At 46.2% G+C, this 121,896-nt stretch overlaps 1 protein-coding gene and 1 pseudogene across 1 annotated transcript; both read right to left on the bottom strand.

Moving 5' to 3' along the window:
* Positions 1-10,918: 10,918 nt before the first annotated feature.
* Positions 10,919-28,479, bottom strand: LOC144247264 (3 beta-hydroxysteroid dehydrogenase type 7-like; annotated as a pseudogene).
* Positions 28,480-35,071: 6,592 nt separating this feature from the next.
* Positions 35,072-59,621, bottom strand: LOC110482052 (collagen alpha-1(XXVI) chain). The gene is made up of 10 exons (XM_031506450.2): positions 59,616-59,621; positions 56,492-56,608; positions 55,179-55,331; positions 48,620-48,712; positions 47,164-47,225; positions 44,751-44,813; positions 41,147-41,191; positions 39,854-39,898; positions 39,154-39,238; positions 35,072-35,959 (listed from the first exon to the last, which is right to left on the bottom strand). Exons 3-10 carry the CDS (start codon positions 55,327-55,329, stop codon positions 35,787-35,789), a joined length of 717 nt encoding a protein of 238 aa, XP_031362310.1. The 5' UTR covers positions 55,330-55,331; positions 56,492-56,608; positions 59,616-59,621; the 3' UTR covers positions 35,072-35,786.
* Between the last annotated feature and the right edge of the window lie 62,275 nt (positions 59,622-121,896).

Here is a 121,896-nt window from a genome sequence, read left to right as displayed (position 1 = left end):
TATAAGCCCACTCAGTAACTGTGAAGAGTTCCCCTAATCTCTTTATATCTTAATTGCTCTCTGTGAATCGAGGGAAATAAATATTTCATTCCCTTATAGATGTGTTTCCCTTTTCTGTTTTTCTTTTCTAATCGGTTCAGATCGCCGTGGTGAAAACCCGGCCCCACTGAATGCAAAGGCAAAACCACCACTGATTTCAGTCCAACAAAGATTCACCTTAACTGACTCTGCCTAGAAATCCAAGATAATCATCAAGGCTCCTTTTACAGTCCCTGTTGAAAGACACTGGCACCTCCAGCATCAATCCACCCTCCCTGTCTCAGACAGGTACCTTGGGAAGGGATGAATGGCTCCCCAGAGGTGCCAGTTTCCCTCTCCATTCACCACAGCAGAAAGTCCCAAACTCAAACTAACTTTTAGGTGGCTGTTTTTCAGTTGGGAGTGGCAGGGATGAGTCCTTGCCTCCTTCCTCTCTCCCAGAGTTGGGATATTCCCTGCTGCAAGCATTTATAGCTGGACTGACATGTGTGTGAGATTTGTCCCTCAGCTATCCCCTGGGAACAACACCCAGGTGGCCATGGACAGTGCCTGGCTCTGGCTGCAGGCTGGCACCCCTGTCTTCATCCATGGCAGTTTTCAGAAGCAGCAGGAGGATGTGTATGGATACGCTGAGCAGCCTTTAGCTGGGTATTGCCAAAGGAAAAACTGCACCAGCCCGTAGCTTTCACATTTGGCTTTTCTCAGTGGAAAAACTGGACAATATCAAATGACAGGAACAGCTTTCCAAAAACATTTTCTTTCCAGCAGTGAGTGAGAGGAGCTTTTTCATGATTAATCTCCAAAGGTACACAGTAATTGGTCGTGTTTCAGGTGTGAGGGGCAGTAAATGGGGTCTCTGTGGGTCTGCTCATGGTGGTCTTCAGAAACATGGGAATAATGAATGACCATGTGTGACAGCCTCCAGGATGTGTTCCTTGTTGTTGTCCCCCAAATTCAGGATGCTGCTTAGGATGTGGCAATAACAAGGACAGTTTTGATGGGATTCATTCCTTTAATTGCACCATAGGAAGTGCAGTGTGGCCTGGTTGTGGCAGGGAGTGCTGCTGCCAGGTCAGGGTGGTCATAGGTGCTGAATCCCAGCCCTGAAAGCTGCTGGGGTGTCCTGCTGACAAGTGAGAGGGAGAGAAGTTTCTTGGCTTCAACAGTCACCACACAGGAGAAGTCAACACGGAGAAGAAAATAAGGCCCTTGTTCCTCTGAATTGTGAAAATTGTTTCCTCTGTGGGTGTAAATGGATGGGGGATATTCTGATTTATCAGGTAAGGATCTGCTCTAACGTGCAGTAAAAGCTTCAAGTTCTGGCTGTAAGTCAGGAGTTAGTCCTTTGGGTAGTCACAGAGGAGGTTTTGCAGGGGGATCAGAAGGTAGAGCCCTTGGGAACCCCAGGAAAAATAAACATAGCCCAAAAAGCTGTGAGAGATTGTGTGACAGCCTCTGGTGAATGAGAAGTGACTGAACACCAGGTTTTTCTCTTTCACAGCCATAAACCCAGGCTAAGGAGCCTGTCCATTACATCTCTGCTGTGGTATCACTCCCCGTGTTTGACACTGCTCACATGATCTACGAACTGGGGCCTGGTTTTGATTTAGCACTGTTTATTAACTGAGCAGTGCTGACATATTTTAGTGCAACATATAAAATCTAAGGCTTTTTCTTAAGCTGAGGAAATGAGGTTATGTGACATTGATCCAAAATGGAGGGGAGTATTTTAGGTTTCATGTTAACAGACAAGGGAGCAGAGACAGGGGAAATGCAGGTTTTCTTCTGTCCTCCTTGCCAAGTCCTCTGCAAATTGGGCAGAAACACCAGGTTTCAGTGAAGTCTGGTACAGATTTAAAACCAGCTGCAAATGGCTTTTGATCATTTTGTCATGTGTGTGAAAGATTGTAAGAATCACTTTAAAGCCTAAATTGAGACAATAAGAAATTAAAAATAACGTCTGTTTGAGTTATTCAGCTCTGAAAAGTTGGACACGAATGTCTCATGGCTACAGTGAAGGTACAAGATGTTGTCCCCATTAAATGGTAGAGGAAACTGAGGCCAGAAATGAATGGTGATTCAATGGGTAGAGAAGAGGTTGGTCCTCAAGATTTTAGGACTTTATGGAATCCCACCAGCGCTGGGAATGTCAGCTAAGGATAACTGATTAAGGAAATCTAGAGCGTACTGGCACAAAATAGTGATCTGCAAACAGGCAATGACAGGCCATTAATAGGCCTGGTGATATGGATTTGCACGAACTTTTTGAGGTGTTTTGTAAGGCCCTTGGCTGCCTGTCAAAGCACTGAAGCTGGTGAATTGTTCCAGCACTGGAGTTGCTGCTGTTGGTGTGAGTCCAGAGCTGCTGTGGTTGTGCAACGCTCCCAAGTCCTTGCTTTTCTCCTGATTACCTCCTGAATGGAAGTCCTTTCCTTGGTTTTGATAACAGCTATTAAATTTGGCTGCACCCACTTAACATTGCTGTGCTTCTTGGAAATAGGGCAGCAGTTGTGTAACTTCCATTCATCTGTCCATGCAGAGCAGTTAATTTCCATTATTGAGGTTTCCCAACATCATAAGAGAGTTGCATTAATGGGGCTTATCTGTGATAACCAGTGCAAACTAGTGCAGGAAAATCTGTGAACAGAGCCAGCCCTGTTTAATTCAGCCTGGTGAGTGAACATTACACCATTACCCTCCACCAGCAACTCTCAGCTTCCTGCTCCTCCCCACACCTCTCCTGAGCTCTGTCGTGGTGCTTGGAAACCCACTGGCTGAACCTTGGTCCCCATTTCAGCTGGAGCTGCCTGTAAGAGGTTCCCACCAGCAGTTACTCTGGGGTCTGAGCAAGCTGTGCTGTCATTCCACCAAATTCCCTCCATTCCCTCCAGGAGTGTGCCCATTTTCCTCCTGCAGCCAGCCCAGAGCTCACTGGTGCATCTCCCCTGTCCCATCACTTTAGTCACCCCAAGAAGCAGGGCTGAAGGAGCTCACACGTTGCCCCATGTAATCTCACTGCTAGCTGACATTTCTCCTCCTCCTCCACTCATTTATCCCAAATCCCTTCCTTTTCAGATCCCTTCATTTCCTCCTGCTCTCGGGTTTTAAGCCTTCTCTTATGTGACTTAGTGTCTAGAACAGTTTCTCTCTGTACTTCTCTCCCCTTTCAAATCCTTCCTTAAACCACAGCCACTTCAGCAAGTCCTCCTTTTCAGAGCAGTAATCCCCAGTTATGCCAGAGCCCACAAACATTATCTGGTGTCATGTCAAGCCTGTGCACAGCCTCTGAGGGAGGCTGGGCAGGTTTCTGAGAGGGAGCAGAGCTTCTAAATCCCTTTGAAATGGAACACAAATCAGGCACCTCTTTCTCCTTGGTGTCAAAGCCCCGTTCCTGTCCCAGGGCAGGGTGTGGGTGTGGATCTGGGGACAGGATGCAGCAGCACCATCCAGAGTGTGAGAGGTTTGTGTGGAACCACGAATCATTTGGATGTGGGAGTTAAGGGCATGTCCCCAGTGCTAAGATGGGCTGGTTTAGATGTGTCTCGTGGGGCTGGTTCTTGCTCAGTTGCTCATTTCCAGATGTGAATTTTGTGAGAGAGCTCACAAGTGCTGTCTCCTTTTAGAGATCCCCCCGTGTCAGTCCCCATCTCTGTGTAAGTAACTGGGATTGCTCCCAGTGGGATCAGCAGCAGCAGGAGTGTGGAAGCTTTGCTTTTTGGTCACCAGCTGTGTAACAGGTTTGCTCCAGGAGCATTCCCTCTGTTCCCAGCGAGGCTGTTGCTGTGAGAGTCCTGTACAAAAGGTGACATTGAGCATGGTGGAAATGTCAGGAATACTCAGCCTGCTGTGCTTCTCAAAGGGAAAGATGTTGGAGCTGGGATTTAAGATAAGGGTAGTGTAGTCAAAAAGGGGTTTAGGACTAGGACTAGGCATGGGTGTGACTATGAGGCAGTCTGTTGGTTGTTGCCTAGAGGGCAGAGCAGAGAAGTAATGCAGATGATGGAGAGTCTGCTCCTACATCCCCAAAAAGCAGGGTGTTCACAGGGGCCCAGCAGTCCTGCAGTGGACCCGTGAAAACCCTGTGGTAAAACCTCTGTGAGGGGTTCTCGGGTCTCAAGTCCTAAAGATGTTGTGAGCCATTCCATTTGCTCCTCACGCTGTGATTTAATTCCCAGCATTGTTAGGAGCAGCCTGTGAGTGGATGGGACTCCTGTGGCTGCTCCTGGTGCAGCTCCCAGGAGACTCAGCCTGATCAAAAGTGCTGCCCAAGATAATGTGAACTGTCAGTCATGGTCAGGCCTTAATGAATGCTGGATTCAGCTCAGTTAGAAACCCACTCTAGGGGAAAAAATCCCCTCCCATGGCCATGTCTGTCCAGTGGAGTAAAACACAACTGTCCTGGGAAGGGGCTGTGCTCCACAAGCTGACAGCAGATCCCACACTTGTGGGATGCATTCCCCTCCTTTAGAAAGATGAAAGGTAAAAGAAGGAGAAAAGGCTACTCCTGATCAATTGCCAAAATCATAAAACGCAGAGAGAGGGAGAGAGGAAGAAACCAGCTGCAAATGTAAAAACCAGTCCAAAAATCCAGCGAGTCAGTGGTGGAGCTGGGGATTAAACCCAAATCTGCACGCTGCAGTCAGTTCCTGTGCCATGAGGCCACTTTGTGCTGACTCCTGTAGCGGGGTGGCCGAGCTGGGGCTGCCAGCAGTGAGCAAGGCAGGTCCTGGCAGCAATGCCCTGTGAGCAGGGCAGGTCCTGGCAGCAGTGACCTGTGAGCAGGGCAGGTCCTGGCAGCAGTGTCCTGTGAGCAGGGCAGGTCCTGGCAGCAGTGCCCTGTGAGCAGGGCAGGTCCTGGCAGCAGTGTCCTGTGAGCAGGGCAGGTCCTGGCAGCAGTGTCCTGCACTGGGAGCACCCAGAGCTGCCATGGAGCCCCATGGGGCTGGGGGGGTCAGCAGGAGGAGGAGGAGGAGGATGATGAGTGAGTGGAGAGGTTGAACACCGAGTGGGGACAGCTTCCCATTCCAGCAGCTCTGCATTTATTTCTGTTCATTCACTGCAAGTCACAATCCATTCTCTTCATTTTCATTCTTCCATGCTGTGACACCCTTAACATCCGTGGTACATTTAACTTTTTATTTCCATTTAATACCTCTTAAAGTGTTCTAATGCAGACAGATTACAGACAGTGAGGGTTACTGTCCTGTGGTGGAAATACCCTGTTTAATAGAATATTGAGAGACAGACTGGCCCCTCCATGCATTAAAAAAGAAAGATCTACTACATTTAGATGCTGTGGTAGTAAAACTTTATAGACTTATCAATTTTGGACAGTCATATTCTCCTGAAATTTTCAAATCACCTTGCAAAGGCAGCCAGCTCTCCTGGTTTGGAAATCAGAACCAGTTGTTTTTGCAGTTTGCAGTATTTAATGTAGATCTATGTAAATTGCTAGGGGAGGGGGAGGAGAAGAGTTTGATCTTAAAATATAATTTGGATTGTTCTCATCTTTTCTTGTAAAGGCTGTTTTGATCATTTGTTGCCACCTCCCAGTTTTCAAACACCTCAGTCTCAAAAAGTTCTGATACTTTTAAAGATAAGGATCAAAATTTATGTATTTTTGTCTCTTAGTTCTCATGCCTTTGACATTCAGGTTTGCAAACTTCCCCTATCAAAGGGCTTTAACATCTTTCCTTTTCCGTTCCTTTAAAAAAAAAAAAAAAATGAAAATTGACATTCTCATTTAATAATGTGAATCTAGGTGCCAAGACTTTCAGAAAAAATGCCAAATACCACAATACCTACGGGAATTTGCAACCTTATTATTAGGAATGGGCGCCTCTCGCTTCTCTTCAAGCCTCCTGAGATTTTCTTGTTTCATCTAAATCCACCCAAATTCTGTGATCTTTAAAAGTGGGAAGAGTGGAAAAGTACCTCCTCAAGAGAAGAACTGATTACAAAGCGTGGATCTAATTTCCAGATTGAAGCTCTTTAAACATCAAATTATTTCAGGTGTAAGGTTTGGTTGCCTTAAATGTTGTTTTTTCCCCACTATTTTTTTTTTTTTTTTTTTTTTTGCTTTGCTGGCAGAATGAAGGATTTGATTTAACGTTATATGCCTGGAAAAAATAAAGCATTTAATTTACATTTTACAAGGCAGTTATTACAGGTTAATTAAATATCAATTGAGTGTTATAGGCCATATTAAGATTTATTAATAACCCAGCAGATAAATCTCCTTGGAATTCAATTAAATGAAAATCACATAAAAATATATGTGCAATTTTATTCATATAATACATAAAACTTGTGAATTATTGTGCAGCATTGTACAGTAAGTTGATTAATGGGAATTAATTGCTGAAATGAAGAAAAATCAATTTAAACTTCCTGTAGCAGCTATAAGAACCTTGGTATTCTTGTCCCACACCTTTGGCAAGCTGAGTCTGTGTCTACACTTAGAGTCCACATAGGATGAATCCTGGAATAAATGTGCTTCCTCTCCTCTCACCTGCTTTAGCTCAGCACTTTGGGCTTGGAGAAAGGAATTAGTCACTGTTGCCAGTGTGCTCTGTGGAGTTAATTGTGCCACTGCAGCTTTTAGGGGTGAGAAAAGGAGCAGGAAGGTGACACTGGTGGGTGTCCCTGGTGCTCAGAGCAGCCCTGGGCTGGTGGCCCGTGCCACAGGCAGGTCCCTGCTGGCCCCCAGGAGCATGGCGAGCTCGGGGGCTCTTTGGGCCAGCAGATTTGGGAGCTTTTTGCCCTTTGGATGCTGTTCCCACTCTGTCCCAGTTCTCCCAAGGCAGTTCTGCCAGCCAGGCTGGGGGCTCTGGGCAGAGCAGCCTGTGGGGCTTTAACCAGTCCCAAGCTGCATCAAGGGAAATGGTTGGATATTAGGAAAAAGCTTTTTACAGAAAGGGTGATGAAGTGATAAAGTTCTGGAATGATTTGCCTGGGGAGGTGTTGGAGTCCCCATCCCTGGGTGTGTTTAACAAAGCCTGGATGTGGCACTGGGTGCCAGGGTTGAGTTGAGGTGTTTGGGCTGGGTTGGACTCCATGATCTTGAAGGTCCCTTCCAACCCAGTGATTCTGTGAATTCTGTGAACCAGGATTAATGAGGGGCTCAAGGCCCTCCTGGGAAGAAAAGCTTCCAACATCTCAGATGAGGTCTAAAAACTTGTGAGAAATGATACTCACTTTCAAAAATTTAAAAAGGTTTATTAAAACCTTATCAAAAATACGACAGAAGGCTGAATAGGAAAATATTACGGCTCCGGGAGCAGAGGATTTTTTTCCACTATGTGCTCACCCACACAATGGAGGTTTCACCTTTTAACCCTTTGGTCCCTCCCAAAGTTCTGTCCATTGATTCCTCCTTCGCTGTCCAGTGGTGGAGATCATTAAATCTTGATTGGAGGTCAGATGTTGCCACAATAATGAGTGACCCTCCCAAATGTCCCCAACCCAGGTACCCCTGATAACACAAGGGGGGGTAAAACATAACTATAAAGCTATAAAACTATACAAATCTGTAAAAATATTCTCTTAACATATATACACACGATATTTGCCTTTTAATTGTGAGAGTCACCCTTCCATTACCCATCTATCACAAGCTGGACTTGGAAAATATCTTTCCAATCCTCACAGGCCGATGGGGCCTGGCCTGGTGCCATCTGCTCCCTGTGCATCCTGAGTTAAACACTGTCAATATGAGATTATGTTCCAATTACAGGACCAGACTGACTGGTTTAACTCCTACCATGAATCTATTTTGCTTTATTACCATGCCCTGACTCTGTGACTGATGTACCAGACACCAAAAGAGATGGGCTCTGCCCAGAGGGCTTTGTCTCACAGGAACACGCCGGGAGAAGACCGAACGTGGCAGAAAATGCAGATGAATGAGTAACTCAGTCGAGATTTTCTTTTTAATTTGGGGGTTCTTTGCTTGGTTTTGTGTTTGGCTTGAGTTTTAATATTGCTAAATTTGCTTCCTTCAGACGTTGCACAAGAACAGAGACTTCCAGAGAAACTCAAGCAGGGTTAGGCATGTGGCTCTTTGAAGTGTGCCTGTTGGGGGGGTGAACACTCCTGAGCGTGGAAAACCAAGGGACAACCCTGCTGCAGCTCACACAGCAGCTCCAGCTGAGCCATGGCCATGCTGGGGAAGTTTAGCCATGTTGAAAATACAAGCAGGTGTCAGTCCTTGCTCATCCTCCCTGCTCCTGCAGCAAAGATTGCCTGCATCTGTCTCCTCTGTGCTTCAGCTCTGCTTCTCCCTGCAATAGTTGTCAGGGATATTAGCATTAAATACTTACTGCCTGGCTTAACTAAGGGGTAAGATAGGATTTAATTTGTATGGCTGAAATCCAATTATATAATGGAGCCCCTGGGGGAAGCAGTTATACCTGCTGAATCTCTTGGATGAGTAATTGTGCACAAAGGCTCCTCTCCAGAAGTAGAAACAGATCTGAAATATTTTTTCTTTTCTCTTTTTTTGCTGCTGCTATTACATAATAAGGCTAAGACCCTGAAAAGAAAAGCCAATGACAACCCAATGCAGTAGAAAGAATTAAAGCATTGCCAGGGGAAAACAAGTTATAATCTGATAAAATCAAGGATCTAACAGGAAGTCTGCAGCAGCATTAGCTCGGAGGAGCCAAAAGGCAGGGCAGCCAAAGGAAGCTTACTCATCTTTTTGAAAAATAGCACAGGGGCTTTGCTGTCTAACTTTTCCCCCTATTTCTGCCATGACCAGGGAAAGGGAATCCTCTGGTTGCTTTTGTCAAAGCTTGGGAGGTGAGTAGGTATTAAAAAAGCTGAGCAGCCAACTAATTCAGATACTTTTGAAAAATCCAGCACTTAACCACCTTTGAAAATCCCTTCTGCTTATCCTGCATGTCATCTGCACCCTGATAAGCATCAGAATCATAGGTGATGATGAGCAGGACAGGAACAAAAGCATGATGAGGTTCCCAGCAAGGTTTATGAAAGCAGGCAAGCTTGTAAGGCATTAATCTCTGGGATATTACTGGGACTTGACAACTCTCCCATCTGATATCTGCAGCAGCTCCAAATCCCACAGAGGAATTACTGAGGGACTGGGACTGAAGGCATCAGCCTGTTGTGCTTGTGCAAGGCTCCTCGGAGGTCAGAGCACCAAAATCCATTCTATTTTTAAAAACAAAAAGCAAACTTTTATTCTTTTCTAATGAACTCTGAGTGTAAAAAAAAAAAAAATTCCTTAGTGTTTTTGATTCCAGGGCTACATGCAGATAAAATTGTGACTACTTCCAGCCAGGGGAGGGAAGGCCAGAATTCCCAGTGCCACAGACTGAGGTCAGAGCCTCCAGCCTTGCTGCCTGGGCAGGGATTTCAATCCTTGCAGAACGCAGCTAAATCCTGGTGAGGCTCCACGAGGAGGGACCTGTTCCCAGCCTCGCAGCTCCACCCAGTGGCTCTTTTTTGGCAGGATAAATCCATAATTTCAGGGGCACCAAAACCTGTTGAGGCCAACACTGATGCACTGTGGAGATGCTCTGGGATGTGCATGAGGAATTGAGGGTGGATTTGTCTGTCACATTCTTAGAGTTGTCAGCTGCCATTTGGATAATGGCAAAAAAAAAAAAAAAAAAAAAAAACAAACCAAAACTGCAAAAAGACTTGTAATTAATATAGAAAAATCAGAAGTCTTATTATCCCATTTCTTAACCCTTCCCAGCACAAGTGGAGGGGGGAAAATAGTAGGGAACTGGTAATTACACACTTTGACTTTTCAAATTCTCTGTGAGCAGATTGCAACAGTTTGGGCCAAACTTATTGTTATATGAGCTTATAATGAGCTACCAAAACAACTGATTTCTGATCTGTAAGCTCATTTTGAAAAAGAATTCTCTTGTGAGTGTGAATTTAACTTGGCAGCTCTCACTGTATTGCTCCACTTTCCTTCCTGGGTAATTACCAGGACTAACAGGAAGTAAATTTTCATCATTTCTATCAAGGATGCCATGCTGAAACTTGCTGTTTCTAGGAGCATCAGGGCACTTGTAATTAAAATAAGCTTCTATTTGTGCATGTGCACACTTTTAATCCAAGAACGCTCAAGAGATGGGTACATATTCACAGAACACAGAAGTGTGATATTAACAGAGTTAATTTTTGATTTGAGCCAGTATTGTAAAAATATCCCATTCCTCCAAGCTCAAGTGAAAACTGACATCTCAGTTGTGCATAATGTAGATTTACCAGCCTCTCTGCAAGTCTTAAAAATAGAGAAGCTGATAAGCTGATAGAAGCCACAGTTTTGCTGTGAATCTCCTGGAAGTGCCCACCCCATCTGTGTGAGGAAAATATCATCTGTGAAATGCTCCCAGATGGGCTGTGCAGCTCCAGTGCCATGGAAGGAGTTGAAATGACCTCTTCCTCCTGGAGTTCAAATGTTATTTAGCATAAATACAGCCCCTAAGGCCTTCACTTGAAGTTGCTTTCTGCCAGCACAGCAGCTGAGCATGGGCTTTAATCTGCTTTTTTTGCCACTGGAGAGCTCTGTGGTAAGAGACTTGGAGTTACAAACTATGTGAATCCCACCTTTAAGCTTGTAGGCATCAGTTCTCCATCTGTAGAATTAAAGGTAAATCAGCCTATACCTTGTTAGGACAAAAGAGGTTTTCTATTTAGAGGGATAATATTTCAAAATAGATATTCAGTATTCCACATGTAAAGAATAACAGGAAGCATCTTGCAAAAGGCAGTTTTGGAAAAGGGAATTTTTTCTTTTTCCTTTTTATTAAACACTAAATCAGAGCAAGAACCTGCTGGGTTTTATTTGTCCTCCCCAAAACCATCACTGAAGAGCCCTTCAGTGTCTGAGCCAGGGTCAGCCACACCACCAAAGGTCCAAGTCCGTGGCTCCCAGGCTGTGGAACAAAACTGGCTCACTGATTTTACCACAAAGGTGTTTTCTGGGCACCATCTCCCAGCTGAGCCTGTTGCCACAAGTCACCTGTGCAGTGGTGGCACCTTGGCAATGAGGGAGGCCAGCAAGCTCCGTGTGTGTGCAGGGAAAGATTCAAATGCCCCTGGGACACAAAATGTCAGAATCTGAGGTATTGATGATTCTGAATTGTAGAAAGTCTCTGTCTGTCAGCCCCACTGCCAAAGCAGAAGCCATAATTGGTCTGTGCTGGTTTCCAGGTTGTTTATTCTGTTTCTCTCTAACATGTTCTGCTGCCCTGCCCAGCTCTGTCCTGCAGGGCAGCGTGTGGGGCTCTGCCCTCAGTGGGATGTGACAAACATTAAATACCAGAAACTCCCTGGGCTGGATTTACAATAACGTGCCAATATCTGTCACCTACGTTGGACAGTGTGTCCCCAGCCTGAACCAACAGAAAAATGCCAACACCACAGTGAAACATGGAGGGCATGAAGAAGGAGAAAAAGGACAAGGCACACCCAATTTCCTCCAGCTTGTCCCCTTTGGACCCCTAATCTAGAATCCTAAAATTTTACTTTTGCACCCGTGCCACAATTATTACTGCTATCAAACACTCAGAGCTTGTAATTCATCCTGTAAGATTGAAAACTCTTTTCCATGGGCAGAGATCACAGACAATGTCTCTGGGGGCTCTGTCCAGGGGGTTCCTGACCCCTGCCAAGGTCCCACACCTGCCAGGGCAGCCAGAGGAAAGCCCTGGATTCCCACACAAAATACCTGAGATTTTGGCATGGCAAGCGTATCACAGCTTGCAGTCTGTGAGTTTTTCTGCTTCTGTACCAGGATTTCTGTGTTTGCAAAGCTCCTGCTGTTGTGATAAGCAACCTCCTTAGCCCAAAAGTGCTGTCAGTTCTTCTTTTCATGCAGCTGGGGCCAGGCTCCCTGCAGCTCTCCTGCCACCTGAAGAGAGGTTTGTACCCAAAGTGCCTGGAGGCTTTGTCTGTCTCAAAGGAGAAGCTGGTGATGGTGTTCAGCAGGGGCACGCTGAGGAAAGGCTGTGGCCTCCAGGAAGGAGACATGATGACCCTGATGATCCTGTGCAGTTGTATCATCCACCACGCCTTCCAGCAGGGGATGGGAGAGCCCAGCCTCACCGAGGGTGTGCTCTGGGCAGCAGCTGGTGCCTGGCCAGGAACCCCTTCCTGCCTGGGCTGTCACCACAGCCAGGACACCTGTCCTGCCACAGGTCTGCCTGCAGTGCAGCTGCCTTGCTGCAAGGATATGCCTCCATGCCACATTCCCTGGAGAAATGAGAGAGGGAGAGAACAGGCATGCAGGAGGAGCTCAGTTTCCCTGTTTGCCATAGAATGAGTGCACTGGATCTGCCAGCTTCAGTGCTGGGAAGTAGGGAGGCACTCGTGTGTGCTCAGCTGTGCTGCAGAGACACTGAGTAGTTAATCCAGGCCTCCAAGAGCCTTTAAACCTTTGGTCTCCCCTTTGAGCTGGACAATTAATGTGCCTTGTGATCCTGGTTCACGTGAAGCAAAGGGCAGTGTTTTGTAGTGAGAGCAGGATGAATAGGAGGCAGTGCTCCAGGGTTTCATCCCTGCCTCTGCTGTGAGCCTTTGAAGGAGTCACTGGATTTATCTGGGCCTGATTCTTCTCTAACAGCATTTTCAAAATCTGCACTTTTGGAAAAAGACATCTAAGTGTGCTGCACAGAAAACACTGAATGCCTGTGTGATCTAATGGTGAATTACACCCCCCTGAAAGGCACCAAAACAAACTCTTCCAATTGGTTTTGTGAGTAATTTCTTGTGCCTGCTAAAGCTGGTTATGTAGTGCAGCCTTTTCTGTAAAGAACTTGACAAGTAGTGGTAGTTTAATTATTTTTTCTAATGAAGAAGTGTCTTTTCCTAGCAAAAACATTTTAAAACCACAACCAGAATTTCTCTCTGCCCCCCATACATCCCTGAAGCACTTCTCAAAGGGAATAAAGAAAACCTTCCCAGGAAAACAGTAGTAATAAAAAACTGCTTTTAAAATCCTTTAGCCAGTCTAAGTTTTGTGGTTCCAAACCCATTTGTGCTCATTCACCAGACTCATCTCTCTGTCTGGGGAGATTATGGCTAAGCTGACGTGTAAAATCCCCTGTGACTAAAGCTGGTAGCACCCATGCAAGGAGCTCAGCCCTTCACTCACCCACGTAGGTGTGATTCTGCTCGGTGTCTTCAGGCTCCAGGTAGCTCAGAAGACCATTCCTGGCTCTGGCAAGCACACACAGCTCCTGCAGGAACGCTGCCTTCTCCCCATACACGGTGTGGGCACTGAGGATGCAGGTTCTGAGTGTGCCACCATTGCTCAGCTGTAAAATCAGGGAGGGACGTCAGTGGATGGACCCAGTTTAGATGGATCCAGAGATGGAATCCTCCACAGTGACACTGGGTTTCCCAGATAAACCCAAACCCTGGGAATTCTGGCCTAGAGGATTCAACATTTGCAGAGGTGCTCTGCATGCTTGGTACCTGTTTTGGATTCCTAAAAACACAAAAAGGTGCCCCCAGTTTGATTTTATTTCTTTTTTTTTTCACAGCACACCTGCACCCACGTGGTGCTCCTTGAGAGGTGCTGACTGGAGAGTGCTGGTGGCATGAACTCTTCTGCACTTTGGTGTATAAAGGAGGATTTGCAACAACCAAAACCAGGTACCACAGCAAGCCAGCCCAAACCAGGCTGGCCTCAAACTGGGACTGGGGGAGAGATGCTCCAGGCAGTGCTTTAGAGCACGAGTCTCATTTTCACATTCTCCTTCATTGTCTAGAACAACTCATATGTCAGCACTGCCAGCCTAAACCACTGAACAGCTACCTTGGGTAGGGAGCTGGCTCTGGGTACACCAATATTTTTAATTCTTAAATCACTCTGGAAAGCCTGGAAATTACACTTTTTTCAGTATGAACTAGGTGAACCTGGTTCCTTCAGCTCTAATTTAGCACAGCCCTTTCCAAAGTCACACTCCTGCTGGAGCTGAAACACCGGCTCAAAGGGAAGCACCCTGTGATCCTGGGAGAGTCTGGCAGCTTCCTGCTGATGTGGGAATATCAGGCTTTGGGAGGCTCAGGACAATGTGGTTTATGCATCAAATCCAGGCAGAGGTTGGATACACACTTAGACAGGAGCTGTGTCCAACCATCTCCCTCTTTGCCCTGCCCTGTGCTGTAATTCCAGGGGTGCTGCCACTGCATTTTGTACCTTTGTTCCATTGGCTTCAAGCACAATTTTTTCTGCCATGGCTTTTGTCTTGCTGTAGGGCAGCTCCACTTCCCCACTTTCTGAGTGTCCTCATTTCCTCTGGGAAACGTTGGGAGAGACAGGGAGTGACAGGGCTGGAGGACATCTGTGCCAGCCTGGTTTGCTCTGCATTCTCTGCTCCCAGGGCTTTTCTGTGCCAGCCTGGTTTGCTCTGCATTCCCAGCTCCTGGCTTTCTGTGCCAGCCTGGTTTGCTCTGCATTCCCAGCTCCTGGCTTTCTGCGCCAGCCTGGTTTGCTCTACATTCCCAGCTCCTGGCTTTCTGTGCCAGCCTGGTTTGCTCTGCATTCCCAGCTCCTGGCTTTCTGTGCCAGCCTGGTTTGCTCTGCATTCCCAGCTCCTGGCTTTCTGTGCCAGCCTGGTTTGCTCTGCATTCCCAGCTCCCAGGGCTTTTCTGCTTTCTGGGAATCTCAGCTCCTGGCTGCACTTTGGGAGGAATAAAGCCCCAAGGAACACCAGGTGCTTCAGGGTGTTCACAGGCAGGTTTGCATGGGGGCAGTGGTTTCTCAGAGCTGGATTTAGTTTTGTCTAATAGCATGATTGAAATAACATTCCATCAGGCAAATTAGAAGGCAGCAGAGTGACATTTTTAAGCAACTCACAGCAAGGTAACAAGAGCACAAGAAGATGGAGGGCAGGAAAATGAGAACAATTCTACTTCATTTTTTCATCAGAGGCAGAGAAAAGCCTCTCATGAGCCATAAACTAAAAGGAGAAACTGCTACTTAATTTTCTCACAGAGTTGATTAAAGTTGGGAGGCATTTGCTGGGGATGTGGTGGAGCTGCTGGAGATCTCCTGGAAGCCTTGCAATCATCAGGGTTGTGCTGGGATTGCTCCTTCCTCTCCTCTCACAAATTACCCTTGAGGGGAAGGAGAAGCAGAGGACCCACGGCCAAGGACAAGCAGGGGACACTGGGCTGTGGAAGACAAGCTGCTCCTCAGGCTGCCACCTTGCAGCTGCCTGGGGGATCTCACATGGAGCTGGCTCACAGGGGCTGGAATAACTCCAAGGAGAAGGCAGAAAGCAGCTCTGTTCCCCATAGGGTGTCAGTGTCTCTTCCCAGTGGTTTTATATCAGCCTGAGGCCATCATGAGATTTGATTAAACATCTCCAGTGGGCTCTGGAGTGAAGAAACCTGGCTTGCAGCACTGGGAAGGAGCATCCACTTGCTCCTGTGCTCCCCTGAGTAGACTAGATGAGCCCTCCCTCCCTCCATGTGCTGCTGGAGACTTTCTTCCCACTTGTCAATTAATTTACTCTATATTTTGCTGTTCGAGAGAAATCCACCCTGGCAAACCAGGACCTGCCAGGCATGGGGTGCCCCACAGAGGGTAAAGAGGAATGCTCACCCTGCTGGGCTCAGATACATCTCCTGGCAGGGTTCAGTGGCCTGTGAGGACTTCACCCAGCAAATCTGCAGCAGAGGTGTTTTTGTCAAACACTGGGCTTTGGGAGAGTCAGCTCTGACTCAGGCTCCCTCTATGACCTTGGCAAGTTGTTTTCTCTTCTCTGTGCTCAGATCTCCCTGTGTAAAACGTGGCTGATGCTGTTGCCTGGCCCTTGCCTGTTCAGCAGTCTGGCATGTTGTGTGTCAGATATCCCAGCTGAGATCAGGCTCTCCTTGCACTACAGCAACAGAAATAAATTAGGAGCATCAGAAATGCACACTCCTCACACAGCCTGGGCTTCTATCACAAAACCCTCCTCCCCTCCCCGTGTTTACAGGGCATGAAGAAGAGACAAACCAAAAAACAAGCAAGACAAAAGATTGATTGTGCAAGGTTTGTTGCAAGCCCAGGAGAGGCGCAAGACAATTAGTGGGGGTCTATCTAGAAGTTCTAGTTTTAATTGCTTTCTCTCTGTTTTTTTTTTTAATCAATTTTTTGGGGGGTTGGTTTTGTTTGTTTTTTTTTTTTTTTTGTGTGGTTTTTTTGGGTTTTTTTTTTTTTGTTTTTTTTTTGTCCTGCAAAGCTTTTGAAAAGCAGCAGCCTCACAAAGGGACAAACCTGCCTGCTGTTCCTGGGCTCTGCTGTGTGTGCCTTCCCCCACCCCTCTGAAGCTTGGTCGTAACAAAGAGCTCAGCATAATGCTCTTGCTTTTCAAAACGATCCCAGATAAGTGAACGCTAATCAGACTGGAGCAGCATTGTCAGAAGGTATCTCAGCAGTGCCTGTCTCCCAGGGATTGAGACTGACAGAGGCATTTTCTATTCTTGTCGGATGCTGAGGTGTGAGCATTATCCCAGCGCCCATCACCCCGGCCTGAGACTCCTCCTGCTTTGTCTCTGCCAATTCCCCAGCACGTAAAAGGGAGGTAAATAAATTCTGTGAGCACTATGGAGAAGGGGCAGAGAGGAAAAGGCAGAGTCAGGCAGGATCCTGGACTGTGAGGGAGAGGGCAGAACAGATGGGGTGTGGATGGGGAGAAGGGAAGAGGAGGAGGGAGAAAGGCATCACCTGTGCCTCCAGTCTGCAAAGCAGAGCCATGTTATGCTGCTCCCAGGCATCCCTGGGCTCCTGTAGAGACAGGTGGGGTAAGTTTTCACTGGGAGGCTGATAAATCTCATTATCTAATTCCCTTCATTTAAAATCAAAATAATTGGAGAATGAAGACCCCTCTCTAGGGCTTCCTCTCAGGATAATGGGAGAATTGAGTGTGTTCTGCAAAATAAGTGAAAGACTCCAGGTGTGGTTTTGTTAATATTTGTGGTGGGGAAGGCTGTTCTAGCTCCATGAGCATCAGCCTGGGTGGGTTTTCCTGCCCCGTTGGTGCCACCATTACAATCCAAAGGACTGTGATCAGGCAAGATCTGGGGCTGATTTTTTCAAGACATCTGTTCACAAGTCTCAAGTCACAGGACTAAAATACTGGCAAGGATGTGCCTGTATCTACATGAATTCTTAGGAATTATTTGTATTTGCTAGTGACCAAATTCCATAGCTTTGCAGTAACACAGTCCAGTGCTTGTGGTCCCAAGTGGATTGAGCTGCTCTCATGGAGTTTTTCATCAGCCAGACATTTATTCTACAGATCAAAACAAGGGGTTTATGCCTTGACTTACTTGTGAGCATGAAATTTAGGCTTGTAGGTAATTTAAAGTTATGTCTTTTCTATCTGGGCTCAAATTTCCAGAACCAAGTGACTGGAGGCAGCTGTGCCCAGCCTGGCTGCCTGTGGAGACACCACTGACTTGGAGCCAGCTCCCCTGGCACACAAATTTCCAGGGGCTGAGCAGTTTGTGTGGCTACAACCAGGCTTGAAATCAGCCAGGAGACTTCCAATAGTACACATCAGACTGACCTCAAATTGAACCTAAAACTTCAGCCCCTGAATTTTTGAAGATATTTCTTCAGAAATATCAGCCCTGCTCTCAGGTGCTGTTGCCCCAGGAATACAAAAGTATTCACAAGTCCTGATGCTGAGCCCTGAGCAGGGGTGTCAGCTGATTGTCAAAGTCACTTCTGGAGATCAAAGCAAAAAAACCTTCAAAATTGGTATTTTAACCACTGTCTTTGTATTGATCCAAATTCCACCTTTGCCACAGAGGGTTTTCTAAAGCTCTGCTGCTGCTTTTGGGGCTGTGGGTCAATCTTGTGGGAGCCAGAAAGAGAGGAGAAGGGTTGAGCATAATGCCCTGAAGCCCAGGAGATAGCCTCCATGAGCATGTAGCCTGGAAGAAGGATTTTGAGGTACAATTTACAGGTCAGAAGCAGGTAACAGGAGGATGTGACTAACCTGAATCCTGCAGGGCAGCTTCACAGCAGTGCATCTGTCCCCTAAGACTTCATGGGCAATTACTTTTTTTCTGGGGTAATGCTACATGAGATTTGCCCACATTTGATAGCAGAAGATGGGCACAGGCTTGCCAGCAGTTCCCTGTGGAGCTGGGAGGAGGAGGGGCACTGTGGTGGTAGCAGTGGGCATCACCTGCCCTTTGGCTTGACTCATTGTGAGGAAGAGCAGAAACTCTGACCCAACAGTAGGATATAGCTTGGCCTTATCCCCAACTCTGAGCATGTGAAACCTTATCTGAAAATGATCTTAGAGCTCAGAGGAGCAGGGCTGTAGATCCAGGGACAGCCTGGCAGTGCAGCTGGGCCACCCAGCTCTCACCTTGGGGTGTCACTGGCCAGCCTTAGGTTGGGAAGAGCCATGGTTCTCAAACGGGCAGAGCAGCCAGGAAAGGTTCTCAAGAAAGAGAAGAGGAACAGACAGGAAGGAGAACACAAATCTTCTCCTTGGTAGGCACAGCTCAAATCTCCATCTGGCTGCAGTTGCACTGCTGCTTGACTGGACAAGCAGAGCAATGCAGAAGGTTTGCTGAGCCTCACCTGAGCAGGGGCTCACAGGAGGTGTTGGGTCCCACAGCAGCGATGGAGATGGTGCAGAGCAGGTCTGGGATGTTCAGGACACAGCAGGTCCTTACCACATTTTCAGTACCTGTGGGGCAGGATGGGGAAAACAAACATCAACCACATGCCTTGATTCCTGTTGTGCAAACCAAAATAGATTTGGCTTTTTCCTACTTGGGACTAATCCTTCTTTTTTTATGGCTGAGAAGATGTAAAGCCCCAGGTCAGGGCTGCATTTCTTCAGCAGGGGATGGTTTCTAACATGAGGAGCAGTCACATCCATAGCTCTGATGTGGCTGAACCTCCATGGCATTGGCAACTGATTTAACTTGGACTTTAGAGCTGCTAACGAAGGGAAGTTGAGGCCTTGGCAGAACAAAACTCCATCTTTTTTCATTTGTGGGCAGACTGTTGGTGAGCTGCAGCCTTCTGGCAGAGGAGCAGTCTTTTAGTTGCATGTGTTGCTCTGTAGAAGCTCTGCAGGGTGCTACAGGGTGAAATCAATCCATCAGACTCCTGAGAGCTGCAGAACTTTAAATAAAATAATGAGGGCAGCTTACAAGTCCACGTGAAATCCAGACAAATCTAAAACGTGGTTTGCTTTAAGGAAGGTTGTTCTGGCTGAACTTGTTGGTCAGTGTGTGTGGTTTAGTGTGGTTATTTTGGAGTATTTTGGTGGGTTCAAAGAATTTATGACTCTTGCAGGGGTGGTTTCTGCATTCAGTGTGATTTTGATCCAAGATGATCCTGTGAGAACCTCAATGACTGTCGGAATTTGAGGTATTGATGATTTTGAGATTGTTAAAAGTTTTTTGGTTTTTGCCTTATTGCTAAAGAAGAAGTTATAATTTGTTTGTGCTGGTTTTTAAGGTTATTTTTGCTTATTTATAACATGTTTTGCTGCCCTGCTGTAGGTTTGTTTTGCAGGGCAGCATGTGGGGCTCTGCCCCTCAGTGGGATGTTACAAACATTATATACTAGAATTTACATGTGCTATATTTACAATAATGTGCTAATATTTATCATCTATGTTGAACAGTGTGTTCTTAGCTTAAACTAATAGAAAAATGCTAATAGTATAGTGAAACATGGAGGGTATGAAGAAGAAGGATGACACACCTAATTTTTTTTATTTTGTTTCTTTTGAACCCCTAATTTAGACTCTTAAAATTTTACTTTTTCACCTGTGCTACACTTAGTTATTACTTCTATCAAACACTCAGAGCTGGTAATTGATCCTGTAAGATTGAAAGCTCTTTTCCATGGGCAGAGATCACAGCCAGTGTCTCTGGGGGCTCTGTCCAGGGGGGTTCCTGACCCCTGCCAGGGTCCCAGACCTGCCAGGGCAGACAGAGGGAAGCCCACACATGACAAGGACCGAGGGTCTTCAGACCTGATAAGGCAGATCTGAAAGGAAGGGGCTGGTAGGGTTGGCTTCCAGAAACTTCCCCATGATTTGTGCCTGGCTAAGCAGGCTCTGCCCTGAGCCTGTCTGCAGATCTTGTGTGGGAGGGCTTGTGATTTCTCTTCTCTTTGCTATTAGGGCATAATCTGAAATTACCAAAGAAATCCTGAGTTTAGGATAACTTCCAAGCACACAAAGCCATCTGAAATCCCAGTGGGAAAGAAATCAATGTGCTTCTCCATGAGCTTATCACAATATGTAAAGTTAACTGAGAACCCCTGGTGAGAAACATCACTGGAAACAGCTGAGTTAAAATCCATTCAGCTTAACACAAAGCAGATTAAAAAGTCTTTAAGTTACTAGATGGAAAAAATAATTCTTGTAGAAGATAACTCTTCAATTCAGTCAACAAGGCTATAATAGGATTCAGCAGCCAGTGGTTGAAACAGAGGAGGGAATCAAAGCAGAAGATGTACATTTTGGCCAGAAATGATAATTAACCATAGGCACACCACCACTCCTCAGCCTTGTTATGGCTTGCTGAAAGCAATGATAGATAGCCCATTAACTTGCACCCTTAATTCAAGGCAACAAGTCTGTTGAAAAGGAATGGTCCAATTTAGCCACAAATTGTTTGGCTTAGAGCAGTAATTGGATGAATTTCTGTGGCCTGAGTTGCACAGAGGAGTTAGCTGGAGGATTATATACTTGACCTCTCCTGACCCTACCTTTTTCCACGAAGTCTACAGCAGGTATCAAATACCATTTTTATTTTTTTATCTGCTGTGATTTTAACAGAGAACTTCAGGCTAATCTCAGAATTCAGGATCTTGAGGAGCCCTAGTGAGGGCAGCAGCCCCGTTTTGGGGATTCCATGTGGAGTCGTCCAAGGAGAGGCAGAAATGCAGGACAGGCTCCTGTTAAGCCATCCCACCCCAGGCTCCTCAAAGAGTCACTCGGTGACACTGGAAAATCCTTGTGTGTGTGGTTTTCTGGGAATGTCACCAACATCTGCAAGACTGGTTTGCTGAGGAGGGGACTTGCCCGTGTTCAGTGCTCTCTGTAAATCCTCCCTGAGCTCACAGCAACAGTCAGGGGGAAGAGCTCACAAAGCCACTAAAAAGCAGCAGGACCCCTCAGGCTCTGAATATTCTGAGAACACAGAGAGCACAACACAGGCTCTTAAAAGCGTCGAGTTTTGAAAACAACTACAGCGATGAAAAGAAGGCTGGAATTTAAATATTACCCTTGAATGTAACAGCAAACAGTCAAAGCCCTAAGCAGTAATCGAGTTGGAGATGTATATATATGAAAAAAAAAAAAATCCTTCCTTTTGGTTAACGACTATTTTAGTAGCTAACAGCCTGAGGTACCACTGGAATTGCTGCTGTAATAGGGATTTCATTATTTTTATAGCCTGTGCTTATTTCCTAGATTTATGAACAAATTTTCTCTAAGCAGATCTTGCACCAAACATGAAATTGGCTCTTGGTGGTAGGAGGACAGGGTTGTGGAGCTCTCGGTTACACATGGCCTGTTGATACATGATAGCTGGGAACTCTGACTAATTAAACAGCATCACTCTGCTAATTAAAACAGCATCATTCCCTTCTGGTGGGTGCAGCTCAGCGCATACAGCCTTGTGCTGGTATAGACAGGGCAAAATCCCTGGGAAAGCTGTGAGCTATCCAAAACAGGGTTTAATTTTAATTGTTGGCCTTGTCACACACAAAAGAGTTTCAGACCACTGTAGGTGTGTCCTGAAGCACCTCAGTGCCACCAGGGGAGGTTCTGCCCTGCCCAGAACGGCTGTGCCAAAACTGAGCCCAGGTTTGATGAGCAGTGCAGAGGAGCAGCTCCGAGCAAGGAGAGAGGGGCAGAGGGAGAAACCTCCCCACTGGGAAGGTTCTGGGCACCTTTCCCATCCCTGGGTGTGTTGGAATCCTGGATGCTGAGAATTTGAAACTTTCTGTGCTTAAAGGCACAGACCCACAAGAGAACACTGCATTTGACCTGAGGTTGTGGAACAAGCTTTTAAAATTGGTTAATAGCAGTGGGATTATGGGTGTGTAGTTGGTTAGAAGTGTGTGATATCACAGTGTGGAAAACTTAGAGTTTGGGATTTTAGAATACAGAAATAAATATGAAGCAAGACAGAGTTTTTAGGGCAGGTTGTTCTTCTTTACCTTCGTTCTTCCTTCTTCTTCATGGGTTTGGGTAATGTTTTGTGACTGGACAGAAAAGTCTGCATTGTGGGCTTTGAGAGATCAGTTATTGGGTTAAAAAGGGAAAATAATCTACGTGTCCTTTCTTAATTGGATAGTTTAGTTTTAAAAGACCTTGTAACAAGAGTTAGTTAGCCATTTTGTGCTTTGCTAATGAAAAAGCTGCTGAACTCACAGTAGTGAGACTGTAACATAAATAAGAAATAATAAACACCTAAGCCTGAACATGAAACACCATCTCAAGTGCCTTCAATGCCGACCTGGAGGAAGCGACGTGGGCGTGTGGGATTCAGGCAGAGGTGACAGTAAAAGGGTTTTAAAATCATGGGGATTTAGGGTTAACAGGAAAATAAGCTTAGTAGGCCCTGGAAAAATAAATACCTTAAGCACATGAAGAACTAGTACTTGCTAGAACTGCACTGTGTAGCTGGTACATGATAAATGATATAATTGGTACATCTGATGATTGTTTAGTAATTAAATATAATTATTGTTTAATCATAAGAATAATCATGAGAAATTGTGGTCAGGGACCTAAGAAAGATCACGAGAAACTCATGTCAATGTATACAATAGAACAATATAAGTTTAATGATTAATGTGTAAGTTATATAAGGATAGAATATGAAATAGGTTCAGCTCGAAATGGGTGTCGGAGTCAGATTTGGGTTTGTACCCCAACTCCCAGAGCTCTCAATAAAATCCTGTATGTAATGAATTAAATTACTCTGTATTCTTTCCTAGCACAAGTGTCAGCAGCATTCAGGAGAACCTTCAAAAGGAATTCAGGCTTTTCATTTTAAAAGCTTGACTACCACATCAGTAGCTGGCACTCAGCAGCCTAAAGCCACTTCTTTGGAGGATGTTTCACCATCCAGCCTGAGCAGAGCCCCTGCTTCACAAGAGAAGAAAACCTTAGCAGTGCTCACCATGAATTCCTATCATGTGCTCAAGGATTAACACTCTCTCAGCTAAAATCTTCAGAGCCTCTCGAAGCTGTTGGACACCTTCCCCCTGCAAGAAATCAAACAAAACTGATGTTGGGATGTGTGGCACAATAGGCTTCTTGTCCACAATGTCACTTTGAGAGCACCAAACCCTGCAGTGGGGATGTTTAAACATGAAAATATTCAAAAGAGGAGAGAACCTAAGTAGGAGTGCAAGAGAAATCCCTGTTCAAAGAGCTCCTTATGTACACTCAGTCTATATCAATTAATTATTTCTTAATAAAGAAAGTATTTATTAATTATTGAATTAATAAACAACAATTTAAAATTTAATAAATAAATTTGTTTTAATATGAATTAAAAATTTATAAATCAAACAAAAATTTATAAATAAAAAATTCAAAATCAAATCAGCATTTGTACTTTCTGCAAAGTAGAAATAATTTCTAAATTAAAAAATATTTATTTTAATTAAATAAATAAAAATAAAAATATTTATTTTAAATAACATTTAATAATATTTATTAATAAATAATTAACTATTTATTAATTATTAAATTAATACACAACAATTTTAAATTAAATAAATTTATTTTAATATGTGAATAAAAAATTTATAAATTAAACAAAAATTTATAAATGAAAAAGTATAAATCAAATCACAATTTGTACTTTCTACCAAGTAGAAATATTTATAAATTTTAAAAATTATTTTAATTAGATAAATAATATATAATAATTACATGTTTATTAATAAATAATTAAGTATTTATTAATTATTAAATTGAGAAACAACAATTTTAAATTAAATAAATTTATTTTAATATATATGTAAAAAATATAAAATGAAAAATTTATAAATTAAAATTATAAATCAAATCAGTATTTGTACTTTGTGCAAAGTACGAAAAATTATAAATTAAAAAATTATTTCTTTGAAATTTTAAATAAATCAACTTTGATAATTATTAATATAGAATTAAAATTTATTTATTAAAATTAAATTAATAAATAACAAATTTCAATTAAATAAATTTATTTTAAGCTATAAAGCAAACAAAAATTTATAAATAAATAAATTTATAAATAAAATCAACATTTATACTTTCTGGAAAGTATGAAAAATTTATAAACAAAGAATTAGTAAATTTTAATTAAATTTTAATTAAATCAATAAAATTTAATTAATAATCATTAACAAGCAATTGCTTATTCATTAATAATTAATTTAGCAAAAATCAATTGAATTAAATAAATTGATAAATTTTAATTTATAAATTAAGACTAAACAAAAAATTATTAATAAAAAAATTTTACACCTCAAACCAGCATTTGTACTTTCTGCAAAGTACAAAAAATGTACACTTCCCTGCAAAGCAGGGAATGTCCACTCTGCAGGGCAAGGCCAGGCACTCTCTGATAGTGACTGAGCTATTTAAATCCAGCACACCAGGGCAAAATTCCTTTTTTTTTTTTTTTTTTTTTTGTTGGGAACAGCAAGAAGCCAGGTTTGCATCTGGATTTGAATTAATATTTTGAATTTGAATTTAATTTTACACGCTGTGCAGCAGACCCCGCTGGGAGCAGGACACCCTTGGCCCAGGGTTGCTCCAGCCCTGTGGATCAGGGAAGCTCTGCTGGACTCTTCAGACACAAAATTGTAGATCTTGTGGGAACAACACCTGGTGGTTTCAAGGGACATCACGCAGAGCTTTGTTCACATTGCAAATACTGCAGGAGAAGAACTTTCCTGCAGTCATCCCACCCCAGGATCCTCAAAGAGTCACTCGGTGACACTGGAAAATCCCTGCGTGTGTGGTTTTCTGGGAATGCCACCAACACCTACAGGAGGTTTGGATTGCTGAGGAGGGGACTTGCCCCGTGTTCAGTGCTCTCTGTAAATCCTCCCTTAAAAAGTTTAAAAAGTTTCATTGGAAATTCCTCCCTTGGAGCCACTCAGAATTTCCCCCCTTTTACCTTCCTCAGCATGGCTGTTCCTTCCATGGCTGCCCTTGGCATCTGCTCCTCATCCTCATCCTCTCGCTTTGTGTTATTGTTTGAGACGGCGTTGTAACATTTCCGTCGGATTTTTCCCTTTTTCCTTTCCTGTAGCTGGGAGTGGGACAGGGAGAAGCTGGGAGGAGCAGCCTCAGGGATTTGCAAGAAGCCACTGGTGGGGTTGCTCTGGGAAGGAGATGTCTCCTCTGGCCTGGACAGAGAGCCCCACGCGGGGTTGGGATTCCTGGAGCTTCCAGCAGTTCAGGGAAGGGTCTGTGGCTCCAGCTGTAGGGCTGTTGTGGTGTGGAAGCCCTGCAGAGGATCTAACAGGGCAAGGTGGGCAGAGGATTACTCCTCATGGCCCCAAAGGAGGGATGGAATCCAGGCCAGCAGATCCAGTGGCTCAGTGTTCTCCGAGCAGCCTGGCATGGAGGAGGAGACAGAAAATTTACCAAAGGTCCAGCTGCTTTCTTCATTAGCATAGCCAACAATCAGTGGACTCACTCTGAGGAGTTGTAATATTAAATTCATTAACATTGAGCATGAATATTAATTTAGTAGTAAAGCACAGTCGATTCAGTGAGAACAGAGGGTGAAAAGAAAGGAGCTGTCCATGAAGCAGAGGTGAGGACCAGAGTGCAGAGGAGGATGCTTCTGCTGAGAGGCAGAGCAGGGTGTCAGCAGGTTCCTGGGGGGAATTTTCTGCTATTCCATACTTTGGGAAAGCCTAGAACCCATCAGGCTGAAGTGTTAAATAGCCTTTTTCACACCCCCTGTGTTAAGGCAGCCGGTGTAAAGCAACCATGAGGAATTTCCAGATGGACAAGGCCTGACGAGCTCTTCCCAAGCTCCTGAAGAGCTGAGGGGTCTAACTGCAGCTTTAGTGGGTTAGCAGCTACTTTGGAGAACTTCTGAAGGCGCTGGGAGAGTTTGGCAGAGCAAATGAAACACCTGTGCTTGGAAGGAAGGTAAAGGAGAGGCAGGAAATTACAGAACATTTTGGTTTGAACCCCAGGAAATTCAGGAGCACGCAGTGAACCACGTGCGTGTGAGCGCCTGTGGGACAATGGGGAGAATGGAAGCAGCTGACTTGGATTTGTCAAGAACAAATGAAGGCAGAGAAACCTCCTTTGTTCTTATGACAAGGTAGCAGGCTGCAGGGATATTGTGGAGCAGGTTGATGTCATCTGTCTTGATTTTTGAAGGGCTTTGGAAACTCAGCGTCATTCTCACAAGGAGTCAGTAAAACATAGGCTAAATAAGCCCCATTAAGGAGAGCACAACGCTGGTGGAATTACAGTTCCCAGGGAATTGCCAGCTGTGGTAGGTGGCTGCCCTGGGGCTCTCCAGGGCTTATTGCTGTATTTGAGTATTTTTGATTGTTTTCATCAAGAATCTGGCAGATTTGTTCATTAAATCAACAGATAACATCAGACTGGGAGGGACCATGCTGGAGGATTTGGGATGAGCTGAATGGAATTAATAGAGTCTGGAGAAAAAAAAAAAAAAAGTGAAATTTGATAGGAACAAAGAGAAGTTTTTGGGTTTAGCAGGGAAGAGGCAGCTGATCTTCATGAAGGAATTAAATTGGGCCAGGGCAGCTCCGGGGCTGTTGCTTGTTGTCAACTGAAAAAGGCACAATTGTAGTGACAGGTAAAGCAGGAGGATAAACTGCAGAATGGAAAAGAAAAATCCTTCAGCTTTTTGCAGCAATGGGAAGGCCACAGCCCAAAATTCAATGTCCCCCTTGCAGACAGGGGCAATGGCAGTGCTGGATGGAGCAGAGGAGGAGGAAGGAGTGTGTGAGAGCTGCTTTAGCCTAAAGCAGAAACCAGTATAGAGTGGAAGGATGTGGTTTGCAGATGGTGGAGATTGTTGTTAAAAAAAAAAAAAAAAAAAAAAAAGACAGTAATCCTGTAATACCCCTTCTGCCTGTAAGTTTAGATGGGAAATCAAGGACCCAGACTGTACCCATTGCCTGGTGGGGCAGAGATAAATGGGGTGGCCTGGGGACAAAGATCTGTGGTGGAGCTGAGTGCCTGGGGCAGAGGGATGGGGCTGGGATGGACCCTGGGGCTGCTCCTGCCTCCTTGCCTGTGGTTTGCTGGGGTGTCAGGCCACAGACCCCTCCTGGAGCATGGATTTTGGCACCTCCCTAATGTTTAAACAGCTTTGTCTTCAATTATGAGTGCTTTTAAGGTAATTGGCTCCCTGAAAGCTGGGGAAACCAGTCTGCTGGGTACAGCTGCCAGGGAGGTTTCTGATAGTGATATTTCCCTGGGAGTCTGGACTCGCTCTGGGTGCATCCCCTTTCTGTCCATATCTCCCCACAGGATCTCCCTCAGCATTTTTTGCCTCTCTCAAAGCAGGCTGAAGCTTTGGGCAGTCAGAGACAGGGAACCCAGCCCAGCATTGGGTGAGCAGAGCACCCTGAGCTGCCTTGGCTTGTTTTGCATGGGTATTCCTGAATCCAGTAATACAGGTTGTTTTTCCCCAACAAATCTCCCTGTACTCAACCCTGCATGAGGGCAGCACTCAGGATATGATCAAATTAATTAATTCAGTATCTCTGGGTGTTTAGTGAGACTTACCTCCCTTTTTAAGGCTGCTATATGTTTCTCTCAATTATGTCCATCATTTATTTCACAATGCCTGCAGTAGGTGCTGAGATTGATTTTGTTGCTGTCAGGATTTTTAGTTATTTCACTCAAAGCAGTGGCTGCTTGGAACAGCTCAGGAGGATGTTGCTTTAGCCCCTTTGTGTCAGACTAGCTGGGCAGCCAAGTTCCCGTGTCACAGCCTCTGTGTGCACGTGGCTCCTCACAACTGATCTCTGCCTCACTGGGAGACTTCTCTTGGGTGATCCATCCCTAGGGGTCTTTTTTTTTTTATTTAGTGCTGTGCTGTAAAACTTCTGAGCTGGAAGTTGTTCCTCACCCAGTCTGTTCATCCAGGTTCCTGCCCCATGCCTGTAACTGTGCCATCCCAGTGCTGTCCCAGCTGCCAGGAAGGGGAGGGTTATGGGTACTAAATAGATGTTGATGGCCTTTTCTTACCTGTGCTGAGTTTTTCTACTTCTTCTCTTGCAACTGAATCAAAAACTCTGATTTTTTTGATGTAGTCTTGTTGAGACAGGAGCTCTACGATCTTCTCCCCCACAAACCCACATCCTCCTGTCACCAGGTAGACCCAGGCTCCATCCATTGCTGAAGATGTTTTTGTGGTTGAGGGGAAGAGAGAAGGAGGCTGCCAGGATCTTTCTGTGCACTCAGCCAGTGTTTTCTGAGCTCAGTCTAAAATTTAGCTGTCACAGGATGCTGCTGGGTGAGCATTAACTGCAACAGGTTACACATAAATCAGGTTTTCCTTGGCACAGTCCCACAGTGCTGCCACAGGCCCCTTCTGGGCTCCCTGACTCAGCCTTTCCCTGCTTCCCTGGTAGCCCATGGCCAGTGGGGCACCTCTGGCTTGCCTCGGTGTGTGTCCAGTCTCAAGCCAAAATCTGGATGGCAGAAGTTTTGCACCCTGGACAGTCCCTTGCCACAGGCAGGTCTATCAGCTGCTGGGGCTCAGGGCAGCTGCAAGGACCCTGTTCCCATGCCCTGGTGGTTTGTAGAGAGGCTTTACAGCAGCAAATCCTTCCAGTGCTGAGCTGTGTCAGGAATGGGCAGCTGGGGTTTGGTGGTCACCAGTTCCACCAGTCTGAGCATCTGGCAAGGCTCTCCTGGATGGGTGTGCCTTGAGCTGACTACATCACACACCCCTCTCTGAATTTGAAAACCATACTGGAGCGCAAACTCTACCACATCCTTTGGCAAAGTGTTCCAACAATTAATTCTCATCACTGATACAAGTTTCATCTTGGCTGACACACCTTTCCCTGCTATGCTCTACAGAGTGTGTGCTGTTTCACTTCCCACTGGAGTTCAAAAATGGCATCAGCTTTGTCCAAGGGTGCTCGATCCTGTCCTGAAAGTGGGATGTGGCAGAGGCAAGACCTGTCCTGTTTCTCTCTGCCTCCCCCAAAAAGGCTCAGAGATAACAAAGTCAGGCCTGATCAGCTCCCAGGCTCTCCTTGATGCCCAGCAAATGACACCCATCAGTCTGGAATAGTCACATTTTTTCCAATCCACCTTTGAAGCAGCTTGTCACTGTTGTTGGTGAGCTGTTCTGAGAGGGTAAATAAGGTAATATACTCTCCCTGCTTATTTTTCCTTTACACAGTGTATTACTTGCTTTTCTGTAGTGTTGCTTGGGAGGTTTAGGGTGAGTTTGTTCCTGTTTCAGGTTTGTTCCTGTTTCTCCATCTCCAGGCTGGAATGTGGAGACAATTCCAACTGCATTCATGGCCAGAGCCATTCTCACCACAGTGCCAGTGCCTGGCTGGCCAAAGAGCCACTTGGTGCTGAGCATGAGGTTAATGAAGAGTTAAGGCAGTGAGCTCCAAGAGTAGCTGTGTTTTGTTTGTGAATAAATAGTTTTCTTTTAATCAGCTCCTGCTACAAGTTCGGTGTGCTCCCCTCTGCCATTGATTTTCCTGGGCTGTGTTAAGCTCAGGAGAAGTCAGTTCCCCTTGCTGTGATTACAATCAGTGGCCATAATGGCCCAGAGACCAGCATGGGCCTGATGCTAATTTGGTGCCTGGCAGACCAGCACAGCCACAAATGTCCCAAGAAATTAATTTAGCCTTTTATCCAGCAACTCCCAATCTGTACAGTGGTGATTAACACAACTGCCTTCCCTCAGAGGACTTTTTGCAAGGATAAATACATCAGAGTTGGAGGTGTTAGGACTCAAAAACTGAGATAAATACACCCTGAGAGACCCAGACACGTGCTGCATGGGAATGTCTGGCATGAAGTAACCTTGAGCATGTCCTCAGCAGCGGTGCAGAAAGCCCTGTGAAGCAGAGACCTCAACTCTGGACATTTCCCAGTGTTTGCAAGGCTCAGCCTTCGCTGCACTTTTGGTGTCTGCATCTCTGCAGTGTAGTCTGATCAGGAGGGGGAAAATTGGCTGGCATTTACACATCTCTTGCTTTCATTGGGATATTAAAAACAAGTTCAGAACCCAGAGCTGTGACACCTGTGACAGAAACAGCCCAGGCCCTCCCCTCCATCTCCCTTTGCTAACACAGAGGTGTTGCATCTCAGGGGGCAGCTGTTCCCAGAGTAAGAAGGTTAAAAGAATGGCTTTACCCACATCCTCTCCTGGCAGTTTGAATTAACACAAGAGATGACTCCGGGGGTCTCCATAACCCAGAGGCACACCCAGAGAGCACCCAAAGGCTGCTGGAGGGGCAGATGCCCAGGAGGTACCAGGGAGGGGGTCTGGGCAGCCCTTGCTGTCTTAGCTGGGCCAACTCAACCTCCTTGTACTGGGAGGAAACTTTTGGGGAAGTCAGGTACACTGCAAATACCAGCAGATTTTAATTTACACTGCTGGGCAGAGCACAGTTCTCTGTCTGGCTTGTTCCCCCCTCCCAGTCTGCTGCAGCCACCCACCCTCTGAGTGACCTCACTGAGCCCAGGCAGAGCTGAGATCCCTGGGTCTGCCCTGGCACAAAATTCCTGCAGGAGCTGGAGGAGGAATCTGCCAAATCTGGGCAGAGCCTCACTCTGCAATGCACAGCAAGGTGCTCAAAGGTGACCTGAGAGGCTGCCTGAGGAGCTAAAACACCTCCACATAAGGGCAGGATCTGTCCCTGTGTTTGGGATGTGTTGATGTGTTTGGGATGTGTCCCTGTGTTTGGGATGTGTCCCAGTGTTTGGGATGTGTCCCTGTGTTTGGGATGTGTCTCTGTGTTTGGGACCTGTCCCTGTGTTTGGAATCTGTCCCTGTGTTTGGGATCTGTCCCTGTGTTTGGGATCTGTCCCTGTGTTTGGGATCTGTCCCTGACAGGATGCACATCTTGTTTTTAAGAGCCCTGCAAAAGAGCTTTCCCAAAGAGAAGGCTGAGATGTCAGGAAGGAAAAACTCTAATTTCAGGCTGCAGTTTGCTTGAACTTGCTCTGCACTTCATAGATAGAGGACACCTGACATGATATTCATTTACAGTAAGTTTATTTCTCAGTGCATTACATGAAAGGTCTTTGGTATTTGTGGGTCCTTGAATACTGTTCCCACTCTGCTCCGTAAGAAAATGCTGAATACAAAACATTCCATATACAGTAACAAACCCCATAGCAAATAAAGAGCAATAGATATTTTGAACAATAACATAGCAATATGAAAACAGATAAGTAACCATGCAAGAGGTGGAACAAACAGGTTGTGTTTACAACAAACATTAAAGCCTGCCATAAATGAGTTCATCCTGTCAGACGAGATTTATTCTTGCTCTAAGTTAAGAAATTACACATGATTGGAAGATACTGCCTATGGCTGCCCTATAAAAAACCAAATGGTTGTAAAGCTGATCCCCAGGAGAGAAGCCAGGACCATTGGTACACATATGAAACACGTTGATATAAATAAAAAAGGTACTGTGTAAAATGACTGGTGAAGAAGTTACCATTTCCTTCTGTGGCTGGGAATGTGCCTCGTGAACAATTATAGCACCTTTCAATCCCTTGGTTTCACAGGGAACCAAGAAATCACAGAGACTCTGAGTAGTTTAACCCCCACACCCCCAAAGGAATGTCATCTTGAGTCAGATAGAAGGTGTAAAGGTGGAGGAGGATGGCTTTCCAACCATTGCATCAGGAGGGAATTCCAGAAGCTGATTGTCTTTTTTGGAAGCCTTTGTCACAGTGCTCAGGGTCCCACATGACAACAGCTCATGGCAGTCACTGGAGCAGAGCTGCTCCAGGGCTGGGTCTGGTTTTTAAACCCTGTTCCTTTGAAAGTTGATGACAAAATGACCTTGGAGTTTGGTGGGAGCAGGTGAGGGCTCTTCTCTCTAGCTAATTCCTATTTCCCTGGGTTGCTATCAATTCCTTACAATAAGTGCAAATTAGACCCTCTGGAGAGGAGCATTCCCTGCCTCCCAGGAGTTCCAGGTTGCTGGTGAACATGAGGGTGCATGACTTGCAAAGGGTTTTGGTTGTGCAATGTGCTGCTTCTGGTTAGCTCAGGGCAAGGAAAACACTACTACTACCAGAGCTGAGCCAAGTCAAAAACACACTGGAGCTCAAACAAACATCAAGAACTTCAAAAAAGTCTTAGGAGACAAAAAAAAAAAAGAAAAAAAAAAGAAAAAAAAAGAACACACTATGGTATTGCACAGTATGTATGTAAGATAAAGCACTAAACGTTTCAATTAAAATATATTTCTAAATGAGCACGCATTCAAAATAAATCCCCTAAGTTACATAGACATGGCAAGAAGCATTACATGCCCTGGCTGAAATGAACCTCAGGATCCTGCCCATGATGGAGGATGTGGTGGGAGTGGTTTGCTTGGTCATCGATATCATCAATGCATCAATGTCAGTGTGTGAGGCTGTGCTCACCTTTAAATGTAATTAAACTGGGGTGGCACAACAGTGTGGCCCAGCCCTCGTGTGAGTGGAGAGGAATGAAACCCCAGCAGAGAGAGAAAGTCCATCTGGTATAATCCTGCTGTCCCCCATTTAAAGATACAGTACCTCATCAGAGAGATGGGGCTAAACAAAGCAAGGAGAAGAAAATTGCATAGCTCATAGTATCAATAATTAAAGTGGTTTCAACCCAAACCTGAACAGCCTTTTGACAATTGACTTGGCAGGATTAATTGCAAACAACTTCCATTAAATTTTCCTTTCATCTTGTCAGTAATTTAAATAATACAAAATTCCAAATCCGTGTCAGTATGAATGCCTCAGCAATGTGAGTGATTAAAGCATTAGCACTCACCAAACTCATGCAACAGCTTTGAATGCAGAAGACAAACTTGGAGAAAGAAAATTTCTCTTCCAGTTCAGTGTGAAGCCTCTGAAATGCCACGGAAGTAAAAATGGCCTCATTGTATTCCCTCTTCCCCAAATTCAACCCTGTAGCTACAGGACCAGCGAAAGTGAATTTCCCCATTTCCCTTTTTAAAGATTGCTTTGGCTGGGTTTGGTTCCTGAAGCTGCCATGAGGACAGATTATTCCTGTGGTCTGTACTACAGCTGGCACCAGCCTGCCCAGTACATGAGTTTAGACTGAACTGAGATTTCTCCTCACTCCTCAGGCCTGATTTTCCAACACCAACTGGCTGATTTATCTCCTGGAAGCCACCAGTGGGGTCCATGTGATCCAGACCAAGATGGTCCCAATTCACCACAGAGGTAACCAAGTACTTCTCAATTCCAGCACAGGAATCAGCCTGCAAATGAGGAAACATCCTTTTTTTGGACGTTTAATTCTTAGATGGAATGATTATTCCAAGAATGTTCCCATGGCTGAACCTTGCTTGGCTGGCCACAAACAGAGCTCTTGCCCTGCCAGTAGTGGAAGGAGGGACCTGGGCTCTTAGAGCAGCACAGACATCCTCCGAGTTAATGCTGGGCTTAGAGTTAGTGCTGGGGGTGAAACTAAGATGCATCCAGAGAGGCTTTATTTCGTTCTCCCACAGGGACTGCAAATACAGGATGGCTCCTTGAGCTCAGGAACCTGCTGGACTTGAGTTCTCCTCATGTTCTTGTCTCTACATCACAGTCCAGCTGTAACTCAGAGTGCAGCCAGGCACCTCCCCAGACTCCTGCAAAGCTCTGGGCTTGTTTCTTGGGAAATTCAATCATTCAGAAGCACAACGTGAACCAGGTGGGCTGAAGGAGCCCCACAGCTGGCACTGGCCAAGCAGGGGGAGGATGCAAAGGCAGGGCAGGGATGCAATCCCTGCAATGCCTCCAGCACAGCTGGTTGTTATTCAGCTGCCCAGCAGTAAAAGCAAGGCTCTGGTGTTTGCTCAGCATCAGCTTAAGCCATTTCACCTGCCTGGGGATTGCTGAAAAGCAGGGCCAAGTGAAGGCAAGGTGGGCTCAGCCATCCTGAAGGAGCCTGGAAGCTGCTCAGTTGTGGAAATGCCAGGCTCTTCAGAGCAAGAATTGGGATTGGATGTCTCTGTTGGTAGCACTGCCATGTGGACAGTGGATGTGGACAGTCAGTTTAATGTGTGCCTACTGCTGGGCTGGCAGAGCTCCTCCATTTTTTAGCCTCATTTCCAGAGGTCTTTGCCTTGGGAAGATCACTTGGGGTGCTGAACACAGGCACTGCAGAGTGTTTTCTTTGGAAAGCCTCTGACAGAAGCACTGCAGCAGTGCAGCCCAGCCTGCTCACACAGCTGTGTTCTGCACAGGAACCAGACACAGAGGGGCCATAACACAACTCAATTTGCTCACTTTTGTCCTGGGCTGAATTTGAGAACTGTCAGAATGTGGGAATTAAAAAGTAAAAAATAGTTCAGTCAGTTTTGTTGATTAAATTCCCCCTTCTAACAAAAATCACTGTCTACATGAATGACATCAGCTTGTCTGACCTGGTTAGCACAGCAGGTGGAGTGATTCATTTGTCACTGAAGGGCAGGTTCAACTTCTTAAACCTGGAAGCTGGTACTTCCCCTAAAATAACCAGTTATTGCAAAAAGTAAAATGACTCTGTACTTAACTCCCAGTGCAAGATAAGCTCTTGACAAGACTGTAATTCCCTAGGCTGTGGTTTGCTCCTACACTGTCTCCAGATCCAAATGGTGAGGAGTTACTCACAAGATTAAAACAAAACACTGTGAAAACATTTTTCCTGATTGCTGTAGGATTAATAAACTATTGCAAAATATCCTTTTCTGTGAATAGCTACTGCCACCACTTAAACTAATTATCTCTGGATGTATGCACAAGCTGAACACAGTATGGGAAAATTCTTGCACAATTCCATCATATCTCAAGCAAACTGCTCTATGTTTTCACAAAAATAGTCTAAGCTCTCTAACCCAATGTTTCCATGAGCATTTGCATCACAAGTCCTTGTTTTGCCAAGCATAAATAGAAATAATATCCCTCATATGCAATTAGCAACATGAAAAGCCAGGGTTTTGTTGCTAAATCCAGAGAGCCACCTGAATTTTAAGAGTAATACTTTTAAATGTACTTTGTGTTCTAATTTGTTCTTTGCTTAAAAGAAATCCTTGCAGATCATGCTTTCATGGCCCATGGAAGTTGCACCTGGAAGTCAGTGTGACACCGACACAGGAAATAAAAGCAGATGCCTCCAACTGCAGCAATGGACAAGGCTGAGGCTTGGCTTTGGCTCTGGGTGGGATGGATGGACTTGGCAGAGCTTTACTGAGTGACTGTCAAGGTCAGTGAGAGAACAAGGGCAGGGTTAAACCCTCGAGGCACAGCCAGGAGGTGTCACTCCTGTAGGCAGCTTCTGAGACACCTGATAACTGCTATTCCAAAGGCAAACAACAAAATCAAGGAAAACATTCTCAAAACCTTCTCTGAGCTATGGATAAGTCATTCCCTGCAACCAGGGCTCAGTATTGGGCAGGGAAGGAAACCCAGCCAGCAACACTGCAGCCTCCCACCCACTCCATCTGCAGGGTGCAATTAAGCACTGGGTACTGTATCTTTAACTGCAGAACAGGCAGGGAGGACACAGAGATGCTCCTACTTCATCCGGTGGCTTCTCCTCCTGGCTTCACCATCATCCAGCAGGGAAGAGAGGATCTGGTGGGCCTGGGGCTGCCGGGGTCCTCCTCGCTTGATCTTGATGCTGCTCCTCAGGGGGGAGCCCAGGATCACATCCTGTCCAGAGCCTGGCTCAATGGAAGACAAAGAGTCTGTAAGGAGAGAAAGTCATGGGAGAGCACTATTTAAAAGGGGAGGCTGAGGAAGACACTCGTGGGCCCTTCTGAGTGGTTCCTCTTCTGGGAGCAGTGTGCTCCCTCCTGTTTGCTCTCCAGGCAGGAAGCAGCTTTGGAGCCACAGCTCTGCTGCCATCACGCTTCTCCTGCATTAGTTGTTTCCCCTCTGAGCTCTCTGGGGTAAGTGCTCCTACTGCAGGGCCTGTTCTCCTTTGCAGTTCCATTTCATAATTTATCAATTATGAATTTACTTGGGCTGCAGCAACTACTCAGCACTGCCCACAGACTCCTGGTGTTGGAGGATGAGCTGGTGGGCAGTGATGCTCTTAGGGTTTAAGTACCATTTCACTCCTAGTAAAGGACATTTGGAGGCACTGAAAAGATAGAATGGAAGGATTCACCCACCCTGGGCTGCAGCCAAATCAGAACTAATGCTGGAGATGGATGGTGGCTGTTCCTGGTCCCAGAGCACCTCCAGGTAACAACCTCCTGCTCTTCTCTCAGCTAAACAAATTAAATATACACTGCTCTGGGCCACTCTTCATCAACAAATGCTGGTGGCTTGATCTGCCTCATCATTTCCAATGCCCCAACTTCTTCCTTCTGCCTCCAGAGCTGGATGTTTGTTTCCCTGCCAGGAGCTCAGTGTGCCACCCTTGGCTTGATCCCACCAGGCAGCGTTTCTGTTTCCAGTGAAATTTTGGCTGCTGGAGGATTTGGGCTCTGTCTGCTGGCACCAAACCCTGCCAAACAATTTGGGCTTTGCTGTGTCCTGCTGGGCTGCTCTCTGCAGCTTCCAGGCCAGGTCAGCTCCAGCTGCCCTCCCAGTGCAGAGGAGAGGTTTGTTTGCTGGGATGTTTTGCCTTGTTGCTTGGGTGGCTGTGGTTTTGGAAACCACACTCAGTGGGAAGTTCCTTGGGAAAATGAGAGCATGGGATTGGCATTTCTGAGTGGGGTTTCAAAGCTGGGCTGCCCCAGGACCTGTGGTCAAATCCTTAACACCTACACTGGGAACATGACCAGACAGTTGGTGCTGGGTGATTTAAAACTCTGTGGTGCCTTTCAGTCCAGGGAAGTCTGTGCTCAAGGGAAATATTTTTTGTTATTTAATGTCTTTTTCTCTTAGTTTGTTGAGACCTTTTTAACCATATACACAAAGATGAACATAATTGCACAAGGAAAATAGGCCTTACTTTCCAAGTTCCATTTCTAAACAGTATTTTTTAGGTCCTAAAATACGTATGAAGTGAAAGAATGGAACTATTTCAATAGCCCAGAGTAGGAATACAATTATCAGCACTTATGGGACAAAACCCCCCTAAAGTCATGTAATATAGGTGTTTAAATATGACCTAACCACGGTGCACAATTAAAAAACATCAATTTTTGCTGATGCAGTTACACTGGTAGAGAAGTACAGGTGGGTGTAAATAACTCATCTCCATCCCAAGCAGTAACAGATCAATACAAATGGCTTGCTGAAATGACTGTTTCAAAATAACAGCAGCACATGCCCCGTTGCTGCTGTCTTTCCAAAGAGAATGTGAGAAATAGCTAAATCAGGCAGTTCTGCTGGGGCAAGGCTGTGTGAACCCCAGTCCCTGCGTCTACAGAAGATTCCCAAGAACGTGACTTTTTGCTTTGTACCACTATAAATGAAGGTACAAAGTAAAAGCCAAAGGAGGCCCAGACCCTGGCTCGTGTAAATACCCTGTTCTGTTGGACTCATCCAGGGATCCCCCCTTTCCCTCTTCCCTGGAGATCATCCCAGCTGGCACGGGTTGCTGCCTAGGAAATCAAGTGGGCATCTTGATTCCTCCACCAGCTCAAAGCAAAGCAGAATAAAAAAAAGATGTATTTCTACCCCTGGAATGAAAATGAGAAGTGAAGCAGGATTAGTGCAGAGGTAAGGTCAGGGTGAGTGTGGTTGAATCATGGGGTTGTGAATCAGGGTTTCCCAAAAATCTTATGCTGTTGCTGCCTATTGCTTTTGGAAATAGCATTGAGGCCTCCAAGGGCTGGAGGCCACTGAGCAGAGCAGGCTCCAGGCCAGGCCAGCCATGCCCTGGCTCTGGAAGGGTCCAGCAGCAATTCCATCCCAGCACTGCTGGCTCCAGACAGGGCTGGGACTCCCAGGTGCTGCCTGAAGTGTTTTCTTACTCTGTAGTGAGGCACTGTCAGGACTGCTGGGCATTTTAGCTACTCAGCATTTCCAGAGCTTCAATCAATACCCAAAGGCCACGTCCCAATAAAAGTGGATGCTGATCTGAGGGGAGGTGTGAGCTGGGCTCACGAGCAAGGCTGGGAATGAGGTTCCACGTGTCAAGGACAGAAAAGTGCTCTGGGACTTGCTCAGTGCCATGGAACAGGTTTGCTGCTCACAGGCTGGGATAGCAGAGCCAAACATTTTGCCTCTAACTGTTTTTGAAAGGGGAGAAACTGGCACAGCAGGTTTTGGTAGCTGTGAGAGAACTGATCCTCAGCTAGCCCAGAAGGAGCAGTCTGGCAATAACCAACTCCTGTGACAATAACCAACACCATCCTGTGGTTAAGGGTGAGAACTTTCTTTAAGGGATGATGTACACACATGCCAGTGATGGGAGAGCCAACAGCCTCAAGAGATCACAAAAATCTATCTGAATGTAAAACATTTAAACTCTGTTTAAATCTGACTGTGAAAATAGGTTTCATGTAAGTTATGATCACAAAATGCTCAGGGATCACTGATTTTCAGGGTGACATGGCTGCACTGTCTGGGCTTTCTCTGCAAACCTGGTGCTGCACCAAACAAGGGCCTCAATGGTGTTCAAGTCACTTGGAAGATGCTGTTAACAGGATTAAATGATCTGGCCTAAAGACTTGAACAAGCAGCTCTGTGGGAAGCTGGTGGATGATCTGTGCCACATGGCTTGAGCTGCTGCTCATGACTTGGCTGCCTGAACTGTAACAAAAATCACTGTAAGGATCATTTCACCTGCTACTGGAAATCCAGAGGAAGTAGTACAGCTGCAGGAACTCCACAGTTCTAAGCTCCCCTAAGTCATGGTACCTATTTTGAAAATGGGGCTTGAACAGACCCCAGAGAGCTCAGGAGGGTGTGAGGATGTTTCACCATCCAGCCTGAGCAGAGCCCCTGCTTCACAAGAGAAGAAAACCTTAGCAGTGCTCACCATGAATTCCTATCATGTGCTCAAGGATTAACACTCTCTCAGCTAAAATCTTCAGAGCCTCTCGAAGCTGTTGGACACCTTCCCCCTGCAAGAAAGCAAACAAAACTGATGTTGGGATGTGTGGCACAATAGGCTTCTTGTCCACAATGTCACTTTGAGAGCACCAAACCCTGCAGTGGGGATGTTTAAACATGAAAATATTCAAAAGAGGAGAGAACCTAAGTAGGAGTGCAAGAGAAATCCCTGTTCAAAGAGCTCCTTATGTACACTCAGTCTATAGTTTGTTGTCCTTTTCACCTCAGGTGTGGGCTTGAAGGGCCAAAGAGATGTTGGGAAGTGTTTCAGGGATTGAGAGCAGAGATGTGAGAACTCCAGTGCTCTGCACATGCAGTTTGATCTCTTCTGGGAGTCTCCCTCAGCAGCTGTGAGGGACAACAGGGAAGTCATTCCAACCAGCTCCATGTGACAGAACAACCTCTGGGGACTGAGGTGTTCAAGAACATGGTGACAACATGGCCAAGGAAACCTCACAGACCAGGATTTCTGGCACACATTCAATCCAAACCCAAGGCACACTTGCTCTGCACATTTAACTGTGGGCTCACCCTCTGGCCCCCCAAACCCACCTGTCAAAGGGAATATGGTTGAAGGACAGCAAAGTGACAAAACCAAAAGTAAAGCAGTAGAAATACATCCTTACATCAGCACCTTTGTCACCTTCCTCACCCTTCTTGCCTGGTTCACCCTAAAACAAAGGAAGGAAATTTGGTTATATGGGGCTGAGGAGCCTTCCAGGACCCCTTGGATCCCTCCCCACCAAAGAAGAAAATTAAAGAAGATTTCACCAGCAGAGAACACATGGATCTTCGTGCCGAACGCCAAAGTTCTCTCCTGAGCTTTGCCCTGGCTCCTGACAGATTCCCAGGAGGTCACCACCACTTCTAACACAAATGAATTTGCCCAGGAGTGGCCAAGCTGCAGGAGGAGCCACCTGCCATGACCTGGGTCCCAGCAAGGCCATAAACATCTCACTGGGCTCTCAATGAACAACATTGTGTGCTAAAGCACAGATTAATTGCTCCTTTCCCTCAAACACACATGTTTTCATATTATATAGAACAGAAAACCTCTCTATTCTACTTTCATTAATTAGTCACATCACTTTCTGCCTCCGAAGATGGTCATTAAGCTTCTCTTGAACAAAGATCTCTGAGCTGTGAACATTGCTCTCATGTTTCCCCCCAGCCAGGAAGCTCATGCACTTTCTGAAGAGCAGATGACAAGGAGAGATTAAACCACTCTAAGCTAAACATAAAACAAAACTAACAATCTAAAATAGAGTGGAAAGGCTTGGGCTCCTCAAACTTGTTGGACATCCCTGAGACATTTGCAAAGCAGAGGTGAGCACAGGTGGAAGGACCAAAGAAAAGGCTGTGTGAATTTTATGAAATGATGAGGCAGAACCAAGGAAGAGTGATGAGACTCCTCCCAGAGGCTCTGGGGCTTCTCTGGAAAAGAAAAAAAGCCTATTTTCTCCACTAGATCTCTGTCAGTCAACCTTCATCACCACTGGTTTGTTTCCAATGGCCAGGTGTGCAGTGCAGACATCTCCTCTGTGCATGTGTTCAGGTATTGCCAAAAAACCATTTGGAGACATCTCTTAACCCTATTACAGGGTTTCCAGCTGAGCTGGGCCAGCTGAGGTGCAGGAGGGAGTTGAGAGCAGCTGATGGACTTGGAGCTGTTTAACTGTGCCCACCTTTGGGCTCTGGTGGTGCCAGGAGCTCCTGTGTGTGCCCAGCTCTGGCCAGAGGGATCTGCAGGCTCAGCACTGTGCTTTGCATGTTCCATTTGCAGAGGGATTCAGTAGGATAAGAGTGTCTATGGAACAAATGTCTGAGCTCTGGAGCAGCTCCAGGCCAGCCAGTGGCACCTACAGTGCCAGGCACCAGCCCCACCTGAGCCTGGCACCACCCAGGAGTGCAGCACTTACAGGAAGTCCCTTAATGCCCCTCTCTCCAGGCAGACCTGCTTGCCCCTGTTGGAAATAAAGGCAGTGTCATTAGGAGATCCTTTGCCACTTGACAAGAACACAGTGTAATTTTTACTCGTGGAATTAAGATGGCTTAATGAAAAAAACTTACACTTGGGGTAATGTGTAAAAAAAAAAAAAAATTCCTCTCCCTTGACATTATCACTTAAAGACAGCAAAAGGGGGTTATGGTTTTCTGTCAAGTATCAGCTCCAAATCCCATCAGGCTCTGGAGGAGCTGGGTTGGATGCAGAGCTCCTGAGCTCAGTGCCCTCTCTGTAAGACGATTAGCAGGCTTTTTGAACTTTCCAGCAGTCAGTTACATTATACCAGGAAGGAATTTGGCTGGAGATTTGTTCCTTACAAAGACACTGCATTCTTCTCTCTGGTAGAAGTGATGGGCTGCTCTGCCCCAGCCAGAACAGAGCCCAGGACTCCCACCAAGCACTGATTTAATCTGCTCCTGCTCCACACACCCCACAGCTACTGATCAAAACACAGGTACAATATTTTGGTTGGTTTGTTTCTTTCTCCTGCTGTGCTAATTTTCACATTGTTCTCAGTGAGGGGTTTTTGTTATTTTTTAAAAATTATTTTTTCTTTAAGAGAAATAGTCTGAACTAGTATGTGTTTGTTTGGGGCAGGATGAAATGCTGTTGAACTGAACATCTTTTTTTCCCCTGTTTTCCTCCACAGTGTTCCCATGTTGGAGCAGCTGGGGCAGAACAGAATCCCTGACCAGGAGAGCAGTTACAGGTTATTTAATGAGAAAGCAGGAGCCTGGGAAGAAGAGGCAAAATGTAAAAGCATTTATAGAAATCCATTAATGAAACAGCCAAATACATCCCCTGGCTCTTCTTCTGTAGACATACACAGCAACAAACCCATCCTTTTTATCCCTTAAAAAACTTACATATATGGGTGACAGATTTCTGCAGTGGAAAGGGAGAGCTGCTGGGTTTGTGTCCATCAAATTTGTATAAAACCAACAGAACATTCCCATGGAATGAATTCCTATGGAATGCCTTGCCAGCAGCAGGAAAAGGCCCCTATGGACAGGGAGAGCTCTGGGAGAAAGGCTCAGTCTGTCAGGTGCTCCCAGTATCTTCAAAGGGAAATACTTGGATTCTGCACTGGAGGGAGCAAAGCTCATGAAAAAGCACAGGCAGGAGGAAAAATCTCAGAGAGGAGCACAGCAACAGACTGAAAATACATCAACAGCCTGTGCTCCATGTCCAGGAGGAACAGAAAGGATGTTATCAGCTTAAAGGGGATCAAAGGATATTTAGGCTGGATGTTGGCAATATCTTTTACCCCAGGCCTCCCTGGCTGTTGCTCTGAAGAGTGCCTGGAGATGCTGGGAGCCTCCCTGGCTGGCAGTGCTTGGGATGAGCAGAGGCTGGGCGTGAGCAGCACACAGAGCTCAGCATCCAGGGGCTCTGCTCCGACTGCTGCAGGTCTCTGCCACATCTGTTCTCTCCAAGATTAAGCAGGAAGAATGTATAATAACATTTTCTCAAATCTCAGTAGATGTTGTAAAACCTCCCCCCCACCTCTGCTTTTCTTTGCAGCTGCACAGCTCCTCTGCTCGAGCCCTCATTTTTATCCACCAAACCCAAAATTGCAGCATGTAGTTGTCAAAACCAGCATTCAAAGCCACACTCACAAAAGACAAAAAGCACACAGAGCAGCCTACAGAAATTCTGACAGAAAAAGCTGTCAGCTTCCCTTTCCACACTAACAGGAAATACAGGGTTTTTTTCTATTTATCAAGACATTTTGATATTTGAAAATCTCATTTGTCCCAAACCTAAGAGGAGAATTACAATTCTAAATCCTTAGCAAGGAGGGAAATAAAGCAAATTCTAAGGGATCTGTCAGGAGCAAATGGACACAATGGAATAAGATTTTGTTTCAAATAATGTGTAGTAGTAATATGTAGTAGTAATATGGTATATTAGTACTAATATTAGTAATATGGTCAACCACAAACTACAGCAAAATGTTAAATGTTAAATGTTTATCAGTTTCCTGGATGGAAATGTGACACTTTGCCACACACCATGCCCTTTTATTTTTTTTTTTAGCTGAAAATAAAGATTGAATGACAATGAAGTGTAGTTGGTAATCTGTGCATCCATCTCATCAGTTCAGTTTTGCTCTCTACCAGAATCTTGAATTCTAGTCCCAGAGCTCCAGCAGTCTGCCATATATTTGTAAAGTCAAGTCATGCCCAAACTGGCTGAGCTGCACAAGGAAAGTGTTACAAAAAATGACCAACAGTCACTGTCTTTCGGGGAAGTACAAGTAATTTCTTACATCAGAACAGGACCAAGCACCCAAAACTAAATTTTAACAGAGATTTCCAAAGGCAGATGTGCCCCACCCTCAGATATCTGCTGCTCCTGACCCCTCAGGAGGGCTGAAACGAGCACCTTGCACAGTCTGGACAGAGGAGCAATTTGTCTGCTGCTGGTTATTCCCAGGAATTTGAGAAGCCAGCACGTTGGAGTTCACTGGTCTGCATTTCTCTGTGCTGGCTCCTTCAGGCATCCCTCTGGCCTGCTGGATTGGAAGGGGAGCAGGAATGCAGAGCAGGTTCTGCCATGGGGGGTCACACACCTGCATCCCCCCTTCACCCCCATCTGGGCCCAGGAAAATGCACTTGGAAGGAAAGGGAGCTTGTGTCCCACAGCTGTGGCACTGCAGCCACCCCTGAGACATCCAGCACTGCCAGCCAGGTGCCCTCCTTGTCTCTGGCCCCTCCTCTGGCTCTCTCCACAGTCCATGGTGCCCATTTCAGACCTAAGGGCTGAGGATGCTCTCCCACCCACTCCACTCCCAAGTGATTTTGTGCTCCTAGACTCACCCAGACCATTACCTTTTGGCAATTCAGCTGGACAGAAGCAGCCAAAGGCTCAAATGACCCTTTCAAACCCTTCCCAATGCTAGAATGGTGAGCTGGTGATCTGACACATTTATACCCTTGTTAGATATTTCTCTGGTAGCTCCTAAACTTCACCAGTTTGGAAATAACATTCAAACAGACTTTTTGTTCTCTGTTTCATTATCAGCACTGGGCAGCCCACAGAGGACTGAGGCACATAAACATTAAGAACATGACTTCAATATTCCAGATATGTTAAGAACATCATTTGTTCTGGGGAATGACTTTGGTTCAGGAAAATATGGTGAGTTTTTAAAGCTTTAATGCCACAGAAGGAAGAGTTCAGTCAGACCTCTCAAAACACTCCACACTAAACAGCTTTGGCTGGTGGAAGAAAGTTGTTCTCCACAGGCCTTTATACACCATGTCTTTGCTACCTCTTTGGGGTAGCAAATCTAAGTTAGCAAATCTGCTAATATCTTTGGGAAATACCTGACTTTGCAAGGAATTTAACTCTTTCTCTGGAAACCCTTATCTTTGTTCCTGCAAAAACCCCAGAAACTCTGCATTTAAAGTTGGTGGTGGCTGTAGCCCCACTGCATCTGTGAGACCTGTGCTGTGTATAATTCCACAGCCCCCACGTGCTGTGGGAATCTCCCTGTGCCTGTAAAATCTTACTCTCTCTCCTCGGTCTCCTTTGGATCCTTTTGGTCCAGGCTGGCCTGGAGATCCTGGCAAGCCCTGGAAAAGATGCAGAATGAGAAGGAATTAATTTCTACTGTGCAACCTTTGTGTAGGTGTAGTGAATACATTTCCCAGTGATCCTCAGCTCCTGAAAACCTCATACACCCATTAAGCAATTGGGCTGGATTCTCTTTTTCCCTCAAGCAAATACAACAGGAGCTCTGTTTGCAGATATCCCAAGCCCTGTACTTTCTGCAGATGCCTCTATTTGGGTCTTTTAATGCACTGCAGGCCCCTGATGTAACACATTTTTATTTTTTCAGCGTCAGTATGACAGGACAGTTCTTGTTCTCAGTTACCAGGAAGAAATTAATACACAGGTAGTATGTTTAGCTTAAAAATCCCCACTGCTTCCCCCTGCTTCTTAATTGCCTCAGTGGGTGGCAGGAGCAAGCACACATACCTGAAAATTAATTGGATTGTGTAGTGGAAATTATTTTGAAGCTATTCACTCACCCTAATAAACAATTTTGAAATTAAGCCCAATCTCTGCTAATAATTTTACTCCCTGGGTTGAACAAATCTATAAAGCAGTCACCAATGGCTAAGAAGGGCACAGTCTCCAGATTTCTCCTAATTGAACTGCTATGCAGAAATTGATCCAAATTCTTAACTTACCCACCCAGAGAAGCCACAGTTATTAACCAGACCAAGAGAGAACAATATTGTTTGTTTATATCCAGCCTGTCAGCTCTCCTTCTCCCCACAGCCACGTACAAGATGCTTTTTTCCCACCTCAAGTGTCTTGCACATTGTTTTCGAGGCTGCAGAAGTGAGTCTGGGGCTCCCCTCCAGGCCACTGGGGATTTAAGCCAGCCTGGTTAGGAGCAGCCCCCCAAATCCCCACACCACACCAGAGAAATGGGTTTTCTAGGCCCAGGGAAAGGAGTATTGCTGGGGGGATCTCAGTGCCTGTGAAGTGGCCCAAGGAGGTGGCACAGATGGGATTTTAGGGTGCAGATGAGGAGCCCTCTCCCACTTCAGCTGGGAGCCAGCAGCACATGGCTCCCTGCCTGCAGCCAGCTCAGCTGGGCTCCCCACCAAGGATTCAGAGACTTAGACCTGGCTTAGGAGGTTCCCTGGGGCTGCCAAACGAGGTAGGGCACAGACCAGGCTTGGCCCTATGTCAAACATGGAGCATGGACAAAATCCAAGTGTCCACAAGCATCCTTTGCTCCTGACAGCTCTCAGCAGTGTGTGCTGAGACAGGGATGCTCAATAACACTGAATCCCACAGTGCAAAAATAAAAGACTTACAGTGTGTGCTGCGTGTCAAAAAAGCCAGACTCTGCTGCTGAATCTACTTATGAATTGTGAATTACCTTATATTTAATGATGTTAAACTGCATCTGTCATTTGGCTGCCAAATCTCTCACAGTGTTTGTATCTATCTGGAGTTTCTCATTGTTCTCCAGAGTATTTCCTAATTGAAAGGATTCTGCTACACTGGCAAACTTTCCCTAACCTGTTGTTCATTGCTTCTTCAAAGTGGTTAATAAACACATAGGGAAAATCTTCTCTCTCTATTTTCAGTTCCAAACCTCCTCTTATCAGATCTGAGTTACATCCCTCTATAAAGTTACTTAACCTTTCTCTCTGCTCTCCAGTCATGTGGGATTCCTTTGAAATATTTGCTGCTGCTGCTTTACCTCCACATTAAGCAATGTTCTTCCCAAAACTGAGTCCCTTTGTATCAGCCAACCACAGTTTGGAGTAGTTTGGCAGTTCCCTATTCATGACTTCACTTCTTTCCATTTAATCAGCTTTTTCCATCCATGTGAGTACTGTGCCCTTCTTCTACCATAAATTTTTGGAGTGAGCTTTCCCCACTCCATTATTATCTCCCCCCTCCACAATGTTTGTATCAATAAATAAATAATCAAACTGATGGGAATTTAAGGTATTTTTCTTGAATAGAAAGTGCTATGTCTGGAAAAGTAGGCTTAACACGTTCACTCTGGTGAATTGGTGAATTCCCATTGATGCATTTTGTTCTTTTCTATGTGTTCCACAGGAAATGCATAGTTTTTCTATCACTGTGTTAGTAAAGCCCATGTCAGATCCTTTGCATCAACTCAGGCCACAGTGAAATGTTTTGACACAGCAGCAGCATGATGTGTTGTCATGATTAAGGACATTGGAAGACTCTGGAAAGTTCCCCAGCCATTTCAACCTCCTAATCCAGAATGAGAAAAAGGAATTCAGTCACAGAAAAAGGAATTAAATCACAGAATTTCATGGGGAACAAAACAGCAGAGCTAAGATTACTCTCCCTCCTTGTGCACGGGATGATGTTTCACCCCTGTCCCCCCTCTGCCCTTCACCCCAAAGCACCAAAGCACCTTACTTGTGATCCAGGGGCTCCAATGGGTCCTGGGGGCCCTTTGGGTCCTGAAGCACCTGGTGGCCCTGGTGGGAATCATAATTGGAGACAATGTTAAGGAGACTTGGAAGGAAGAATCCTAAATCCCAAAGGCATGCACTTCCTTTCATGTTCTGCTGAGTCTCCCAGTGAGTGAGAACCCTTCACCAAACACTGGATTACTGGACACCCACATCCTGACAGAAACATCCCCATGCCCTAAGGGGGATGTTAGAGCTCTGGGAGGAAAAAAATGGTGAAAATAGGCAAGAAGGATGTCAGTAACATCCCCATTTCCATGCCTTAAAATGCAACTTTTGAGAAAACTTAAACTAGATGCATGGAACAGCTCCATGAGAGCGAGGCACTGCAGGTGCTGGTCCTGAAACAATCTCAGGTGGCAAGGGAAGCTCCAGGGCTGCTGCACTTGGTCTCTCTGGGATGTCAGAAAGCTGATGGAGATGGAGTTTGGCCAGAGATAGGAGAGGCTGAGTGGGGCAAAGCAAAGCTCTCTCTTGGTCTTCACTCACTGCAGTGGTAATAAATTAATTTGAAATCTGTAGCACAGGAGAGCTGCTTCCAGGGTGAGTTAAGCACCATCTAAACAGGTCAGCTTGTCTCACACAGTCACTTACAGATTCATTCCTTTTGAAAAAATAATTATATCTCAACAGTAGCTGTTAAATTATACCTGCAGATGGGAGACAGGATATTTGCTTAGCCTGAACTTAGCAATACTCCTCTCTGCTTTAGTTGTCACAACCCTTGAGATGAAACAATGTGGACATTATATACAAAGTACAGCTGAATCAGCCTCAATCATTAATGCACCATACAAATGCTTAAGTCAAAGAATAAAGGAATTGAAGGATAAATGAAAGGCCCTCATAATGAAAGGAGAAGCCTTTTCTGCAACTAATGGGAGTTGACTCCTAAATATGCATCATACAGGGAAGTGCTGACGTTTGCAGGAATATTATCATTTAAGCCACCCATCAGCACAAAGAAGGCTTGTCACTGAATTTCAGTGACAGATTCTGGTGAATCTCAGAATTCATCTCAGATTCTGATTTCATTTATACTGGTGAAAATCTGGAATTGCTCAAACTGGCTCCAAAGATTTCACAGACGTCACAGAGCATCTGGCCAGACCCTGCTTGATGGAGCTCTGCTGGGACAGGACAGGTTTGCAGCAGGGGGAGAACAACTCTGCTCTCAGGAAGGAATCACTGGACAGCCCACTCTTAAAGACAGCTTTTAATTAGCCCCTTTCTCACGATGGAAAGCTGAAACAATCAGCCACTATCAACAGGTAAAACCCAGGTACTTCTTGCCACCCTTCCAGTGAGGACCCTCCCCTCCTCTCCAGGCCCAGGGCCCTGGCGCTGCCCACGGCTGTGCCCTCCACCCTGCAGCCCTGCAGCCCAGCCCTGGCTGTCACCTGGCGGCCCCACGGGCCCCGGGGCTCCCCGCGGGCCAGGCAGTCCTGCCATGATGGTGTCGATGACGGTGGAGGCCAGCTGGGCTTCTCCATCTGCGGACAGAGCACAGTCAGGGTCCAGCACGGCCGGGAGCTCAGCTAGGCTTGAGCCCAGCTGGGATCTCAATCAGTGTCCAGCCTAGCCAGGAGCTCAGCTAGACGTGAGCCCAGCCAGGATCTCAGTCAGTGCCCAGCATAGCCAGGATCTGCTAGACTTGAGCCCATCTGGGATCTCAGTCAGGGTCCAGCACAGCCCAGAGCTCAGCTAGGCTTGAGCCCAGCCCGGAGCTCAGTCAGTGCCCAGCATAGCCAGGACCTTAGTCAGTGTCCAGCCCAGCTGGGAGCTCAGCTAGGCTCGAGCCCAGCTGGGATCTCAGTTAGTGTCCAGCCCAACTGGGATCACAGTGTCCAGCCCAGCCAGGATCTCAGTTAGTCTCGAGCCCAGCCAGGATCTGAGTTAGTCTCAAGCCCAGCCAGGATCTCAGTTAGGCTCTAGCCCAGCTGGGATCTCAGTTAATCTCCAGCCCAGCTGGGATCTCAGTAAGGCTCCAACCCAGCTGGGATCTCAGTTAGTCTCCAGCCCAGCCAGGATCTCAGTTAGGCTCTAGCCCAGCTGGGATCTCAGTTAGTCTCCAGCCCAGCCAGGATCTCAGGCTCCAGCCCAGCTGGGATCTCAGTTAGTCTCCAGCTCAGCCAGGATCTCAGTTAGTCTCAAGCCCAGCTGGGATCTCAGTCTCCAGCCCAGCCAGGATCTCAGTTAGTCTCAAGCCCAGCTGGGTTCTCAGTTAGGCTCCAGCCCAGCCAGGATCTTTCCCAGTCCCCCGTGCCCAGTTCTGGCCGAGGCTGGCAGTGCCGCACGATGCCAAATCTGGCTCCTGGAGCACCCATCCTTTGCTCCAAAGAGCTGCTGTGGAAGAGGTTTTACAGTGGCTTCTGTGATCCAGAGAGAAGTTTGATAAGAGGATCCATGTTTACCCCTGAAAGAATTTTCTACCAAGGTTGTTGACATAGAAAGAAAGACAGAAAGAAGGATAAAATAGAGAAACCTGCAGCTGCCTGTTCCAATGAGCACTTTGTTTGTATTTTGTGACCAATGAGTAAAGAGTAAACGTGTGAGTTTTATAAGAAGGTATAAAAAGCATGCATGCTGTAATAAACACAGCTTTGAAGCATTCTGAAAATGGAGTGTGGCTTTGTATTGTCTCTTGTCTATGACAGGCTGTGACCCCCCATCCTGCAGAGCTGCTCCTCTCAGCCCTGAGAACCCCAGACAAGCTGTGCTTTCTCTCAAAACCTTGGTGTTTGATCCAGCTGTGCAACCCTGCCTTGGAACGACTGACCCCAGATTCCCATCCCCACCACACAGCTGGCTGGTGGCTGCCTGGCAGGGGAAGCAGGGCTGTGGGGCTCCCTCCTGCCTGGCACCAGGACCTGCTGAGGCTGCCTGGCAGCACAGCTCACCTGGGCAGGTGCTGCTGGGAGGGGCCCTGAGCTCTGAGGATGCAGGAAAGCCCAGGGATGGGGGTGCTCTGCCTCCTCCATGTGCTCAGGAAACTTCCCTGCCATTTAGGATTAGTTTAGGTGTTCACCTGGGCAGGTTCACTGAGCTCTGGGAAATGCAGAGAAGTGGAGTGGAGCAGGGAAGGGAAAGCCAGCAGCAGGAATTGGAGGAGTTGTGTGCTTTTGCACATCTTCCTCAGTTCTCTCCAGTCAGGACTAAAACCCAGCAGCCTGTAGCTGTCCATATCTTCCCTCTGCCTGGAGCCATAGGTTTCTATTCAGTTGGCAGCTGGATAGAAAACTCACAACTATAAATAAAAAAGCAACCCTTAGTATTTAATGTGATGCCAAGACCATATTCAACAACCCTGTTCCCTGTGGACCTGTATTGTGGCACACCTTTAATCTGGGGAGGTACCTGTATGGCAGCACCTTTCATCTGAGCACCCCACAACACTTTGGGACAGTTGTGGAAACCTGGGGCAAAAAGTCAATGAACAAGCAAGACAGCAAGGCCACAAAACAAGCAAGGAAACCCCACATCCTGGTGCTACCAAGGCTTTCTGTCCTGACCCTTTGCTGGAGGACCAACCATAAATCTTCTGTTTAACCTGGGTAAAGATGTTGTCTCCTGTTTAACCTGGATGAAGATGTTGGCTCCTGGTCACCAGGATGGCAAACCCTCTGAAAATCCCACATTTTCTACAGCTGGAGGCTGCCATAAAGGAATAATGTCCACCTCCTCCTGCCCATGACCTCAAGCTTACTCATGTTTCCTTCCACCCATCCCTGTAAGTCATCACAGTAAAATTCAGGGGAACCCTGGGCAGGAAAAGGCTGGGAATGTCTCCCTGCAAATGCCAAGTGACACCAGGAAGGTCAGAAGGGTGTTTGCTTGCTCTGCAGAGTTCAGCCCAAAGGTCAGAAGGTGAACTCTCTAGAAATTGTAGCAGCCACACTGCAAAGCCTTTCCAGCTTCTGGAGTGTTGGCAATGATAGAGAGAACTCCCAAGGCAGGTGTTTGAAAGCAGTTCCCAGGTGAAACTGGGCAATGGCTTTGACTGCCAAGGATGACAGGATACCTCTGCAATGCCTTGCTGGCAGCAGGACAGCACAAGATCCAACCCAGATCCCTCTAAGAACCACGTTTTGTGCCTAAACATGAATTCAAGCAGGTATTTATTTGACTGCTGCTTCTAAACCCATTCATCTCCCCACTCCTCACAGCCCTGAAACAAAACAACTGAGACTCTCCTCATGTTCAGGAGGAAAGGTACCCCAGTGAAGTGTGTAATCCAATTAATTTGAGTTTTATTTGACCATGTCAAAATCCATCACAGCTTGGAATTAAGATGAAATTGAGCAATGAGCATCAAACAGCAGTGAAGGCATTAACAGTTGCAGAGCCTTTTGTTTTTGAAGTGATCAACAAAATCAACTGCACATCCACAGAGAGGGGCAGAGGATGGACTGCAAACAACCAGGGCTTAATTTCTGCTGGAGGTAAGCCAGGGATGAAGATTTGGGTTACAAAACATTCCAGCTAAATGGCACATTATTACAATGACAGTTACTCCCACAAATCCACCCATCCTGACATTTGACTCAACATTATTTAATGAGAGGTGATCCCATGATTGTGACACAGGAGAGAGCTCTGATCAACAACCCTTGGGCTCAGCAGCTCCTGCCTGGCCTGGGCAGCACAGGACTGGGCCAGTTCCTTCCTGGACAGGCAGGATTCACTCAGAGCCAGCTTTCCTTCCAGGATCAGCTCTGAGTGAAACACTGGGAATAAAAAGGGTCTGAAGTGTGTTAAAACACAACCCTCATATGTTTGTAAAGGATTGCTTCCATATTCTCGTAAAGCAGCAGGAAGAACTTGTCCCTCCTTATAAACGGGGACATTCTGGGGCTCTCTGCAGGTGGAGGCTGCTAGAGCAGCCACAAAATAGCATCAGATGGAAGCAGGAATCTTCCCTTCTCAGCCACCTCCTGCACTGACCAGGCTCAGGAGCTGGATTCTGTTTCAGTGCTCCTGGATACCCCAAAGACCTTGATACTGAATTTGCTCCAGGAGCTTTCCAACCCCTATCCAAGCCAAGAGGAGTGAAATCAGTGTGGCCTGGTCGGGTAGGAGCACCTGTATTCTCTGGAAGGGACCAGAGACACCCTGAAACAGCCCAGAAATGCCCTGAAGGACCCAGTGAAAGCTGCCCAGCCAGAGCAGCAGAGGCAGCTCAGGGCACACTTGGAAAGGACTCGGTTTTCTCAATTCCTTTCCTCCTCTCCTTCCCCTTCGCTTCCTCTGATCTGCTCTCCTTCCTCAGGAAGGGCCTTGCTGGCAGCTGGGATGCTGCTGCACAGATCCCTCTCTCTCATCACCACTGACATGCTGGGCACACCATCAGCTGCCCTGCCTCAGTTTCCCTTTGCTCTCCCCTCAGGCTGTCCAGGGGAGTGGTGCACTCACCATCCCTGGAAGTGCTAAAAAATGTGTGGCTGTGGCCCTTGAGGACATGGTTTAGTGGTGCTGGGTTGATGGCTGGACTTGATCTTGGAGGTCTTTTCCAACGGTGGTGATTCTATGAAAACAGGTTAATTTTATTTCATGTGTCCTTGGCAGATCTTCGAGCTGCATTCTCTATTCCCTAGAAATCACCAATGTTAGCACAAGGAATAGGTCTGAGCTGGCTCTAGACCACGTACCTGATCACTCATTTTGAAGTGGCAGGGAAAATGAGAGATGCCAGTAGCAGCAGCCCCAGCAGTAGGGAACAGCAGCTCAGCTTCTGGCCAAGGGCTGAGGTTTCTGACTAAGGGATAAATCCCCCCATTATAGTCTTGATTTGTTGAGACAGGATGGAAATGAAGTAATCCTGTCTTAATTTTTTTTCTGCTACCTGATCTGGAGGGGAAAAATGGGACCATTTCTTTTACCACAGCACAGGGAAACTGAGAAAATATTTGTCTCCCCATTTCTGGCTTCTGCCTGCAGATAAATATTGCCAACAGGAACTTGTTGCAATTAATAAAGGCACAGGCATTAACCATGTTCAGGCAGATCCAAACTCTGTATAATAACAATAACCTGATACAGCTCTCACATCTCATTCCCATAAGCAGGAATATGCTTCCCTCTGCTGTCAGCAGCTGGAATTTTGTATTTATAGTTTTCAGATGTGCTCCTTTCAAAACAAGTAAATACATTTTAAAAAAGCTAAACAGACTTTACATGGCTAAATTTTACTGGTGGCAAAAGATCAGCTTTCCACCAGCCTGTAGGAGGCAAAATCAGCCAACAGAGAGGAAAAATTGTAAAAAAATACACTTGATACTGCCAGAACATTGTCATGGTGACATAGATACTTGCAGCTGGATTTGTCTGAAGAAAAAGTGCCATAAAGTTTTGGGCTACTCCTTCTGCAAACCAAGAAATGCACAGGCATGGGGGAGGAGTGCCAAGGGATGCCCAGGGATGTAAATGGAGCAGTCACCATCTCTTCACTGTTCCAAAGTCCATATGGCTGCCCAGTGCTGGCAGAGATAACAGAAATATAATTATCCTCCATTTATCCTCTTCCATCTGGGCACAACATTGAGTTCACCCTCCTCACACATCAGCTGGGGAGGCCGTGCAATCAAAACCTTTACTCACTTTTTAACTTATCCACTGATCACAAGGAAGAGTTTAATTCAAAGGGTGGTTGGAGGAGGGGGCAGCAGCAGCACCCAAACCATCCTTAGGGATCACTTGGAATAAAATGCAGAATGTATGATCCTGAGAGGAGTGAGACAACTGTAATGCAAAACTTCCTTGTTCTCAGGGTGATGAAGGCAGCATGCTGATGTTTATTTTGTGAAAATCTCAGTATTGAACTCAGTTATTCATCCTGTCCATACACCCTAAGTACTGAATACAAAATCGAGCTGTTAAAATTCTTCCTAAATTAAAAATACATCTGTTCACTTTTGGGAAAAGGAGTCTGGAGAGCAGAGTGGGTGGAAGGGAAGGGAGAGCTTGAGATAACTGTCAGACATGGAGAGACTTCGTAATCCTTGGCTGTAACTAAGACAACTGAGCTTTGAAGCTGGACAGGAGCAGCAGAGCTGGGGAGGAGGCACAGCTGAGGTCTGGGGGAGTGGAGCTGGGAGACCTGACAGAGCTGGGGCAGGAGGTTACAGACCAAGGGCAGACACAGCTGAGCTCTGCTCCCTCATTACCTGCCAGCTCCACAGGGCTGCACCAGGAGAATCAAGCCCAGATCTGAGAGCATTCCAATCCAAGTGCAGGATGTGCCTTTCCTAGAAAGCCTTTTCTTGCCCTGCACAGCACAAATTAAATAAATCTATTTTTTAAATCAGCACAAAGAAATCCTGGCCCTCCTGCTACAGGGAAGGGATAAATCATGGTGTCAGTCTGGACTTTCCAATCCATAATTCTGTGTTTTGTGTGGATGTGGGATAATGTGGATGCACCAGAAACACAGGTGGAAGAAGCATCTGCAGGGCCAGGGAAGGAGACACGTTTAACAGATGTCCTTGTTATAATTCCAGATCTCTGCAAACCTCTGGTCCTTGCTGATTCCTGAGCAGCTCTGACTCTCCAACACCACAGCAGCGGCACCAAGAGGGTTCCAACCCCACAGCCTTGGTGCACCAGCACCTAATCTGCCACTCTGGATTCCTCTGGCCCTTTCTCCCAGGTGATGCTACCTGAGCTCTGTCATTTCAGCAGAGACCTTCTTCCCACTCCTGATGGAAGCTTACAGAACACCAAGTTGCCTCCCCAAAGCTGTGCTGAAGCTAAAAAAACAGGCACAGAGAACAAAATCCTCCAAACCCTGCTCTCACTGACAGTTTAGGAGAGCAGGAACTTTGTCCTTCATTTTGGAGAGGTGAACCCCCTTGCAGCTTCCAAGATGTTCCATCAAACAGGAGCTTCCAAGAGAAGCTGAGCTGCCCCGTGCCCACTCTGCTGATGCCACAGGAGAACATGGCAACTGAGGAGGGAACTTACTTTCTTTTTCAGCTGTGGGCTGGAGTGAGTAGAGAACTCCTTGCTGGAAGGTGAGAGGGAGGCTTGGGGTGGCTGGTGGCCCTGGAGGACCTGGGGGACCTGGGATCCCAGTTTCTCCTGGAAGTCCTCTTGGTCCTTGAGGTCCCAACATCCCTGTGCAGAGGCAGGAGAGGATGTGTTAGTACCTTTGGGGATGTGCTAATGATGCTATCATGTGAAAAGGCAGCAAGAAGACAAAGGATTTCTGTCCTGAACTGCAGCTGTGGGAATCAGAGGGGTGGAGAAAATAGAAAATAGAAACAGCTTCCCAATTTTCCTCTCTTTTTTTTTTTTTTTTTTTTTTTTTTTTTTTTTAGCATCTTCCTCTGCAAAGAAGCTTGACTTGGCTCAGAGGTGCTGCCTTTGAGCAGCCCAGTTGCTGGAAGAGTGAAATCTCCCCTCTCCCTGAGGCTGAGTGAGAAACTACAGGCAGCAAAGTGAAATCAAATCCTGTTTCCCTCCAGGTACACCTGTGTCACCTCCCTGCCAGGAAGCAGAGTCAGTCCAGGAGCAGACAGATCACATGTCCTGTGGGGCTGGAAGGCTCTCGTTGCAAACTGAGAAACCAAAAAAAGCAGACACATCCTTGGCCAGACCTTGGTCACTGACAGCTTGCCAGCAAGTGCCAAAAAGTGTCCAGGGCTGCTCTCACATTTAAGGCACTCTCAAAGTTTTAAATCTTACCCGAGCTCAGGTTCACAAGGCACAGAGCCTGAGGTCTGGCACCTCTTGTGCAGTATCACCTTCATCAAAACATTCAGAAACAGCTGGAAATGAAGAAAGACTCCTAGCTCAGGAATGGAGTGATCTCTGAAAGAATGGCCTCATAACCTTTTCCCTCAACACACAAAAGCATCATTAGTTGTACATCCTGCCATCTGACAGCTTGACACAAATGGTGGAGAAAAAAGGGAGTTAAAACAGGCACCCAGTGAGAGGGTTAAACAGGGAATGCTCTGCTCCAAAGGCTGACAGGCTCTTTCTTACAGCTCCTGAGCAGGATGGGGAAACATGATCCTGCCCTGCAGCTTTCTGGGCAGGCTCTCTCCAGCCCCACAGGAAATCCCAGGGTCACTCCTTGCTCCTGCAGGTGGTTGCCTGCCCTGGGAGCTCCTGGCTGACCCCAGCTCCCAGGGGACTCACTGCAATGGATTTGATACCAACTGAAGATGCTCAAATCTTGTGTGTCTGGCCTTGTCTGAGCTGCTGTCACAGACAATTTGTCTGATGTGAAACAGCTCCTGTCACAGCAGCACTGCCCCTGCAGGACTCACCTGGTGGCCCTGCTGGGCCCCTCTCCCCGGGCTGTCCCTTCTCTCCTTTGGGCCCTGGTGGTCCTGGGAGCCCGGTGGGTCCAACTGGGCCGGGGGGACCGACCTGTCCTGGAATCCCTGGAAATGTTCAGAAAGGAAATTAGCTGCAGGTCAGGGTGCTGCTGAGGTCAGAAAGGCTTCAGCCAACTCCAAACCAGAGGAGAGGGACTCGGTGAGGCAAAGGGGAGAAATGAAGCCGTGCACAGACAGGGAGGCACTGCTGGCAGGAGCCAGACAAGCCAGACTAGACTTTGCTTCTCCTCTTCTTCCTTCAATCCTGTAAGGAAAAAGCACATCCCCATGCACAAGACCACCCCCAGAAAGTCAGCAGGATGTGCACCTCCAGCTGGGATGTGCTGGGCAGAGCTACACTGAGCCCACACTGTCCCAATCCCAGGGCCTGAATGGCTTTGGCAGGGTCTGGATGTCTTTGCTGGGTTCATCCAGACACACATAAACTCCTGAGCCATCCCAGTGTACCAAAATACACAAAATAGATTTGCCAGAGAACATCAAACCCTGTCTCCCACTTACTCTATTACTCTATCCACATCACCCAGAGGTTCTGTGTCAAGGATGTTTCCCTGGTTTCTCCTGTGTTCATTCATCTCTCAGAGCTCTGTGCTGTGCACGAGTTTTTTTCATCCCAAAGTGACATTAGTGCCCCCAGCTTGTGCAGGAGCTGGCTGTCAGTAACTAATGCCACTGAGCAGGGTGCTGAGCAGGCTTCCAGGGCAGCACCAGAGCAGTGATTGCAGCTCAATGGGATGTTTCTTGACAAGCCCACTCAGACCCCCAGGAAGCCCAGGAGGGGTGCAGAGGCAGCATTAGTGATCTCAAAGTCGCCACTTCTGGTGGCACTAAATAAAATCTTAATGCTGTTTTCCCCAGACTATCAAAACAACAACACCACTTGGCAATTTTATGGTGCTGTTCAGACAAACTCTGCTGATCTTGGGTTCCCATGGAGAGACATTTAAACCCTGTGCAATCAGCACTGCAGCTTTAATGCCCTGGAGGGGTGGGTGAGTGGCTCTCTGTCTGCTCAAAGTGGCAATGGTTACAACAGAGGCATTAACTGTCAGAGCCAAGAGAATCAGAGATTCCTGGTTTCTGGGCTACCAAAGGGCTCAGAGCATTTGAAAGCAGTGTCAGATGCAAGCTCCAAAGCCAGAGGAAGATCAGGATGATTCCAAAGTTCAGTGCACTCAGATTTCAGATTTTAGTCCATGACCACAACACAGCAGAGCAATTTACGTTTGATCAACTCTTAAGGAGTGTCTTTCTCCTTCCCAGGTATCAGGAAAGGTACTGGACCCCTCAAAACCATTGCCAGCAGAATATGCTGTATATGGGGGTGGAGAGCATGGATGGGAATGGAGGGAGAGAAGGAGAAAAGGAAAGAAGCTGGACAGCACCTTCCCAGCTGGTAGCAGGGAACAGGGCTGCACAACCACTCAAGGCTCACAGGATTTGCAGCTCCCTCATTTGGGTACAATTCCCACTCTAGATGTGGGATAGCTCACCTGGAGAACAAAACCTTGTCACCCCAGGCATTCATCCAAACTCCTCATTTCTCAGAACAAAGCAATAATCCCCCAATATTAGATCCCCCTGGAAAGGTTCCCCTTCCTCTTTTCTTTTTTTCATTTTGCAGAGATGTCCAAACTGGTTTTTCTTACCAAAATGAAATCTCTCCTCCTTCAATCCACGATGAATGTGGGCAGACTGAGGAAATGACATTTCTCAGTGGCTTTCGGTGGGAGTGGGAGCCTGTTGCATTCAACTTTTGAATGCATTCAATCACCAATAAAGATCTGATTTAATCTGAGTATTGAATATGGAATTAAGGCCAGGTTTTAGTTTGGATCAATTTGCTTATCCACAGGACACAAACTGCAGGCTTTTCTATGGATAGAAAGATGGATCTCCCCTGGCAGGGGATGCTGTCCTGGGAAGCCCAGGCAGGTGATCAGGAGCCCTTTTATGGGAACAGCTTCTACCTCTATAAAAACCCCAGCACACCTGAAACTTCACTGCAGCAAACTGCAGCACAGAGGCAAGAACAGCAGAAACTTTTGCAAGCACGATGCTGTGCTGCTGAGTGTGGGTCAGAACATTCCTCACTTTGTCAATCACCCTCCATCCTGCAGTCCAACCTTATAACTCAACCCCATGAAGTCCTGCAGACCAGGAGCAATCATTTCCTGCAGCATCATCAGTGCCACTGCTGCAGCAGAGCTTTAGAGGAGCTGCCACTTCCTTCCCTGGAGGGGGAGGCACTGAAGGAGAGGCTGCAGAAGCAGCACTGGGCAATGAGTCAGGCAAGTGACAAATACTGGTGACAAATGGTGTTACCAGCTTAAAAGAGACAAGTGCAACGGGGGAGAAAGAGGGAATGATGCAGGGAAAAGGGGGGAGGCCAAATCTTCAGCTGGCATAAATCAGCTCTGCTGCAATGCCATTGCTTCCAGAGAGCTGAAGCCCCTGGTGAGTGTCTATCCTCCAAACAATATGAGGCAAAAGGCAACAGGAAAAATATTTTTTAAAAGGCAGACGGTGAGTAATCCACTGCTGGAAACCAAATCAGATGTGCAGAGACCTGGATTTTCTTCCTGGCTCTGTCATCAACCTGCAACGCACCATCTGCTGCCCTCCTTCCCCTGGGTTTTCCCTGCACAGGAGCTGCTCTGTTGATATGGAGCAGAGGAAAGTGATGTCCTGAGCATCCCCAGAGGCTCCTGCTGCCCCTGGCAGGGTAACAGCAGCTAGGGAAGAGTTTTCTGCCATCACTCAGGACATGCCCTGCTGGCTCTGGCCACATGTGCTTCCATGATCTGCCTCTCCATCAGACACTGCTGTCCATCCTCTTTGCTGGGGAATGAGTGTCTCAGAGGTGATAAAACTGGAGTTTGGCCTCTCCAACCAAAGCAGCCTATGATCAGATAAAACCCAAAGAACAAACTCAGCCTCTCCATCTGTGAGGCTCCAAAAAGTTCCTTCTGGTTTTTGGGACATAAGTACAGGACTGGGCACAACAACAGTTTGTGCTTTGAAGGAGAAACAGCAGAAAATATGAACTTACCCTGTGGTATCAGCTGCTCCTCTGCACCTCTGTGTCCTTTAGGCTCTGTTCAAGAAGGACAGAGTAAAAAAAAAGAAAAAGAATAAGAGAAAAATAGAGAGATATGAAAAATTAGGTCTCTTGCTGCCAACTGGCTCAGCCAGAGTATATATATTTTCTTAATACTCAGAAAAATGTATTCTGTTGATTAACAAGCTGATCAGAAAGGCCAGTGCTGCAGCTGTCTCAACAGCACTGATTGCTTTTAAATGATTGTCTATTCTCAGCCCTGTCACTCACAGAAGGAACAACCACCCTCATGAACAGTAGCAAGTTTTCCTGGACCTCAGCCTGGAGAGGCATCAGCCAGCCCAGAGCTACAGGGTGATCCAGAAACCCTTCCAGAGCTCACAGCAGCCTGTCCATGTCACCCACCTTTGTGTCAGGCCCCAGCATCCTGCCCTTGGTCCATCCAGCTGCGTGGCAAGCAAGGTAGGGCTGGGATTTATTTTGGCTGAACACCCAGCAGCAGGACAAAGTCAGGAATGTTTCCCAAAAGGCTCAGGGGGAGGGGTGGGAGGGACAGAGGGTGAGCTTTCCACAGCCCCACATCACCCAGGATGCTCAGGCTTGACTTCCACCTTCTCCAACATCCCACATGATGAAAGATCTCCTGAGATCTCTGGAATAGAACCTGGAGGCAGCTTGGAGCAACAAGTCAGGGCACGGTGGTGAAATCATGCAAAATGGGGAGCTGCCCTCCATCCTAAATTGTGTGGAGCTCCCTTCATTCCACCAAAATCCATGCTGAGTTTTTCTGGCTGGCTTTGAATCGTGGACACAGACTGGTGTGGGGAGGGAAGGAGGCCAAATATGGACCCAGATCCATTAAATATCCCCAGAGCTCCTTAGCAAAGCATTTGAAGCCCACAGAGGCTGGGCAGGGGCTCCAGCAGTGTCAATGAGCAGCTGAAGTGATTATTTCTCATTGCTGAAAGACACTGGCCTAGCTCCAAAAGCTCCAGTACATTCCTAATTCCTTTATTACACCACAGCTATTATTCCACACCAGGTTAAATAAATCAAGGCCAGAAAAACAAAGGGTAAGAGTGAGCAAGGACTACACCTGGTAGCACACACAGAGCCTGGAATCTGGCTGTGTGACAGGCTCAGCCACAGCTCAGACATCACCACCTGCTTCAGGAGGTGACCACCAGCCACCACCTGGCCTTGCTGCAGGGCTGGGAGGTGCTGACCTGGAGCTTGGGCTGATCCAAGTGCTGCAGGGAAGCTGCTCTGCCTGACAGCACTGCCAGAAGCCTGGGGGAGAGGCAGCCACTGCTCTGTGGCCAGCAGGACACAACCACGTGTGAGGAACCTCCCCGAGGACCAGAGCCACCAGCATTTTGCTGGGCTGACTCTGGTGCAGCAAAGTGCAGAGACACTGCCACAGCAAAAATAAATGCCATGGGAAAGGCAGAATGAGCATGTAATGGACACTGGGGAAAGTGCTGTAATTCAGCTCCTGGCAGCTGTGGCTGTGGTTCTGAGAATACTTTGCAGAACATATTGTTAGTGAGCCTCCCTCCATGTTGTGGCATCATGACAAATCATAAACAGGGACGACATCTGGACTGTTTTGGTCGCTCCAAGTCTGCTGCAGTCAGGAAGGGCTGCCATAATAAACTGCTCAGGCCAAAAAAATTGGGAAAAAAATAGAAGAAGAAGAAAAAAGCAAAGTAGACCCTAAAGAATAAAGAACTGCTCTGGGAGCAAGCAAAGCAACAGACAGACAGGGCTTTGGAAGCAGAGAGCAGGGATCTTGAAAAAAGATGCCAAGGTCAAGAAAATTCAATGTGTGGGGATCTGTCTGGCCAAGTGGGCTCAGAGGGAGACTTTCTTCTAAGTGTATTTTTTTTTCATGCCACAAGAGGGATCATAAACCAGCCCATTGTGTTTATGGCAAATTTAGAAAATATAAAGCAGACTGTAACTGATGCTGCTATTCATGGGAAAGTTTTTTGTCCTAATAAAACCAAGAGTGACCCATGCAACCCATTCCTCTATCCCCCAGCATTGCTCCCAGACTGGGAAATGCTGCATTTGGTGCTCGGTAGGTAAGCAGGAACTGTCCCACTGTGATCCTGATGGCTCTCTGGAGTTTCCTCAGGAATATTTTGACATGTCCAAGCCTCAAAATCCACAACCTTTGGACTTAAAACAAGCCCACTGAAACACACAGTGGCCCTGCTGGGGTTAACAGAACTTGAACAGACCCAAATTCAGCTCCCAGCAGATGTTTGTGCCAACAGAAATCGTGATGCCACAAGGCACCAGGGCTGGCAAAATGCAGCTTCAATGGATTCCTGCCAAGGCCATCCCTGCTCTGCTCTGGCTGAACCCAGGGAAGGGCAGAGCCCTCCCAGCCCCTCTCCCCTGCAGCTCCCAAGAGCAGAGCAGACCCAGACTCCTTTTTAGCTGCCCAAAGGCATGGTGTCTGTAGGATGGGTGATGTGGTGCCGAGCAGGCCAGGCTTACCAGCAGATCCCACGCTTTTCCTGAGGACGGTGCCGGGGTTCAGCAGGGGGAAGGCGTCGGGCAGCAGCTCTTCGTACCACGTGGCCGTGGTGCCCGTGATGGGCAGGTTGTTCTCCAGGGCTGGGCTCCTCTCTGCAGCCTCCAGCAGCAGGATCTGCACAGGGACATGGGCAGCACACACAGCTCAGCTGGCTCTCACAGCAAGGGGCTCACAAGCACAGAGCTGGAAATGGGGTGTGTATTCAAGCACAGAGCTGGAAATGGGGTGTGTGTTCTATTGCCATCTGTCAGAGGTAGGGCAGTTCTCTGCTGTTCATTGGGCAGTTTTTTCTTTATCTCTCCCATAACCAATCCTCCCTGCAGGAGATATCTTCTGTTTATGGGCTATTAATTATTAATTATCTTCTGTTCATGGGCCAGTGAGTGTCCCTGCATGGCTGAGAAAATTCCAGCATCCCGTGGGGAGATGCTCTGCCCAGGGGAAGGAGCCATGTTGAAGAGGTTTTACAGTGATTTCTGTGAGCCAGAGAGAAGTTTGAGAAAAGGATCCATGTTTACCCCTGAATGAGTTTTCTACCAAGGTCATTGACATAGAAACCAAGAAAGAAAGAAGGATAAATAAGATAAACCTGCAGATGCCTTTTCCAATGAGCACTTTGTCTTTCGTGACCAATCAGTAAAGTGTAAACGTATGAGTTTTGTAAGAATGTATAAAAAGCATGCTGTAATAAAATAACAATTTGAAGCCTTCTGAAAATGGAGTGTTGCTTTGTATTGTTTCTGTCTCAACTATGACAGAGCCAAGCATTCCTACCTGGATACAATCTGACCTGGGACCCCCACAGCAGCTTTCTTCCCCCTGCATTCCCAGGGGAGCAGCTTCCTTCCCCCTGCATTCCCAGGGGAGCAGCTTCCTTCCCCCTGCATTCCCAGAGGAGCAGCTTTCTTCCCCCTGCATTCCCAGAGGAGCAGCTTTCTTCCCCCTGCATTCCCAGAGGAGCCCAGGCCCATCTCCCCCAGCCCTGGAGCTCCAAGGAAAACTCCCCCCTTGTGCAGGATCCTGCTCCAGCAGAAGCACAGCTGGCACTGCAGGAGGGCTGAGCCCCCCTGGGATGGGGCTGAGCCACCTCCCTGACACACAGGGGGTCAGGGCCTGTTCTGACTCTGGAACTGGTTTGTTTTCTTTTTGTACTATTGCACTTGTATTTTTAATTTTCCTAGTAAAGAAGTGTTGTTCCCATATCTTTGCCCGAGAGACCCTTAATTTCAAAATTATAATAATTCAGAGGGAAGGGGGTTACATTTTCCATTTCAAGGGAGGCTCCTGCCCTCCTTAGCAAACACCTGTCTTTTCAAACCAAGACATGGGTTCAGCCCCCCCATGTGCCCTTCACTTAAGAGTTGGACTGGATGGTCCTCGTGGGTCCCTTCCAACTCAGAATATTCCATGATCTATGACCTGGATGGTTTCAGACATGGTCTCAGTTCCTGAGGAGGTCCTAAAACTCCTCTTCTTGCCAGACAGGGCTGGGAATAACTGTGCTCACAGACCATGGGATTTTGGCATAAAGGCTTGATTAGTTTTTAGGAAATCAGCATCAATTAGCTAGGAAGCTGCTGTGTTAATTGTGTGTCCCACACACACCCTCCTTGGGGAGGACTCCACTGCCTCCAGAGGGACTCGGCCTCACGTGGGATTGTGACCCTGGTGAGAAACATGAGAGCAGGGGCTGAAGCTGCTGTCAGGGACACAGCATCTCCCTGGTGTTCAAATCAGAGCCAGAAAATCAGAAATTACTGACAACTGGGGTGAGGTGCAGGGCTGTACCTGAAAGCCCAGGGTAGCAAACCAAGGACAAGTACTGGTTGTAAAAGCACAAATATGAACTGAATTAAAGATGGTGCAGAAAATGAAGCTTTTAAGGAGTAGAAATGTTTAACTTTGAAGCAAATTAAAAAAAAAAGAAAAGAAAAAAAAAGCAGTCTGTTTACTCAAGGAGCTCTGCTTAGAAGCAATAGGATATTATTAAAACTCACAGCTGTTTCTAGGCCCTGCAAACACACAACCTTCAGACAAACCCACATCCCAACAGGCATCCCTGAGGTGTTTGGGCCATTTGCAACCTTCTCTCCTTGGCAAAGTGACCCCACATTCCCCATGTGATCCAGGCTGTCCATCAGGCTCTGCTCCACTGGTAGCCTCTATGAAACTGGGATTTGGTCTCTAACATGGGAACATTTTTCTAGGCATGCAACACTGAGGTTTGTTACAGCATCATCTTTTCCTGTTTGAAAACCACCTAAGCAATAGTAATTTAGGGATAAGGGAAATAAAAGGGAATATGGCTCAATCTTTCCATTAAATCCCTAGAAGTTTCAGCCTTTACACACTGTGTTGTCTTTACATAATGAAGTCACACTGCAATTATAAACGAGAGTGACTTGGCTCCACTTGTTTGTTTTTAACTTGCAATTATTACAAGGTTTATCGCTTCTTTATTGCAAGGCCTGGTGAGAGCCAGCACTGCAGCAGTGCCAGGAATGATGAACTTCCTGCAGAATGTACTGGCCTGATGGGGGTGAATCAGAAACTAATTAAACTGGGAGCTGGGTTAAGTGCAAGGGAACTGAACCTCACTTTTGCAAACAAGCAAAATCCTTCCTTTATTGCCAAGATCTTTATTTACAGATCCTAAGTCCTGCTTTCTGAGTACAGCAAAAAAAGTAAGGTCATAATGCTTTTCTTCACCAGGTTTGACTGATGCCAGGCAGGAAGGAATCAGTTCCATCTGCCTTTTGCACTCTGTGCTCCTACCCAGTGATTTATTCATCAGACTTTCCAGGAAACGTGTTATCAGTTCAACAAACACTTTAGCATGTGCCTTACCATAACTGTGCTTAATTCCCACTGCCACGGGACTCAAGTGTGAGCTGAAGACCTTTTCTGCATCACTTTATATTATTTATTATATCATCCTTTGACTTCCCCAGCAAACATCTGGATGTTGCCAAAATGTGCTCAAAGAGAGGCAAAGTAACCCCGGAGGTGGCAAATCAGAGGGGCTGCAGCCAGGATGGAGCACAGGGCTGGGATGCTCCTGCTGTGAGGAAGGGGCACACTGGGGCTGTGTTCTGCAGAGCTGTGGGAGCAGGGGGATGAAATCCCTGCAGCCATGGTCAGTGTGGGAGCAGGGGGATGAAATCCCTGCAGCCATGGTCAGTGTGGGAGCAGGGAGATGAAATCCCTGCAGCCATGGTCAGTGTGGGAGCAGGGGGATGAAATCCCTGCAGCCATGGTCAGTGTGGGAGCAGGGGGATGAAATCCCTGCAGCCATGGTCAGTGTGGGAGCAGGGGGATGAAATCCCTGCAGCCATGGTCAGTGTGGGAGCAGGGGGATGAAATCCCTGCAGCCATGGTCAGTGTGGGAGCAGGGGGATGAAATCCCTGCAGCCATGGTCAGAGCCCAGCAAAGCCCAGGGGCCCGTGGCCCTCGCGGGCGGCGCGAGCACGGCTCTGTCCAAGGTCGCATCTGGAGCGCAACGGCTCCAAATCATTTTTATGGGTGATAATAAAAATGTGTTACCACATAATCAACACAAAACAGTGGCAACGGTATCCTTTTCATTAAAACAACATGTTTTAAATGAGCACTCTGCTGATAAATGCTGTAAAAGCTGTAAAGCCATGCACAGGATAATCCAGCATGCGCTGTTATAAATTCACTATATATACTTTGCAGTTATTAGGGCTCAAACCATAGTAACAAGTTTATTTTCCCTGGGCACGAAATGATACAGGTCAGGAAGTCTCCAGACTTGAAATTGCTGAGAAATTCTCGTTTTTATGATTAGGACTGAAGAAATGCCCAAAAGAAATAAAGCAGAAAGAGGAGAACTCTCACATCCGTGAGATCCACAGAGCCAAGCTAAAGAAGGAGAAGCACAAGGGATTTAGTCACATTCAAAAACCTCAAACTACACACAGCTCTTTCAACAAGGAGTGTCCTCTCACAGCTCACACAGCACAGAGCACAAATGGGCTCCTTACACATTACTGCAATAGCACTGGAGCCATTCATCCACTTTCTGTCACGTTCTGTTTTTCTTAAGGCTGCCATTGCTGTAGCCAGGGGACTCAAGGAGAATTCCCACTTTCATTAAACAAAAAAAAGAAAGTTTTGAGCCCTCTGAGTAAACTGCTGGAAAATGATACCACAGAGGCTCACAGCCAGAAAGAAAATTAGCAAAATGTGCAGTATATTAAAGTCTCACTACTAAAATCTTGAGATTTTCTAGTCAATAGGGCTGAGGTAGAGAGAGGGATAACATCAAGGAAGAATGTGTGGTTTTCACAGGGAATCTTCATTGCAAGCAGAGCCCACCTGTGCTGCTGCTACAACTTCCAACACAATAGTTCTGCCTCCATGAAGAATGGAGGCAGGAAACATCCTCATGCCACCAGACAAATTAAATATGTCTTGCAGCCCTGGATAATGTCACTCACCAGCCAACGAGGGAAGGCAGAGAGGAGGGCAATGGTTGCTGCCTGTGGTGCCAGGACAGCAGATCCCTGCAGGACACAAAAAACCCTCTCCTCCCCACCTTGCAATGAAGGACAGCCTCAACTCAGCAAAGCACTCAAAACTTTTGTCTTTCTGCATGTATGGAAGGAAAAACTCAAACTCAAATCGGCCTAAATGGCCGTGCTGAACTGGAGCCTCTGGCACGAGAGGGTTTGTCTCTGGCTCAGACAGAGCTGAGCTGGGTCGGGAGGCTGGAAGGGGCTCAGGAGCTGCTCAGAGCGTGGGGACCGTCCTGCCCTGGGCAAGGCTCAGGGCTCAGAGGCTGCAGGGTCACCCCGGGGCTCCCGACCCGCCAGGCTCCGGGGCAGGCTCTGGCTCCTGCTCCAGCCCGGGCTCCAAGCCTGGCTGTGGATCCCGCTCCGCTCCCGGCCTCCGTTGTGTGCCTGCAGCTCAGTCCCAGCTTACTCAACCCACCTCCTCCTTTTCCATTTGCCAGCATAAACTTTCTCAACTTCAGACAAATACCACATTTCTTGCGTCAGATCAAAAGCTCAGGCCAGGGACAATGGAAACGGGAGGACGGTTTTCATCTTTTGAGATGTTCGGTGTCAGAGGATGCTTTTTGGCTTTCCAGAACCCTGTTTTTGTTGTTCCCACTCATCAAAAAAAGATTTCACAAAAGCAGCCTCCTCCCATCATCTGTCCTCTGCTCACATTCCTGATGTCCTGTAACTAGGTAGGTGTTAGAAACAAGGGAAGAGCAGCTAGACTTCCAAAGATTTTAAAGTTGATATGACACGGCTCAGAATGCTTTTTTCTTTGGATAAAAAAATCCAGATGGATATTATTAATTAATAAACAGGGGATATTTGGTCTCTTGAAGCATTGGTGGAATTAACTCCCTTCCATCCCTCTCTAAAGAGGAGGAAAAGAAACTGCATGGATCCAGCTCATCAGCTAAAAATTCCAGTGTAAAGTAAGATCCCCTTGATCTTGTAGAGACACAAGCTGATTAATAATGGTAAATTACATAACTTGTTGGACAGATCTTTCTTCACAGCAAATTATTTGGCAATATAAGATTTTTTTAATCATTCATCAAGACAGATCTAAACAGGGAGTTTGACAAAATGTGACGGGGAAGGTCTCTCATAGCAATGTGGGACCTGTGAACACAAGGCTCCAGCACAGACACAAGTGCTTGGTTTCAAAAACCAAAAGGCAGCCAGTAAATGCCCACCAACATCTGAGGAACTGGGTGCCCAGAGAATCTGGGTGACTTCAAACTTAACAACATCTTAGAGGCTTTGGCCAAAGGGACAAGATAATTAGGGCATGGAAGAGTTGTTGCATTGATAAATCATGAGGGGAGCACTAGCTGATGTCACTGTAGTGACTCAGTGCAGAGCAAAAGGTGAGGTTTTTGTCATCTGGTAATGCATGGAAGACAGAAACATGGACCAAAGGCTTCTATCAGGCACTTCTGTCAGAACTTCTATCACAGTTCTTGTTCTTTCTACAAAGAGAGCTACCAGATTTCCAAAAACAGGATGGAAAATGCAACTCTTTCCTCAGCAGGTACCTTCTGGAGGGGAATCAGGGCAGAAAGACACAAAAGCCCAGCTCAGATGAAACACAGGCACTGCTCAGCAGCTCCTCAGACCCTCAAGGCTTTGCTTGAGAGAACAGCCAGAGGGAAGGATTGGCTGTGCTTCTGTGAGGCACTGGGGAGCTCCTCTGAATGTGCTCCCCAGTGGGATTTACTCTGCTGCTGAGACCCCCAGCCTGCCACAGCTGGCACCCCGGGGAGCCAGATGTGGAGAGGATCCAGCAATGCCCAGTACACAAAGCACACAAGGGAGCTCAGAGTGAAATCAGATTTGCTGTTCCTGTAAAACACTGGATAAAAATACATGGGAGCTATAACCTTCCACCCTCAAAATCACATCATTCCTCTGTCCCAGGTATTGCTGGGGATGTAGGAGTGCCAGGGATGTGAGCCCAGACCATCCTGAGGTGAATTTAGTCATGAGCAAGTACCTCCTGTGCCCAGCAAAGCCTTTGGGATCAGCTCTGCTTCCCCCAGGTGAGGAGGGATCAGATCAGGTGTCAGAATCCAGAGCTTCCCTCTGGCTGCCCTGGGACCCTGGCAGGGGTCAGGAACCCCCCTGGACAGAGCCCCCAGAGACACTGGCTGTGATCTCTGTCCATGGAAAAGAGTTTTCAATCTTACAGGATCAATTACCAGCTCTGAGTGTTTGATATGAGTAATAATTAAGTGCGGCACAGGTGCAAAAGTAAAATTTTAGGATTCTAGATTAGGGGTCCAAAGGGGACAAGATGGAGGAAATTGGGTGTGCCTTGTCCTTTTTCTCCTTCTCCATGCCCTCCATGTCTCACTGTGGTGTTGGCATTTTTCTGTTGGTTCAGGCTGGGGACACACTGTCCAACGTAGGTGACAGATATTGGCACGTTATTGTAAATGCAGCCCAGGGAGTTTCTGGTATTTAATGTTTGTCACATCCCACTGAGGGCAGAGCCCCACACACTGCCCTGCAGGACAGAGCTGGGCAGGGCAGCAGAACATGTGAGAGATAAACAGAATAAACAACCTTGGAATCAGAACAGACCAATTATGGCTTCTGCTTTGGCAGTGGGGCTGAAAGACAGAGACTTTCTACAATTCAGAATCATCAATAGCTCAGATTCCGACACTCAGGGATTCTCCTCACCCAGGCTCAGATGCCTCATGTGCTCTTCTCCACAGAGCTCTGAAAAGCCCTGGCAGAGAGCAGAATGAGGGAAAAGATGAGGAGATTGGGCCTTTCCTGGCTCAGCTCGGTGCAAGTTGAAAAAAAAAGGACCCAAAGTTGTTTTTATCCCACAGTGGTACTTTACTTACAAAGCTCCCATAGAATTTCTGATTACAATCAAGTGGAAATTCGAATGTTTGGACACCAAATTACAAAAAGATTTGAGCATATCCCTTGGGCTCCTCACACACCTCCCTTGACAAAACCTACTGTTTGTCCACAAATGTATTTCTCTTAAAAAAATCAAAGCTTGTAAACAGCGTTCCCAGGTATTAAACACACCAAAAGTATCTCCTAATGCAGACACAGGATTTGCTTGGCAAACTTGAGTTGCGTGTCAGGAAAAGAGAATTTTGCAAAGTTATTTTATGAAAATATTAAATCCATTTGACTAAAAATGCCAAACTTGTAACTAAAAGACTTCGTGGGAGGGAATGGTGGATGGGGAGGCCTTTGCAGTCTTTTTGTTGTTCTGGCAAACGATTTACAGCATTGGCCAAACACATGGAACAGTCTTGGGGGACAGACTGCTCCTTCAATCCAACAGTGATAAGAAATAAGGTCCAAAAATTGCTAGACTTTAGGAGGAAAGGATTTTAACCATCATTCTGAAAGGATGCCCAAATGGGAGAAAGGTCAGTACCCAAACTGCCTCATCATCAGGATTATTGCAGAGCACCTAAAAAGCAAGAGATGGATGCAAAGTTATACAAAATTTACTTTGCTCACCCAGTCTTTATTCATGGTTCCTCCTTGTAAGAATCAGTTAGGAGGTTGCATTTTATTCTTGGGGAAATTTGAATCATTAAGTGACCTACAGAAACTCAGCGTTAAATTAGAAATTTTACAGGGATTGATTCCACGTTGTTACTGCTACTAGAAACCAGCCAGTTTTTATATAGCTACCTGTGAAACAACCCAAATTCTCCTTAAATTCAGTGTACTGCTGGAGTTGGAGAAACAGATTCTGCACAGAGCCATTAGGAAACCTTAGGGATTAGTAATAATAATAATAATAATAATAATAATAATAATAATAATAATAACAATAACAATAACCATAATAATAATAATAGTAATAATAAGTAAGATACTTTCCTGTTCATAAAGGAAAGGAAACAGCTGTTCATAGCTATCATATACAAAACATGGAAAATCCATGGAAGTCCTTGAAACATCAAGCAACTGCTCATGTGCACCCTGCAGAGCCAGCAGCAGCCTCACAGCCAAGCAGTTCTGGTTCCCCTCCCAATCTCTCTGCCATGTCACAGCACCGTGAAACATTTGCTATCTTCCAAATATTTCTCCCCTACAGCAGGGAATTGTTTTATTGTCTATCAGAGAAAGACAAAACCCATAAAACATCCCAGACAGCTGCCAGTATTTCATGTAACTGCCTGGGAGAAGAGGGAAATACAAAGACGTTTCATACAATGATCCCATTAGAACTCCAAGTAATGATGTTTTACCATCCAAAGACATGGCTAGTGAAGGTGCTGTTGGTAATCTCTCCTAAATAAATGGGCTGATTTCAGAAAAATAGCAATGAATCGATCAAAATCTGTGCACTGTACAAAGATTTTCTTTAAAACCTTTCCGAATCTTCTGTGTGGGGAATCACATTACAGGGGCTGTTTTCATGCAAAAACTATGCATGTCATTTATCAATCACACAATGAATCAATCAGACACTGGATATGTAATGCTATCTCCAGGCATTAAAGCTGGAAGTGAAATGCCACGAGCTTCACAAGAGCCGTGTCAGGAGATAAGGCTGGCTTAGATCAGCTCAGATCAAGCACTGCACTCCAACTCCAGCCCAAGCCTGGGATTAATACTGTGCTGCCCAGAGCTCTGTGGTGGTGCTTACTTAGAGAAACCGGGCCAGAAAAATGAGCAGGAATTAGTGTGCAGCTGCCTGCAGCCCTGCCAGCCCCACTTGCATCCTTGCCTGCCCTGGGCAGTGCTGTCCCTCCTGAGGTTGGTCTGGGCTCAGTCCTGTGACACAGGAGGGCAGCACCAGGCTCAGGAAATTCAGGAAGGGCTGAACACACTTCCCACTGAGGGGCTGTGCTGGCTGAAGTGAAACCTTTGCTATGAAATAAAAGCATGGTTTGCTCTTTGTGAAACCTTTGCTATGAAATAAAAGCAGGGTTTGCTCTGCTGTCCCACCAACAAGGCTCCTGTGGGGTCAGGGGTATTGTGGGGGTGTAAAATAAGATGTCACAGCAGAGAAAAATGTGTTGGCATGTTGGGGCTTGGGGAGGGGGTACTTTTCTTCCAGTCCACACCATTTCTTGTCCTGGAGCCCAGGATGGTCACCATCCTCCCTGACATAGGTCCTGTGCTCTGTAGATCTCCAGCTCAGCACCATCAGTCAAGCTCTCAGAACTCTGGCACTCAGTGGGTCTGGTGAGCACATCAACCCCATCCTGGGGAGCCAATGTGGCAGCTGGAAACAGGAGATGAGGATGGAACCTGATTCCATCTGCCTTCACCTCCCTCCCTGCAGAAACACCTACAGGCACAAGGACATCCTAGAGCAGCACAGGAAGGTGTGAGGCACATGAAGAGTTGGTTCTGCTGCAGCTGAGCCATGGCTCAGCCTCTCTCCTCCCTAAGGGCAATAAAAGCTCTGGTCCCTAATGAGTCATTTTTCATTCCATTTGCCCTGTGTTTATTTTTGCTTCTCACCTTCTGATCCAACTCTCATATTACTCAAATCAGAGGGTTACTTTTATTACCTCATTTGGACACTGATCTTACAATTTGGATGAACCAGCTCACCCTTGTAATAGGAAAGATGAGACCATTGTTGGTTATATCCCTGTTTTTAGGGGGCTGCTATAAAAGCTGAAGAGGAGGGGGGAAAAGAGAAACCTCAGGCTGATCTTTCCCTTTGCCATCCCCTGAGCTCACCTTGGCCATTCTGGGCTGAAATTCAAAAGAGAAAAAGCAGCAAAGTACCTCAACTTCGGCTCCCTCCAGAGGAAGCAGCACTGTGGCAGGAAAATCCAGCTCTGCTCATGGGGAAGATGAAATTCCACATCTGCCTTTGCAGAACAAACCTGGGAAACAGCCTCTGGCACTGGCAGAGATGTGTGTGCCCATCCCATCCTTCCTGTGCTCCTCAAAACAGCTTCAGGTTGTTGTGGTGAAGTGTGACATTACAAGAAGGACAGCTGAGAGACAACTTCACATCCAGATCATCCAGCAAAACAGGGATCTGCCTCCAAAATCCAGAGCAGGAATGCAACACCACCAAACAAACACAAGCACCTTTTAAATGATGCTGGCTATTGTTGAATAATAACAACTGAGTTCATTAGATTGCTACAAAGATCAAACTGAACTTAAATTAACCTTGAAAAAAGGGGGAATCAGCACATTTCTCCTGTGTACAGCACCAGCAGTTGTGTAATGTTGCTTCACTCTCTGTTTCATTACTACAGTCAATTTTTGCAAAGCATCCACAGCTTTTTAAACAAAGTGGAAGCCAAAAGATTGATAAGGACCTTGCTGGGCTGTGCTGCAGAAGGTCTCCTTGCAGACTTTAGTACTTCAAAAAGGAAGGCAATAACTCATTTTTCTCAGTAAAAGTGAACCCTTTTGATGAGCCTTGCTCCCAGCTTGGGTCTGTGTGGGAGCAGAGGGAAGTCAGGAGGAAAATCATCACAGGAACAGCACCAACTGCCCGAGTGCAGCACTAAATCAGAGACACAGCACGCTCTGCCTGACTTCCCAAAGGGGCTTGGGCAGGTGAAACCTCCTTCCCCCTCCCCAAAGCCCTGCCAGGCCCCAGCTGAGGCTGCCAGCAGCCTTTACACGTTGTTATCCACACAGGAGCTGAGCAGCACAAGCCACCAGAGTGGGGAGTCATGTCAGGGCAGTCCTTGGTTGTCCTTTTCCAGGGAGCCAGACAGAGAAAATCCTGGCCAGTGAAGAAAGGCACAGCTGGCCACAGCCTGGGAGGGAAGGGCTGATCCCCATCTCCCTGTGGCCTGTGGCTCACGGGCATTCAGGACTGCACACACAGGGGTCACTCAGCTGTTGTTTCCACTGGAACAATCCTGCTCCCCAGAACTTCATTCCCCCCACCCCTTCATTTTCCTGTAGTGAAATATAACTGTGAAGGCTTTGAGGAGGCTCCAGACTTCATTTCAGCACAAACAATTCCCAAATTACCATAATATCATGTACTGGCCTCAAAAACACCACACAACCACCACCTCCCTCCACAAAGGTTTCTCCCTAAATTCTTTTGTCATTGATAAGCATCAGTTAATGAATAATAACAGCAGTAAATGCCTTAAAGGGACCAAAGCATGATAAGTGGCAGCCAGGAGTGGGCTGTCACAGGAGGGACCACAGATCAAAGGGGAATGCTGACTCAGCTGCCTTGTTGCTAGACTGGAACAATTTCTCTGAATCCCAGTAGGTAGAAATTAAAACTATTTGTAGGAAAAAAACAAACCTCCACAATGTGAAGGTCTCCCCCTAATATTTGTCTCCACTAAACTAGGCATGAGAGCCTCCCATCCATCAGAAAAAGGATAAAAATGCAGGACTGGATTGCACTTGAAGAAATACAGCAGGGAGGACAGGTGTGACAGGCAAACAGTGACAAATAAACATCATGGCAACACTTAGCAAGGGATTTCTGAGGTCTGAGCATTATTTTGGAGGAGTTGGGCTGGGGCAGGGATGCCCATGGGAAGGGGAAGGGAAGGAGCAGGGCTAGAGGCAAACAGTGCCTCATTTTCTGGGGCAGAGCCACGGCCATGGAGGGAGGAAGAGGCACCTGATTGCTCCAGGCCTGCCAACTCGATGTGTTTTTCACCAGAAACTCTTGGAAATGTTGGTGGAACAGGAGAATAAAGGCAGCTCCTTACCTTGGCCTCCAGCGTGTTCAGCCTCTCGGTCATGTCAGCGAGCCTGGTGCAGTTCATGCATTCTAGAGAGAACAAAACACAACATGTCACACTGCCAGCTGCTCTGCGTGGTCACCCACAGCTTCAGGCTGCTCCCTTTGATCCAAGGCACATGGAAAAGTGAGTCAGGATCAGTTATGGGGCAAAATAAATATTCAAATCCACTGCACAGGTCACCAGCCACTGCCACGTTACATGGACCTTGTTTGGAGATGTTTAGTGGGGCAGAGTGTGAAAATAAGTTCCCAAAATGCAGAAGGCAGATGAAATAAAAATCAGTTTCAAGACTTTTCACGCTGCCAACCAGCATGACCTGCTGTCATAGGCAGAGGCACTTGTCCTGCCACTGGTGAGGCTGGTGTGGCACCTGCTCCCACCTCACAGGACACCAGGCTGCACAACCTGTGCTCCCTTTAATACTCTTCCCTCTGCTGTTTTCCTGCTAAGATACCAAGGAAAGCAATGAATACACAAAATGCCCATCTCTGTGGAGTCCTGCCCCATCCCTGGGCTCTCAGGGATGTTACCACTCCCAGACAAATGAGACACAGCATCCATCTCAGTACAGCCTCAAAATCCAAGGCAGATCCGAGGGCTGATGCAGCCCAGAGCTGCAGCACGAAGTGGTTTCCATTGGTTTCCAGCCCACTTTGCTGCAGGGGAGCAGCAAAGAGTGAGCAGCCACCAAAGGAGTCCTGAGAGGAGACCTCAGCGAGAACAAACAGGGCCAGAACGAGCTCTGAGTGCAGGGTAAAGTGATTGCTCCCTCCAAAGGACATCCCTTATCTAAACACAAGGCCTGCTGCTTTACCTCTGGTTTCATCTCAGCTATTCTGAAGTGAGTGAAGGAGGACAGAGCCCTGAACAGAGATTTAATCAACAAGGGGCTTTCCCAGTGCTTTGCCCACTCCCAGCTCTCAGAGAGGCTTTCAATGCTGGACCCCTCATCTCTCATGACTTCTGAAGCCCAGCAGCTCTCAAAAAGGGAAAATGATTTACAGCATGGAGCATTTCAGAGGATAAACCATCCATGTTCAGGTGATGAATCACAGCTCATGTCCCATAGAGCAGAAACACATCTCTGTGTGTGTTTTGTGCTCCTTAAGGGCCAGAGCCTGTTTGCACTGACTGGCCATGGAAGTATTGAACTCTGGTGCTTCCACAGGGCTGGGAATGTTGTCCTGTAGTTCCTGAGCCCCTAGAGACAGCTCAGGTGCAGCTGAGGCTGCAGTGATTCAGACGATGGTGGGGAAACCCAAAGCTTCCCTATGGCAAGGAATGGTACCCATGGATTTTGGCGTGAGTGGACACCCCAACCCCTGGGCTCTGCTGTCCCCCCAACAAGCTTTGTCCCCTGTGGCATGAGGGACAAAGCCCAAGGGAGCTCTGCAGCCTCCAGCCCCTTGCTGGCTTTGTGGAGCACATTGCATGCCCTGGTGGCTCTCAGCCACACAAAGTGCATGGCATGGAAGAACAGGAAGCTGGGCTGTTCCACCCTGGTGATGTACAGGCTAGAAAGATTGTTTGAATGCTAACAGCAACCCATTGTATCCACTTTCCAAAGGAATTCTCACACTGGCCCTCTGTGAGGAGCTGTGTAGCTTCCTAAAGGAGCCAGACACAGATTTTCCACCTCATAATACACAACATTTTGCAGAAAAAGTATCTGATGCTTCAGGAACACTCAGATGGAGGGATTTCCTCACAGGTCAGTAGTGACATGGACTTTCTTTTTCCCAACAGCAAATAAGATTTGTTTATTTTTATTTTCTGCAATAGATCTTGGGCAATCTCTTTTGGCTTGAATTGACCCATGAACATGCAAATACCATAAGTGCTCTGTCCTATGGGGAAGAAAATGGGTGAGGCTTGTTTGGTCTGGATCTGCTTGTGGTGTGTGAAACAGAGAATTGGTTTCTGTATGTAACTGGCTTCAGGCTTTTGATCTTGCTCATCCCCACAGCAAGATAAGACAGAATAAATCCAGTGCTCCCAGGAGCCAAAAGACACACCAGATGTGTTACAGAGCAAATAAAATACAGAGTCCTAATCTCACTTCTGCTGGCTTGCATAAATTAGTGACTCCCACAGATTTACAGAGACTGACTTGAACTGCCTGAAAACCATCTCTGAGATGGACTGACCACTTCAGGTCCCTCTGGAGAGCTCAGCTCATTAGAAAAGGTTTGTACCACCCCTGTGCACAGGGGTGAATCAGCCAGCTCTCAGGGGAAGGACAGGGTTCAGGGACAGCACCAGTCCAGCAGCTCTCTCTGCTCTTGAAGAGTGTCTCAAAGAGCCCTCTTAGGTGCATTTGCAACAGAAAAGGTTTGATTTAAATGGACAAAGTGACAGAAGAGGAGAGAAACCAGCAGTGTCACTGCATGTGATATTTGTACTAATATGATCTTAACATCAGTGATGTTGAAACAGGCAGAAAGCACAGCCTGGGTTAGAAAAAGAACTACTTAAGTTCAGGCTGGATTTGATCTCTGATCCTTTCTTTTGTGAAATGCCTGGAAACCCAGATCCACACCCAAGGTACTTAGACTGGGCCCAAAAGACATTTAAATAATCCAGAAAGTGGATATCCTCATGCAAAAGACCTTAGTAAGGCGAGAGTCCTGCCAACAAATCCATGTGACATTTATTTATCTGACCAACAGGCAGACAAGGCTTCCAAAGGCAGAGATGAATGCTGCAGTGTCAGACACTGCATTCAAAGCTCCCTCACAGCACACCAGGGATGTTCAGGGGCTGGGCTCCACAGCTGTCCTTGCAGAAAGACTGAGAATGGTGGTGACAAATCAAGCTAATAAATATCTTCCCTAACCACGATGCACTGAAGTATTTAGTGTCTAATCTTGATGGCTGGTGGTTCCAAGGCCTGGGACTGTGAAGCTGAATTTTCTGATCAGGGTGGAAGCAATCTGTGTTATTTAGAAGAGATTGAGTATCTCACATCATTATTTCTCATGGAACAAATGTAACAGTGGGGCAAATGCACACACTCTCTGACCTGGGAGAGCAGACGCTTTCCATATCTGCAGAAATCCATCACTTGTTGCTACACAGAACCACAGTTTATTTCTCTTCAATTCCTAGTTGGCAGATTTGTATTTTTCCAGCTAAACTCTGAGAAAGGAGTTGTGATTTCTGTCTACGAATCCCAACCTCAAAACACATGGTAGGATTTGTTTGAGAAATACTCCAGCAGGGAGGATAAATAATTGAGATAATGAACATGAGACAGTACCAGCATATCCCATGACACCCAGTCTGTCTCCACGACGTCTCACAGTTGCTGTCCCATCTCTCCCTGCCCATTCCTCCTTTCAGCTGGAATGCAACTGGAAGGATGGAAAATTCTAATGCACAGGAGATGTGAAAGACTTCACGTGCTGGAGAATTACAACCCAGGTCCTCTGTACCATCTGTGACCTCCTTAACCCTGACACAAAGGTTGATAGGTTCAACCCATCTTTGATTCAAGATCAGCCTCCAGTGCTGCAGCTTTGCCAACAGGTATCAGATCTGTGCCTCAGCTTCCAGTCTGCACACGGCCCTGTGAGTGACCTAAAGCAGTGAATGATGACTTCAGGTCCCTTGTTAACCTGGCACTCCTGCTTTGTTAATCTGGCATTCCTGCTTTGCATAATTGCATTATTAAACAGATGCACACTTCAGCTTCTCAAGCCTGAAAGACCCACGAGTCTTCAAACTCCTCACTCAAATCCTAACAAGAACATTGTGATAACAGCCTGATAACCAACAGGGCTCTAATGATTTCAGCACAGTTATCACAGTGGCACTGAGGGCAGTAAAAGAAGAACCAGCCCAGCTTTCACCATGGTGCCACAGGTCAGTTTTGTGTGAAAAGGCAAAGAAACCTCTTGGCACCTCTGCCCCATTTCTCAGCTCTGACAGCCCACACTCATTTGTACACCCAGAGTCTCTGCAGAATATTAAAAGAGCTTTTGGTTTCCCTACAGCCAGATGCTCAGTAGATATAAATTGCACAGCTCAACTGAAGTCAAGGGATCAAGGCTCTGTCTCTCTTTTTCTTGATGGATTGCTCCAAAATTTGTGTTTCAGAGGGGAGGCGGAGGAGGTGGTTTATAGCATAGGAAAGGGGAGAGAATTCTGGAATCACAAAGCCTTTGTTTAAACAAATAAAGTCTTTGCAGCCAGCTTTTTTCAAGACCATATTTTGCTATTACAAGAAACTTCAACCTTGCAATGCAATGGGGCGTAGCACACAGGCAGGCTCGGGGACATGAGAATCACATCTGCAGCTCATGCTTCAACCTGCTCAGACTCCAAACAACACACTTCCCTCCTCCCAGGATCACTTTCATCCATTGTTAGCTTAATGTAAAGGACCTGTACAGGATCCAGGGGCAAAGGATGAAAAAGGACTAAATGTAACATATATGCAGAGAAATAAACGAAATATTTGATTTTTGTGACACAACTTGCCTGGCAGCTCTTCCCTCTCCATCTGATCTAGTCCAACACTTCCATTGCATGGCCATGCCCAAAGAGGACAGGCTGGGTGATCCCCAGGGCAGGGGAGCAAAGCAGAGCTGCAAACAGCCCATGCTGGAGCACTGGGAAGGCAACAGCAGCTCCACAGAACTCAACACAGCAGCTCTGACTATGCAGCAACTGCAGCATCAGCTCCTGCACCACCACAGCCACGGCACTGCCCTGACAAATCAGTGACACACAGCTCGAGAAGGTCCAGCTGGAAGAACATTTTGTCTGTCAAAGGAAGCAGGAGACCAGCTTCTCTCAGCAGACACCTTCCCCCTGGACAAGTTCAGAGCAGTCTCTGAGCAAATCTGGAAGAACTTGGCTAAATTCACCCAGTCAACCATGTTTCTTTGCAAAGAGAAAAGGATGAACTCAAAACTCCCAAGGGAAATAGGAAGCATCATTAACTCAGTGAGCACCCAGGATGTTTTATCTGACACTCCTGAGAGAAACCACCAGACCACTGACCCCTGCACCCCCTTACTGCCACACACACATGCACACTTTAGCCAGAAAAAGAACAGTGGCACAGGAGGAATTTCAAGTCAAATTCCACAGCAGAAATATGAACACAGATCTTCTGTGCCTACCTAGGTGGCCCTCAGCTGGGGGACAGCCAGCCTGGGCTTGCATCTCCACCTCTCTTTAATTTGTCTGATTTGACCCTTCCAGCCTTTTTACATGGTTACTGAGTTTCCTTAAGTAGTTTATGTTCTGGCCCTTTGCAAAAGCTTTCGCCAGTGCTTGTGAAGGATAGCAGGCCCAAGCCATAAATCACAGCCAACCTGGGATCTGTTTTTTCAACACATTTCCTCTAATGAGAGTCAGATGTTGGCTAGATAGGCTTTATTAATTGTGCTTGTTTAGAACAGGCCGTGGGTGCCCGGGTTTGAGCACGTGAAGGGCCGAGGGCTGACAGCAGGCAGGGAGGGATGGACACCTCTGTCCCCCAGCAGCCCCTGGCCTGAGGAGCAAAGGCTCAGGAATCAAAGGGAGGGAAGGGTTCCGACCCTGGCCACAGCTCCAGTCCCAGTAAAGCCAGAGCAGGAGCTGTTTCTGCAAGGGGAAGCTCTCCGAGTTTTGTTTAGTGTAGGATCATTAAGACTCCACTGCTCTGTTTACTGCCCTGATATTTACCTGCTGTGGGCATTGTAAATCCTGAGCTGGAAGGGACTCAAAGATCATCCAGCTCAACCCCTGGCCCTGCACAGACACCCCAGCAATCCCACCCTGTGCACCCCTGGCAGCGCTGCCCAAACTCTCCTGGAGCTCTGGCAGCCTTGGGAATGTTCCCATTCCCTGGGGAGCCTGGGCAGTGCCAGCACCTCTGGGGAAGAACCTTTCCCTGATATCCCTGACACAGCTGCAGGCCATTCCCTCAGATCCTGTCCCTGGTCACCAGAGAGGAGAGATCACTGCCTGCCCCTCCTCTTCCTCTTTGGACACAGGCAGTGGCAAGGGAAGGGCCCACTGGGCAGGGACGCTGATGCTGGGACAGAAAGGCCAAGTCACCAGCCCAGGGAAGAGCTGTGCACTCAGTGCCTCTTCTTCCCAACACTTCCCATGCCCAGCTGCACCAAACCTGTGCTCTGGCCAACCTGCAAACATTGCAGGCTCCATCCAGCCTGGCCACAGCCTCACCTCCCACCCTGCACTCACACACCACGTGCCCTTCTGGTCACTCAAGAGTGGGACTCAGTGATCCTCTGGGGTCCCTTCCTGCTCAGACCATTCTGTGATCCAGGCTCCACTCTGGGACTGGCAGAGCCCCACGACATCTCATCATCATCTCATTCCTCCTGGTCAACAGCACAATTAAAACATCTCACACATCAGGAACCTGGAGCTCAGGGAAACTTAAAGATGGTCTCTTTGATCATAGAGGGTTTGTTCTTTCCCACACTTTTCACATCAGGATTTTGCAGGCTGGAATGTTTTATCTTCACCTGAAAATTGTGAGTTATTAGGTTCCCTATCAATATGAAACAGAACACCTCCAGAATATTTTTGCCTTTTTACCTTCATTCCAGATAATTCACCATCTCTGCTATGAGACCCCAATCACTGCCAAAATCCCCCCATTTGTAATGTCTCTCATATCTCTATTATAACAACCATTACCCTTAACTTTACTGGCTATCTTTAAAAAGCAGCTCAGATTTCCTTTCTTATGAGAACTGCTATCTGATCCTTTTCCGCTTGTAAAGCGTTCATACTTCATTTTTCTGTCTACTTTCTTCTTTTCTTTCTTAAAGAGGAAAAGCCTTTTTCTTTTCATAAACAAACATGTTTTTTCATTATCATGATATTTGAAAATCTGATCACAGATTTTGAAATGGCTGTAAGAAAACCCTCAGCAAAACTGAGTGAAAAAGTTTTCCACAAAATGCAAGTTACTCCAAGTTGTTGGAGTAACAACTACTACTCAAGAAGCCACACAAAATTTGGTGCATTGTTTCAAGTGAAAAAAATAGGTGCAATTTTTAAAAGTTTTGCAATATTATCTCTAGAGGTTTTCTCTTAAATGATTTTTCATACCCTCTGAATTAAATGTTTCAGCCTTAAGTTTTGAATAGCATTATTTTTCAAATCTCACTTAAATTAAAAATAAATGAACAAACTAAATAGTCTTAAGTGAAAGTAAATGGTTTTGTTTGGGTCAAAAGAAACAATTCTGCCTGACCCAAACCCATATTTTAGTTATTACACTGTGTCAAAACCTTTAAATTTTCCATTTCAAATTCTCCCAAATAATTTTGCTTTCCAAATTTTTTGATTTGGCAAATCAAGCCAAAACCCCTCTATTATACCCAGGTCTATTCTTAAACAGCTCGCATCACTCATGCTGTTTTATTTAAGAATTCACACATGCACACTCCCACCCCAGTCACTAATTTTATCCACAATTCCTCTCAGCCTGGGGATTTGTGCTCTTCCCATCCTGCTGGCGAGGCTGGTGCTCCATCAGCATTTGGAATTGGATCAGGATCATTCATTCACAGGCAACCATCAGCTGTGAGACCCATGTTCAATCCATCTTTATCTGCCAGAGGAAGGTTTAGCAGGGAATGGCTGGGTTTTGATGCAACATTTTTGGATAGAAATGCATCACCTTTATTTTTACAAGCACCAAGGACATTTCACTACCACAGCCTGACTGAAGTTACCCTGAAAACAAAGATTTTACCTGTCCAGCATGAGTTTGCTAAAGCCTTGCTGACTGGAGCTGCTGATACTGGAGCTCCAAGTGATGCTGGTGGCACTGGGGCTACTCAATAATTTTGATATTGCACCAAACAAACCCTCCCCTGGTTCACAGCTGTACCAGAGCATGGCAGCAAAGCAGACAAAACAAATAAAAGGACAGAAACTAAAGAAACACAGGTAGGAGGAATGATAGAAACCTCTCACAGCAAGACAAATTTAAGTAGATTAAAAGCCTCCAAATTTAAAGAGGGATTCCACATGCTTTCCAGCCAAGGAAGCTGAGGGTGTGATGTCCACATGTATCTAGAAACCTCTCACAGGAAGACAAATTTAACTAGATTAAAAGTCTCCAAATTTAAAGAGGGATTCCACATGCTTTCCAGCCAAGGAAGCTGAGGGTGTGATGTCCACAGGGCCTGGGGCTCCTTCCCAGGGAAAACACTATAGCAAGTCCAGTCCTCACTGTGCCAAAATCCCATGTCTGATCCCACCACCGCTGAGCTAAACCCATTTCTCCCTCAATCCCTGCTCTGTGACAGGGAGAGAAACCTCATGGGACCTGACCCCAGTGAAGGACACACAGAAACTCCACTCAAAACTGTATCTCACATTGAGATGGCTTCACATCCCTGACAAACCAGACTGCTTCTCCCTGCTGGGAGAAGCAATCAGGAGGAAAATGCAGTCAAAATACGGTGCAGTGTAACATGAAATAAGGAAGCAGACAGGACAAAAGGAAACATCTGAAGCAGGCTCACCGAGAAGTCTGCAGGGACTCTGCAATATTGGTTCTGCACCTGTGTAACACAGGTCAGGGAATCTCTCACAGTCTGGAGCCAAACAACGTGTGCTGAGCTGGGGTTTGTGTTTCATAAAGACACTCCAGAGCCAGACAAGCAAGGTTTCCTTAGTGAACTGCATCCAAAGTTAACCACTGGATAGCAAATATGCATCTTGTTTCCAGTTGGGATTTCTGACCTCAAATTCTACCCCTGCTTTGAATTTTATTACTTGGGCCTGCAAAGCTGTAGGGCAGCTCTAGGGTTGGACACCTCCTCTCTGCTCAAAGTCCCTGTAACCCACAAACATGTGACATTCAGGATGCTCAGTCCAGTTGTTCCTCATCCAGAACATTTAACACTGGCTTCCTTTAGCTAAGACAACAAAGAAGCTGAAAGACCAATAAGGAAAAAAACTCTTTAAGCCACTGAAAAAGATAGTTAGAATTCAGAAGAATTTGGCTCCCTGAACATCAAAATACTATGTTTGCACATTCTTTCTCCAGCAAGTGCCCAATGATGATGATGATTGTTAATCATTACTGTTACCAGGGGCACTTCTGCAAAGGTTTGATTTCCCATGTCAGCATTTCAGCCTCGGGTTCACTGCACCATGGTTTGTCCATTCTCCCCCACTCCCTCCCTCCCTCCCTGGGGCTCTGAAGGGCCCCCACAGCCCTCACCCAACACCCCTGCCCTGCACAGGGCCCGTGACCACCAGGGAGCACTTGGAGCTGGGCTGAAATGGCTCACAGCTCCAGGACATCCCTCAAGGAGCCTCACTCTGCCTAGTGCTGCTCATTACCCCTTGCTGGCCTTTCTCTGAATCCCCCTGAGCTCTGCAGTGCTCCTTAAAGGCTGAGCAGCAGGAAGAGGAATCCTTTCCACACTTCTCTGCAGCTGTGATTTTGTTCTCCAGGACACCCAGGGACATTGGGGTTTCAGGAGACCCAGCAAATCCCTCACATCCTCTGGGCTCCATAATGTGAGGAGCAAGGTAACATTTGCATCCCATTACTGGTGAGCACAGAGCTGTGCAAAGGACTTTTTGTTTGGGTTTGTTTTCTGTTGTTGCCTTGTTAACTTCTGGGTAAAGAAAAATTAGTAAAGGACATAATCTGCTTGGGCTTAGCCAGGCACATTTCAGTTTCAGCTTCAGATTTTTAACTCTTCTAAAGAAGCTACACCTCCAAGTCATTTTAGATTGAGAAATCAAAGGATATTCACAATCAAAATGTTTTCCAGGATTTCTGCATTCTGTTATTTTAATCAAAAACTCACTAAACACTTCCCAAAAATGGGGATCTATTAACTTTCTGACGGGACCAAGCCTTTAATCACCATTTGCCCATTCTCTGACTTGTGACATGGACCAAACAGCAGCACAGCACATCCCCTAAGAGCCCTCATGTGGTGGCAGTTTGAGAAGCCTCATTTTGAGGTTCTAGATTATTCCACCCTGAAATTCTCCTTAAAAATGCCTTAAATGGCAAGTTTAGACCCATGAATGAAGGTCTAGCATCTGGGGAGATTTCTCCTGGAACATGGCAAGCATTGGGTAGGGCTGGGTGTCAGCCAATCTCCTCTCCCACACTCTGCCTCAATATTATGTTACTCTTACAGCTGTGGAGGTTCTGACAGTGAATTTTGACCCTCCCTCTGAGCACTGATGAGGAACAGGGAGAAGAGCCAGCGAGTCCAAAATGGACAAACCCAGAATGGTGCAATTTGCCTGCAACACACCAAGAAGGAACTGGATACCTCCAGAGACACCTCCAACCCCACACCATCAATAGTCACTTCTGAGCACCAGGCAACAATAATAAGATTCAAGCAGGGCTTTAAAATGACACAGCTCAAGCTTTAGAGGCCAATGGACAGTCACTGGTGCCTGCTGCCATGTGATGCTGCTGGCAACAGGGGTGATTTTGGCACTTTTAAATAAGCACGGGGCCAGATTGCAATGGGAAGCAACAACCATAATTTTCCAGCAGTCAGAGCTCCTAGGTTTTGTACCCACTGAGAGTTTAGCCCCACCAGCACAATACAGAAACTTGAGGGCACTTAATCAAATCAAAGCTCTTAACTGTTTGAGTTCATCTTTCACCATGAAATGTGTCTGCAAGACACTCTCAGGCACTTCACCAGAGTTAATTGCCTGAACCCAAACCATCACAGTCCACAAATCCTTTAAACTTTGAGAATTGACTTCATGCTGAACAGCTGCCAGGCTCTCACTCGCCTGCAGCCATGGGAACAGCTTCTCTTATCGATAAATGGGGATTCCTGTGTGTGCAACACCCAGGAGTGGCACTGCAAATGCCTCTGCTTGGAGATTAGGAAATGCCAGCAAAAATGTGCTAGAGTGCAGCTGGAGGCCAAGCAAGAGGCACATTCCCACCAAAGCACAGCCCAGTCCCTTTCCAGGGGTGCGGAACGAGGGCACGGGGGTGCTGGAAACACGGTGGTGTTTGCTGTAAATTGCTGTGCTTCCAAAGGCAAGGCACTGCAGCTCCCCTCAGCTCAAAGGGAAGCACTGGGCTACCTCCAAGAACCATTGGTAAATGAGGACTTGAATGGTGACAATTGCATCAGTACAAAAGCAATCTCCTGTTTTAGTCCAATTAGTGCTGTGCTAAATCATCAGCCTGGGCCTTGCCTTTCGCAGTGGAAGGAGACACATCTGTGAGGCTCCTCTGCTGCATGTGGTTTGTATTATCCTCTAGCACAATATGCATAAACTAATGCTGTTCTACACTTACACAGCACCTCATCTGGAAATCTGAAAGCGATTTATGAATGGTGGGCATCTGTGACATTTTACAGATGGAAATCGAGGCACAGAGGGATTCAGTAATTAGCCCCAGACTTGCACAATGAGTCAGCTGCAGAGCAGAGCCCATTATTTGTTCTGTAGTAACATCTAGTGTCCAAATACAGAGGGAGAAAAGTCTTTTTCCCCAAAAAGTGTACAAGCACACCCAAAAATACCACCCATGCCTGTGTTCAGTCCACGACTGTTGGGGAACAGTCAGAGTGAATGCACAGCCTGCCCTGGCACACAGGTCTCTTCATTCCTGCAATACAAACCCAGGCAAGCAGAGGGGTTAATATGCCTGAAAGTTTGTCTGCTTTTTCCACATCAGTTGCTCTAATAAAAAAGATTGATTCTCCCCACAAATCTGGCCTCACTTTAACAAATCATTTGATTTGACACAAAGGACTATATTCAGATAGTTTAAATTCCACTTCACTCCCTGAAACTAAAGTTTCTAATGGGCTGAAGCCTCAGAAACAGCCAATAGCAAAGGCCAGGCAGAGACACCCACCTTGGGAAGGGCTGGAAGTGCCTGAGTGCAGCCAGAAGCATCTGCAGATCTCTCTGGCTGCAGTGCTTAGGAGCCCACGAGGAACGCTGCAGTGTGAAAGAAAACACACAGAGCCTCCTGTGCCTTTGAGAAACAAAGCAGCAGCTCACACTTCTGAAAGCCTCCCAGTGGTAAACATAGCACTGTTATTACCTGCCCACCTTGCCTGAAGTGACAATCCCAAAATGTTGGGATGCAGATAGCCAGGGTGTAGAAGAAGCCCATAACCATGTCCAACCCATAACCACTGTCTCTGCCTCGCTGCCTGGCCCCACACTTGCAAAGGGTTCAGCCCACATCCTAAAATCAGAGTATCATTTGGAAGCTGAATGGCTACAATAAAATCATGGAATAAACCTTCAAACATCAGGCAACAAGAGGAATGCCAGGCCAGATTGCCAAGATGAAGGATTCCTTCCACAGTCAGAAAAACCCTAAAAATCCAACCAACCTATAAATCATAAAAAGATAGAATGGTTTCTGTTGGAAGGGAACTTAAAGATTATCCAGTTCCACTCCCCTGCCACAGGCAGGGACACCTTCCACTGTCCCAGGCTGCTCCAAGCCCAATCCAGCCTGGCCTTGGACACTTCCAGGGATTCAGGGGCAGCCACAGCTTCTCTGGGCACCTGTGCCAGGGCCTGCCCACCCTCACAGGGAACAATTTCTTCCTATCATCTAAGCTAAACCTCCCTTCTTTGAGTATAAAACCATTGTCCCTTGTTCTGTCACTATCTGCCTGTATAAAAAGCCTCTCTCCTTCCTTTTTACAAGCCCTGTTTAAGCACTGGAAGTGGCTCCAAGGTATCCTCAGAATCTTCTCTTCTCCAGGCTGAACAACTCCAGCTCTCTCAGCTTGTATTGGTAGGAGAGGTGTTCAGAGCATCCTAAACACCCATCACAACCATCATCAACACCCAGCCCATATTCTCTAACCTGCTGTCACATTAGCAGAATAACAGCATCACTAGATTTTGCCTGGATGAAACCTTAAAAGGGCATGAAAGTGCACAGTATAAACCTAATTTTAAAATTATTCAGGATCTTGCCCCCTCTGAGGGCTGTGGTGTGCAAGGACAGGAGTCTTGGTGCTCTCCCTGAATACCCGACAGATGGTGAAAAGGGCACAGCCACCAAGGGAGAAACTGAAGCACAAAGTTTCAGGCCAAGGAAACAAATCGCTACTTTAAAAAGACAATCCGGAACTAAGAGTGATCTGTGGCAGGACCAATAATAAGGAAATGTAGGTATCATCTCTGCTGACACAGTGCTTTGCCATGTGTCTTTGGACATGTCATTAGTTCCTGCACATGGCAGCTCCAACACCAGGCTCACTGTGAGAAGAAGTGCATTTTTGTGATTGAATATGCTCAAGTTAAAGAGAGGAGTCAGCAACAGCATCCCAAACCATGGCAGAGAGTAGGAAAGGGAATGAGGATAGAAACAAGACTTGAAGGATCCTTCCCTGCCAGAAAGATTGGGGCTGGCTTCTCTACTCAGACATTGATTTTTTTTATTTTTTTTTCCTGATACAGTAAGAACTAAGCATTTCAAGGAAGCTGTTCCAAACTCCAAATGTCCTCTGGTCTCCATAGTGCCCACTGGGAACGGTGCTGGGCATCTTCAGGGTCCCAAGGGACTGGACACAGATCCTTCCCAGGCTGCTCTCTCTGCCCTGCTTGGCTGTTTCCCACTCCTCCAGCTGTGCCTGGCACCCAGGGCCAATTCCAGCCTGAACACCCATCCCATGAGGGGTCTGTGACACCCCTGGGCAGAGCACACAGAGATGAACTGCAGCTACAGCAAGAAGCACAACCCCACAGAGGGTGGGGCACAAGACTGGGGTTTGTCCTAATCTGAGGCTTCATAGGAGCTTCTGGGCTGTGGGACACGGATTTTCTGCTGGGTGTGTGTCCAGCAAGGAGAGCAGAGAGGCAGAGCAGTGAGAGCTCCTCATGCCCTGTCTCACCACTGCCCTCACAACCCAGCACTTGGGATAACTCAGCATGTGCTACCTCAGTTTTCACCTTCCACAAAACCTGCCTGTGGCCATCAGGCACAAAGACTCCCATGTAAATTCCTGCTTCTCATTGATTAGCCATCACTGGAGATACATTTTAGAATTTAAAACCTTGGCTGGGCTTTTGCATCTGCACCAGAGAACTTTGAAGTGATTTTTTTAACATTGTTTTGGAGACACACAGCTCATGCACCAGCAAGCAATAAATCAGCTTGTATTCACTTCCAACCCTTAAAATCAGTTTGTTTTTTAAGCAGAGGTTGTTCCAACACAGACAGCAGGAGACACCAGGCTGCTGGATGCCAGTGGCTGAAGAACCTCAAGGGAGAGCCTGCAACTGCAAATGAGGCCACAGCCACCCTCCCCCTGAGTACTCAGCTCCAGTAACCCCATTCCTGGCTCTTCTCAGCATCCCACCCCAAAAGATTGATGAGAGGCAGGTTGGGGAACACAGAGGCATGAGTTCTAATGGCAAGGACAGCACAACAGGTACCCCAAGACAGCCCCAGGAGCCTGGTGTCCTCTCTCAGACAGTGAGCCAAGCAAGGAGAAGGAAAGTGAAAGCAGGATGGCACCGCCTGGGCAGTTCCCAGAGAGAAGCAAGCCATCCCCAGCTCCATTTTCCACATCCTCGAGGGAAACTGAGGCAAGGAGCAGGCAGAGGCTCACAAACCCCCCTACCCTCCAGGAGCAAAGGGCAGCCCTGGCTGGCACAGCCCCCCTCCCCCAGGAGCTGCTGGGCTCTGCCCGTGGTGCCCACTTACGGTCCTGGCTGGGGAAGGAGCCGTGCTGGCGGCCAGAGGAACCTGCGGGGGAGACAAGGAATTGTCACTGCTGTGTCACTGCTGTGTCACTGCTGGGTCACTGCTGGGTCACTGCTGGGTCACTGCCAGCCCTGCCTCAGCTGGGAAAGCTCCCTCAGCTGGGGGAGCAAACCTGGGCGAGGAACGGGAGCACCTCCATCGCCCTGTGCCAGCACAGCCCTGGCACACACTGCCCTCCCGACAGCTGCAACAGCCCCAAAAAAGCCCCAAAACTCCTCTGGGGGTGATGCTGAGATGATGCTTCCAGCGTGGATGTGACAGCCTGCTCAGAAAGAGAGAAAACTGGGTACATTTTCCCATGAATCAGGCTGGGAAGCTTTAGCTGGAGATAAACAATAGCAGTCAAATATGAAAATTGGTGTGTTTAACAATCTGTTTTGCTGATTTTCTCATAAAGGTGCCTTGTTAATTAGCCAGTCATGTGAAATGTATTGATTAAACGACCCATCAGGTCCACCTGTAGCAAACTAAGGTATAAAAAGAAGAGAGGCTCAGCTGAATGGTTTTTGCCATTTGCCTTCTGAGGTGACTCTGTGTCATCTCTGGCTCAGTGGTGACACTTCTAGGAAATACAGCCTGAGACAAACCTCCTGAAGGGAACGGGCTGCAGCATCCACTCTGGCTCAGTGTAAAAGGGGCAGGGGCTGGGGCTGGGGTGGCTTTTTGGGGTAACAGCAGTCGCTGCTTCTATCACACACAATGGGGAAAAAAATGGTGCAAGGAGGGAGAGCAGCTGCTATTGTTTTGGGTGAGCCATGGGGAGAAGAATCCAGCACCTTTCCAGCTGCTGGTGCATGGGCTAAAAATGATGTTTGTGACAAGAAGAGATGGAATCAAGGTGGGGGGAAGACCTTTAGCAGTATGGGCACAGCAACATCTAAAGCTTAGAAAAACAGAGTACACTTCAGAGGGTGTCTGCCCCCAGCTCTGCTTCTCAGCTGGTCTGGTCACCTTCCTCTACAGACTTTTTCTGTTTTCATGTGTAAAGCCAGAGATGACGACTCCAACTGCCTTTATAACCAGTCTGAGGTCTGTGAAGACCTAATTATTTAAGTCTGTGAGTCACAAAGCATTTTCATCTGGAAATATATGAGCAAATCTGTATCTGTGTTTTGTGAATAAAAGGGTAATAAAAGGAAAAAGAAAAATGCTAAACAAGCTGAGAAAATAATTGTCTTAGTAGGAAAAATTTCCCCAGCAGTAGAGGGTGACAGTCCCACTGAAGTGATGGATATTAGTCATGATCACACACATAAAAGCCTCTTGAAGATACTAACTGCAAACAACTGTTACAAGAGTTTACAAGAGTGTGCTTGTTGTACCAGTGTCTAGAAACATCACATTAAAACCAACCGAACAAGATCAGATAATTGCTTTGAATGTGGTTTTTGTTAGTTTGGGGTCCTGGATGGTTTTGTGCAAAGGCCTGGGAAGCTGAGCAGCCAGCTTGTTCACAGTCCTCCTACTCATCATCCCTGGCAGAACAGGAGATGCTCGTGCATTTACACCAGTGCAAATCTGGACAGTGTCTGGAGCCCCTCAGGACCCTCACAGAGTCACTAAAGCCCACACACATTTCTTTGGATGATGATGCTTTAACTTTCTTCCAGCTCTGCTGTGTCACTCAACCTTTAAAGCACACAAGCAGTGATAATGGGCCCAGGCCAGTCCCACAGTCAGTGCTACACTCCCCCTAAACCCATTCATTGAGGAAAATAAATAGAGACTTGGCTGCTGGTGTGACTCCCAGCAGATGTTTCCATAATGTTGGGCAAATCTGGGACATGTGGATGAACAGAAAACTGCCCAGAATGAACTCCAGCACTACCTTATTCCCTTTCCCTTGAAATCCTGTCTCAGCAGGACCTGACCCCAAGACCCTCAGAGGACTGCCAGCATGGGGAATCTTTTCAGCTAGTTTAATCCAAGATTTGGGATTCAGTGATGCTCACTCAGCAGGGACATGGTAAATCAGATCCCTGAGGGGATGTTGCCATAAATTGCTCCCATGGTTTCTCTCAGATGAGCAGCAGGCTGTGCTGCACTGCTCACAGCACTTCTCCTCCCACCAAGCCGAGCAGAGGGAGGCAGGCAGCAGCATTTGCCTCTAGGAAATGCTGCAGGGCCAAGGTGATGGCCATGCTGCAGCCTTTCCTGCATCCCCAGTGCCAGGGGGCTCCAAGCTGTGCCAGCTCCTGCTGCAAGCCCATCTCTGGATGCACAGGAGGGGTCTGGGACACAGCCTGAGGCAGGGCAGCCTGGCTGGATCACAGGGCCACTGAAGTGCAAACATAGAAAACATGGCATTTATTGAGTGAGCCCTTCCTGTTGCAGGGCCAGGACCACTTTTGCAGCAGGAACCACCCTCCAGATACTCCAGCTCCCAGTCCTGTCAGATGTGACAGCATCTCTCTGTGTCTCATCTTTGTGTCTAAATGTCTTCCCTGTTTTTATAGGTCTGCCTTAGGGCTGCAGCAAGTCACAATACTGCCCTGCTTCACAGAAAACCAGTCCCACCCACCCTGCTCCCTGCCTTGGCTACAGCAGGACTGCAGCTGGGGACTGGGATGCAGCTCCAGCACCTTCTCCACCTCCCAGGACAGTCAGCAGGGCAGACTCGTATCCTTCTCCTCATATCCTCCTCCTCTCCTCCCTTATCCAGCACAGCCAGTTCCCAAAGAACCTAAAATTTGGTTACCCTTGGCCACAGCAGCTGCCCTGCACACCAGGGAAGGACACATCACCTGCAAGAGGAGTGCAGAGAAACAAGAACTGAGCTTCAGATTTTAACCCCAAGTCTGGCAGAAGCCTCCCCTTGCTCTGACACTGTCAGTGCAGCCTGAGGAGCTGCATCAAGGCAGCACTTTGATCCTGAGTGAAGAGGAAGAAAATTAATCTTTTCTTTCATGTTTGAGGACTTAACATAAGATCAACCAAGCACATCCTGTGTGAGATTTTTGGGAATGGGTGGTCACAGAAAATGGTAAGTCTCTTTGGTGCTGGAAGCCCTGCACCACTACAGAGCATCCACAATACCTGCAAGCCATAACAAAATGCTCAAAACCATATGTTTTTGCACTCTTATCCCAATAATAGAATAATAACTATGCAATACATTTTCTTTCATCATTCAACCATTAACAGCAACTTCAAACCACTGAGTTCTGCTTCTACTTTGAGAAGCAGAGAAAGATTCCAGTTTAGTCTTTTCCAGATGAAATTAGATAAATGTTTAATGCCTTCTGCAAGATCTGCAGAGTCAACAAAAATACTAAAGGCCAAATCCAGAGGGACCCTGTTAACTAACTCAAGATCCATCTAGACTTAAACAGCATCCACAGTGAGAACAGAAAGTTTCTCCCTTTGCACAACAGTGTCAGGTCAAGATCAATGACATTAAAAAAATGTTTACTAGGTCTTTTCTGTAATAGCAACACGAAAGAAAAAAACCTAAATCTCAAGAATTGTAACAAAAAGGCCAGTCAAAGGTAGAAATGTATTCCACAGCCCTGTGCATAGAATCCATTTCTGGACATCTGCCTAAAACTCTGCATCCGCCTTGTGCTGGCTCAACCCCCACTGCTCTTGGCAGGTGAGATAGAAAATTGGTTATAAAATGAGCTCTATATTTTATAAGTTTCATAAACATTTTTTTGAAAAAAAAAACTGGAATATGAGGTATTCTCAGAGATTCTGTGCCAGAGAGTAATGTGGTCTAACTTGGAAACAGAGTTACCACCTGTTCATGGCAACTTCTCTTTTAATCTTCATTTCTGTTTTATGAGCTGACCAACACTATTTTATTAGCTGACAATTAGTTTAGGTTGATTTAATTAAGCAAAATTGAGTACAATCCCTCTTTCTTCCAGGGCAAACGTTCTGCAGGATTAGGGGTATGAGTAACTTGGAACCTGTATCAATAAAGCTAAATTCCAGATCTTTTTGTCAAAAACAATCACATGACTGTCCAGGTAAGTATATGTCAATAGACACAGAGATGTTCCAGGTGTTCTAAGAGAAAAAGAGGTGTTCCAAGGGAAAAAAAAAAGTTCTAAGAGGAAAAGAGATTTTCTAAGAGGAAAAGAGATGTCCTAAGAGAAAAAGGCAGGCTCTGGCTGCCTCTGGGGAAAACCAGAGGTGATAGTTTGACACCAGCACCTGTGTTTGTTTAACTGGTTTGAGTTGCCACCTTTGCTTTTAGAATGAGTGTCTGCAGCTCATGGAGAGACATTGCCAGGTAAGAAGGAGAAAGATGAAAAATAAGCCAGTCTGGAAATAGCAATTGATTCTTTTTCAAGGAGATCAATTCCTTAAACCACGTGGCTGTTCCACCTGTGGCAGAGCAGGGTGGGAGGAGGAGCAGGCACATGGAGGGGGGGTTGGAGCTGGCCCTGGGAAGGGGCTCACTGAACTCCTGCAGGGATGAGGACGTGGTCACTGTGAGGCAGCTCCCCCAGTTACTGCTCCATCTAAAGCTTGAAGCTGATGGCAAAAATCTGTCCGTATCAGCAGAAGGTCATCTGCATCTCGAACAGATGCCTCCAAAAGGATGCAGCATAGGAGGCAAGGCTCAGTGTTTGCTTTTTTCTGCCAGTGTTTGCTCTCCTGTGAGCAAATACCCTCATGCACCAGCATTTGGGCTGAAGAACCACGTGTCTGCAAAGTAGTGCATTAGACAGAATGGGGTGGATACCTCAGCTTTAATGTCTTTGGGTTTTGCCTTTGCTTCTTGTTGTAACTCTTTTCTTCTTTATTTTTTTCCCTTGAATATTTTGTATAATATTTGCAGGGCTGTACCAAGATGGGATTCCCACCTAGGCAAACATCTCTGGTGTAGCACAAACTCAACCTTACACACAGACAGGAGCTTGAGCTGCGAGTCAGGCAGAGAGGATTTAGCCTTCCTTAGACAGGTTATACAGGTGTTTCTTCTTGGCTCAATTTTAAAGATTCAAAGCAATAATTGACCAAAATCAGCAGCCTTTTTAGTACCAGCCTTCACCAAAGTAAGTTTGTGTGCAATACTCAAGGATGAATTTCCTCATGTCACAATTTCTTGAGTCCCATCTTGCAACAAGGCAGAACCCAGTGGTTAATTCTGTGTACAGAGCTTGCAGTGAAGGTTGTAACCACAACTCAGCCCTAGAGGACTGATAAAAATGACTGTAACAGTAGTAGAAGCTCGGGTGCAGTTGAGTGCAGACAATTTTGCAGTCAAATGGCTCTTCTGTAAGATATATGTTGCCTTTGACTCTTACTGAGCCTTGAAAAGTGAGCCACCACCATTAGTTATAACTCCCTGGCAAGGAAAGCACTAATAATTCTGACTAATTGTCATGAAAAGTTACCCTGATTGCAAATTTGACAGTTATAAAAATCCAATTTTGGAATTCCAAACAGGCCAGGAACATAATTAGGCTCTACATTTTAACACCCTCTTGATCAATGGTGGGGTAATGGAGACCCTTCCAAGGGCTTTGTTTTGAAATGAATGGCGCCATATTGATGAAACAGCTTGGACCCAAACCAGAAATTAAATTGAAAGTTTAAACAATGCAGCTGTATTTTATCATCCTGTATTGTCAAGCTTTAACGAAAATAGCTCCTAAACAGAGCCACATGTTTTGCCTGTTGCCCAAAAACTGAAGGTGAATTTTAAAACCCTTTCCTAAGCTACAGGATGCCAAGATTTTTCAGCTAGAAGTTATTATTAGGACACAACAGTATTTCATATAAGCCCTGACAATGATTTTGTATGGTTTCTGTAAAAGCAACTTCATTTTTTACACCAGAGATGGCTCAGATGAGTGACACTTCAAAAAAATGGAACCTCTGCTATGTATTTCTTCTTTTCCATGTACACATGATAAAGGCAAAAATAAAACCACATTTCAATCATCACAACAACCAATACAGGGAGTGTAAGTTGGATTTCCCCCTCATCCTACGTATCATTAATGAAAATTGTCAGCTGCCTTCTAATCCCTGGACCTGGAGACAGATTTAGTGAGGGTCTATCAGGTATTTCAGTGTCACTGGGAAACCTGCAGGCAGCTCTTACTCTGAGAGTTATCTCCTGCCTTTAAGGATTAAGATATGATTAAAAAAAAACACTTGTTAGTTACAACATTCCAAGAACCAGATCTTTGATTTTTCTAGCAAACTGGTCATGATAGAGAAGACAGAAAACATATAATGAGACTTAGTCTTTTTAATATCCAAGGATGGATTTGCACAGCTGGAAAATTAGGGAAAACTCTGGGGTTTGGTTTGTAATCTGTTCAAATAGCCTAGAGGATTTTAGGGGGTGCAACTCATACAAATTAAATGGGATTCTACTGCATTTATTTATTGGAGTATAGTATTGCAGCAAGATGGCAAAACTCAGTTCCACATTGAGCAAAGAATCTGCTGAAAACCAAAAAGCACATTAAGTTCTACCAGCCTTTCCCATAAGAGTTTAAGTGTTCAATCTCAGTTTTGAATATCCATAATCCCAGGAACAGGACCAAAAAAATCTCTGGGACTGTAACCCTCCAGTGGAATAGGTTCAATGGCTAAACCCTCCCATATGCTCCAAGGATGAGGTATTTCAATTGGATCTCTGAGGAAGCCTGCAGAGGGGTGCACACAACTTTCATCTCGGTCCACCAGGGGAAGGAAGGGAGATGAGACATGGAGAGATAAAAAAGCTGAGAACAAAGAGGTCTGTGCAGTGCCTCCAGCCTCCCTCATGCTGGATAAACATGTCTGTCAGAGCCTGAGGTCAGGCCAAAGCCTCTGACAATGCTGCTCTGCAAGTCTGAGTGTCTTTTATCTCCCTGTGCAACTCAGGCTTCCCAACAGCACAAGGACCAGCTTACCCAGAAGGTTTCCATGGAGTGTCACCCATTTCCCTCCTGCTGGACACTGAGTGCCAGCCCTGACAATCAGCAGCACAGCAAGGGCTGTGGGAGCTGCTGTTCTGGCACAACACCAGGATCCCCAGCAGCAGGACAGGCCAGGGACAGTGCCCTGCTGAAAGGCAGAACTCCCTTGGGACTGAATTAAGGCAATTTCTCTGACACAGGGACAGGGCAGCCATCCCAAGCTCCCTGAGCACCACTAACACCATGTGGTGACACTGCAACCTCTGGTGTACTTGCCAGGCATGCAAATCATGCAGGGATGCTCAGCCTCTGGAGATATCCCTCCTTCTCCCTCCTCCAAGGGAGCCCAGGTGACTGGTGAAAATGAGACAGGCAGGCAGATGAACTTCAGTGACATAAATGCCTTTCTTCATGTTTTAGATCTAATAAACATGGATATGGTCCATCCTTTCCTTGCATACATCAGGGATAGGAAGGGTGTTCCAGAACTCACAGTCATATCAGAGGTCACACGTGCTCCTTGGGTACACCATGAGAAATGCTGGTTTTATTCATCTTTTCACCCAGCATTTTATTGCACTGCATTCTCAAATGCTACCCAAATGTCAGGATGAGGAGATGATTTTTAATGAGGTTGCTACTCCCATTCATCTGCCACTGTGCAAAATCTCATGGGCATTTTTATCTCTCTTAGCAGGCTAACAAGACTATGAAAGAGGCAAGATAAACACCAGCCAAATCACTTGGATATTGTAGCCTGGTGTGTGAACATGGGCTTCAAAAGAGCACCCAACAGGCAGCCACTGAGGTGGGTAAGGAAGAAGAAGCACCAGCCTGTTCTGTGGCAAGATTTCTCTACAGTCCTTTCATGGCTAATGAACATCCAACAATGCTTGATAAAAACAGTGTCTGCTACTGATCAAGTGCTGGTTGCTTTGTATCACACTTGAATCTAACAGGAAGAAATGTCCAAAAAGATGTATTGTCTAAGTTCAATGCTTTATCAAAACCAGATGAGCACACATAGCCTGAGGTGCTGGGCAAAAGCCAAAACATACAAGCAGGAAACTGCAAGCGGGTAAAATGTGACACTTGAATTAAAAGAGAAGTGCTTACCTCTGTGCCAAAATCATTTTTACCATGATGGTACCATGTATCCTCTGCCTCCCCAAACAGAACACTGTAGTTGCTACAAAGCCTCCCCACATGAGGCTCTGCTGAGTGGAAATCCCAGCTCAGACCACCTCTGGATGATGCACTCCAGTGCCTTTCCTTTTACACATTCATTTACACAGACATGTCCATGTACATGCACCCAGAGCAAAATTGCTTCCATCACAGTGATTTCTACACTCTGCAATACTCCTGAGCAGCTTTCTGAATGATTTCCTTCATGCTATGGCCTGCAGTGAGGAACCTTGCCCAGTGTTCTCCTCAAAGACACGGTGCTATGGTGGAGAATTAGCAAACAGGACTGCCCTGACTTTCCACTGACCACCCATATCCCTCCACCTATGCTTTGCTCCACTCTGCCTGTTTCAGGCTAAGTCCCTTTGGAGCTCACTGAGGCCAGGTTTGGAGTCACTGGGACGTGGAGATGTGTGTGTAAGCTGGAATGGACGTGTCTTTTCTGATGTAAAGCCCCACCATGGAGTTTCACAGCTCCAGCTGCTGAGGAAGCACAGTTCAGTGGTGCTTACTGAGCCCACCATTAACTCCCAGGACAGCCAACACCAAGGACCAGCTGGCTTGTGGAATTCTGAAACCTGCCATGTGTGCTTAAGCACAGATCCTAAACTCTCTGGGACAAGAACATGAGAGGAATAGAAGGCACTAAACCATCAGCAAGCAATGCTTCCTCTTTTTTTTTTTTTTTTTTTAAATGTGCTAAATCATTGTTTTCAATTTACTTCCAGCAAGGAATTCATATATGGAGTAGGTTTGTCACTCCTGGTAAAGCACAATCCACCACTGCCCATTGAAAAAGCTGCAGGGTAACAGGAAATGTCTCAAATGCCCCCAAATTCCTCACTCCCCAACACCATCCCAGTGGTGTCCCTGTGAAACCTGGCTACACTTTACACCATGAAAATTAGTAGCAGAAGAGGCATTCTAGCCCCTGGACATTTTAAGTTTTCTGTCCAGCCAAGTCCATGGAAAAGGCACTGCCACAGATGCAATGGCCACAGTTCCCTCAGTAACATCCCCCTCCTCTTCTACTGCTGAAAAGTAACATAACTGTTGGAAAGAACTGCAAAATAGTTTTTAGGGTTCATTAAAATATTTCAAAAAGTCACTTTGATTTAAAAATCCACCTTAATAAAGCCATATTTATAGTTTCTTTCCACAGTCTTCATCCATTTATACAGCTGCAGTTCCTCTAGAAGACAGTTCAAAGAAATGCAGCTCCAGGCACCCAGTCAGAGCCTAAAAATCCACTGCTGAGTTGCCCAAGATTTTGCTAATAAAATTTGTCTTCAGTGATATAAATTGAAAAGTCAAACAGCAACTTGCTCACAATCCACTGCAGAGAGGTTTTCAACCTGCAGCTCAATTCCATGAAAAAAGGTGTTCCACATGACTTAGGATTGCTGGAAGGAGATAAGGAAAGAAACAGAGTAAGTAGGTGTTGAAACTTCTTAGAAATCTGACCATATCCTGGGGTATTTTCACCTGCTCACAGAAACAGGCACTTCATCTCTGAGCTGGGATCAGAGCAGCCACTTGATGAGTTCTAGGAGAGCAGCCCACCTGCTTTCACAGCCCCTGTAAAGAGACATTCTCCCAGCTCAAGCTCCCACACAAGCCCTGTTTTGCCAATGAAAAGTTATTTCCATTCCTTCTCCCTGAGGTCCAAGATACCCCAAGGAGAGGCACCAACTGCAGGAGCACAACACATCAACAGCCATTCTCAAGATGCTGCCAGATTCAGCTTAGCTGAAAAAAAAGCACCAATAAACTTCTACCAGTGTCTGGGTCCAGCCTTCCTGCTCCACCCAGTAAGATACAGGTCACAATTCCAGACTAGGAACAGGAGACAAATCTGGAACAGCTGAACTCATCTAAGAACCCAAAGCAACAGTTTTATGCTGTGCAAGAATTACACAATATCAAAATTAGGATAGTATCAAAAGGTGCACATAAAAGATAAAAGGTATTTGTTTTCCAACATTGATGCCCTTGAACTGTAGCATCTACCTATGCAGCATTTCTTCAGAGTCTCCATTATTCCCATGCAAAAAAAAAAAAGGAATGTTTGGGGCTGCAGAAGCTGCCACCTGGCAGGTCCTGCTGTAGCTGTGAGGTTGGTCCACGCCCACAGAGGGCTCTGCTCTGAGTGGTCTCTTGGTGCTCCTGCAGCATTGCTGTTAAATGAGAGAGCACTATTTAACTTGCAAAGTCAATTAATGCACAAGCAAGTCTGGGGTTATGTTTGCTTTAAAAAAAAAAAAAAAAAAAAAAAGGAGAAAAATTCACATAAACTTATTGAAGAGCCAACAGATAACAAATAGGACAAGAGTCAAAAGTGTTATCAATGAATGGGGACAACCAAATAATTTTGAGCTTGAGATGTAGGATGTTGACTGAGAAAGGCTGGACCTGGACTGCACAGCTACTGCCTGTAACACCAGCAAGGTTAATGAGAACAGCAGGACAGGGATATCTCCAACAGCCAGACTCTACATCCTAAAATTCTTTCATTTCAGTTCCTATGAAATTCCAGCGCTTCTCTGATAACATCTAGAAGACAAACGTTACCACAGCACAATCTCTGTGGAAGCAAATTTTAAAATTGAAATGACCTCTGAAATATTTGCCTCCATCACTTTTGCCAAGAAACTTGGGGCAATTTCATCTTTGCTGATTTTCAGCTTTTGACAAACAGCAAACATTAGGTTATTATTAGTAGCAATATCTTAAATGAGTGCCCAAGAATCCATTTACCCTTTGGTATTTAAGGAATTTCAAAGGAAAAAATTACTTTAAAACAAATAAACAAACATAAAAAATCCCTACCACTCAGAAATTCTAGCTAGCATGCTTGGATTCAATCTATATCTCCTCAGAAATCTTCCGCAAACCAGCGGAAGATTTACTGAAAATCATGGGACAGAAATGTATCTGGAGTTCTCGTTGTGGAGGGTAGATGACATGGTTGATATTTCAGGTAGTCAAATACCTGCCCAGCCACCTCCTGCCCATGTTTGGTGGGCTTCACTCACATCAGCCTTGAGTAAGACACCGTGTCTCACCCCCTCACAGGGCAGCTGGGAGGATCCCTTACCTCAATACCAACGCTGTCCATACTTTTCCAAGGGGAAGGCATCCTTCCTGCTACATTCTCTGGACAAAAAAAAATAATTACTGACAGGTTTACAGCTCCCTGGGGACACAGACAATTGCTTTCTTATTTCACACCCCTTGGATATATGCATCTAACTCCAGATGTCCATGGAGTATTTCATTCTATAGCAGGCTACCAATTTCCCTCACTGTTTTCCAATTAACGAGCGATTATGAGATTTAACGAGCACTGGCCAAGACGTGGGAGGTTGGGAGCTCACTGAATGTCAGAAGCAGAGTTCTACCATAAAGTCACACGTCACACAGGACCATTGACAGGAACTCTAAAACCAGCCACTGTTCAGGAGGGTTTTGTGGAGACTTTCCCCCACACAAACCAAGACAACCTCAGACCACGTCATGGTCAGACAAACCATGGAAAGCTGTTCAGGCCATGCCTGCCCTGCTCACAGGACGTGATGTACCCCTCCCCCAGTGACATGTGCCTGTGCTAATCCAGATGTTTTATTTTATTAATTGGAGTTTAATGCATAGGCAGGAGAGCCCCAGGTTGGGACTCGCTGGTGCACAGGGGGGATTTTCTCTGATAATCCCACTCGTCATGACGGAAGCTGGATGTGCAAACGATGAGCGCTAATATCCCCCAGGGAGAGCCCAGCCCCAGACTGGGGCTGCATCTGGATCTCCCCAGCATGATTAAGTGCCTCAGCTAGAGGGAACTGCTTTTTCTTTCTTCCCTTTTAGTGACTAGCTCAGGGTTCACAACATAGGGAAGAGAAAAAGTGCCTGAAAATGGTCAACAGTGCATAAATAGGATCTGGAAACTTTATCTTGAGTGTCTTGAGGCTCCTTGCATCCTACAACCAAATTTATATCCTCTCTTGTATCTTAACCAGAAAGGCTAAGGGGAAAAGGTCACTCTAATGTCAGAGAACTGAGGATCTCCTGGTCTGGACAAAACTACACTAAAGACCAGCAAATACTTTGACATGTCAAAGTGGAACCATGTCATTTTATTCCAGGCAGAATCCACCCCTTTTACCGGCAGCTCAACAAACAAGTCTCCCATTGTGAGCATTTAATGTTTTATATTAACTGAGTTAATGGCCAGTAACTCTTCCCTTCTGACTTTCAGTTATTTCCCCGTGTTTTTCACAAGACATAAATTGCAATTTCTGATAACCAGCAGTGGTAACTGTGTGGCATTTTCCCCTGTCCTTTCACCTTCTCACTTTATTCTCTCTTCCCATAATCAGTTTTATTTACATGAAAAAGGTCTATTGATTTGTGACTGTATGCAAAATGTCTGTCAATCACCTCCCTGCAGAGGTTAGGTGCTGTAAGCTGCCAGTGCCTGCAGCTCTGTTTGCCTTGGGACACTCTTGAATGTGCAGTTTCTGTCCCACAATCTTTTGAAACATTCAGGACTGACAAATCACAGAACAAAGTTCAGAGCCAGGAGCATTCTGATGGAGGGCTCTGAAAGAAAGAATGTGAAAGATCACGGAGAAAACCTGCTTTCAAATTTTTTAGTTGGTGTTGAAGAACAAATCTCAGTAAAGTTGAGACAAGAGGCAACCAACAGCTCAACTTCTGAAAAAAGTCACCAGTTATATCACTCTGGCTCAGTTCTCAGTGAAACATCCAGCTCAAAGGAGCAAGTTGCTTGAATTTCTCTCTTTCATGGCTTACATTAATTAAGTACTACTTAATGCACTATGATGTTTTTGTCATTGTATTCTACAAGAAAGTCAAGCAACACTGAAACTGTTCTCATGGCAAAGTTACTTGGCTGCATTACATCTCCTACAGATGTCATCAGACAGATTTCACATGTGGGTCATTCTATCTGTGCAAATTGGGGCAAACTCAGCAGAGTCAGCACGATTCTGCTGCCATGCAGCCACGTGAGGTGAGAAACGGGGCTGCTGCCTCCATCCCTCAGCTCTCCTGGAACACTGGGATATGCAGTGGAGGAGGCACTTCCTAAGAGGGAAGAGGCAAAGGGGAAAAGCAGTGTAAAAGCATGGAGTAGTTCACATTTTTGGACTTCGGACTCATTGCCCACCTGCCTGAGCTACAGAAGTTGCTTGAGCTACAGGAGTCACTTGTGACATGCTGGAGTTAGAGAGGGTTTTTCTCCTACACTTTGACCTTATGGAGGTGAGAAGGAGTCAGAGCAATGACTCTGCCAGCCCCACCAGCATCTGCTGTGTTCCCCTCCTGTGCTTTCCTCCTTTTTCTAGCTAAAGAGTCTACAGCACGTAGCATAATTCCTGTTACAGGAAGGAGAAGTTAATGCTGAATCTGGAGAAGCCAGGGGAGTATCAAGAGATTTCCAACAGCTGACGGCTGCTCTGGAGGAAAATCCAGCTGCTCCTTTCCATGCAGTGACCTGTTAAAGTTGGAACAGCAGATTTCCAAACCAGTCTGTAGCCATGCCTGGAACAATGAAGCATAAATAAACTCAATTCTTATCTCGGAAAAGCTTATGAGTGTCTCACTCTGTATGCAAGCTTTTCAGGAAATGGGGAAGAGGGAGAAAACCTTCCAAAATTTTTGCACTAAAATGATTTATACTTTTTGCAGCCAGAGAAAGGGAAAATGGATAAGAGAATAGCAACTTTTTGTGGGATGGAACAAGCAACGCTGTCTATGGGAGAGCAGGAAAAGTTGTTTTAGATTCTGGCACTCGCTCTTCATTAAAGGCAGCAGGAATTCGACCACACACATGCACAGCTGAGACTGGCACAGCTTTCTGCTGGATTCCCCCACAGAAAACCCCCCTGAAGAGTAACTGGGTCTGCTGATAGCAGCACACAGCCAGCATGCAGGGCCTCAAAATAATACAGGCACAAAGTAATGACAGTTCCAGCCCCCAAAAATGGCATTATCACCAGCCAAGGGATGAGGCCAGCAGGAAACAGACAGGGCAGGGAGGTGATCAGCAGTGCCCTATTTAAAAGGATAAAAAAGATCCTATTTAAAAGGACACAACCTATAAATGAGTGTTAATACATGGAAGATCTTTCACAATATTCCACACCTTGCATGGACACTGATCAGTGGCAGCAGCTCCAACACTTTGCCCCAGTGGTTATGGAAAGGGAACATTCAAGAAGACTCTCAGTGACATCAGGCAGCTCCACTTGTCAGGCAAAGAGCACAATTAAAACCTTTAAGCACTACTGAAAATTGCCTATAATGATTGTTGGGAAGTGATCCTCTTGCTGACCAGAGCAAACCCAAGCTCAGCCTGCTGCTGTTCCCTGGGGATTAATTGTACCACGTGAAAACAGTGCAGGGTGTGTAGATAAAGAGCAGTCATGACATGAAACAAATGTCTCCTCAATTCAGTCATTTCCCACAGAGAGCAAAAGTTAACCACAAATCCTAAAGACCAGGCAACTGCATTTAAAAGTAATGATGCAAACCATTCTTGAAAATTATTTGCCTGTCCTTAGATTTTGACATTAAGAATATTATTTCAGTTTGACCTCTATGTCACCTAAGACAGAACAAATTAATCCTCTCTATCATAAAACAATACTGCTGGAGATACTTGTACATGTATTTTATGGTTTTATGAAACTATTTCTCCCAAGAATGCTGTTAAATATCTAGAGTTTTCTTAACTAATCAGGGGTTCTCAGCTAAAAGAAAGACCATAACTTCCAATCTGAAATTCTTAGTTCTGGACTAAGTTTTTACATGAAAACTACAAAGACTTTGGTCAGGGAAAAAAATAATGGCAATCAAATAACTTTTTAACTTAGACTAAATGTCAGCTCTCTTCCCTAAAAACGTCAAAGGCAAATGTTCAAACATCCTCCCTAATGCTAATTTTATTAATACTGTCAGCAATTCTCAGTATCTCAATCTAAGACAGTGAGTCAGGCAGCAAATCAATCCAATTGCCAAATCTCTAGAGGGAAAGAAACAACAGAGGAAGCAGGCCAAAGAGATTGCTGATAATGGATATTTAGTCTTTATGTGGGACAAATACTTTGCTACTTCCTCACACTCCTTTTGCTCTCTTACACTGGGGGCACTCAGCGAGTTGTGGCTCAAATGCCTAAATATAGAAATTTGGATTACACTGCCTGGAATTTCTGTATGGGAAGAATTCCTGACTTCCCAAGAGCATCCACAGCTGACTCACAGGACACCACACCAAGGCTGGGGTCTGTGGCTTTCCAACGTGGGACAAGTGACACTGTGTGGGGAGTAAAGCCAGCAGCTGGCTCAGGTGACTGTGCTGCTTGACCCTTTTGTCCTGCAGCCCATGGGACACAAGGACACCTTGATGACTGTCGGAACTCAAAATGTCTCTCAGACATTTTTAGAGGTTCCAGGCCTTGGTCAGAAGCATTTTAGACCCTGGCAGGCAGCTGGAAACAGCTGAGATTTTGAGTTTGAGCCATGGAATGAGTTGCCAACTTTGGAGGTGGAACAAGCAGTCACAAAGGGTTAGATAGCATAGTAAAAGTAGTTACAAAACAGAGGAGAATTTTTTTTAGTATTGTACAGGGGGGTTTTAACACTTGTACAGGGGGGTTTTTACTTTGTACATGGGGGTCAGAAGTTCTAAGATGGAGGAAAGTGAACTGATCCTATTCTTCCTCCTTCTTTTTCCTTACCTCAATGTTCTTGGTGATGTTGGCACTCACAGATTGGTTTAGAGTAGAAAAGCACTTTGTAATATAGGTAGTAAGTATTGGGGGAAAACTATAAACATGTAATACGTAGTATATCATATAAAAGATAGCAGCAGCCCTGGGTGGGGGCAGAGAAGAAGAAGACAGCAGACAGAGAGGATGTCAGGGTGTGTGTGTGCCTCTGCCCAGGCCACTGACCAAGCAGCCACAGCCCGAGAAGACAATCTTTTAGATAACTAACAATAAACTGCCTTAAAACCGAACAGCAAGAGCCTGAGCAGTTTTTCTTTGGAAGCACGGGTTGGAGGAGAAATTTCACCACCACATGGGACCCCAGAGTAAGGCTGGGGTTCTCACAGATGACCACACCTGCAGGTCCCCTGTTAGCACAGAGCCATTCCACACATCAAAATCCAGCCATTTCTGACAGAGTGACACTGGGGATGATCACAGCTGAGCCCATGGGAGCTGCTTGTTGAACAAGCTACTGAAACAATTTGGTTGTGGAAACTGGGTTGCTCTTGTTTGTAGAAAAGGAACCAGGCACTGGCGTCCATGTCCTGGACAAACAGAACATGGGGCTTTTGGAGGCACCCCTGACAGTTTGAGTTTCACCAGCATGGCAGGACATGATGGCATTTCCTGCCACTGTGTTCCCTCAGACTGATCTGCTCCCCCTGAAGCACCACTGTCTGCAGGAGTCCCTGCCTGCACTGCAAGTGTGGGATTTACCTGCCCGAAGTTAGGCCCCTGAAAGTGAGACACTGAAGCCCAAGGTGGTCACCTATAGCAAAATGCTGTGCCCGATGGGGAAAAATGATGAGTAGAACTCCATGATATCAGAAGGCTAATTAACTACTTTATTAGAGTATATTACACTAAAACTATATTACACTATATTACTAACTAACAAAGAGCTATCACTAAGTAACTAACTAGAAAACCTGTGACTCTGCCAAAACTTCTGACACAGCTGTGACCTAACTGGTCAATCAATCCAAAACACCATCACCAGACTCCATTTAAGGAATCACCTTGGGTAAACAAACTCCATAACACACTCCACATGTGCACAGACACAGGAGCAGCAGGTGAGATAAGCATTGTTTTTATTCTCGTTTCTCTGCTTCTCTCACAGCTTCTCTCAGGAGAAAGCCGAGTCTCTCTCTCTGTTCAGAGGACAGGTGAATGCCACAGCCACCCTGTCTCTCTTCATGCCCAGAGGCAAAGGGTGGGTGGCTCCATCCCTCAGTGAGCGACCTCCAGGACAGTTCATCCACTCTGGAGGAACCTGTTTCTGCACTGCCTGTGTGGGGAGCTTTCAGCTTTCCACCCAAGTTGCTCACAGCCATGTCAACTTTTCCCTTTTATGTTCTTTGCTGCAAACTTCTTATTTCTGCCTCCAGCACACAGAAGATTTTCAGCTCCTAAAACAAGCAGGCAGCCAGGGTTTCCAGAGCAGCATTAATGAAAAACCAGCACTGAAGGGTTTGAGACCTGCTGGGCACCGAATGGCCAATAAACACAGCTGCATTTCCTTGCCAGCATTATTTTTCCTGCTTGGTTATATTTAAGCTGAGGGACTAAGGAGAAGCTTCTCCACATGCCTGCACGTGGAGGTTTTATTTCCTTTTCATGTGGGAATGGGGCTCATATTTGATTTGCACTGACCCTTCTTCCCACGCAATGCCAGATCTCTATCGCCTTGGCCGTGGGCCACACGCTGTGGTTTGAAACCTGCTCCCTCAGGTAATTATCTGAGGAACATGTACATGGAAATTGATGGTACAAACTCACAGCTGTCAGCCTAGGCTCCGAGTTTGGCTGAGCCAGAAAGGGATTCAAGGAAAACAGTCAGCTTCTAAATATAAATTAAGGGTCAGGGAATTTTTTTCTTCTTCCTTATGGATTTTTAAGAGGCTGAAGTGAGGGAAAGGTGAAAAGTGGTTCTTCTTGATGGGCAAACCTTAGATCCCTCAAGATGTCTTAAAATTTCGGTCAAATTACTTTGTGCCTTCAGCTGTTCTGCTGCAGGACTGGGCACTCTGTCAAAGGGAAATTGCTCAGAGACTGAAGCACACGCTCACTGGCACGAGAGACCAAGTCATCTGCTAAAAGTATTTGGGCTTCTTTGAGAAAGTTAAAACATTTTACACCACTTATTGTGTTAAAGCACTACGGCTAAAAGAATCTGGTAAACCCAAACACAAAGTGCAAAATTAATAGGTGGGATATCCGCTGCTTCTCTGCCTTATTTCTCTGCTGGGCCTGCACTACATAAAACCCCAGGGCTTTCTCTTGCCATACTTGGGTTGACTTCAATCAGTCCTTAAGATCCTTTTTCCAGTTTCCCAGCTTCTTTTATACTTTCTTCTGTGGGTGTGAGGGGAATCCATATTCAGACTCATCCAGTTGGGAAGTTGAGTTTCTGGGCATGAGCAAAATAGTGCACAAAGTTTAAAAATGAAAAGTTTTGCAATGTGTCTCTCACAAAGAGAGCATCCAAAGGAAAAAAATCTTGCTAATAATTAACCTATCAAGGCAATTCTGAAATTTCTGATAATGTGAGCCACAGTGTCTTGAGAGCACTTAGAGAGTGTTCTGGTGAGTGACTGGTGAACATGTTCAAGAATTTCTGGAGGCCATCCTGTGATACTCTGGGCAGAAGGGCAGGATGATGCTGGTTGTTAAAAAAGGAGAACAGAAGCCAGCCATTTTTACATAAATACCCAGAACAAATGAAGCAGTAAATAAACAGACTATTTATAAGCACCTGGAAGACAACAATCAAATCACTTTACAGTCAACATACATCTGTCCAGAACAAATCACGTCAGACTAATCTAATTTCCTTCTGTGATAAAATACCAGGCCCCTTGAGGAAAGAGTCACAATAGCAGTTTGCACACATCTTGATTTTGGTATGGGGTTATTCTTATTTTTTTAGTGCCTTTCTCTGGGTGAACACGGAATGCAAAAGTGGTTCTGGAGCAGAACAGGGAGTGCTGGATGCCACAAGGATGTCACCCTGACTCCTTGCTGCAGGCTGGAGAAGCACGGGCAGGAATCTCACCAGCCTGCACATCCCAAAGGAAACCCCATCAATGCAGAGCTTCCTAACAGCTCCCAGCCTCTCTCTGGAATGTGTTTAATTTAAAAGAGAAAAAAGAGAGAAAGAGGTGGGAGCAGGAGGAGAAGAAAGGAAGAAAGATTCCAGGCCTAAGATTTATGGAGAGTCAGGTCAGTGGGAAGGAGAATTAATAACTAAGGGTTGCAGGGTTTTGTGTGTGGATGATGATAACTGGAAATTCATAAGATATAACTGGCACCGGGGGATGAACACCAAGCAACCAAACCCATCTGTGTGGCTGGAGCCAAAACTGATGCTTGCTGCTACACCAGTCCATATATATTCCTTTTCCTTGCTTCTTTTTCCAGAAAGAGATGATTTTGAGGTCATTTGGGGGTTGGGAGTGTAATTGCTTCTTCCAATATTTTCTAATGGCATATCTGGGAAGAAGCAGAGACCACTCCTGGTTGTACATGAATTGTTAATTGTTTAAGTGATCAAAACTAAAGCAATAGCTTCCAATAACATAATGGTACGCACTAAAAGCAATAAAGAAAAAATCCATATCACCTTTATTTCCTTATTCCCAAATCCTCATCTCAAACAGGAGCGAGAGCCAGGGTGAACCTCCCCCTCCTGTCAGGGCAGCAGTTTTAGGCTAAATGAACACAGAGCTGCAAAGAAGCCTCCCTGTCCCTTGCAGTGATGCCTCCATGGCTGAGCTCCCAGCCCTGGCCAGAGCTGCTCCATCTCTGCAGTGGCAGAGCTCTCAGGCTGCAGGCACTCACTCCTGTTCTCTCATCACCCCCTTCCCACCACACAGCCAACACCTTCTCAAACAATCTCAAACACCAGAGGATCGCAAGTCCAGGGATTTTTAGCAGCTTTAAACCCACACTGCAGCCAGGCTAAAGCCTCCACTGCAGCTCAGGGGTGAACTTTCAGACCTCTATAAATTGCTCATGAGGAATGCAAGGGCTTTACAGGCACTGATTGACGATAAATCAATTAGATGATCTAATTTCTGCCACACATGTGGAGTTCCATGAAGTTACGAATGAAAAGGTGCAGGAATGATTTCTCGTTTTTAGAGAACAGAAGACATGGATAAATCAGCCTTTTCAGGGTTTCTGCTCTGCATGAACAAAGCAAACAAGGCAACAGTTTCATGTTTCATAGCACAAAATACACTCAATTCAACAATTTCACAGGTGTCACCCACCCTGAAGAGCATTCCACCTACCAGGACAGACTGACACCAAGGAGAATTTATTCCTCTCCTCTTTCTTCCCTCCTTTCTGGAGATAAGCATTTCAGCCCAAGCCAGCCACAGTGAGGAGACACTCAGACTCTTTAATCAGGAAAACACCAGACTCTCCTTAAACTCTGCTATGGAGGGGTCTTGTGTTTCAATGGGACAAGGACTGCCAATTCCTGCTGAACCTGGAAACTCTTTAACTCTGCAGTGCTTTTTAATGGTATCCCATTCAAGGTAAAATTGCATCCTGTATCTTGGAGTTTAACACTGGAAAACTCACATTAAGAGCATGTTCAGCTCAAATATTAGGCATAATAAGGAAAGCAGAGATATTCCTGTGTTTTTTTCTTAAGAGAGAAAGTAACCAAATTAAAAAGAATTAAAAGAAAGACAGCTTGGTTTTATGGCTTGGGCTGTCAGATGTCAGAAAGGAATCAGATGAAGACCAAATTGCTTAATTTAGTATGTATGTTTCTATAAATTTCTTAGCCCTTCTATCTGAAAAACCTCTAAATATTATCCTCCCAATTCCCTGTGAAACAGAAATACATAATCCCCATTTCACATAAAGGGAAACAAAAAGCCTTGACCAAGATCACCGAGTTTGTGGCAGAAAACTGCTCTTGCACACTGCAGGCAGTGAAGCTGGGTACCTCTTTGCCAGGAACCTTGCACTGTAACATCATCCCAAGGACACTGCCCTTGAGCAGATCTTTCACAGCTTCACAAAAGGATTGGAGGAAGCTACAGAAAAACTCACTGAGGGCTAAAAAGATGGATAAAATCAGCTAACAGCTAAGGACATGCCTAAGCCACAGCTTGCTGGATTCAGGCCTGCAGAGTAGTTAGAAGTATTATTACACACTTGCCTTTTTAATCACACTTTTCCACAGCCCTCAGCTCCTGGCCACTGTCAGAGACAAGACCAGGGGATAGATGGATATTTGATCTGATCCAACATGACCAATGTGATCTCTGTGCCTTCATTCTCCATCTGCTTTCCCTAGCTTCAAAGATCAGGGTACTTGATAAGGAATTTCTGTTCCTTATCTCAAACTTTTGAAGAACAGAAATCTTCGACATGGTGCTTGTTTAACCCACCTAGGATTCTCTCTTATGGAAATCAGAGCCTGGAAGTTGACAGCACAGAGATAGAGGGATATGATGGGTCCTTATCCCATCAAAAAGCAGCAGTTGCATCTCACCACCAACCTCTTGGATCATCACAGAGGAGTTGTTAAAATATGCAGCTTTTGAGGAGACAGCTGCTCAGGATTTTGCAGCAAGAAAATCTCATTTTAATTCTATCATGATTTTCCTGCTCTTTGGGATAAAGAAGACAGACAGAGGGATTAAGGCAAGAGTACCTGGAAAGTGTCTGCTCTAGCAGGACTAAGCCTCTCATGCTTTTTCTAGCCCATAATGCTGGGGCTGAATGCCAAGTGGCACCATGTCAAATCCTCGTTGTAGGCACCTGGTGGAAGCTCCACAAGCAGCTGCTCCAGGAGGATGGGCTTGAAGACCATAAGGGATCGGGACTGTGGCCAAACCTTAACATCACAGTGCTCCCTTTGATGTGTTTAGACAGTGCTTTCTAGGCAGCAGATGATGCTGGAACAGACCTCTCTCTGCCTATGCACAAAGTGACCCAATCCCAGAATTTATACACACATCCTGCAGGGATTCAGTTGAGGGGGAGACACCCAGGGTTAGCATCCAGCACAACAAAAAACCAAAAAAAAAACAACAAAAACTTGCTGTAAGACTGAGGGATGAACCTGCTCAGGAAGGAAATGTGGAAACACTGCAGACATGAGTTCCTGAAGGAAGAACAGCACCTGGAGAGGCAGAGGCTGCACTCAGTGAACAAGGACAGCTTCTCCTGAGCAAAAGGAGGACAGCTGCAGGGAGAAGGGTCAGACCCAGCCCTGGCTGAGCACTGTAGGTCAGACACTGCTGCTGGAATCTTTCAGCTGCTGTACAGTCAGGCTGAGGAACTGTAATGCTAAATAGTGCTGTGTAAGGAAACTGCAGCTTAGCTGAATTAAACAGTTTGTGGATGGCCAAAAGTGCCCACAAATAAATACACAGTTGCTGCAAGAACTCTTTATACAGCAGGGGTACATCACCAACTCCAAACTTGGGATGAACCAAGATGTGTGGTTCACCTAATATATAAATATGGCTTTTAATATGAGTTTGAACACTTGGGGCACTTAAAGGAAGACACCACTAACAAACCTCTGGTAGTTTCTGGGCTGCACCACAGCACTGTTGTGGAGCCTTGCTGCTTCCCAGATTGCCTTAAGAAAGAAAACAGCAGCATCTCAGCATTCCCAATGAGACACAGCCCAGGACTTTGCTGACTGCAGCTGCAATTACAATTATTTTGGACACTGGTGGCACCCTCCACTTAGCAGAGGCCACGAGGGGAAGTGAAGCAGAAGGATCTGCCCCAGGTCGCTCTTGCTCACTGCTCTCACCTCCCAGGTCTGCTTTTCCTGCTCCTGCTCTGCTCTCAGCAGGCAGCAGCAGCATCCAGCTCAGCTGGGCTCCAGTCATTAGTGACACACTGATTGATTGATTGATTGATTGATTGATTGATGAGCTTCACTGCAGGGTACCTCAGGAGACACTGCAGAGCATGGCAGCGATTCCTGGGCACAAAGCCAGCGCTGGAGACAAATGCTCAGCTCTTGCCATGTAACTCCATTGTACAGCAGCAGCACTGCCCAAATCAGCACACACACACTGCCAAACTGCTCTGGGACCTGGCTGAAAGCACTCTGGTTAGGAATTTGAAAATAATCTGGGCAAATACAGAAGAAGGTTGCTACAGGAGGGTTCCTTGTTCAATTACTAAAGTTACAGGTAGAAACTTCAAGCCAAGCACAAGCTCTGGCTGCTACAGAGAACAAGGCTTTCAAAGACATCAGTAGCTTTAACAACTTCTGGATGACCCCATGAGTTATTAGGCTAATCCATACTCCTTCCTAAACTGGTAAGAAAAAGAAAAGCAGCCCAGCAAGGAAGGCTTGAAGGTTTGTTTGAGGGAAAACACATTAGGGTTTGCTGCAGGTAAGGGATTACCAGTCTTTCTGGGAGGCCTCATGGGATTTCCAGACAATTTTTCCTGTAGCAGCAAGAAATGATCCAGTTTCAGTAGGAAAGGCTACAGGGAAGATTGATCCTGCATGTGTTTAGTCTTCAAAGGTTCAGTAATTTCAGCCACTTGGCTAGGCTTCCCTGCTCATGTTGTTTATCTTCAGTGATTGTTTGGAGATGCATTCAAAACAAAAAAAATCAGAACCAGATAGGGTGGGTCCAGCACAGACATCTCAGAAAGGCTTCTTGTCCTCCCTGAGCAAGCTGTAAATTTATTCTTCCTTCAGTATTACATTAGGGAAGAACTCATTTTTGACAGGACTCTGGTTTAGGAGTTGGCTTCTGGGGACTGCAGGGCTCAGCAGATTAGCCAGGGCCTCCTTGCCTCCAAGAAACACAGATTTTTTTTTTCTCCCTTCCTTTCTTTTTCCCCTCCCTGTTTCTTTATGCTCTCAGCCTCTGTTAGTGGTTTCCAGAGGAGCAGCAATCAAATCAAGGATCGCATGTAGTGTCCTTGATAAATGACAGAGCTGGTGAGCAGCTTCAGCAGACAGGGCTTGGAAGATGAAATTTAATCCAACACTGTCTCAAATTATTGAATAAACGAGGCAGCCTGGGAAACAAGCACTGTGGATGGGCTTAGCTCATAAAGAACATTTTTTTCCTTAGTGCCCAGGAGTCAAAACTCTTACAGCTGCTTTGAAAATGCTGGCTTGTCTCTGAAATGTTCTGGACTCGCCCACAGTACGTGCCAGCCCCCAGAAGTGGTTGCTGACATCATATAAAATTAAAAATATAAACCATGTTCCCAGCAGCATTGAAAGATCATTAGTTAGACATCAGCTCATTTCTTTCAGATATTAATAGCTGTATTTTTTTTTTAATTCCAGATTCAGAAATTTGTACAGGAGACATATTTTTTTCAGAAATGCCAGCATGCAAATTTATCCTGGTTTTGAATTAGCACTGCAAGACAGACTAATTTGGAGTTTAGGGGGTTTTAACATGACAATCAACCGAATAAGGATTCCCATGCCACATTCACTGCTATAATCTATTTGACAGGAACACTCAAATACCCATTAATAGTCCAGACTTGGAGCTCAGTGACTATCTCAGAAGGCCTCTCTTTGCAGGAGGATCCACAGCCCCATCCATCCCTGCATTCAGAGCCCCATCCCTGCACCCACAGCCCCATCCCTGCACCCACAGCCCATCCCTGCACCCACAGCCCATCCCTGCATTCAGAGCCCCATCCCTGCACCCACAGCCCCATCCCTGCACCCACAGCCCCATCCCTGCATCCACAGCCCATCCCTGCACCCACAGCCCCATCCCTGCACCCACAGCCCTATCCCAGGTCTCCAGCTGAGAGCTGGCTCTGTGGGACACTCACATCCCACACCTGCAGCCCATTTCCAAGTGGAAAAGCTTCTTCCTGGGCCTCCTGTGCTGTCCATGCCTGAGCAGACAGTTTCACTCTTCCTCTTCCATCACAGGTGGCTCTTTCCTGGGTTTAGAGGGAGCTCTCCTGCATCCCAACAGTGAGACAAAGATGAAGGAAAAGAAGTTTCCCAAGATTTTATCTTGTCCCACTGCCTCTCACCAAGGTAGCTCAGCAGTGGCCTGGGGTGAGGATACAAGCAAAAAATCCCAAACTATAAGAAATAAATAAACAAAACATTGAGAACTATACTAAAAAATTTACAAAGGGTATCTTGCATTTGTTGATCTTTCCTAAGGTTCATTGACTTCAGAGTTTCCTGCATGTAGGCTGAAAATAACACAATTTTTGTAATTTATCTTAGTCACTCAGCACAGGGCCTCTGTTCTCAGCTTTTACTTCAAATCTGTTCAGCAATGTATACCACATGAGTCAACTGTATGGAGTAGCAGGCACTTCCCTGGAGAGCCTGAGTGTGTGTTTTGGGCTAAGAGTCACCAGGATATTTAAATAACTTGGTAAGTATGCACAAACATCAGTAATTCTAGTGCAGCCATAAAAACTGCACAGTATGGAAACATACAGAAAATGAAAATTGGTACCTTAGACAGCCATAAAACTTTGAACTAGCCACAAGTTTGACTTTAGGAGACCAAAGATATCTCTAAAAAACCCCATTAGCTCGTTGGAATAAACTTTGCTACTAACCACAGGGGAATGTTACAGCTCAAGTCTTACCCCATGATTTCTATTTTAATGCTGAGTTAGACCAGGTATAACCTTCCCTAAATTATTAAAGAACTGCTCACCAAGTGCTCCTGTATTGGTTTCCTGTATTTCCCTTTTTCAATTTTATGTTTTACCCCTCTCCTTTCACATAATATGTGCTAGCTATGCAGCCTGTACTGACTATAGATCACCAAGTTCCTTTTGTGCAGATCATTTCTCTGCACTCACACTTAAAAATAGCACATTTTAGAGAACCATCAAAACTATTACTTCAGAGTTGCAACTCTAAAATTCAGCTGCTTCTATATTCACAACACCAGCTGCTGGAGCACACCCCTTTCTTCACAAGCCAAATTAAAACCCCAACAAGAGCAATTTTAATGCTGGTCAGATGGTTGAAGGCTTGTGAAAAGACCTCGCTCTTGCTGTGTTGCCACAACATCTTTGAAAACAAGACTGCAGAAAGAAAAACATGTTTGCAGGCTTTAGTCTCAAAGTGTCATCTCTCGGTAAAGCCCAACCCAAAGCCACCCCTCCACAGCTCTGACCCTCTCCCAAATCTAAGCTGGAGATGGTCATGGCTCCTTTATGGAGCTTTCAAATTCTGACTCCATCCTGCCCCATTTTGTTTCTCCAGGCTGGGAACAGGAGGTCACACACAAAAAGAACTTGTGACTGGTGGCGACTTAAAGTTTATAAATTCAGGGTTACACTCTGAAAAGTGCCAACTCTAAGATCCTTCTCAAATATTCCATTGCTAAATGGAGCTGTGGGGGAAGTTTGGGATGGGCAGCATTTCATGTCATGAAAGCGTCTGGCTAAGACCAACATCAAAGCTGACCATTTTGCCAAAACCATTGGGAAGGCTAAGTTACCGCAAAAAATAAAGATGAAATCTCAGATTTAATCTCGAGGTGAGAAATGAAACCTCTGCATGGCACCAGTCAGTGACCCAGACTCATGAGGGGCCCGTTTGCCCCTGGTGTGGCTGACAGAACATTTCCCTCTTGTGGGGCTGGGAATGCTGTGTGTGCCAGGCCCAAGCTCTGCTGTGCCTTCAGACCCAAATCCCTCACTGGCAGACCCAAATCCCAGAGAACCCAGTGCTGGAATGCCACTTCAGAGAAGGAGGCAGTGGGGAAGGACCCTTCACCATTTCCCAAGAAGAGGAAAGTCCTTGAGCAGATTTCACTGCCTCCATTCAAAGCTCACTTTCCAGTGCTGGCTGCTGTAGGAAGAAGCTCCCTAAGGAAAACTCCACACCACATCTCTCCTGAACACCTTCCTTCCTGCCCAGGCACAGGAACAGGGCTGCCCCAAAAGCAGGTTTTCTCCTCAGCTCCCATCTGACCTGCTCTGCCACCAGGGCTTTCTGTGCCACCATTTTTGTAAATGCAGAACAGGAAGAACAATGCCATCCTTTGCATTAAAGCACTTCACACAAAATATTAGGTACAAATTAGGTATTTTTAGCATAATTCAGACCTGCTGACAAAGACTGCACTTCTACCATGATGGATGCATGGTTGGGTGTGTGGTGCAGACATTCTTAAGCAAGCCACTTGCAAAGTCCACAAACCCATCTGCATCCAATTTGATGCTTACACTTATCCAAGGCTATTTATACATCATGGCATTCTTAACCTCAGTGGCTTTGCAGCTCCCCACATCTTTCAGTCACATAATTGAAATGATGAAATGGTCCCTGCTGTACTTATTTCATGATACCATTATCATGACTGCACAATGCAAATACCTGATGCTGGTGGAGCTTTGAAAAGGCACCTGTGAACACCAGGCAGCAGCAATGCTCCAGCCAAAGTCATCTTTTGTTGCCATTCACCCCCTGAATGACAAATGAACCAAGCCATGAATGAGGTGCACGGCAAATTCGATTCAATTAAAGGCCAAGAGCTCTACAATGGCTTTTCAGTGCTGACAGCCTGGTGATAATGAAGCTTAGTTATTCATTGCACTGTGAAATGCAAAGCAGAACATGCAACCTGGAGGAGGGAAAGGATAATGTTTGTCTAATTTATCATGTTTCCAACTGACAAATAACTGCAGCCGATAAAAATGAAAAGGAAGTGAAACTTTAATCCTCTCTCCCTTCCTGCTCGGTGGAATGCTTTTAAAGCATGTATTTGCATTCTGGACCACAGATCCCTGATCCTCCTAAAGGCTGCTGTGTATTAGTGGTTTCACACACTGCCCCAGTCCTATTCCAACAGATTCCAGCCATTAGGCAAGAAGAAATGGGCATTTGGGAGGAAGGGAGACGCAGGAAATACTCTTGAAAGCAAGAGAGACTGAGATTTTATCCCACTTCATAATGTAGCAGAGAAAGGAATTAAACACACTGACCACATAATCAAGAGGAGTTTAAAACACCCCACCTCTTAAGCAAGAGCATTTGTATCACATAACCCTGGGACACAGCCGGCGCGTCTGTGTTTGGTCTGGTCTCCCTGGGTTGCCTGTGATCAATGGACAGAGGAGTGAAATCACCTTCTGGATCTTTATCAGCTCCTGTTCTGAACAGACCCCTGAGGACTCCTTTCCTCCAGCTCTGATTAGAAGGGGAGCCTTGCTAGACAAGGCTGGGCTCTCAGGAATCCTGGGGAGAGGGCCAGGAGTGCCCCTGCAGAGGATGAAAGGCTGGGGCAGGCACCCCACAGCTTCCAGCAGGGCACACAAGGGTTTGAGCTGCTGGGTTTGAGCTCACTCAGGGCTGAGGAGCCCAGAGGGGCAGCAAGGGGACCCAAAGGTGGCAATCACTGCCACCAGCAGTGGCAATGGCAGTGCTCACTCAGCACCAACATCCATCTTTTCTAGGCTTGAGCACAAGAGACTGCTCAGATCTGAGCTCCTGGATCCTTCCACAATGGCAACACTGCCCTGAAAACACAGATCAGATCTGAGCTCCTGGATCCTTCCACAATGGCAACATTCCCCTGAAAATACAGATCAGATCTGAGCTCCTGGATCCTTCCACAATGGCAACACTGCCCTGGAAACACAGATCCCTGCTGTTAACCCACAGATAAGGATCATTCCTGGATCTCCTACAACATCCTAGAGCTCTGTAGGATGTGCACTCCACATTGGGAATTCAAAGCATTTCTTTCTTGTTTGCAGTAGGTTTTTAGGGCGTAACTTCCTGTAAACTGAAACCACAGTTTCTCTCATTTTATCAGCTACACTAAAAGGAAAGGGAGGAACCTAAAGCTATGTGTAAACAATGGGATTGTCCACAAACACACACACTGGTACCAATTTCTCTTTCAAAGTTTGCAGGTAACCTACTGTGATCTGTGCAGGATCTCAAGGATAACTGAATTAGTGTCCTCAAACCACAGCAGAGATTAACTCCCATACATCAATTGTGTATTTTCAATTACTTATTTTTCTGTTAAATTATTAGCGAGTGTTTGCTACTCACTCAACAGCTGGCTCCAAACTTGCCATGTAAAAATGGCTAAATAAAGTCAGACACACAATTGGGAACTCTGTGTCTAAACAGAGCAGAGATTTTTCCACAACCATGTGAGATGAGTGATCTCTCCCATCTTCATCATCACAGACCAGCAAATGTTGCAGAGGATCTTTTAGGAGGCACAAGGCACAGCCTGAGACCAGCCACTGGCTCTTCTGAGTCACCATCTACCAGCTTAACCCAAAAGGTTGAACCACACAGTGGATTTGTTCAAGTAACCTCTGCACAGTCAGAAGTGATGACCTACAAACAAACACTGCAAGCCCACAGGTGCAAAAGGCAGCTTAAAATCTCACACGACCTCCAGCAATACTGGATTCTCCTGGCTGACCCATTCAGTGGCCTCACCTAGGAGAAAAAACATTGCAAATTGCATGGAAAAAGGGCCACAGTCTGTGCAGCCTTCAGCTCTGCCAGACAGTGGTCAGAGGAAATTAAAAGAGCTTAAATGAGTAACCAACCCCCAGGTTGCTCACACCACTGTGGCCAGAACGGAAATTTTCATGAGCCTGCAGAGGGTGAGGAATAAGGATTCACAACTGGAACAGGACTGGAACAACACAGGGGAAGAGGTGAAATTCAAGCCTGATCTCAGCCAGGATACGTCTAGTCCAGAAAATGCCACTAGGACTTCCTCCAGAAATGAAAGGGAAGGGGGAAGAACTGCTAGGAGTGGAACATCATTATTAAATCATTTCTGGCAGCATTTTGGAAAGAATTACTTGAATGTTGGCACTTTTCTACCTCTGCTCACGATTCTGGTAGAGGTTTTTGGAGCCCACGGGCTCTATCTGGAGCTTATTGCTTCTGTCGCCTGACGTTTCCTCAGTCAGGAGCCAGCTGGAAGGTGGGCACATCCACCCACGCTCTTAATATGAAGTGACTTTACCTTACTGGTGAAATATTTGCCTAATTTTCTCTCTGTCCAAGAGCAAGTCTTGTTAGAGGGATTTGTATAGCTCCCGCTGCTCTCGCTCCTTATCAATGGGACAGGCTCTTCATGAACACTGCTAGCTGAACTAAGATCTAACCAACTTCCCTTCTCTGTTAATGTTAATGGTGATCTGACCTCTGAACTCTTCAAGGGTCTTTCAGTATGAAGAAAAGAAATATTTTTTATTAAAAAGAATATTCAACCGCCATGTCTGAGAAGCCACACGTAGCCTTCCTTTTGCAGCAGGATAGCAATGAAGGGCATCCCTAGGCAGAGCTGTAACTCAGGATGGACTGAAAATATTGCAGCAAAGCCCTGCAGTGAAGGAGGTCACTCCCCACACCCCCAGCATCCAGAGCAGATGTGCTGCTTGTCCTACCTGCAATCCAGGTGCCATGGGACACATATGAGACACACGTGTTAGCGAAAAAAGGGATTGTCTAGACAAAAAAACACTGGAGGAAAAAGAGTACCAGGTCTGGGATCACCCCACCAGAAGTCAGTGACCTTCCTGAATCTACAGCCTCCATCCCAACCCCTTCCCACGGCTGGAAGCAGCAGGTCAGCAGCCACAGCCCCTGTGAGAGCAGAAGGGAGGAGGTGGGAGATGACAGTCATCTCCCTCACGTCCATCGTGGGGCTGGGCACGTGTGTGGGTGGCTCCCAGGTCAACCCAATGACATCAACTTCTTCTCCAGCCCCTGCTGGCCCCGTTCCCTGCAGCTGGAGCTGGGGCTGGCCAGCAGCTCCCTCCCGGCACACCCCACTGCCAGTCCCACGGCCCCACAGCCACTGCCACAGCGTTTGGGACGCGTTTGGGACAGTTTGGGACACGTGTGGCTGGGACACCACGAGTGGGCTGCACCTGGGCACCAGGCAGGTCCTGCTGGGGCAGCTCTCAGATCAAGCTCTCCCCTCCCAACCCAAAATTCGACTGTAGGCAAGGCTGGGAACAGGCAGGGGAGTAAAGGGAAAGAAACCACACATACCTATCACCTATTTAGCAACTGCTGAATAAGCTGTTCTGTACACATTGCCCAACAGAGAGGAATAGAGGCTCTTCTGAGTGTAACTCAATAAATTTGAAGGGAGGGAATGCCAACACACACTTCCAACTCCAACCGCTAAATAAGGAAACATACGTGGAAATTACAGATGAACAAATTCTAAACAGACCTAGGGGAGTTTTCTCCTTTTCATCCAAAAAGCAATAAATGTCACAGAACTGAGCAGCAAATCACTCAAAACAATGTAGCTTACCAAGCACACTGTCAAAGCAAAAAAATCTGAGTCACTTAAACAACTGGATGCTATTTCAGGAGGTTGTTTTTTTTTTTTAAGGCTCATGAAGTGCAAGTGGCTCAAATTCTCCTTTTGTACTTGCTAACAATGGGCGTGTTTCTTGGCCAGAGCTGATCTGCAGAGGTCTGATTTTTGTGTTTTATTTCGTTCTGAAATGCCTCTCTGACCTCCAGCCGTGGGGCCAGGACCTCGGGAGGCCATCTGCCCAGCCTCTCATCCCAAAGCAGGATCAGCTCAGCTCTTATCATTCCTGACATGTTTGCCTAAGTGGTTCTTAAAGATTTCCAACACTGGAGGCTCCACAACCACTTCAGGCAATCTTGTGTGTGTTTTATATAAATCAGCAGCTCATCTCAAATTGAATGCTACGTTTAATTTTGCTCACTCAAGTCCAAAAAAAACGTTTGAAACATGCATGCTAATGTTGAAAGATTGGAGAGCACATGGCCACAAGTCTGTCCCAGCAGCATTCCCAGCACATCCCAGGAATGCAGAAGCACTTGCACCCACCGCTGCAAACCAGCAAACCCAGCCCAAGCACCCTGAGATGTCTGCAGGGCAGGCAGATACACAGAGTTACTGAGAGCACCTTTAGCTTAGTGATTTGAAACCATCCAGAGGTTTCAGCATCCAAAGCCACAATTATACAGCAATTTTCCCTTCTGCTGAGGAGGACCACCACTGGGGGGGGGGGGGGGGGGTACCAACCTTCCCCGAAGGTTTTATCTCATTCCACAGAAATGTTCACATTTTTACCACACTGGGAATATAAATTATAGTCTGCAGTTTGAGCCGGGATCTTGTAAATATTCCATCAGCTTGCTTTGCACTGGGGTTCATACATCCATTGAACCAGGTCCTTAAACATGTAATTCCTTTATCTGCATGGTTCATCAGGTGTTTTTTCAGGATTTCCAGTTATCAGTCAGGTCATTGACAAGGCAATGGCTTCCTTGCAGTTTTCTTTTGATCCTGAGGATCAGCACCTCTCCATTCCCACTCCAGAGCCTTGGGGAGACCTCTCTGGATTCTGGACCCTCCCACCTCAGGCTGGATCTGCTAAAGAGATTTTTTTTTTCTCTCTTTAAATTTCTTTAAAGAGAGCTACACTAGTATGTGGATTTAGCCATTTTTCTCCCAACTTTTTATTATTATCTGCTGTTTCTATCTAACTCAAACTTTTTCTTTCTGTCAAAGTCTTATTAAATTTAATCAATTTCCTTTGAAGCATATCATTTTTGTTGTTTCTTGTGTTTGGTCAAAACATACAGAGAATATAATTAAAACAAAAACAGCAACTGGAATTATGAGAAGCATTTCCAGACCCACCATGTCAGAAGTTCTAAATACTCTGTAGAAAGTACTTTTCACCAGCTGGGGTTTTTTTTCCCCTAAATTCTCAATATATTTGGCAATTTATTTTAATGTTATTCCTTACACCTTGATTATGGGTTTTTTTTGCTTTTATTTGGTTTACCTTGTATTTGGATTGTATTCAATTACACACACAATATATTTTGGGTAACTCAATGGATGGATTTACAGATATTTCAGTTTCTCCTCATTGGTTTATTCAGTTGCTTCCACCATAAC

Source organism: Lonchura striata, chromosome 20 (assembly GCF_046129695.1).
Source record: "Lonchura striata isolate bLonStr1 chromosome 20, bLonStr1.mat, whole genome shotgun sequence".
NCBI lineage: Eukaryota > Metazoa > Chordata > Aves > Passeriformes > Estrildidae > Lonchura > Lonchura striata.
The sequence above is the reverse complement of the archived record's forward strand: the minus strand, read 5'-3'. Positions and strand labels throughout refer to the sequence as shown.

Excerpts from the sequence above, each read along its gene's own strand:
- LOC110482052 (XM_031506450.2), bottom strand. The coding sequence starts at position 55,329 with ATGTTGGGACCTCAAGGACCAAGAGGACTTCCAGGAGAAACTGGGATC. Across the intron at positions 48,713-55,178 it reads GCCCACAGCTGAAAAAGAAA|ATGGAGAAGCCCAGCTGGCC; the intron begins GTAAGTTCCCTC and ends CTCTGTCCGCAG. Across the intron at positions 39,899-41,146 it reads GGGGCATTAAGGGACTTCCT|GGTGAACCAGGCAAGAAGGG; the intron begins GTAAGTGCTGCA and ends CCTTTGTTTTAG.